Source organism: Macaca fascicularis, chromosome 13, assembly GCF_037993035.2.
Source record: "Macaca fascicularis isolate 582-1 chromosome 13, T2T-MFA8v1.1".
Taxonomy (NCBI): Eukaryota; Metazoa; Chordata; class Mammalia; order Primates; family Cercopithecidae; genus Macaca; species Macaca fascicularis.
In genome coordinates this window covers 65,769,601-65,895,021 of record NC_088387.1, presented here as the reverse complement: position 1 = coordinate 65,895,021, position 125,421 = coordinate 65,769,601, and the positions used below count along the sequence as shown (strand labels likewise).

The 125,421-nt window shown below is 37.9% G+C and overlaps 1 long non-coding RNA gene across 1 annotated transcript; it reads right to left on the bottom strand.

Moving 5' to 3' along the window:
• Positions 1 to 28,378: 28,378 nt before the first annotated feature.
• LOC123568379 (uncharacterized) lies at positions 28,379 to 113,404 on the bottom strand. The gene is made up of 3 exons (XR_006691699.2): positions 113,235 to 113,404; positions 79,587 to 79,689; positions 28,379 to 29,471 (listed from the first exon to the last, which is right to left on the bottom strand). It is a non-coding gene; the product is annotated as an uncharacterized lncRNA (long non-coding RNA).
• Between the last annotated feature and the right edge of the window lie 12,017 nt (positions 113,405 to 125,421).

The window sequence follows — 125,421 nt, the reverse complement described above, 5'->3', positions numbered from 1 at the left end:
GGCACCATTAAAGAGTTTAGAAAGGGGACTGATAACTCAGACTTAAATGTTATAAATATTACATTGCTGGTAGAGGGAGTGGTGGGTGAATTCTTGAGAAGAGGTGTGAGGTTAGAGGCAGTTGGAAACCTATCTGAAATTTTCAGATAATGGATGGAGAGAAGATATCAGAGCTGGGGTATGTTAAGGAAGCAGGCTGTTCAGGACATGATGCTAGTTAGAGGAAGAAAGTTCAGATGACTCCTGGGTTTCTTTCTCAGGAGAACAGGTGGATGACGGTGTTATTAGCCAGTAGACTAGAGGAAGAACCAGAGAAGAAAAAGAGTTGGGAATGAAAGAGAAGGAGAGAAAAGCCGTTGAAGTCTCCTGAGCACTGAGGACTGTTTATTCTCCTAATTGGAAATGGGTCTAAAATACTGGCTTTAAGACACATAGGCTGGGTGCGGTGGCTCACAAATGTAATCTGAGCACTTTGGGAGGCTGAGGTGGGAGGATTACTTGAACTCAGGAGTTTGAGATCAGCCTGGGTAACATAGTGAGATTCTGTCTCTATAAAAAAAAAAAAAAATAGCCCAGCATGATGGTGTGTATCTATAGTCCCAGCGACTAGGGAGGCTGAAGCAAGAGGATTGCTTGAGCCCTGGATGTCAAGGCTGCAGTGAGCCATGATTACAACACTGTACTCTAGCCTGGGTGAGAGAGTGACACCCTGTCTCAAAAAAAAAAAAAAAAAAAAAAAAAAAGACACATAATATGCATTTGAAAGATAGTTATCCAGCCCTGAGGAATTGTTTATAATAACAGAATAAAATGATAAAGGCACATGATTGGACTAAGAGTGAAGAGATTGTTTGATTTTTGCAGTAATAAGCTGCTGTCAGATATTCATTACATCTGAATCTAAACTCTGTGAATGCAAGGGCTGTTTCTGTCCTGTCTACTTCTGTGTCATTGCCATGAAATAGGTTCTCAACAAAAATGTATTTGATGAATTATTGAGTGACTAGTTAGGTTTGTCTAAGAAGCTGTGGTTTCATTGAAGAATCTCACAGAATGCACAACATGAAGATATTGTCAAGAAAACTGCTTCCTTTATCCCATTCCTTTGTTAATTAACTTTAACAAATGTTTATCATCTTCCTTTTGTGACTCCAGTTTGCTACCATTTTCTTTGAAATATTGAAAAACCTGAAGAGACTGCTTGCTTAATGGATCTTGGAAGTGTGATAGCATCAGTTTGTATATGTTTTGGTCTTTCCAATTAGATTTTTAAAATTTTTTTGAGATGGAGTTTCACTCTTGTTGCCCAGGCTGGAGTGCAGTGGCACAATCTTGGCTCACTGCAACCTCTGCCTCCCTGGTTCAAGTGATTCTCCTGCCTCAGCCTCCCAAGTAGCTGGGACTACCGGCGCCTGCCACCATGCCTGGCTTATATTTGAATTTTTAGTAGAGATGGGGTTTCACCATGTTGGCCAGGCTGGTCTTGAACTCCTGACCTCAGGTGATTCGCCCACCTTGGCCTCCCAAAGGGCTGGGATTGTAGGCATGGGCCACCATGCCCGGCCTAGTCTTTCCAGTTAGATTTCTTAAAGTGCATATTTCCAAATGTGTCTTATTCTTTTGAGTCCCTATTTCATTCGGACGATGGTGAGATTTTAAAACACACAGAATGTTTAAGACACACCCATATGCAAAAGTCCTTTGCAAACTAAAATGAACTCGTATTTCCAATATTATTTGTAAGCAGTAATGCATTAAGTCTGACTAGCCTCCAATTTGTGGAAATAAGGTTTACATGAGAAAGCTCTGAATTATAGATTTGAAACTGATTAATAGGCTGTTCCTAAATTATAAAATCATTATAAAGCCAATGACTGTATGACCTTCAAGTAGCTTATTAAGTCAGTAAATTCTGTGAAAAAGAAAACCTAATAGTCAAACTATTTATGGGCAGTCATGTAGATTAAACTATTGGTTTTACTGCTATGCAGAGATACTTTTTAATTTGATAATCAGAATTAATTAGGTGATTATGTGCTGGCTAACTGCTAATGAATTTTATTTGAAATTGTTAAATATATTTTGGTTGTTGTAATTGAATTTTATGAGTAGGAATTAAAACATAGGGCCGGGTGCGGTGGCTCAGGCCTGTAATCTCAGTACTTTGGGAGGCTGAGGCGGGCGGATCACGAGGTCAGGAGATTGACACCATCCTGGCTAACATGGTGAAACCCCATCTCTACTATAAAAAAATACAAAAAAGTTAGCCGGGCATGGTGGCGGGCACCTGTAGTCCCAGCTACTCGGGAGGCTGAGGCAGGAGAACGGCGTGAACCTGGGAGGCGGAGCTTGCAGTGAGCCGAGATCGCGCCACTGCACTCCAGCCTGGGCGACAGAGCGAGACTCTGTCTCAAAAAAAAAAAGGAAAAAACTTAGTCAAATTTCTGTGTAAAATCATCTGGATGATTTGTGTGTGTGGATTTGTGTTATTTACTTATACTTACGATTGTTTTTTAAAAATTTTTTGGGCCTTTAGTTTCCTACAGATATTTGGAAAACACAGGGTTTACCACCTTGTTCTTAATGATATTACAGTCTAGAGGAGTTATCAAACATCTGAGCAGGCAATTATAACTCAATTTGATGGGGCAAACAGAGAATGCAAGGAAGAGGCAATCAACTCAACGTTGGGAGTCCAGGGAATGCTTGCTTCCCATAAGGAGGAACGTCTAAGAGGAGTCCTGGGGACAAGTTATCCAGGCGTATTAGTCAGAGTTCTCTAGAGGGACAGGACTAATAGGATTGACGTATACATGAAAGGGAGTTTATTAAGAAGCATTGACTCACACGATCACAAGGTGAAGTTCCACAATAGGCCTTCTGCAAGCTGAGGAGCAAGCAAGCCAGTTTGAGTCTCAAAACCTCAAAAGTATGGAAGCTGACAGTGCAGCCTTCAGTCTGTGGCTGAAGGCCCAAGAGCCCCTGGCAAACCACTGGCATAGGTCGAAGAGTCCAAAACCTGAAGAACATGGAGTCCAATGTTTGAGGACAGGAAGCATCTAGCACGGTAGAAAGATGGAGACCGGAAGACTCAGCCAGTATAGTCCTTCCACGTTCCTCTGCCTGCTTTTATCTTAGCCATGATGGCAGCTGATCAGATGGTGCTGGCAGCTGATTGAGTGTGGCTCTGCCTCTCCTAGTCCACTGACTCAAATGTCAGTCTCCTCTGGCAACGCCCTCACCAACACACCCAGGGACAGTATTTTGCATCCTTCAATCCAATCAAGTTGACTCTCAATATTAACCATCAACCAGGCCAAGGGAGGAAAGGACTTCATGAAGATGCAGAGACCCTTCAGGAGATCCATAAGCAGTTCATCATGAAAGGAGGAGAGAGATTGAAGAAGGGAAAACGGGAATAAGGCCAGAGAAGTAAACTAGGGTTGGTCATGAAGGCCCTTGTTTGTTAAACTAGGCAAGCTGGCCTGCATGGTTCTGTATAGGTGCTGTATTGGGTTTTGTTTAAATGTAGGCGCAAAGTAAGGGGAATAGTGGAGGATGAAGTTGAAGATCCAGGAAAGGGTGATATTGTGGGTTTCAGGGAGATTTTTTTTTTCAGTTGAAAAGTGTAGACTAGATTTAGAAACAGTGGTCACTGTTGACCTTGAAGAGAACAGTTTGTGTGTATGGAGGACTGGGAGTGGAAACAAGACTGTATCAGGTTGAAGAGTGAATAAAAATTGATGGAGTAAAGACAGTGGTTGCTGTCAAGTCCAGAAATTGTTTGATTTATGAAATATTTAAGGTTGGTATGTCATGAAATATTCAGAATTAGGTATGGAACTACAGGTTGACTATAATGACAAATGATAGGTCTACCATCATACACAATAGTTTGTATTAGTTTCTTGTCATTTGTTAATTTTAATCATTTTTCTAACTGCATGAGAATGGAGGATGCTGACCTGAAATAAATAAGCTCAGAATCAGAGTTTATGGACCGCTTCTGAAGAAGATGTAAATGTCTCTCTTAATGTATGCCACTTTTATTTTCCAAGACCATTATTTAAAAAATTAGGTGATAAAAAATGTTTCTTCCAAAATCAAGTATCTTTTTATGATCAAGGCTAATGTCTTTTATTTAAGAATTATGATGCATATGAGATTAAATAAGTTTCCATGAAGTTCTGTCTCATAGTGACTAATTGAGAGAACTCAAAAGTAGATTATAGTCACAGGAATAAACAAAACAAGTCATAGAAATCTAATTGTTGAAAGTAGACAACTCATTTCATGCAAGAATTTTTGACATTATAAAAGATACTGGCTGTAGAATTTCTTTGGCTCTTTTATACATGTAAAATTATTTGATTAACAACAATTCCACTTTCACAATATTATGCAAAGCAGCCTACCTGTGCTGCAGGTTCTATGTTGCCTACCTTTCAATACAAATTATCTTTTTTTCAAGTTATAAGCATTAAAAAAATGCAACTAATAGATGACGCTTCTAATGTGAAAACTGCTTTTGGGGTAGATTTACCATGAAGTTAATGAAACTTCAGGGCCCCTTACTTGTATGTACCTAATTTTGTATTTCTAATTTCTAAGGCCTTGTACCTAATTTTGTATTTATAATCTCTTATTCTTTTTTGTAAAGAGGGCCTCCAAATTGCATATGCTTCAAACCCATAAATATCTAGGTCTGCCCTGATTTCTTTATAACAGACAATGCCTGCATAGAGAATCTTATGTAATTATTTAATGCTTCTACTTTGAACTTTATTAAGAAAACAGACGTAGACTGCTGAAGAGAGAAACATATTTAAGTTTTCAACAGGTGCTAATCAGTAGAGAATATTCTTGAAAACCAACAAAGGAAGAAATTCCTACAACTAATTTATTTTATTGTTGCATAGCTTTGTTATCTGGGAAGAGCCCACAATTTTTGAGGCTCACTGTTCACTAGGCATCAGTTAATCACAGCAATGCTATGAGGTGGGGCCTTCTACTATCTGCATTATACAGGCAAGGAAGCTGAGGCCTGTAGACTGAGACTCTGAGCCTGCCTATTAAGAATGTGTTTAACTTTGCTGTGTACAATATTATTCAAATGGTCACTATACACTGTTAAAATGGTCAGCGTTGTCTGTTTGATACCTGAAGAAACTTAACTTCACAGAGAATGGACCTAAAGTCAAGTGCCTCTGGTCAGAGGGAACTATTAGAGGCCATGGCTGACTCAGGGCGTATCCAGGACCACACAGGAAAAGGGACTCCAGGCATACTTCTCTTTAAGAGTGAGCCATCTGTGGCATTATTGGCATATATGAAAGACAACTTATTACATTGGCACATTTTAGATTACTTTTTTATACCAGAGGGGTTTTGTTGTTTTCTACCCAAGAGGGCATCAGACAACCCCAAAATCCACTAGTTGTCCATAATCAGAATCGCGTTAGTAGATTTGAATGATTACCAAGAAATGAACTTTTTAAGAAAGGAAGGGTACAGGGAAAATAAAATGAAAGAAATGGGGCCAAATTACCTACGGTAATGGGAAAAAAGAAACACAAAACGTTCAATAAAAATCCCCTTGAGTAGTTTTTTATATGACCCAGATACCTGTTGTCACACAAACAGCCTAAGACTGATTTTGTCACTGGAATACTCAGTGTGAGGAGGGCTTGTGATAGACATAACCAGAGTAGGAATCTCATTTATTCTAAAGCCATCCATGAGTACCTGAAGAACAGCTCATCCCATTTTTTGCCTAGCCATCAAAATATTTATATTGCCCAAATGGAGTCATGTTATTCTATAGAACCAAGGGTATATTTAATTGAATCCTTGTGTGGTGATTGAATTTTCAGGCTGGTCCCTGGTCTTCAGAATGCTTTCTAGAAGCCTGGAAGGGGTTTAGTTGTTTGTTACAGGCCTTTTCAAGACTGTTAAACTCCCCACTCCCAATTTCTCCCAGCAATACTTTATTTTTAAAGAGCACTCCATACTCCAAGCATAGTTCATTTTTACATTTCAAATTTGAGGTCTGATTTTTGGAAAAAAATAAAAAGTCAACATTTGGGGTCAGGCAAAATCTACTTAGTTTTAGTAACATCTTTCTTTTAAGTAGGTTTAGTTGATTTTGTCTTTTTTTCCTTTTCTTTTCTGATTATACAGTTTTCTTGAGAAGTTTGGTAGGATATTGGTTTGAAACCAGTGAATTTTTGAGGGCACTCTATAATGTTATTCTATGATACTTTTTTAGGTCTTTGTATTTCGTAAATAACCAGAAAAAAAGTCTTCTGTTAGAAATTTACCAAATCATTTTATAGCTGAAAGAATGGCTTCTGAATGTTATATTTACCCTAAATAGCTGACAGATTTATCCCTCCAAGAACCTCCCATCCCTGCCCCCTTACCCCCTACCTTCTAATTTTGCCTTAGTTAGTCATGGATAAATAACAGTTTGTGATGGCCCTTGGGAACTGTGAGATGCTCTCAGCTGGAATTTAAATTTCTATAAGCAATAATCTCAATTTGTCAGATTTTGGGATCCTAGCCATATGTACTTTGCATTACTCAATCACCATTCAAAGTCATATCTGTAGGAAAGAACAGGTGTCAACCACATAAATTCAGTCTCTGAATAAAAAACCAGCATGAGTCAAATGGACTCAACTAATTGGGTTTTTACTTTAAGGAATGTTTTTTAGCAAGTTGCAGTATGATTGTTCATTATCTGATTAAAAAAACTTTTAATTCAATTGGGAAAATGTTTGCTATGAAAATATAAAATATGTGAGTGGGAATACTTATTGGGAGTTAATGATTGGGGAGTTTATGCCATGCTTTAAATGCAATATAAATCTTGGACTTTTTATAATAGGGCATCAAATTTGAAATGACATCTAAAAAAAGAATTTGAACTGACCAGGCTTGTCTTCTAATTACAGCGTGGTTTAGAATGAAAATTGTTTCATTTTCATTGAATGGTTTTATGAAAAGTTACCAACACTTGTGTGAAAAGTTAAAACTGGATGATTGTATTGCTTGGAATTTATGCTACCCACACCAAACTTTTCATGTCCTTATTTCCTCTTTTCGCATATGTGTAGTTATTTAGAGAATGGGCAAAAGTCAGGATTGACCTTTTTTATTTCTACAGTGTTTGTGGGGTACTGGTAGAAGAACCACCTTGGTAGGTAGCTCTTTGGATTGAATATTTTTTCTCTGAGCAGGGGGCCATGCAACTGCTGGGAATGAAGTGCAGGCTATAATTCTAAGTCATTGTTGATCTAGGCTAAATTCCAAACAATAAACTGGTAGTGAAAGTCCATAGGTCTTATTACTAATCTCCCTAGCCTCTTAGGTTCCTTCTGTTTTTCTTCTCATTACACTATTAACAGTGTCTTATCAAGGGATACATCAGACTCCCATTATGGAAGCACAAGGCATAACCAATTTATAACTTAGAATTATTCCTCATTCTATATTTAGGGTGCTCATATTTAATACATGCTATCATTGAACTCTAGATAACTTTTTCTTAATTTGCTAAATTTCTGCAGAGTTTCTAATTGTTTCCCTGATAGTGAATTTTAATTTTTATGACTTCTTGGCTCCTTTATATTCAATCTGTGGCCATACGATGCTACGGCATTTAAAAATCATTTCATTGGTAACTTTCATTATGTTTTGTAGTTATTCTGAAATTCCACAATCCTTCTTGAGCCTGAAGGTCTTCCCTTTGAAAAGTGCCAGATTCACCATAAAGACAAGTGTAAAGTTTTAAAAAGTTGTATTTTCTGGTGCTTTTTACACACAATATTATTTTCCTAAGTACTACATTTAACATCATAAAAGTTATTCTTTATACGTGATTATGCCGAAGATGATGACAAGCCAAAAGATACAAGTTAAAATCATCTCAAATCTCACCATCCAAAGGTAACAAGTGTGAACATTCTGAAATACATCCTTTAATATCTTTCTATTTATCCATATAAATATATACATTTTTAAAGTGGACGCCAGGCATGGTGGCTCACGTTTGTAATTTTGGCACTTTGGGAGGCCAAGGCAGGAGGTTAGCTATCTCACCAAATTGTTCCCCAGAAATACTGCACCCATGGATAATCCCTCCTCCTGAGTATGAGCGATCATTCATTCCATACTCTTCTTTTTAAGATATTCTCACAGTTGAAAATGGCAAGAGTCATTTTCACTCATACTCATCACTCATACTCACTCATATACATGGTTGCTCTGATTTCTATTAGTCACAAGGTTGAATGCCTTTTCGTATATTTATTTGTATATCTGTAATTGTGAAGGATTATCTTTTTCAGTGTTTAGCCTATTTTTCTATTGAATCTATTTGTAGAATTTTAAAGAGTAACAACTCTTTGTTTATTAGACATTATACAAAAATTTTTCAGTTTTTCATTAGTCTTAATGTTTGTAATATTTTTATATACAGCTTAAACTTTTAACATTTACCTTAAAATTAAATATATAAATTATACAAAAGACTATATAAATAACATACATGTACTCTTTGAATAATAATAACACAAGTAACCCTATACTCACATTCCAGTTTAGGAATAGTACATTTTCAAAACTTTGAAGCCTGTATGAACTCCTATTATATCACATTTCCTCTTCTCTCCAGAGATAATGGATGTTTTGAATTTTGTTCTTATTTTCTTTGTAGTTTTAGAAACCACATATAGATAATTCCTAAACAATGTCTTATTTAATTTTATTCATTTTTGAACTATATGTAATTATAATCATATCTTACAAATTCTTTTGTGACTTCCTTTTTTTTTTGGAAATTCATTATCCTTTCAGTATCATCCGTGTTGATGCATCTTTTTAATGCATGCATGTTATTATGCTCTATGGTCATATCACTTTTCATTCTGTTGTTTCCAGTTTCTTTTATTACAAAAATGCGACAATAAACTTTCTTGTACATATGTGCAAAAGATGTATTCCTGGATTAGAATTGCTGGCTCATAAGAGATGCATATTTTCTTCTATAAAAATAGCCAAATTGTTTTCCAAAGGGCTTGTATCATTTTATACTCACACCAGCAGTGTTTAAGAGTTCTTGTTGTTTCACGTTATTATTAATGTTTGATATTTTCGGACTTTAAAATCAGTGGTGGCTGTAAAATGCTAACTCATGGTGGTTTTACTTTGCATTTTTCTGATTACTGATTAGGCAAGCATCTTTTTCATCTATTTATTGGTCCTCTGATAAATGTCTTTTCATGTCTTTGGACCACTTTGTTATTGGGTTGTTTGTTTTTCCTTTGCTTTTCTGATTCCAAAGTATTCTTCATAAATTCTGGACACTAATCCTAAGTCAGTTTTATGTGTGAAAATGCCATCTGACCAGGTGTAGTGGCTCATACCTGTAATCCCAGCATTTTGGGAGACCAAAGTAGGAGGATCACTTGAGCCCAGGAGATTGAGACCAGTCTGGGCAACATAAAAATATCTCTACAAAAAAATGTAAAAATTAACTGGATGTGGTCCCTGCTACTCGAGAGGCTGAAGTCAGAGAATCACTTGAGCCTGGGAGGTTGAAGCTGCAATGAGCTGTGATCACTCCCACTGCACTTCAGACTGGGCAACAGAGCAAGATTCTCTTTCTCTCTCTCTCTCTCTCTCTCTCTCTCTCTCTCTCTCTCTCTCTCTCACACACACACCACCCCCCAAAACACAGAAAATGCCATCTCTCAGTTTATGACTTATTTTTTCCATTTCCTTTGATATCTTTTGATGTCGTTCTTTAATTTATCAAGCTTTACTTCATGAGTTGTGCTTTTGATTTCTTGTTTAAAGCCTTTTTCCACCCTGAGGATATAAAGATATTCTTCTGTTTGTTCCTGAAAGATGTAAAATTTTGTCTTTCACATTTATTTATTTTGTATTATTCAATTGCAGTTACACATCTGCAATTTTTGTACATGGTTTCACACACTGTGGTAGTTGTATTATTGATCCCGATTTGTCACCCCTCCCTGTAACCATATCCTCTGGCATGTGGTTTCAAATTTCTCCTGTAAAGTTAGATGATACTTCCCTAGCTCTTGGCTTTAGTCACATGGCTTTTTTTGGCTAAGAGAATGAGAAGAAAGACATGAGTTCCAAGCCCAGGCCTTAAGAGGCCTTGTGTGTTTCTGCTTCTTCCATTGCTCAGAGAAGAATATGTCTAAGCTAGTCCACTAGGCCCAGGAGGTGGGGAGCTATACCGGCCACACAGCCTAAGCTAAGCCCAGTTGATTTCAACTGAACACCAGGTCACTTGTAGAGTTTTCTGTGATAATAAACCATTGCTGCTTTAAACCACTGAGTTTGAGGTGGTTTTGTTTTGTAACAATAGTTATCTGATACAGGTATTGATCCAATTTCATTTTTTCCTGTATAAAAACCAATTGTCTCTCTTATTATATAGCAATGACTCAAGTCTTTTGGTTTTCTTTGGTTAGTATTTGTCTGATATGTTCTTTTTTAAAAAAATGTTTTATTTCCATAGGTTTTTGGGGGAACAGGTGGTATTTGGTTACATGAGGAAGTTCTTCAGTGGTGATTTGTGAGATTTTGGTGCACCCATCACCTGAGCAGTATACAGTGAACTCAATTTGTAGTCTTTTTTTTTTTTTTTTTGAGATGGAGTCTTGCTCTGTTGCCCAGGCTGGAGTGCAGTGGCATGATCTGGGCTCACTGCAAGCTCCGCCTCCTGAGTTCACGCCATTCTCCTGCCTCATCCTCCCAAGTAGCTGAGACTACAGGCGCCTGCCACTGTGCCCAGCTAACTTTGTATTTTTTTATAGTAGAGATGGGGTTTCACCGTGTTAGCCAGGATGGTCTCGATCTCCTGACCTGGTGATCTGCCGGCCTTGGCCTCCCAAAGTGCTGGGATTACAGGCATCAGCCACCGCGCCTGGCCAATTTGTAGTCTTTTATCCCTCATGTCTGGTATGTTCTTTGAAGGAGAGTGTTCAGTCATTTTCATTTATAGTGATTATTGTTGCTTTTGAATTCATTGCTACCATCTTAATTTTCATTTTCTCTTTGCTTTTTTTTTTCATTCTTTCAGATTGGTTTGTTGTTATGCTGTTTTTTCCATTCTACTTTTTCCTCTTCTTGTTTTTAGTTGTACCTACTGTTTCTATTAATTTTGTGGTTATCTTAAAATTTTTATTATGCATATTTAGCTTAAAAATGTTCAAAGGACATCACTATCTTCAGGACCTTAGAACAGTTTAACTTTGATAACCATCTCCTTTACTGTTGTTTTATATTTGTTCTATCTTTCTAAAATCCCACAATTTAGACATTGTTGTCCTTGCAGTTAATGTTTATTAACTTCATCCACATGTTTAGTATATTCTCTCTTGGTATTTCCTTCTGAATTTCAGATCTTTCTTTGTTCTATAGTGTTTCCATTAGAAGTTCCTTTAGAAAGGATATGTGGGTGGTAAACTCTCCCTTTTTGCTTGTCTGAAAATGTCTTCATCATGCTTATCTTGAAAGATACTTTTGTTGGATATAAGATTCCAAATTGAGAGTTATTGTGATTTGGCATGTTGAAGGTGTTATTCCACAATCTTCTGGCTTTCATGGTTGATCTAAGATGTCAGCAATCATTTTATTAATAATTGTTCATTTGTAGATAATCTCTCTTTTCTCTCTGGCTTCTTTTAAGATCTCTTGAACTCAGGTATGTTGTAATTTCTCGTGATGTCTCTAGGTGTGGATTTATTTTCATTTTTCCTTCTTGGCATTGTTATAATTCTGAATCTGAAGATTTATGCCTTTCCACTCTCTTGCATCTCCTCATTTGCTTTGTTATCTTTGACTAGCCTATTAAATATGTCTCTCTCTTCTGACTCTCTTCTCCAAGTCTCTTGACCTCTCTTTTATATGTCAATCTTTGATTCTTGTTGCTGCGTATGGGTACTCAGATATATCTACTAACTCATGGGTTCTCTCTTCAGCTCTAACTTGAAGATTAGCTTGACAATTAAGTTTCTAATATTACAATAGTTTCCAGTTTAACGTTTTGTCTTTTTCACGACTGTCTAGTTTTTTATACTCCCTTGTTTCTTCATCATTTTCAGTATTGTTTTCTGTAAACACATTAAACTCATGTATTTTTAAATATAATATCTGATAATTCCAATACCAGAAATTTTTGTGAGTCTGATTGAATTGTGTAATTATTCTGCTGACTCTTGTTCATAGTGGCTTGTTTCCTTATTTGTTTTGTGATTTTTATTTGTGAGCTCATAATCACTAGAACTCTATCTGTGGGAAATCTGAGGCCTGGGTTAAAGTTACCTTCCATAGAAAGAATTTAAATTTGCTTCTGCAAGCCAAATGGAAATGAAATCAAGAGCTACTTTAGTCTGTAATCTTTTATTTTCCTCTGCATAGATAATTTGAGTCTTGTTACCAAACCAAAATGAAAGTTTGCCTGAGACTGTAAGTTCTTAGGAATTCTCTTCTTTTTTTTCCTTTATGCAGAAACCAGAATCCAGAGCCCTTGCTTTGTGAGTAAGTGGGATAGTTTTGTTTGTTTGTTTAGTTTACCTTTTCCATTGAGAATATCTCCTTTCATTATTTCAGCTTTGTGGAAATGTCTTGATCTTAATTTCTGTTTTAGGTTGGTCCTGTTTCCTATTCCTCATTAAAATTGAAATCTCCAAACTGTAAGAAATTACAAATTTCTGCAAATGCCTCCAGGCAACTGTGCTGTTGAGTGCTTGGTTACCTTTTTGGATTCTAGCTTTTAAATCATTTTTGGTTCTGCAAATTCCTTTATTTTCTTGCCATCTAAGCTATGCTTCTAAAATGTTTTAAAAAATGTTTTGTTCAGAATTTTTAGGTATCCTGTACAGAAAAATTCTTTGGGATACACCATATTGTTAGAATTATAAACCTAGAAATTTAAAATTTTGAGGTAGTCAAGTGTATCAGTATTTTCTTTTATGAATTTTGTTTTCATTGTTAAGCTTGCGAGGTCCTACTCCACTTCAAGAATATCCAAATGTTCACATGTATTTTCCTATTGTAGTTGCATGGTTTTACGTTTTAAGTGTTTAAATATTTAGTTCATTTGGAGTTAATCTCGATGAAACGTGAAAAGTAGGAATCTAATTTTATTTTTTTTTCTCAGATAGTTAACTTGTTGTCCCAACATCTAGGTAATTTGTTAAAAAATAGAAATATAAAATAATAATGGCTAAAGGTATAACTAGTAATGAAAAGGATTGTGTTTCAATTGAAGTTACAAGCATACTTGTTAGATGCATAACATAGAAAACCAATTGTGAAAATGAATGATTTTGTGTTTTTTAAAAGTATGTTGATTTCCTTTGTACTTTTTGAAAGAGGGTGGACTTTCAATTCCTTGGTTTATTCACCAGTGTCTCCAACAGAAATTTTTTTTTCTAAAATATGTCCAGTATACTATAAAATGGAACATTAAAATAGGAGACTCTGGAGAGCAAAAGATTTTTTGCTGACTCCATGTTTTTTGTTTTCCTAAAATCGGAACCTTGTATATATTGAATTTACCCATGTGACATAATTATTGGTGGTCTAGTAGAGAATTAGAAACAGATATGTATTAATTTGGATGGGGAAAATTGGACTTTCTTATTTTCCCAGGAATGAGGGCTATGAAGATGGAGACAGAGGTGCATGGATAACCCCTATGGAATATTATTATGCCCTTCCTCATAGATTAAATTTGTGCTTTTTTGTCAAGTTTCCCTTTTCCCATGCAATTATTTCCATGCAAAATAGAAATTCACTGTACTGAGAAGTAAAATTTAACTTCTAATTGAAACTTGTAGCTTACATTGCCACAGATCCATATAAGAATAATGTGGGCTTTGCATTATGGACATAATCTCTATCATTCAAAAATTATTTGTTGATCCTTTGAAACTCCATGCTGGGCCTTGCATTGAGTAGGAAGAGACTTCAGTCCTCATTTATGTATAATGTGGGAGAACAGGTTAGTTTTATTAATAGAACATATGAATGATTAATCACATTAACAAAGTCAAAAAATAGAAATACATTTGAAACTAAAACTGTATGGAAGAGACTCAACCCTCTTTGGAACTTCTGGATTTTACAGTATTTTCTACTTACAGTCAGAGAGCTTTGACTGTTACTGCTTAGCCTGGTAATTATAGGTGAACAAGGCAGTTAGAGGTTGGATGCAAACAGGATTGCTTTTACAGACGTATTAGAAGTTGCTTTATGGACTACATTTCTGAAAGCTTGTTTGCTTGTTATTCTTTCGTCATTAAAGAGAATTCTAAGAATTCTCAGAATTCTTAGAATTCTAGAATTCTAAGCAACAGTTGCAACATCTTTCATATGCCCAGTGTCCAACACAGTGTTGGGAACATAGTAGGCATTCAATAAACACCTGCAAATTAACGGAAAAGGGAGCATAGGAAAACACCACCCTGTTTATTTTAACTTTCTGCTTGATTGCATTCTAGATAAATGACAGTTTATTATAGAGAGAAAAACAGGATCTGATGGAATCTAGGAAAGATGTGGAAAGGGGAGTTTGTCCAGCAGGTCAGGACATTTGAACCCGTTGTCAAGAGTTCTAAATGTTTTTCCTGTTCAATGTTACAAGGCATTTACCCATCATTCATTTTAGGTGGTTTTTATGTGAGCTTAAACTTTGGGTAATTTCTTGATTAGTGCTTTTTAATTTAACATCAGGTTTTTTTTTAATGATTTGCATTTTGTTTTACAACAGCTGCCCAAAATATCCCTGAAAAATGAGGGCTGTGTTCACCTTTAATGCTTAAAAATCACTTGGAGGCAGTTCAGTTGAGCATGAGTATGTGTTTGCAAGAAAGTAAAACATAACCAGAGTGAGTAACCTCTGTTCTCTGAGGCTTATTGCATATCATTTATGCTTGAAAAAACAGTGAATTTATTTGTTTTAATCCCCCAAACTTTGACTCAAGAGTTAAAAGGAGCTAGCTGACCAATAAAGTAAAAATGGCAGCAAACTTACTTTTAACTGGGATGATATTTAATCTTACATCTCTTCATCACAGAACATGTTGAAAACAGAAATAATTTTCTAATGTTGGAAGCACATTTAGAATGTTTTTCCTGGTAATATAAAATGTAGGCTGGCCAAATTCAGTGAATAACCAAAGTTCTCAAACCCACCCTGGAGATAAAGGAGAGTTTTTTTTTTTTTAGCTTAAATTATCCAAATAGCTTATCTTTATAATCCCATGACATTCAGTAATTGCTCAATCTTCATCTGATCCCCACTGCACTGTGAACTGAGTTATATTAATGAAATGAAAGGATTTAAGGAAATAGTATGCTAGGAATCAGCAATGAAAGGCTCATTTTACTTTAAAAATGTTGTTTTTAAATTAGAGATGATACATGATAATTTATTTAAACCTGAAGAAATCCTGATTCATCTTCTCAATTATCTGTATTTTGTTGATTATTCCATGGAGATTTTACTCTCATGTTTTCTATTTTCTGTAAAGGAGTGGGTGGGTCTTAGCTTGATTTGATGTTTCTTCCCAGGCCACCAATAAAGGCAGGCTTGTTTCCCAAGTGATTTTTATTATCTTTCTAGAAAAATGCTGATGACAATAACTTTTTAAATTACTCTTTGTACTGAACCTCTGCATGCCTCCCTAATTGAATATGATAACAGCCAATTATTTAATATTTAAGGAGTAACTTTGAGTTAAACAAGGGCCTCTTCCTTAAAAATGGACCCTAGAAAGCATAACAGAGAATATAAGACATGTTTAGTAATTTTTTAGATTCAGAGTTTGATTAGAGAGAAAGTGACATTGATAAAATGGCCTTTCAGTAATTAAGAACTTTTGTTTGGTCCTTGGCATTGTGCCATACACACTGTGGGGTATAAAAGCTTAAGATGTGGCTACAGTCACCAACTTACAGTCTAGATAATGTGAACTTATAGTCTAGATAACAAGATCATATTTACACCTGAACTTCCAGCAGTTCAGCATACAACTATATGCCAAAATGAGTAGTATAAATAGCAAATACTATAAAAGTTCCTAATGGGGGTTATGTATCAGTAGAGGCCAGTTGACTTACACAGTGGAGTCACATCTTACTTAGGGGTTTGGTACTAAAGTCAATATACAATATGAAAATTATGCAAAGTCAATATCCTTGAAAGACTATTAAACTGCTCATAAATTTTAGTATATCCCATCACAAATATGTGCTACATTAGATACTAACACTCTCTCTCTGCAAGTGCTGTACAGTTAGTTTTTCCTTTGCTGTAGACACAGATCACTAAAGAAGGGGGCTTGACTTTATCAGCATCAGGAGGTGCTTAGACTACGAGGGGCACATGGGGAGTGAATGCTCCTTCAGTGGACCGGAGGGCAGAATTGCCTACACTTTACAGTTCTTTTACTCACATCTTTTCCAATAAGCGTGTAGAGGCAAGTTTACATAAAGTGTGTACATGATGTGTTCCATTTTATATAAACTACACACACTCTTGCCTTCTCTTTTTCTAGCTGTAGATGGTAAATGTTGATTTGTTTTTATTTGGCTGTATTTAAGATTTATGTAGCATACTTAAATCGGCATATTATTTTTCCATGCTTATTTTTAAAATAAGACCAAGGCTATCCTAATTAGGACTTTTGTATTCTCCTCTACAATTTTCCTATAATTTTCTTCCCTTCCTTTTAGTTTCGTGGGAGAAAATATATTCTACCTATTCTATAGCCCATACTACCACCTGTTCTGGGACTCACCCTTTCTCATTTTCTTTAGGACTCCACCCCCTCATTGCCAAACTGAAAAACCAATTAGCAAATATTCACAGAACATCTACTATGGTGCAAATTATTGGACTAAGTTTGGAAAAGAAACTTTGAAGTGTATCAAAAGGGAAGACTGGGACATTCAATCACACAAAGTACCATGTTGTAAGCATCAAGCTGGTGATACATAGAGTAAGTACTGTGGCCATTTCAGAGAAGGGAGACACTCATAGCCTGGAGTGAGTGACTGAGAAAGTCCAGGGAAGGGGCTTGGGATTGAGCCAGGCTTGGAACCTTGGGTAGGATTAAGACACAGAGAGCAGGGTGCATTCATAATTTCATTCATTCAGACTGAGATACATGAATGCTGCCTGGTACTGGTCCTCTGTGAGCTCCTGGTCTAGTGATGGAGACACACCGTGAAAAAGACAAATTTCAACAATCTGGCAAATGTGATTATACAGGGATTTGAACAAAGTCTTATAGGGGCATGGAGTGTGGAGGAACTCTGTGGGATTCTGATAAGAGGTAAGAAAGGATGGGTCATTTGGGCAGCACTTTAAAGGTAGGTAGGAGCTTCCCAGGGCACGAAGGGAGAAAAGGCTCTTTGGATAAATGAAAACACTGCTCCCAGGAATAAATCTGGAAAGAACAAGAAGCCCACCATGGCAGAGATGAAGTGCTGGATGAGAAGGGTGTGGCACAGGGGGAAGCAGACTGGGAAATATCTTCCATGACTGTAGAAGGATTTGCATTTCACCTTGTAGGAAAAAGAGAGTGAAAAGAGAATTGGAAGCCACAGCATGACATTATAAGATTTGTTTTCTGACAAGAAAATGCATTTAAGCCTAGGGGCAGGGAGACCAGATAAGAGGCTGAGGGCTACACAAGGGCAAGATTGTGTTGAATTCCTCTTGGTATGTCCAGCACCTAGCACATAGGTGTGCTGTATTTTACTGAATTGAGCCTTTGTGTTGCCTATATAGGCAACCTTTCCTTAGAAGGTTGGAAAGCAAACCAGGAAAGGTTGAGAGCAAACTAAAGCCTTAGCAACGGAAGTGGAAAGAAGAGGTCACATTTGAGTGAGGTTTGTGAGATAGAATCCACAGGGACTATTTTTCTGATCAGATGTGGTGGGAGGGGAATAGGAAGAAGAGAAAGTTGAAGATAATGCCAAGGCTTCTTAACTTGGGAGGACAGATAGATTTGTTATGAATTAAAATAGAAAACACAGGAGCCATGATGGGATTTGGACTCTCTTTTGGAAGTGGCTGTTTTGTTTAAAGTGCCTGTGGATTTCTGAATCAACTATGTCCAGTGGGCAGTGGGAAGCATGGCTCCAAAGAGTGGCATTGAACTTGAGGCCAGGGATTCAGATTTCATAGTAACAAGCAGGGAATAGATGGACTGGGAGCAGATGAGACCACAGGGGAATGGCCATTCTCTGGGGCTGGATGAGGACTGTAGTGAGTTGAAGACTTCCCCCCCTGCCGACCCTTGATTTTATGTCTACCCAGAACCTAAGATTCTTACCTTATCTGGGGTTGTTTGGAGGTTCTAGCAGGGGAATGCAGCTACTTGTATATCCTTGACCAAAGACCGGTCCTCCTCTATCCAGATGGTCGTCCTCTTCCCCCGAGTGCGCAGCTTCTGGAGGGATGCACATGGAGTTGTGGGAGGAAGGAGACACCTGCCTAACCAGCCAGATCAGCTGAATCAACCCTGGTGATCAATGGGGTGACAGATGTTGCGGCCAGATCGCCCTCATATCCTGTCACCTTATTTGGAATTGGGTCTCTGCAGTTGTAATTAGTTAAGTTAAAATTAGGTCATACTGGATTAGGGTGGGCCCTAATCCAATGCCTAATGTCCTTGTGAGAAGAGAAAACAGAGACACAGACACACAATGGAGAAAGCCATGTGAAGATAGAGGCAGAGATTGAAGTAATGCATGTATAAACTAAGGAACACAAAGGATTTCCAGGACCTCCAAAAAGGTAAGAGGAAGCAAGGAAGGACCCTTCTTATGGCCTTCCGAGACAGCATGGCTCTGCCACACCTTGATTTTAGACTTTTAGCCTCCAGAATTGTGAGAGAATATGTCTATTGTTTTAGGCCACCCAGGTTGTGGTATTTTGTTATGGCAGCCCTAGAAGATTAATATAAGGACCACGGATGAGCCCTGGAATCTGACAGTTAAGGATAGCAGGAAATGAGGACGTGAGAAAGGGGCAGAGGAGGAACAGTCCCAGAGTTAGAGAAGGCTATGTGTGTGCAGGTGGGGAGTAGCACAAGAATGGCTTGATTAGGAGAGATGACTTGTGGTGAGGCGTGGTTTAGAGATAAAGTCTCAAAGATGTTTAGAGCCAGCTGAGGTGTACTTCCGTGCCAGGCACAGCCATATATGGTACATGGGCAGCCTCTGATGGTTGGGGGCGTGCAGGGGACAGGATGGTTCTGGGCTGTTTCCACATTTCCAATCTTCTGTCTCTTCCCCACTCTTGCTTCCAAACTCAGGCCCATACCCCCTATTCTGCAAAGGATGAAGCAAATGATCCTGGGTCTAATCTGCTGCCTTCTCATCTCCCTCTGCACCCACTGCCTCCAGTTCCTCACCACTCACCCTCCAGGACTTGATTTCTAGCTTTAATTTCCCAAGTAGTCTTTAACTTGTTAACTCCTGTGCCTTTTTGTTTCTCCTTGTTTTCCTTGACCTCAGTGTATCTCTGCAGCACTAACATTTCTGATCTTCTCTGCTTTATTCGAAGTTTCTCTTTGTATGACTTCTCTGCTGCTATATTATTTCAATTCTTAAATTACATTTCAGTCCCTCTAGGGTTCATTCTTCCTGCTGCTGAATAATGCAGACGAGATGATTTTCTTGGGTTAACAATGACTTCTATGATTCCCTCCCGCTCTCCCTCAGACAATTTATATAACTATTCATTGAATGAATTAATTATGAATTAATTCAATAAACAGTAATGCCACAAAAATTTCTTCAAATTTGCCCTCTCTCAGACCTAGTATAATTTTGGTCAGGAATATTAAGCATCAATTCTAATCCATGTCTGTTTGGAATTCCTCTTGTTTTACTCAAAATGTTTCCTTAAGGAGCTTATTGAAGAAAATTTAGAAAATACGGAAGAAGTAAGAGGAGAAAAAAAGCATCCAATATTTCCTTTCATCTATTTTTTACATGAAGGGTTTTCTTTTGTTTATTTTTATAAGCAAACATTTTTATATATGTATGTGTATCTATAATATTGGCTTGTTTTCTGTCTTTTTTAAAATATTATAAGCATTTTTATGTTATTACCAATGTTCATAGGTGTTTCTCATGGCTACATAGTAATCTGTTGAGAGATTATATAATTTTTTTCCTAATCATTTTCCTACTGTTCAACATAAATGCTGTTTCTCTGTTTTTCTATTAAAAATAATGCTGCAGTAAATATCTTTGTGCATAAAATTTTTCCTATTGTAGTTGTATTTAAAATAATATCTCCTTCAAAGTGGAATTTTTGGATCTGGGGTATAATCATTTTACACCTTCATATATATTGTCAATTTGCTTATATGGTGTTCTATACCAAATTGCACATCAGCAGTTTATAAGTACTTGTTTTACCACTGCCCTTAAATGCTTACTTAAATTTTCTGTTCTTTAAATACTTGACTTTTTTCCTGCAAGAACATTGATGATGTAGGTCTTCTTAGTGAAGAGACCTAGAATTTGGATATTTTTGTCATGTATATCTATCTATATATTACAAAATAGAGATATATTACAAAATATATAAAATTATTGTGTGTATATATATATATAGAGAGAGAGAAAGAGGACTGTTAGTAGAAACTAAGTCGACCAGAATCTGGCTTTTACTAAAAAAAGCATGTTTACTTGAAAGCAGAATCTTAGAGAAAAAAGAAAAGATCTGAAAAGAAAATTTGATATGGTATTAGAGGCAGTTTCTGAATCTGTAGGATAACATTTCTCTGTAATTCCTCTCCAGAATAAGAAAATATTCTTAATGTCTTAATTTTAAGCAGAAAAACAATTCCAACAGAGAGGGAATAGTTTTCTTTATGCAGATACGATATTCATGTATCCTTATAGAAAATATCTTCCCAGGGGCATGTACAGATGAACGTTTTCTGATATACTTGTTTTCTGCTGGCCACGTGAAGTGACTGTTTAGCAAAGCTTACATGAGGGTTTTATGTATTGTCCTAATGTAGGCATGTGTAGCCTGTGGCGTGTAGGATTGGCTCAGAACATTAATTAAATTCTTCCTGCTATTTTATACAGAATGTACTGTCAGTTTATAGTGTTTGTAGAGTTCTTTCAAAGAGCCTGAGATCTACCATTTTATAGCAAAGAGTCCATGTCAAGTCTGATTTCTGAATCACTTTCTCATAATTCACTGCATTTCTGGTTAGTGATACTTGAAGAAAAGTTAGAGAAAAGCTAGGTGCTTGATAATACATAACTGGTATGTTCTGTATTCCCAGGTTTTTGAAAAAATCAAACCACTGGTGATATGCTAAAAGCTAAATTTTGTTAAATGTTAAACATTCATGAAAGAAATGATGAAAGAAAGGCTAGGTTTCCTGCCAGCCTTGCGGTCAGCAGCAGTACTCTGGCCTGATTACTTAAGCCGATGTTTTTCCTAAATCAGTCATGAATCAGTAATTATCAAGTTTTGCAATACTAGGCAATTCTCTTGAGAACAGCAAATGATTTGTAATGTTAAGTTGATAGCTTTTTTTTTTTAAAGAAATAATTTGGCTTCTCTTGATGGGTTTCCCTGGGCACTGGGCAGAACCTCTATTGATTTAATGGGCTTTGTCTGTGGAAGCTTTGTAGATTTATCTTTCTTGCACGATCAAATAGCACATATTTGTTTTCTTTCTCCACAAAAATAAGAATGCTGCTGGTGTGTAGTGTATTGGTTTCGCTTCTATTCATTTGGCTTAACTACTTAAACCACAATTTAGTCCCAAAATGGAAAAAAATGAGAAGTCATAGATACAAGATCAGAAATCAAGACTTTTTGCTTTATTTAGTTTCTTCCAGCATGTTTTGGAATGACCTGCTGATAACTGTTTTCTTCTCCTATAACATGTTCTCTTTTGTGTATGGGGATTATAGATCCTAGAGTTAGATCTATAAGGGACTTATAGGGACTTTGTGAAAAATTTTTAATTCAGTCCCCTGATTTTTGAAGCCCATGGGAGTTTAAAAACTGTATCAGTTATAGAGCCCGGCATTGGTTGAATATGGATCCAAACATGGGCTGTTTTTCCTACACAGTGGCATTGTTTCAGAGGCAGGATACCCAGGGCTCAGCCAATGACATCGTTTGCAATTTGCTTTGAGGTACTGCCTGATGCCAGGATTTTAAACAACCTGTTTCTTGGTTGTCCAGGACCCCCCAGGCTGCTACTCCTCTTCTGCATTCACCATCTCAGTCCTGTATACTTTACTCAGCTGACCTCTATAACTGTCTTGTCTACCCCCTGCTTGTTTACTTTTGGAGGTACTCTTCTTGGGCACATCTTTGACAACAGCTTTGCTTGGAGCTTCCCAGGAATCTGAATGTCCTAACATTCATGAGGGCCCCTCAGGAGTCAGCATCGGAAGAGCCTTTCAAAATACTCTAGAATCCTACACATCTCTTCTTCAAGGAGCTGTTTTTTTAGTTCTTTAGTTACGTCTTCATCTTGGAGTGCCCTTGTCTAATAACTTTGACCCTTTTTGAGCACTAATGAGTTTTGGCATTCTGAAGCTCTCCCAGATACTGACTAGCACCCTGGGAGTTTGGTCAAGTTCTTGGTAGAAGTTCGACCTTCCCATTCTCTGTTTCCTCACCACCATTCAGAATGGGCTCTGGTACCCTGAGTAAGCCTAACCCATGGCTAATCTTCAACATTGACAACCTTGTACTGTGGGTTTCCAGGTTTGTTTATTGTGTTATTAAAGGGGAGCTGCAGAAATTCACACAATTGCAGGACTGGAAGGGAGCCTACTGGTCATTGAATGCTTGCATCACCCCTACCAAATCACTGCCAAGTAATTATTTAGCCTGATGGGAAACTTATTACCTCCCAAGGTGGTTCATTTTAATTCAGACAGCTTCAACTGGTGGGAAATTCTTTTTCATACCTCTTCAGTTTGATGTGTTTCTTGTATTGAGTAAACCAGAATTCCTATTAATTAAACTCCCCACAGTCTTTCCAGGGTTGACTTACCCTGTTACTTTTGGGAGGAAAACTGATTTGCATTTATGGAACTTGGTGGATCCTGCCTTGTGAAATTCAGAATGCAGCCTTACATAATCAACAGATCTTTAGTGGGCATTTAATGTAAAACACTTGTTGAACTAAGCTGAATTATTCTCTCCATAAAGCAGTGATGGCTAGGAATATAGTACTTACAGAATGCATCATTATTTTGGCAGCTACTGCCTTGGACTCTCAGTTATTTTATATGCGCAGGTCTTGCCGGCATAGCCTGTTGTTGTTTTTATTTTATTTTATTTTATTTTATTTATTTATTTATTTATTTATTTATTTTTGTCTCTGTCACCCAGGCTGGAGTGCAATGGTGTGGTCTCAGCTCACCGCAACCTCTGCCTCCCGGGTTCAAGCGGTTCTCCCACCTCAGCCTCCTGAGTAGCTGGGACTACAGGCGTGTGCCACCACACCCGGCTAATTTTTGTATTTTTAGTAGAGATGGGGTTTCACTATGTTGGCCAGGCTGGTTTTGAACTCCTGACCTCATGATCCTCCTGCCTCGACCTCCCAAAGTGCTGGGATTACAAGTGTGGGTCACCACGCCTGTCCTAGCATAGCCTGTTGTTAAGCTCCTTGGAGTGTGGATCTGTCTTGTATGTGCAGTCCCCAACAGGCCTTACTCATGACCTTGCATTCACAAGATCAGCTAGTGAAAGAAAGTGGAAGTGCAAGAATTGTTCCTCCTGACACTTAACTGCTTTTCTTGTTTGCCCCAGGTGATGATTGGTGGTAGTGGCAGTGGGTACATGTGTGTTGGCATAAGCCCAGGGCCAACTCTCTTTTATTAAGGGTCTTAGAACTAATCTCCCAACAGAAACAAGTATTTCCAGGCTGGCCTACAAAAACCTATTCCATTTCTGTTTCTGACATAAGCCTGCAGCACTGGTGGAGCTACAGTTGGGGTTAAATTGACACTTGGGTGTTGGTCTGGCAACCTGACAACCACATACCAGGAACACCCTTCTCCACTCATCTGCCTGGTGCATACTTCCTCATTCTTTAGGCCTCAGTGGAATGTCTCTTTGTGGAACCTTCCTGATCCGCCCAGGCAGAGGGCTCACCTCTTTTTTCTTGTTCTCACTGTACTGTGGATAGTCCTCTATTTTTCCACATGCTGCCTTGCATACGTATCATTTCTATCACTGTCTCCTTTGTTCTTCTGTGAACTTCTGGAGGAATGAGATTGTGTCTCACTTTCTCTTCTACTGTGCCAAGAACAGTGCCAAGTAAGAAGATACTTGGTGAATGTCTTTGAAGGAATGACTCCTGAAGTGTATGAGTTGTTGGTGTAGAGATATGCGTTCCCAAGTGCTAGAGAGTCTATTTGCAAGCATATTTTTGGAGTATAACATTTTTTGAAGCTGAGCATTACTTGTACTGCTTTGTGTGCCGTCAGGGTTCTGCCAGGGTAGGCATGACTCGACAGCATCCTTCCAGTTAACCCAGTGACAGTCCTGTGCTATGGCTAAGCCACGAGCTGGAACAGGAACCAAGTGAGGCAGGCCCTGAGGATAGAGACCTGTTTTAGACCGTGAGAGAGGACAGTTGGCAAATAGAAGGTGGTGTCCACTGGGTATGGCAACCAAGCATGGATCAGAAAAGCAGTTGGCTTTACAGAGTCTAATGGAATAAGTGAGAAGTCCTAAAGGTGGTTGAACATACCAGTAGGAATCGAGGAAGATATCTTGTACTTCTGATGCTCTCAAATATAGGCTACTGATGGTCAGCCAGCATCAGGGAAGGCTGCCAGGAGTGAAGAGGTAAGGGATTAAAGGATGTACTGACAAGGACCTGGCAGAGCTCTAAACCAAGAGGGACACTGGCATAAAGCCTTTTTGTCATTCCTTTAGCAAATATTTATACCTACTGTGAAAATGCTTCCAAGAGGAGGCGAATTCTTGATGTGATTATCAGAAGGAGAAGAAAGAAGATGCCCAGTTACCAGCATTGGGACATATGATCAGGGCTGGACTAAGTAAGTATGGTGACATGATGTGAATTCCTCCTTATGGGGATAGAACTCCCTTAGTGTCTTTTGTTTCTATTTAGGATTGATCATAGAGGCAGGATGGGGCAGAGCTTCTGGGGTCAAATAAACCCAACAGTGGAAAGAAGAAGGCCTAGGGGTTACAGTACCAAGAAGGGCCTGACAAAACATCACTTGACTGATAGAACTGGATCCAACCTAGAATTATTCATTAAACCATTAAATTGTTGATTGGCCACACCATATGGTGGCATTACATAGCACAGTACAGGAAACACTGATTTTCATAACATCTTCTACTTGAAAAATAGTCCATACTTACTAAAATACTTTCACATTTCACTAGATTCCAAAATTCTTTGATATAAACAGGGTGTTATATCCATTATTTTTTAGAGGACATCGAAGCACTAACAATGTAAATAGATGGTTTAACTCCTGGCTAGCTAGTGGCAGAGGCAGAACTAGAACTATGGGCTCCTTATTGATAGGTCACTGCTCTTTCCTTTATCTCACTGCTTTGCTTGTGTGATACTGTGACAACTCTTGGAGGCCACTTTTGCTGATAATTCAGTCCAGGTCTGATTGACTTTTGGGAAACAGGACCTGCTGAGTCTGAGCATTCAAGAATATACGCTCAGCCATAATCATGAGCCCAAGTATTGTTTCAGATACTTGCTTTAGGAAATGTGCTTGAGTTCTGATAGTGGGCTATTATCTCTTTTTAGGAGGTCTCCTTAAGTGTACTCAAGTAAATTAGCAATGCCAGATATTTTAAAATATCAGTTTCTAGTAAAAATGCTTAATTTTTGTGACTTTATTATGTTGCTGCATTACTGAGTTCCCCTGATGTGTCAGGCACTATTGTAAGATTTGAAGACATGGCAATAAACAAAATAGAAAAAATTCTGTCTTCATCATAGGGCTTTTATTCTAGTTGGGGAGGGGGTGCTTGTGAAGGAGGCGAACAAAAACCAAGTAAAATATAAAGTATGTCAAATGTTGATAAGAGAAAAAATACAACAGGGAATTGGGACAGGATATGTGGGGGTAAGGGGGACAGGGATTGCAATTTTAAATAAGATGGTTAGGGGAAAGGCTCCACGGTAAATGTGAAGGAAATACATCACTATGTACATCTTCAAAATCTACAAACATCAATATTAAATTTCCAAAGTACTTATCTATAATTACTAGCAAAAAAACAAAAAAATTAATGAGTATACAAACACAGCCACACCTACACACAGATGCATACACATATGTACATATAAAATATAGCACTTACTTTTCAAATTAACTCCCCACTCTTTATGCACCTAAAAGATGAAATAAGTTTGAATTTATGTTTTTGTGCAACTATAAGAATATGGAATGTAGCTATTACTAATCTCTGCTTTTTTGTTTTCAGACCTCCCACCGTTTAGCTCAGTGATAAAATTCCACAATAAATTTTGACTTGAAAGATTTTAGGATATCATGAAAATGGGAATGACGAATGAAGGCTGAGATGAGGCAAATATTTGGCAAATCCTGTGAAGCACTTAGAGCAAGCTTTATTAAGTGTGGTGGAATCAGATAATCATTACTGTTTTTATTTTTATCTGGAGTCAAACTTAATTAAAATAAAACATTTTCTGTGGGTTTTCTAATTAGCCTAACAATTTACTGGTCTCCAAAGATCTTTGTAGATGGTGACTTTGGCACAGAGTTCTATTGCAGAGGACTCTCTAGATCTGGAAAGAAGTTGGAAAATAATTTCTTTAAAAACAAAACAAAAAACGTCCCAGGAAACACCATGAGAGAATGTTTTGTGACATATTGGGAATTCAGTTGAAAGGTATTATTAGGAAGTCGATGGCAAGCTGAGTCCCCAAATGCTCAGTTTGTCATTGTTTAGAACCGCAAAGACCTAGGAGGAAATGTTGTAGCTGCCCTCTTGTGGCCAAATTGAAAGTTTTGCCTCTTTGTCTTGATACTCGTAAGAAACCAATGATACATTTTTTCCCTGGAGTTATTCATTTAATAATCTAAGAGTAATGAAAAATTTAACATTTTCAAATGGGCTCAAAAAAAAAAAACCTTCCCCCAAAGCAAGATTCAGCAGATCAGTCAATACATACTTTTTAATGGAGCAAAACTCCCGGCTATTGGTAAATTATAATAAAAGCGTGGTCCCTTCCACCACACCCCAAGTAAAGTCATCTGAGACTTTTAAAGGAAATACCTAAAGACAAATACTTTCTGGTGGAGGTGGTGGGGGCTAACTGCAGAGGAACATGTAGGAAATAATAACGGGAAGTGCTTTGGTGCCTGTCAGCTGGGTGATCAAGGCTCAGTCACTTAACCCAAAAGCTTAGACTTTAGTTTTCTCACATGTAAAATGAGATTGCTCAAAGGCAACTTCTAATACCACTTTTAGCTCTAAAACCCTATACATATGTGACCGGATGGACAAAACAAACGGCTTTTTGGTCTCTGGAATTTCTTTCCTTTCTGCCTGTGTGGCTTTATGATTAGTGAACCAAAAAGTCGTGAGGGGAATTACGTGATGAAACCTTTGAAAATTGCAGGGCTACAGGGAGATTCGTAAAACTGCCCTCACTGGTCTTGTGAGAATTTTTCAGTTTATTTATACAAGTATTGACTTTATTAAGTATCAACTATGTGCTATGCATTATTCTTGGTGCCAGTAATACAAAATAAATGGAGAGGAGAATCCTTGTCTTTAAAGTGTTTGTAGTTTGAAGAAATCAAAATTCAATCATTTCTATGTAGCCTTACACAGTTTGCTTATATGTTCATACAGTTCTGGAAATATTAAGGGGAACTTACCTTAACTTTGTCTCCAAAGAGCTTTGAGGTGGGATCGCCTTGAAGCTTAGCAAAACTCCCAGTGAAGTTTGGCAAGAGCTGGGTCTGGACTCAAAATTCTGAGTTCAGGAGAAGTGTGCTCTTTGGTGAAGCTTCCAATGAAAGAGGTGTCCGACTATGCCCTGGTCGTTCTGAAAACTGCTCTTCCATGGGCCATTTTTTTAACATAAAAGGAAATTCTAGTAAGTCCTATATCTTTTTGGAAAATGCCTTTTCTGTGTTCTGCTTTTACATTCATAACATACTATGAAATGGCTAATTTCATAAGATTGTGTTTTAAATGATTTATGAATTTATTCAAAATTTTTACTTTATCAGGATAAGATTGTTTTCTTGGGTTTGTGTATTCCTCAAGTCTTTGTGCATGTTCTGATGTCTAAAGTAGAGAAATAATCTTAAATTTGGCAACACTAATTGTTTTGGATGTGAGAAAATTTAAGCTATACATTATTAAAATGAAAGTTGATTTATGTTATTAGTCATACATATATACACATGTGTGCTATGATTAGGTTACAGGAGCTTGATAAAAATGATTATTCTAGATTACAAGACGTTCTGGGAGGACCTCTTGATGACACAGATTTTTTTCCCTGTTGCCTTGGTATTTTCGGAATATCTTACACATCATCTACTATATGTGGCTTTGTTGTAAGTTAGAGTTTGGTTAGATAGAACATTTGAACTCTGTTCAACTTGGCAATGTGAAGAGCCTGGAGTCCAGTGATTCGTCTTTAGGGCGGTGTTTGGGGAATAACAAAATATTTCAGAATCATTAAGGGTATTCCAACAGGGAATTTGGGAGTGGTTGAGATGCTTTGTGTGCTTCTAAGAAGGCAGGATGGGAGAGATTAGAAGAGGAAAATGGTTTTAAAATTTCACTCACAGATTTGTAAATATAGTCAACATTGCTGCAGGTCCATAACACAATGAAATGATTACAAATTGGTAAAAAGATGATGGCTCTTTCTGGTCTCAGTTTAATGAAACTGAGATGTTAAAACAAAAAACAATTTACATGTTACAAAGGTAGGGCTATTAATGTGTGATATTAGAGCTCTTCCCTGGCCAAAACTATCTGAAGACTTTTAAATAAAGTCTTTTAAATAAGTTGGTGATATCATTTTGATACAAATGGCGACACCACAGATCACTTCTTTATACAGATTTTCATGTAGAGATGCTCTGAGGAAGGCACTGTGAAGTCCTCGAAAGAATAAAGACCTGGTTCAGAATATGCTGGGTCAGTAATTTGCTGCTGGTTGTGTGGTGTTAGGTAAGTTCTTTAGCCCCAGGATCCACACTTATAAATTGAAGTGATTCTTCTTCTCTCATTGGCTTGTTCAGAAAAGGCTCCATGTTTTCTTCTTGCCACATCTTCCAGGTTTCTAGGAGAGTTTTGCTACATACCTAACTGATCTCCAAGATCATGTCAATCATTAAGGCCTAAAGAGCTAAAAAAAAAAAAAAAAAAAAAAAAAGAGAGAGAGGAAAAAAAAACAGTTTAAATGTTATTGTTTGTGTTAAGTAGTACATGAAAATTTAAACTCCCTCTTTTAGCTATGCCAAACAAAGAGGAATGCGTTTAACATTGAAGGCAAAAGAGTCTTTGCTCCATGGACTGTAAGGAAACTTGCATTTTCAGGTTTTGTTTAGGTGTGGAGATGTGGAGAACAGCAGGAGTTTACAATTTCTGCACATAGGGCTCAAAGGCTTATCCAGGCATTTTCAGCGTGGTTGTGTTTGAACCTGGTTGTTGATTGCTTTTCACGCAGACCTCTTTCCTACATTCATTTTTTTCCTTCATTTAGTTCAGACATTTTAACCTTTGGGTGCACATTATTGAACACAATTCTTGTGTCTTTATGGCTAAGACCATGTTTAGCAGCATTGCCTAATTCTGGATGGCAAACTCAAATGTATGTGCAGATTAAAAGTGAAGCAGGCCCTATAATACAGCTGTGAGCACTGGAGACTGGTGAACTGGGGACCTCAGTCCAGACAGCAGCCACCAGTCAATGGCTTGTTGCCGCATCACTATGTGAGCTGCCTAGTGCCAGATCTTCCAACTTTTTTGAGAGCAGTCAGAAATACAGACTTGATTTTTAAAACTGTGCAAATCAAACAGAGCCCATTGTCTGAGGACTGCTTGTTTTGTGTACTTGCATTCCAGATACAGTTAGCACCTCTTTCACTATCTGTTTCCTAATAAGGTAATAGTTAAGAGCTAGATAAACTGGGATCAAATCATAGCCCCATCACATACATACTGACTGTGTGACTTTGGAAAGTTACCTGATATCTCATTTATGAAATAGAGATGATAATAGCTCTTACCTTATTGGGTTTTAGGGAAGACTTAAATGAGCTGAAATATATAAAGTGCTTAGAATAGTGCCTGGGATGTAGTAGGTGCTCCTGAAGTGTTTAATATTGTTAGAGTCTCTTTTATATCATCTCACTAAGAGGCCACAGTCCTCTTGTGAGGCCTGGGAAGAGAGAAGGAGGAAGAAGGGAAACTACCCTTTATTGAGTACCTCCTGTTTGCCAATAATTATGCCTTATGCTTTGTATAACATTTCCTCATTTAATTCTCATGTAGAGTCTTGAGGTAGATGTCATTTGCATTTTATAGTAGAGAGAATTGAGGCTTAATGAGATTCAATGACTTGTCCAAGGTAGAACAGGGATTTAGGCTTAAGTAGATCTGATTCCAAACCGATCATTTTACTAGAAAGCCTATCACCCTTGATCCAGGGAGATCTGCTGTGAATTTGATGCTTGCTAGGAAATTGCCTTCTAAATGAATCCACTTGGTGTTATGAGAAAAACTTAGGACTGTAATGTTTCCTCCCCACCCCCTGCAAACTGGGAAGGTATCAAGAGACCAAAATGACTTGGACAAGTCCAGCTTGGTGAGTAGATGAGTTTATTAAGACTTACATCCAAAGCACTCCTGGGCGGTAGCAGGACAGCTCTAGAGATTCATCCCGCTTCCTATCTCTCATTTAAGCTAATTATTTGGCTCTTTGCGTACTGTGCCTGTGTGATGGGACTGTTTTCCTTGGTACGTTTGGGTTCTCAGAGACACCTGCTCCTCGGCTGGGCGTGACGGCCTTGGCTCACTACCTGACCTTTAAGGTTCAGGCAGTGGACATACACCCTTAGTAACCTGGTAGAGGACCCATCACACTACACTTGGAGCCAGATTAACTAGGGAGAGCTTTGCTACTCATTAACCTACTGTCCCTGCTGGGCAAACGTCAGCTCCTTGAGAGGAGGGATAGGGTCTTTTTCTATCTGAAGCTCTCAGCATATTCAGTGAACTCAAATCCTGACAAAGATATGAAAGAGGGACTCAAAATAGACTCTCATAGTTTTGGAGAGTCTGGACATAGCATGCAATGATAGATCTGGCCAGGCCAAGTATTAGCCTTTAATTCCTGCACTAAAAGCCCCTCAAATGCTACAACACTTGTGCCTCCCCTTCTAACGGTGTTCTTTATGGTATCAATTAATACAATCAAAGTAGATGGGAGGTGTGAAGGTGTGTGTGAAGGGAAGGAGGAAGGGAGCCAGAAAAGAAAGTGGGAAGCGTGTCTGTAGAGATAAGGAGAGCAGGGCTGTGAAAGGCAAAAGTCATTGAACAAACTTCCTGTCAGCTCCACAAAGTAATTTCAGCCTGGATGAACTTCCCAAATCAGGACAGAATCAAGAAGCACACGCAACAGTTTCCTTGGAAAGCCCTTTTCACCTAATTGGGCTCTGCTGAAAACAGCTTTTGTTTTTGGTAGGTGGAATAAAAGAGTATGAGAAGGTTACTCAGAATATCTGTCTGCTGTTGTAAATCACACAAAGTTTTTCCCAGTTAGGGCTTAAGTCACATCCATCTACAACTCTGAAGCAGAAAAACATGTGACTCTTTCTGCTGGCTGATGAAATGTTTTCAAAGGATTTTAATTCTTCCATCTGAGAAGTTTGAACACACAACTTTCTAGTTTTTGCTTCATTGACTCAAATGTGGTAGGAGTCAGTGGAATGACCAAAGTCATGAACTAAATGATTAATAGGTCTGTTTTTAAGAATCGAGTGGAAAACAAACAGAGAAACGAGAACTACAGTTCCCACTCTGTCCCTTTATCACTTTGCTCTCTGTCTCCCAGGAGACTGAGGGACAGTCAAGGCCGCTGAGTCACCACCTTGCTGTTCCCTTTCAGTCTCTCCAGATGGAGTGCCAAGGCCGCCAAGGCTGCGCCGCCCCATCCCGGGGGTCAGGCAGGCTCACAGATGGGCCTTTGGAAGTAATCCAGATGCAGAGCAACGCTGAGCCCATCCATCCAGAGCCAAGTGTCAGTGTCTGAATCAATTTTCAGCCAGAGCTCTTTAATAAGCTTAATATCTAGAGTCCTGTACTTCCTGGCTGAAGGAGCTCTGGCAAGTTACTTACCCTCCCTGATTCTCAATTTCCTCATCTGTGAAATGGGAATAATCCTAAAAGCTACCTCGTGTGTGTGATAATTAAATGAGTTTTACCACATGTAAAAGGCTTTGTGCAGTGACTAACACATGTTCATTAATATTGTAAATAGTAATATAATGTTTTAGAGGTGTATTGATCACAAGAGCAGGTGACTATATTTGCACTGGAAATAACGCTTTTCAAAGTGCTTTTATTTTGTGAATGATTTTAAAAGGCATTTGATGTGAGATCAGGTACTTTCATTTACCACTCCAAAAATGAGAAATAGAAATCTCCATTTCTATTATAAGCAGATTTTTATTCCTTTGTGTAAATTATCAAGATTTTATAAAGGGATATAATATAATCTTGTTCCTTGCAGGGGGGAAATGGGGTAATTATACAGCGATAACATGTAGATAAAGCAATGATTAATTAGATGGATTAAACATGATTAAAAAAGTCAAAGAGGGATAAAATCATTTTTTTTTTCTTTTTAAAAGAAGTAACTTTGTTCCATACTTACTGTTTCCATATACTGGATTGTTTCTCATTTACACTAAATGGAACACAAAATTGTCAGGCCCAAATAAAAATTTCACAAAGCTTCGTTTCTAGTTCGTACCAAAGGTGTTTCCTGATTAGTATTAAGCAGCGTTATTAATTCTCAGGGATTATCTTTTGACATTTTCCTGTATCACATTTTTGTAGGTAGGAGAACTGATCGGAATTATAGCGGCAAAGCAGAATTCAGAACTGGGCTCTGCAATCACAGATCTTTCCTTTGTGAAGTTGGGATGGAAGAGTACAGTATAGCAGAAGGCCACAGGCTTTAGAACCAAACAGATCTGTATATGAATTCTGGATATACCACTTATTACTGAGTTTTCAATGCATTGGTTATTTTAATAAATTTATGGAACAAACAAGTGGTTCTCAAAATTTATCATGGATCAGATTTACCTAGAAGGTATGTTAACACACAGATTGTGGACACCACCATAGAGTTCCTGATTCGGTAGGTCTGCTGTTTGGTCCCAAAATGTGCATTTCTAATTAGTTCCCAGGTGATGATGGGGGCCTCACTTTGATAACCAGTAGGATAAATGTTATGCAGTATGTTCGGCTTAGGTGGTAGGTTGTGAATAGCTGGTTAACTATTTGGGGCCAGTTTCCGTATCTATAACTGGGAAGAATAATGGGAAAAACCTGGCTTCCCATAGCGAATAGAGATGTTGTATAGATACACCTGACACTTAGTGGGCAGTCAATAAGTAGTAGATATTTTTCTCTTAGAGTCTGATACCCTTGGGTTCAAGTTCAAACTCTGCTGCTTGCCAACTGAGTGAGCTGTTGTGAACTCCTTGTTCTCTTGAAACATCATTTATTTGTAAAGTGGATGCTATTGACTGAAGTGTTCCTCCCTGACTCTCCCTGACAATTCATGTGTGGAAGCCCTAAAGCCTACTGTATTGGTATTTTGCAATGAGGCCTTTAGGAGATAATTGGGGTTAAATGAAGTCATGAGGATGGGGACCTCATGATGGGATTAGTGCCCTTATAAGAAGAAACACCTTCGAGCTCTCTCACGCTTCCTTTCACCCTCTGTCTCTCCGTACCACCCCCACCCCTCCACCATGTGAGGACACAGTGAGGAGGTTGTTGTTTGCAAGCCAGGAAGAAAACCCTCACCAGGAACCAAATCAGCTGGCACCTTGATCTCATACTTTCTGGCTTCCAGAACTGTGAGAAATAAATTTCTGTTGCTTAAGACACTCAGTCTATGGTATTTTGTTATGGCAATTCTAGCTGACTAATACAGTGGAGATAATTCTACCCTGTAAATTATGGACGTAGTGAGATACTGTGCATACAGCACTCAGAACAGAACTGGCTTCTTGTAGTGATGGTAGCTAATGAATGTTAGTGTTGTTATTTAATAAGAACAATTGCCATTCTGTCCTTACTTCCAATTTCTTTGCAGGATTTCTCCTCATGTAAACTTTGCTAAGTACTTTCCAAATCTGATGGTCAACTATTGTGGGGCATGTGGATGAGATAAGAAGTGAGGGCTAATTTAAGTCATTGCCTTTTCACTTTGTTGCTACAAATTAATTTCTGTCTCAGCATCTCATCTTGGGACCTCCCCATATTTATATAAGAACAAAATGGTATCAAACATTTTTATGTGTTCAGCCTATTCAAGAGAGTAAGCCATCTTGTATGGCTCATTTTTGTGACATTCCATTTTTCAGAGCACATTGGTCAGTTGTCTCCTGGGTGGTATCTTGCACATGTGTTTCCCATTAAAGTAGCAACTAAAGAGTGGCAACTGTGAATCTTTTCTGGCTGGTGTTCATGTTCCCTTTTCTTCTGTAATTAGCTTGGGGTGGACGTTTTTGGAGGAAGGGAGGGGGAGGCTTATTTATGAATTGAAAATTGGACTTGATGCATATGACACTGGGTTATATTGCTTAAACTAGCTATGATGAGATTTTCTCCTGGTTCTCTCTCTCTCACTAAAATCTCTTCATGTATAAGTAGAGTCCTCAAGGCCTTATGCTTCTACAATGTTAAGCACTTAATTTTGTTTTAAAAATCACATTAAAATACGAAAGACTTAATTGAAGCTTTAAAAGTAAAAAGAAAGAAATGAAGTCAAATGCCTCTGATTATTTTAAGAACAATATTTTGTCATGGTGAATAACTATTGGAATCCCCTCAACACAAGTAAACAAGCTGTTGGGGGTCATTTTAATAATTTTTGTATTTTTTACTTATCAAAAAGACATTATGCATAGCCACTCTGTAAAAAGTTTGGCAATTTCTTATAGACATACGTGTAGGATGTGACCCAGCAATCCCACTTCTAGGTATTTACCCAGGAGAATAAAAAGTTATACTCACAACATAACTTGTACATAAATGTTTATAGCAGCTCATTTGTAATTGCTAAAAACTGAAAATAACTACGTGTCCTTCAATGGGTGAATGGATAAACAAACTGTGGTATATCCATATAACAGAGTATCACCTAGCAATAAAAAGGACAGATTATTGAGACGTGGAACAACTTAGATGGATCTCAAAGGTATTTGGCTGAGTGAAAAGTTACATGACAAAAGTTATGTGACATTCTTGACAAGACAAAACTACAGTGACAGAGAACAGACCAGTGGTTTGCTAGTGCTTAAAGTAGGAGAGGGACTGTAAAGTAGTAATGTCAGACAATTTTTGGGGTGCTAGAATTATTACCCTGACTGCAGTGTTGGTTCCATGAGTCTATACCTGTAGTAAGATTCATAAAACTATACACCAAAATAAGTCAATTTTACTGTGTTAATTTAACAAATAATTTATGGTTTTAGGGGGAATAGAGAAAGACATGATGTCTCTTTCAGGAATTTAATGACATCCCAGTATGGTAGGCAGTGAGGTTTTAAACGTGTGTTGAGTTGAATCTATTATGGAATTTCTGTGCAGGTTGGAAATGTCAGGAAGACATTTATTTTTGCTTGCTGTGCATAATGAAGGAATGAAGGAAGGATGGGTTCAATTTTACCTTTGGTTTCACATATAACAACCAGAAATCATAGGATAATATAATGAGTTAACAATACTCATAAATTTCTTTTTGAAATCTCTAAACCTCATCACTTATTAACTTTCTGATCTCCACTGCATTTCAGAAATGAATTGCATCTGGATTCTGAGTCTGAGATGCCCGAGATGGGAAGTGGTTGGGTCAAAAGTGGGAGTTCACCTTCCTTTATACAGCACATCAGCTCTTCATATCCTACCATCTGAAACTAATTTGTTGTACGTAATTTATTCCATAAAGTTGCTGGAATAAACAATGCATGCAAAGCTCCTTAGATATGTATTCAGCAGGGACCTACTTGGCTGTCTGTGATTTTCAGCTCTCTCAGTGCTTTCAGATGTACCATCCAGCACTTAGGATGTCATGTGGGTTCTCAGAGGGCCTATTATGTATAAACTAGGGTACTTGTGTGGGTGGTTTGCTATCTGTAATTGACACGACATGGGCCATGGTCCCCATTCCCGAGTTGTTCCTCTGTCTGGTTCAGTGAGGTAGTAATGGGGAACAGACATGCCCATCCTGTACCTCTGGTCCAGATAAATACAGCAGGATTGGGATTGTTTGGTCAAATGTGTGAGAAGTTACAGTGTGGTTTGTCATTTGTCTCCCAGGAAATGAAAGGCACCTCAGATGGTGCATTTTTCACTGTGGAAATTAGTTTCTGGGTGTAGCCCAGCTTCACTTCTGTGATGTGGATGCAAAAGCATTTTATAAAGTTCCTCATAAATGCTTCCACCTCTCATCCTTAATGCTGTGAGCTTTGCTGGGTGATGGCATGATATAGAGAATAAGACACAGTTGACTTCACAGCCCTCACAAATTTCTTTATAGTCCTTCCAACACAGCACTCTGAAACTACACATTTCAAGTTTCATTTTGCCTCTTTCAAAGAGGGTCTGTCCTAGAGCCACTATGGGCCACTTACAGTGTTCTTTCTCTCAAAAATCCAAATTTTCATTTTGTGCCCATAATTTCAAAGCAGCAGGCTTAAATGATTCCCTTCTGAATCCTATTCCATCATAGTCACTTTAAGATAGAAAGTACAGATAATTACAGAATATCTTAGAATAGTTGTCAGTTCTACACCTATTGTCTTGAGTTTCTCCTTGTAGCAAAAGAATTGTCCCCTCTGCAGGAATCATACTTGAAGGACTCATACTTGAACTTTGGTACGTGGTTTTCTCTTGCCTTATATTTCTGGAGGCCAGAAGTCCTTATGTTATAGAGAAATATTTTGTGAGCTTCTTCTATGTACCAGGAACTGTTCTAAGTACTGAAGAAATAAGACAAAGTCACAGGCTTTGTGGAGTGGGGGAAGAAAGGGGATGGACAAGGAAATAAAAAGATAATTTCAGAGCCTGTGAAATACTGGGAAGGAAATAAAATATGCAGTAATATAGTGATTGTAGGGGTGGAGAGAGTGCATTATTTTAGATGACAGGTGGCCATGGAAGGCTGCTTTGAAGAGGTCACGTTTGAGCTGAGTCCAGAAACAAGCCAATGCAAAGATTGAAGAAAGAACATTATAGAGGAGGAGGCTGTTTATGCATCAGGCAATACAGGCAGTTTTCATGTTTGAGGGGTGGAGGTCTCACTATTATACCTAATAATCATCATAACAATAAATACCTAATAATAATAAACAATTAACTGTTCCCTCTCCTTAAAACCCTGGGCTGGGTAGGTTTGAAGGTCCTGGTGTCTAATACAGGATTACTTCTACCAGGGAACATATGTCACAATTCTGTTAAATTGGGGACTACCGTAGTCCCTGCTTCTGTAGCTGGTCATAAGTCCTATCTTGATCATCATTACATTAATTCTATGTTCCACCTATTCCATGTTCCCTTGCCCTCTGCCAGAATCTTGGCTGGTCAGAATTTTTTACTTGGTGGGGTTAATCTAACCTTATGCCTATGGGATACAAGTTCCTAGTGATCTTATCTTTATTAGGTTACCGCAATTTCCCATTGATGAGTATTTTTGGGCATAGGACTACTGAGCTGTGTACCACGAAATCCCCTGGCTCCCAGACACGGTCTTCCTTGCCTCTACTGTGCTGCAGCAATCTGATTTACCCTTGGTAACTGAGGTGTACTTGCAACTGCCTTGCCCAGTACACCTTGCCTGCTAGTGGTATTAGGAGCCCCAAGGAGTCTCAGCTTCCAATTGAACAGAACAATGTTTGGATATTAACTGTTTTCTTTCCTTCCCTTTTTCTGCTACTTCATTTGAAAGGCATCAGTGGTGACTAACTTCATTTGCTGTGGAGAGATTTCTTTGATCAGAAGCAGTACTATGTGGGATACCATGATGGTGGATAAGGCATTCTGTAGGATGATCATTTTGATGGAAGCAATGCATACAGAGGAGGAAAATCCAGATCCAGAGTAAGGGATAACTGCAGTAAGGACCAAACACAGCTCATTCCATGAAGAAAGAGGTCCAGTGTAACCAACCTGCTACCGGGTAGCTGACTGATTACTCAGGGAATGGTGTCATATAGGGGAATTGGTGTTGGTCTCTGCTGGCAGATTGGGCACTCAGTGGTGACCATGGTTGGCTTGCCCTTGGGAAGTAGAAATGCCTGTTGCTGGGCCCATGCATACCCCCATATTGCCATCATGGTCACTGTTCATGAGCCCACTGGGTGATGACAGAGGTGCTTGGGGAAAGAGGCTGACTGGTATCTGTAGAACAGGTCATCTTATCCACTTGATTATCAAAATCCTCTTCTGCTGAGGTCACCCTTTGATGAGCATTCGTATAAAACACAAATATTTTTACATATTTTTGCCCACTGAGAGAGATCTATTCATATTCCTCTCTCCAAATTTGTTACCAATTTTCCAATCATGTTCCTTTTAAGCTCTTGAGCATCCCGATAAACTATTAGCTATAGCCATTCACATTGTACATAGTTGTACATCTGGCCATGTTTCTTAGTAAGCAAAGTGCACAACTAGGTATTCTTCTCACTGGGCAGATTTCCCTTCACCACTGTCCTTCAGGGATATCTCACAAAAAGCACTCAGTAAATGAGTGAGAATAACATGCCCAAATAAGAAATACATTGCCTTCAAAATCCAAAGAGGCCCAACAGGCATTATGCCTCTTTCTTGGTTGTAGGTGGGGTCAGATGCACCTTGGAAGGGATATCACAACATGCCCCACAACACTGGACCCCTAGAAATTTCACTGAGGTAGAAGGCCCCTGAATTTTTGTCAGTTTATTTTCTACCCTCTTATATGCAAATGTCTTACCAGTAAGTGGTAGAGTAGTTGCTACTTCTTGCTCACTAGGTCCAATCAGCATAATGGTATAATGTAATGAACTAGTGTGATATCTACCTGTGAGGTAGAACAGTGAAGGTATATTGCTATCCTTGCCAGCTGAAAGCAAACTGCTTCTGGGGGTCTTTACTAATAGGCGTTGAGAAAAATGTGTTTGACAGGTCAATAGCTGCATGACACATACCAGGGAATGTGTTACCTTGCTCAGGGAATGTGTTACCTTGCTCAAGCAATGAAACCATACCTAGTACAACAGCTACAGTTAGAGTCATCACTTGGTCAAGTTTGTGATTATCTGCTGTCATTCTCCAGGAGCCATCTGTCTTCTGTACAGGACAAATAGGAAAAATGAATGGGGATGTGGTAGGAGTCATCACCTCTGCATCTTTCAAGTCCTTAATGGTGGTGCTAATCTCTGAAATCCCTCTAGGGATGTGGTATTGCTTTTGGTTTACTACTTTCCTAGGTATGGGTAGTTCTAGTGGCTTCTGTTTGACCTTTTCCACCTTAATAGCCCTTACTCCAGAGTTCAGGGAACCAGTGTGGGGATTCTGCCAGTTACTGAGTATGTCTATTCCAAATATGCATTGCAAAATGGAGAAAAAAAACCACAGGATGGCTTTGGGGACCCACTGGACACACTGTGACATAGGCCTGAATTAAACTGATTTCTCCTAAGCCGCTACTCTGACTAGTGGGCTATAGTGACTTTTGGATCTCCTGGAATTAATGTTAGTTCGGAGCCTATGTCTGGTAATCTCCAAAAGGTCTGATTATTTCCTTTTCCCAAACTCACAGTTCCCTTAGTAAAAGGCCATGGATCCCTTTGGGGTAGGCTGAGAGAAATATTATTAATTTTTGGCAGCGTATCAAGGTCTTTCTTCAAGAGTACCTGGCTTCCCCTTCATTCAAGGGGTTCTGGGTCTGTAAACTAGCTTACGTCTGGGAATCGACTGAGTGGCTGTGACGCTCTTTATGGTTCAGGTTTGACTTTTATTCATTTGACGTAGAACTTTTCTGCTTATACAGATCAAGTAATAAATTAGTAGGCATCCTAACTATTCACTTCTATAAACACCATGATCAAATAGCCAATGCCATAGGTCTGTGTGAGCCAGGTTATTTTAACTGCTGCTTCGGTTCTGCTGTTCATTCTGGTAATCATGCTTACCATGCCTTTGGGGGTTGAATGCTGCCACTTGGCCCCTCCCATCCCAGAATCTAACTATTCGCATTGCATTTAGGTTTCCCAGTTCAGTAACTGCAGTTCCCATTGTGAAGTCTGGCCTATAGAAAAGAGCAATCACAGAGCTCTTCAAGGATGCTGGGGCTCCGTTCACAAATTTATTTCTTATAATTACGATGAAAGATATGTTTACTGGACCATTCTAGGATGGGTTAGTAGGTCTTAAATGAAAAATCCACTCTAACATTCCAATTGTCCTAAGCCTTTCAACCCCTTCCTCTACATTAAACTGAGGGATATGGGGCATTTCAAATTTGCTAATGGTGGGCTATCTTTTGATCCATGTTTCAGCCAACCAGTCAACCAACCAACCAGTCAAACAATTATAGCCCTTTCTAATTCCCCAAGCTGAAACCTTAAACACAGAATCTCTGATTAGTGAGCCCATATCAACAAATTTGACCTGATCTTATTTCATGTTCCTTCCACCATTATTCCACACCCTTAATATTCCATTCCACACATGTTCCATGGATTTCTGTATAGGTTAGAAAACCTAAGTACTGTAGTTCTTTTGAAGTACAGCACACCTTGTCATGGGCCACACTTTCTACCTCACCTGTAGATGCCTGCTGGGACTTGAGTCTAATTATAGGTCTAGAAGCAAAGAGGAGTGTGGGGGTGAGTGGCGAGGAGACTCAGCATTGTCTTGCATGGTAACTGCCTCAGGGGAGGTCATTATACTTTCCTCAGGCACTGCAGGGTTAATCTCCTCAGATAGGAGTGGAGAGGACAAAAACTCATCAAAACTTAGAGGCTTAATGTCCCCAGCTTTGTCACTGTCTTCTTACATATGACTATTCTAACATTCAGGATCCCCTTCCTTCTCCATCAATCCAATCCAAGAATTGCATATATTGGTCTGGAATGCAAGGAATAGTCAGGCTAGAGATATAAATTTGTGATTCATTAACATATAGATAGTATTTAAAGATATGAAACTAAATACCTAATCCCTACTTTCCTTCAGAAGAGACTAGGTGGAGAAAAGGCCTCAAGACCTAACTAGAAGGGTTTCTAAACTTTCATATTCAGATATAACTATTTCTCTGGAAAGGAGAGTTAAAATGATGATTTCTGATACAAACCACTCATTTCTCATTAATCCACTTGTTATCCAAATAATTTCTGGAGCCCACTATGTGCCAGGAAATGGTAGTAGGGATCACACAGTGAACACTATATAGTTCCAGCTCTCAGGTACCTCTACTCTGGTAGAAATGACAGACAATAAAAAACTCCAAACAAACAAATATATAACCAAATGTCAGGCAGTGATAGACACATTTAAGAAAAATAAAGCCAGATAAGGGGTAGCAAGTGATGGATTGGAGGGGCTGTTTTAAATAGGGCAGTGGGGAAGGTGTTTCTTAAAAAGTGTGGAGACAAAGTAAGAGCTAGCTATGTAAATGTCTGGAGAATGAAACAGAGTTGGTTGGGTATGGCAGGCAAGGAAGAATGGAAGGAACCAATAGAATGAAAAGCTAAGGGTCTGATCTGTAAGGGTGGGTAGGGAGAGAAAAAAAGAGTGAGGGAGAGAGGAAACTGGCGAGGTGGGAGGAAAGGAGGAGGAAAAGAGATATAGATAAGCCAAATGGGCTGGGGCTTTTAAGGGTTAGAAAATAGACATTGAGAGGCTCAGGAACAACTATGGGGGCATTAAGAACCAGAAGAGATTCCTAGAAGTAGTGCTGAAAGTTATAAATTGTTTTTATGCTCTTCTTCAGATATAAATAGAAGTGGAAACTATTTTTTGAATGACTTATGGCCATTGGCCTGTATTTCTTTTTAATGCAACACTCCACTGAAACTGGGCCATATGGTTTATATTTGAGTTATATTTAATAAACATTAAATTTATGTTTCACATTACCTGCAGGAAAGTGAATTCAGAGATCCTGCATAGTAGCCTTTTCTCCCTTCAGGGAACATATTCAGCTAAGTCCATAAAATAGATATACATAACATCTGTACAGTATATAGTGTGATAGTTGTCAGAATCAAAATGGTGTTGCTGTGCCAAAAAAAAAAAGCCCTCTGCCAAATTGAGCTGGGAAAGGACATGAAGAGAGGATTCTCATTCATAAATGCCAGAAAACAGAAACTATCACAAAAGAGTGCAAAAACTGCAACCTTGCACAAGCTTCTGCTAGGACCTCTGCTCAGCAGCTGCCTGTCCAACCTTGGGCTGGTGTCACTCTTTTTATTGATCCTTGTAGCCAAAGATAATTATCTCAAAACAATTAGGTAATCCTCCTCATTTTTTCTTTAAAAATCTTTGCTTTCGTTTACCTTTCTGAACATGCAATAGTTTACTATGGCACATGTATTCCCACTGGAATGCAATTACTTATTCCCAAATACGTATCCTATTTTTAAGAAAGCTTCTCTCTGATTGTCATTGAAGTTGATATAAACGGCATCCCGAAGTGGGACCTGAGAAAGGATCACTATCAGAAGGAACAGGTGATTTCTGGGACTGGTATGCAGTTCTCATTTGAGACTTTTGAGCTTTCTGCTTCCATGGCTCACTTCTGCCCTCGTAAGTCTTTTCTCAGGCTGAGCCTCCCTCTTTTGGTAGAAATTCTTGACTTTATTCAGGATTTGGTTTGATTACAAGGCCACCTTACATAAAAGACCTTACATCCCTTTTATGATGATAGGATGTGTGTGTGTGTGTGTGTGTGTGTGTGTGTATGTTTCTGACAAGTCATTTTTGGTATAAAAGACAGGTGTCCTTTTGGTTTGAGTAATCTTGTTTCTGTAGAGTTTGCGTTCTGTCTTTGAGGCACATGTTACCTGGTGAATTTACTTTTGGTTCTTTCCGTGTGCCTAATTGAATATTTTTTTTCATCTGCACACCTGGGTTAACAGTTTTGTGAATACTCTTATCTTAATTTCATTTTAGCTTGGTTATGTGCATCTGTAAATTATTTCACTCCTTTCCCTTGCTTGCTTCTAAAAATCTTCCAAGAGTAAAAATAAACATCCTAAATGGTGTGTGCTGGATGGCTAATTAAAAGCCACTAGTGCTGTTGCCACCATCTAAAACATCAGTAGAAACTCATGACATTCTGTAACAGGATTTATAGGATGTTCTTTGCTCATCAGAGATTAATAAGAAACAGAATGAGATCCTTAAACATTAAGGTATACGAGGTCTTCTGGGACCCCAGACAGCTATATTAAGGCCCATAATTGTGCACGTTTCTAAATGCCCTATACATGTGCACATTTCTAAACTGATGAGCAGATTACATCAGGGAAGATTCAGAGCCCAGATGGTCATTGTTCAAACTGTCTAAAAACCTCTAGAACGATATGGGTAACATGTAGAGCTTTCCAAGTTATCTATCTCTATTTTTTTTTCTGCCTATTTTGAATATGCTGATTTTTCTATAGGTGCTGAGATAAAACTTAGTGATTGTGGCATTCTAGACAACACTAAAAAAAAAAAAAAAAAAAAAAAGAAAGAAAGAAAAAAGAGAAAAAAAAACCCTAGAGGACTTTCAAATTAATGACTTTACAAATTACAACAGCTTCATGGTAACCAACAATCTAAACCTAAGAGTAATCCCTTTTAATGTACATTTAGGTGTGTCTAACAATTGCTCAGGGCAATGGAGCAGTTAATTGAAAGATTGATAGTCTGTAACTACATAAATGTACATAAAACTTAGGCTCTCAGATCAAACAGGTCAAAATCTCGAGCTCAGAGTAATAATATAAGGTGTCTCTGTCTGTCATAAATATTTCGTTGCCTGACATGCAGGGGCCAAAAAGAAAAAGCCGCCCCCCCCCCAAAAAAAGCTTGCTAAAATGCTTCCCTACCCACATTAACTAGTCAAGCAAACCAGAAGAGCAAATGAAAAGAGTGATTTGTTACTGAAAATTCAAGGCCACTTGGAAATCCATTTTTCTTGTACAATTCAGCCAGTTCTAGCTAAAATGTAAACATTGAAAATTTAACCCTAAACTTATTTGAAACTAAAAAAGGGATAAAAAGATTTTTTTTTTTTTTAAATCAAACTACTACAGAAACTGCTTTACCCAAAATTTTGGTCCATAAACTTCATTAGATTATGTATCAGGAGAAATAATAGTTTTAGCCACATAAATGGATTATATTTTGTCAGGAATGTAATATGGATCCAATTGTCTTTTATAAGCCAGTGAGTTTGTATCTTTCACTGTCTTGTGACTAAAATTCTAAAATGAAAGCTATAAGATCTTTGTGTACATATGTGTTTAGGTATGTTTACACATATGTGTATGTATCATGTTATATGTTGTGTCTATATTTTAAAATCTAGTATAGTCGGACAGAAATCCCTTAGGAAATTCTATTCAGATTGACTTAGATAAATGGAGCACTATATAAAATATATGGTAATTAACCCAAATGCCTTTTAGTTCATGTGACTTAAGCAAATCTTTAAATAGGCTAGTTTTAAAATCATTGGTAAAATAAAAATAAAAATGTCTTCAAAATTGTCTATACATTTTTCCCAGGATCTACTGGTCAGACAGTTTCATATTTGTCTCTGCTGGATGTTTTAAGGTGTCAAGGTTTGACACAAAGGTTATAAGACTAAACCCAGCCTAAAACAGAATGATCTTTGTTTGTGTAATTGCTTGATAAGACTATTTTAATATTGTTGGCTTAATAAAAACAGCTGTATTTATCAGCAAAATACCCCTATATTTAACTTTAAGATTCTTATTTAGGTGAGCACCTGATATTCACAGGTTAAAAAATGGTTAACGAGAAAATAACCTGAAATGATGACTAGAACTTTTTCTAATATCTGTTTTCATAAGTAATTTTCATAAATTTTTAAAAGATAAATAAATTAGGTAATGTGAAAGAGATAAATGTTTATAACTAAATTTTCATGTAATTTGAGATTTTAAAGTTATGTTTTGTGGAATTAATAGATATAAATTACATGTCTGGATGAAAATTTCCAAATAAATTAAACCAATAAAAATCTGCTTTCTCTTTATAGCTGGGAACGTTAGTTGTATTACAAAGGCTTTGACTGGAATATCATATTTGAAAACGCACATAGAATGCCTGGCTTCAAAGCTGATTTTCAACTTTAAAGTGAATAGATTAAAGATGTCACTTCCTGACAGGTCCAGGAACCTTAAGACTGTAGATAAAACTAAAGTCTGCTTTGGCTTGGCTTCCTAGCCTCAAGAGGTTTTTAAATTTGAGATTCCTAAGTGACCAATTTAGAAAGAAAAAGTTATGTTTCTAAAGAAGTTATAGTACACCTGTTATGTAGTGAATTATTTCAAGTCCTTGTTATCAGCCTATAAACTAGACTAGATCATGAATTCTCCAGATCCCTCCAATTCAACTTTTTTTTTCTTGAAATTATTAAAAATTGAACTTCTCTTCCTGAAGCTTCATAAGCTGAAACTAGATGAATTTTAAGAAACAAGTCTCATGCCTGATGTAAGGGTCCCAGAAAAAGTTCACCAAACTCTCCAATTCCTTAACCAGAGATATTTAAACTGAAAACCAGGACAAGAAGTTGAAGTTGTTACCCCGTAGAGAGCTTTTCCGAAGATGTCAGAACAAGATTCCATATTATGATGAGACTCTTACCCCTCTTAATGTCTACCTTTTTCTTTTGGCAGGATAATAGTCCTTTGATTTATTCCATTGGTTGTCTGTAAGCATAGGTTTCATGGCTTTAAACTACATGCAAACTGGGATTATCATATTACTGTTAATCTTACTTTGAATTTCCCTTTCTTGAATTTTGTATCTGTTACTCATTACATTTTTTCAGAAATACAACTTCTAACAGAATAATGCTGTCCTGGCACTTTGAAGTGATAGCCAAAGGTTACAAAACAGACAAAACTGAACTTAATAATGAACTGCTGGTAGACTTAGCCTGAGAGCCTCTCCCTTCAAACCTTCTTTGTTGCTCAAATGTGGCTTTAAAAGGGCTTTAACACCGATTCCCAGCTGCTATTCACACCCTCCTATATGAGACCAGACCAGCAACCTGGGCCAGATCCAGCCAGGCCAGGCACTGAGGGATATCAAAATTTAAATATAGGATAATTGATCAGTGATGTTTTTGGAGAAAGATATTGATCAAAAAGGGGGAAATGTAAAAGTTGTCAGAATAAAAATAGAGTAACTCGTGTTAAAAAAACTACCCTGACAAACAGAGCTGGGAAAAAAATATGAAGAGAAGGTTCTCATTCATAAATGCCTAATAACAAAAACTATCACGAAAGACTTTGCAAAAACCAGAACCTTGCACAAAAAAATAATTCTTTAAAGACATTTGCCAAATAAGTGCCTGCCCAACCTTGGACTAGTGCCACCATTGTTACTGATCCTTGTAGCCAAGGATAATTATCTTAAAACAATTATCTGATCCTCCTCAATTTTCCTTTACAAACCTTTGTCTTCCTTTACCTCCCTGAATATGTGCATAGTTTACAACGGCACATGTATTTCCATTGCAATGCTCTATTTCTGAATAAATATCATTTTCTTTCAGAGAGCCCTCCTGTTATGTAGGTAAACAATACTATATGGTAAGTATCCACAAAATTTACATAATTACTTGTATCCAATAATGTTCAATCCATATCAAAGCATATTTATTTCAAGACTGTTGCTCTTCTGAAAACTCTTGATTTTATGAAGAAGAATAATATAAATTAGGTTTTTAGTTGTTTACTTCCCTTTTTATAGTGTGTAAAGTTCCTTAGGAAGTGACTTTGGTTTTTTTTGGTTTGTTTGTTTTTTTTGAGACAGAGTCTCACTCTGTTGCCCAGGCTGCAGTGTAGTGGCATGATCTCAGCTCACTGCAAACTCTGCTTCCTGGGTTCAAGCAATCCTTGTGCCTCAGCCTCCCAAGTAGCTGAGATTACAGGCGTGCACCACCATGCCTAGCTAATTTTTATATTTTTAGTAGAGACAGGGTTTCACCATGTTGGCCAGGCTGGTCTCAAAATCCCGACCTCAGGTGATCTGCCCGCCTCGGCCTCCCAAAAGTGCTGGAATTACAGACGTGAGCCACCGTGCCTGTTTTGTTTTGCTCACTGCTTTATCGCAAGTGCTTAGAATAGTACCTAGCACAAAATAGGTGTTCGATAAATGAATTAGTGCGTGAAGTATAATGAACTTACTAGTCAAGCCACCTTGACCTTCCAACCAGAAAATTCTGGAAATATATGTGAATTTAGACTCGTTGAAAGTAGAATTTAACATGTTATTGTTATTATTTTTTAGAGACAGGGTCTCACTCTGTTGCCCAGGCTGGAGTGCAGTGTCATGATCATAGCTCAGTGACACCTCTAACTCCTGGGCTCAAGCAATCCTCCCACCTCAGCCTCCCAAATAGCTGGGACTATAGGCATGCACCACCATTCCTGGTTATTATTATGTTTTTACAGATGGGGTCTTGCCATGTTGCCCAGGCTGGTCTGGTCTCAAACTTCTGGGCTCAAGCAATCCTCCTGCCTTGGCCTTCTAAAGTCCTAGGATTACAGGAGTAAGCTGCCATGCCCAGTTACTATGGTATTTTTTTAATAATAATGACTTTGTAGCACTTTTTCTTACAGTAACATTTATTTTAGTGCTACAAGTGGGAAATAATCCTTATTCCAATAGCAATACCTATTTAATCTCCATAAACACTTAAGTTAAAAAAATAACAAAGATAAACCAATAAAAAGTTATTCATTTTTCTCCCAAAATAGAAAAATGACCAGCAACTTTTAGGTTGTTTTACTGGTAATGTATTTAGCAAAGAAGGTACAAATGTATCATAGGCATAAACATGCAATTAGATTTGTACTTCTGGTTTCAGTGATAAGTCCACAAGAATGGTGGTAAATGATAGGTGTTTCAGCATCTTGGGATCACCTCCCTTGTAGAAACATTTCTCTTCAGGGTTAAATTAAGACTGAGTATTTTATTGGATGACCATGAACACATCACAGCAAATCTAACTTGAGGTATTTACTGGTGCTTGTTTAGATGCTGAAGGCAATGCATTAGGAACTGATGGTGACTGATTCTTATCCAATCAGTTCCTGATGCAGTATCTGCGACATCAAAAACTATGTAATAATTATATTAAGTATCATTTGTTTCCAAATGCAGCAACTTTATTCTCTTTTGTTCCTTCATATGAAATTTGCAATTTAAAAAACTCTTTTTAAATGTCAGTTAATAAAGCAATCCAAAGTCATACTAACAAGTAATTTCCCCAATTTACCAAGACAGATATATTACAATATAATGTGTATGACTAACTTAGCATAAACACTTATTTCATGGCAAACTATTGTGGTAGTGTGAACAAGCATTTATAAAGGGTTTTTTAAAACTAGCTTTTTTTTTTTTTTTTTGAGACGGAGTCTTTCTGTGTTGTCCAGGCTGGAGTGCAATGGCACGATCTCAGCTCACTGCAACCTCTGCCTCCTGGGTTCAAGTAATTCTCCCACCTCAGCCTTCTGAGTAGCTGGGATTACAGGCACCTGCCACCATGCCCGGCTAATTTTTATATTTTTAGTAGAGATGGAGTTTCACCATGTTGGCCAGGCTGGTCTCGAACTCCTGACCTCAAGTGATCCACCCACTTTGGCTTCCCAAAGTATTGGGATTACAGGCATGAGCCACTGCACCCAACCTAAAAACAGCTTTTCTTAAGCCACTCAGTCTGTTTTTAAATGATAATTTAAAAAATATTAAAGCCCTCAAGTGGATTTGAATGAGAAAATTCTGATGAATTGTTTAATTTTAGATTCATTGATTAGGATGAACTGTATTTCATTTTCAAGATAACTTTATTATGTTTTCCCCCTGCCAGCTTTATTGAGGTACAATTGGTATACAGAATCTTCATGCATATAATCTGGTAAGTTTGGACATATATATACACTGATACTAACATTATTACAATCAAGGTAATAAACATATTCATCACTTCCAAAAGTTTTCTTGTTTACTATGTTACTTTAGCCACACTAGAATTCTAGCTCACTGAAATGATAAAGTTAGAATTAGAATTAGTACATATGGGAGGCACGTAACAACTTGAAGAATGTGGTGGCCAAATCTATAATTCTGAGAGCGTTACTGGTTTTCTACCTTATTAATAATTTTGCAGGCCATCTTTTGGAGAATCTCTCATTAGAAAATTCTAGTTGATCCTCTAGAATGCCTCCAAATATAGAATGAATGAAGGAGTCTAATATTACTTAGCAAATCCATCATTCTGTCCGGTGGGACTTCTAGTTTACATGGGCTGTTTTAGACATAAGGGGTAGGAAATAATTGGGTAGGGAATTCAGAAGTAGAATAGAGGTGGAGCTCAGAGGTGAAGATCATAGAAATGGAGACTGAAGAATCCACTTTTGGCTTTCTGTCTCATTTATTTGGATTCCAAATAGGCTTGAGAATTAAGGTTAATAATATTTTCATTTTACGGATAGTGAAAATTTGGAGTACATTAAAGTATCTTAGTGGCATATTTTCTGGCTTATTGTTTCTCTTTCTAGAGGTCTTATCTGTGATCAAATATAGTATCTCAATTTTTTACCAGACATTTCCCTAAGATCTGTGTGTCTTTTCTAAAGGGTATGCAAATGAAGCCAAAGGTCTTGTAAGCAGAGTGGTCTTGGAAACCCTAAAAACTCCTTCCTGAAGAAGGAGCCCCAGGAGGAGGCCCTGAGAAGCCAGTTCATCATGATGTTCTCCTCTAGCTAGTTTTGTCTGTCTGTAGGTATAGTTTCTGGGTTTTGTAGCAAAATTTGACAGATTAGGGACTTGGGTTAACAACTCTTGTGGTGGTTGGGAAACCAGTTGGTATTGTGTCATTTGCGTGCTGGGATGAACTGTGATAAGTGAAAGTAGGTGAAGAATAGGCTTTAGGAAGATTTGATTGTTGCAAATATGCTTTATGTGATCTTCCTCAGGTAGTGTCATTAATTAAAAATAACAGGGCGCAGCCTCGTCATAATTTTAGGCTTCTTTTGGCTGTTATCTGGAGTGTCCAGCGTAAGACTGCAAGTTTTAAAAGCCCCAAGGACTGGGATACAGTTGGCTGGGATGATTGGATATTAAAATGTCATCTTTCATTACAAACTACTGCAGGGAATCAGATGGGGAAGGAGAGATTCATCAGGGTGGGTGAAAAGGTCCTCTAGGCCAGTGGTTCTCAAAGGTGAGCAATAATCCAGAGGCTTGTTAAAATATAGATTGCTGAGACCCACACCTAGAGTCTCTGATTTAGTAAATCTGGGATGGGGCCCAAGAATTGGCATCTTTAACAAGTTCTCTAGTGATATGGTCCAGGGACCATAATTTTAGAACCAGTGCCCTACCCTAGTCAGAGACTATTTGGGTTATTGGAAACAGGTGATCCTAATTAAACAGGACCTTGGTAAGTGAATGTGATGATCTAGAAGGAAAAAGGCCAGAACTGAGCACCTATAGAAGTTCAAGTCCTAGTAATTATTGTAGTTCAAGAATATTGCTTGTTGAATGTCACTGTATTATTATAGGTCTTTAAGGAGTACATTTGTAACTTCCTGTTTTCATTTCCTGTCACCACAGAGAAATCACAGAACAGAAACTCTGCTTTTCTCTGGCCAACTAATCATTACTCGAGTTTGGAAATATAACTAACACGCCTGTAGACAATTCAAAATGATAGTAAACAATACAACTGAGATTGGCCACTATAAAACAGAATCCTAAAATTCAGGTCACAGTTTAGAGCATTGTATAAGCTGAAGAGTATTTCCCCAGTAATTGAGGTGTCTATAATAGAACTAAAAAGCAGAGGGTCACCCTTTCCAGGTATTTCTAGAGTTTTTCCAGAGAGATCCTCCTGGTATGTCCATGCCAGGTGACAAGCCCAAATTGAGTACCTTGCAGGGTTACTGATCCTGAGGGGCTTGTCTGATATAGAATTAAGTCTGTAACCAGAAAAGTTCTTTCTGTCCTGCTCTACTTTAATGATAGACAGCTCTGGCTTGAATAAGATGGTTATAGAGACTCATCTTTAGGAGTTTAATGGTGAATCTTGCAGTGATCATTAAAAACAAGCCATTTTTGTTTATTTTGTTTTGCTATTGTTTTGGTTGGGCTGAGGGCAGGCTGCCAAAGGAGGGCAAAGGTGGGACTTTCTGAGCATTCAAGAACTGTTCATCATTTGGTGGTATAGCATGGGGGAGGGCCACAGAAAACTCTAATTTGGATTTCCACAGAAGACAAACATTTTGAGCCTGGGGCCATCTTTACCAGGCAGAAATAGAATTCAGGTTTTCAACAAAAGCTCAAGATCACAGATTCAGCAGACATCTAAGGTCTAGTCCTGCAGACTGGCAGTAGGTTCTGCTTGTTTGCTCTGATTAAGAGGCTGGCTGCCTCTACCTTGGCTTTCATAGTCTTCATGGTATAGGTGGAAAAGGGATAATAAGTGCCATGCCGTAGGTGCTGGTGAATGAGATGATGAGCTGAGAATGCTGAGGACTTAGTTCCCAGGAGCCCTAACAAGGTCTTGGGTCATGAGCAAGACAGAGCCTCTTTACTAAAAGGCTGGGAATCCTGTTGCACTCTATTTTTACTGAAGACTGGCATAAACCCAGTCTAACAAATGATATTTTGAATGTCTCATTGATAGAGATGCCAAATCCTTCACTTATTTTTATGCTAATTACTACCAGGCTGTAATTCTAAAGTTATTAAGCTTTAAAAGAAAAGCCAGAGTCTATGTGTTGAAAGGATAAGTGATTTTCTTTTTTTCTTGAAACAGTGACTCAAGCTGTTGCCTAAAGGAGTTGTGGCTCCTGATTCCTGAGCTAGTTTCCTTTTTGTTCTTTCATACTAGCTTTCCTCTTGGTTGGAATCTGCCTATCCTGTGGCCTTACATTCCTAAAGTTAAATGACAAGGAAGTTATTTGCAGTTCACAATAACCATTTTTCTTTAAAGTTTATACATGGTTAGATTCTAAGAAAAGTCTATTAAACTATGTTACTGGTAAATAAGTCATGCCACTTCTCTAATTAAAACTCTTCAATTGCTTCTGAAGTCCCTCACATTAAAACTCCAAATTCTTACCATAGTCTACCCAGCTCTACCCTCCAATCCTCTCCTTCCAGATTTTCTCACTGCACTCCAACCACAGCTTCCCTGTTGAGCTCAAATACAGTGATTCTCACCTTTGGCTGCACATTATAATCCCCTGGGTACCTCTTAAACAGTGATGCCCAGACACCATCCCAGACATTCTGAGTTCATTTATCAGTGACACAGCCCTTGATATTGACATTTTCAAAAGCTCCCTGTGCCTCTATGTGCAGAGAGCACTGGGAACATCTGGAGACTGCAAGAGTGCACTGAGTGTACACACAAGGCAACAAGCACGGTTCCTGATGCATCATATGTACTCAGCTATTCAAAAAATGTTTCCTACTCTGTTTAATTACATGTATCTTCTTCCGTTTTTGAAAAATGGTCACCAAAAACTGGAATTGGGAATTTTTTCATGTTTGGAAAAATGGTTATTTCAACTAGCAGGAGGATACAGACAACATTTAGAAAGTTTCAGCAGCTTAAAAGAGCCCTTAATGAGTCCTGAAAATTAATACGAAGTGCTCTCCTTACCAGAGGTAAGTTATTTCCTGGCTTATGGTTCAGTATTTGTGCTGTTAGTATGTGAATAACTAGTTCTCAAACTTACCTCCTACTGCTCAACATCAATTTCTGGCAAGGAAATCTAATAGGTCATACTAATGTGCCTTGATACAGAAATGCAATTAAAAAAATTTTTTTTTTTTTTTTTTTTTTGGAAATGGGAGTCTCGCTCTGTCGCCCAGGCTGGAGTGCAGTGGTGCGATCTCGGCTCACTGCAAGCTCCTCTTCCCGGGTTCAGACCATTCTCCTGCCTCAGCCTCCCTAGTAGCTGGGACTACAGGCGCCTGCCACCACACCCAGCTAGTTTTTGTATTTTTAGTAGAGACGGGGTTTCACCGTGTTAGCCAGGATGGTGTCAATCTCCTGACCTCATGATCCGCCCGCCTTGGCCTCCCAAAGTGATGAGATTACAGGCGTGAGCCACTGTGCCAGGCCCAGAAATGTAATTTAATCAAACTGAGATATACATACTTCTCTTCCTGAGAATACCTGAGGGGATATGTGCCAGTCAAGACTTTGGAAATAGCATTTTAATAATTTTTGTTGTTAAAGTTAATCCCACTTTTAATTATAAATGTGGTTCACATGATTTGTTTTGTGTTACTGGGCGAATGAGGAGGATAACTGGCCTTGATTTTTCACCCTGAAGAATGACATTTGTTCTTATTCTTTTTGCAGAAAAGAATTATCTGTTTCCAGGGATCGCTGATAATTAGAGTTGGGTACAGCTCCAAAGTTTCGTGGCAACCTCAGCCTAAGCCATAGTTGATTCTAAATTTCAATATTATTTAGGGCAGATGAATGTGAAACACAGAAGGAATGAGGAAGGGTGATTAAATGTGATAATCTGGGGAGTTGAAGTTTGAGGAGGGCCTGGCAGGAGATCGTCCTCTTTTAGACTGTTTGGAATTTGATGGAGTAGCACCCACAAAGAGAGTGGGAGGAGCTTTCAGAGGGAAAACATTTTGGGTTCAGTTTCTAACACCCAAACTCCTTGGCTGCAATTTTTTAAAAAACCAAGTAGCACCGAAGGAGCGCAGTAAGTAGCAAGTGAATCCAATAAAGGCAAATTAATTCCCAAGGCTGGTTTCCTTTCTGGTACAACAACACTTTAGAAAAAGACTTTAGTAAGATTAAAAGTGGTTGAGCATGAAATAGTAACCATTGAAAACTTTTCCCCCGCCTTGGTCATGAAATAGAAATTTGGTATTTTAGTTTTGGTTGCCATGCAAGTCTTTTGCTTCGCGAGGGCAAGGAAATTGCTCTGTTTAGCGTAATCCCAGAGACCACTGTGAGGGATTGTATGAACATCTCACAGTTGCCAGCTGAGATTAAGCCAACTCACAGCCATCCGCGTTAGACCTGCAGGAGAAAGCGTATGAGCACAGGCACGTGGCTGCGTTAGGTGGAAGCACATCTTCATTCACCGAGTGCAGCAGCAGAAGCCCTGATGTACCCCTCTGCATTTTTCTTGATGAGACATTATCAAGCTACTCCTCTTGCTGAATTGAAACCTCATTTTCACAGATTTCTGGCATATGCTATACTGCATGTATTGTCATAAAAGTATAATATTTGCATTTAGAAAGGATTTACTCTATTTAATCCATATACAGTAAGAAACAGTCAAGTAGGAGTACAGGTGGATGTAAAACCAATCACTAAAAACGGTTTTTTCAACAAGCTTTATAGAGAACTTGGAAATATCAAAGCCAAACACTCTAAAATTTGTCCTCAGACAAGAAAATCAGCAATTACATTGAAAAAGTAATGACCGTATGTATACTCACCAAATGGGCAGATGTGTCAATAGCGGTGGCTGTTACCTTTCATAGATGGGGATGTTCATGTCCTCCCCTCTTGCCCATGTCACTTTGTCGTGGCTTAGTAAGACTGAGCCATGATCTAAGCCCCCCAGTCCACTGGGTGGGGCTAATCAATGGTAGGAATAATGATTAAGAACAGAGGGAAGAGGAAATGCCTTCAGAGTTTCCCCACCATCCGCCGTGGATGGCATCTCAACCTGGGTGAGTGTAAGAATCACACAGGGAACTTGTTGCAAATGTAGATCCCCAGGACCCACCTCTAGATTTTGATTCAGTAGGTCTGGTTTTGTTGGCTGGGATTTGCACTTCGGTAGAGATTTTCCACTGCCTTTCTCCGGCCCTATTTCATACTAAACCATTTCTTCCTTTACATTGTAGACTCCAGCTCTAACAAGTTCTGAAAATCCAGTGAGCTGTATTTGCCCATACTTGGAATCATTTCTTCTTTCTCTCTCCCTCCTCTCTCTCTCTTTCACACACACACACACACACACACACACACACACACACACCCCTTGTGTGACAGTCACACATTGAATCTTAGAAAACGATCACACTGCCTTCTCTCCCCGCTCTCCTTTTTGTGGCACCTGTAATACACAATGGTGTTTTCTCACATGCTTTCTCCTTCATTGACTGTAGACTTGTAAGTGTTGGCACTATGCTTATTCATCTTTATATCCTCAACTATACTATTCTCAGTTTAGCATATGATGTTTAATAAGTGCTCAATAAAATTTCGTCAAACTAAATCAAATGTTTGTTGAACCAAAGAATTATGGATTTCAGCTCATAACTTGTCCTTAAATAATTGAGACTTGACACAATTAAGAGAGTGATGGTTTACTGAGTTAGAAAAGTGGCTTTTCATTTTAAAAGTCAGGTAAATATAAAGTTACAAAATAATCGAGAAAGAACAATTGAATATAATCTTGTGCCTCATACGAACTCCTAAGTACAAGGCTACTTTTGTAAAATAAGAATGTCTGATCATTAGGATTTAACTTTTAAAATATTGTTCTAAGTTTATTTTCTGGAGTCAAATTGCTCAGGATTAAAAATAAGCAGATTTTATCCTAATCAAAAAACAAGGGCTTCTAAGAGCAACATGAATGATGTTCAGTTTTTTCTTTTCTCTTAATCTTAGATTTGATTTTCCTTTCTCTTTAGAAAGTTTAATACTGAAAAGTTACTATAGAGAGGTGACAGAAGTATGTAGTTCTTCTTCCCTCTGCTAGAAAACATTAAGAAAAGATCGTAAATAGAAACATCATATGTTGATGTGGAAGGTGAGACAGCTTTGTGTTAATCTTAAGTTGTCATGCCCACAACTGCACAGGGAGGTAGGCTCTCAACAGAAGCAAAGACACATACCTTTCTGCCTTGCCTACCTTACTGGGTTGCTGTGATGGCAGTTAAAAAAGAAAAAGGAAGAAACTGTTACAAAGTTGTTTTGGCAACAATGCTATATTAATGTGAATAGATAGTCCACAGGCCAGATAAACTAAAATATAGTAGCAAAATATCAAGGAGTAAGCTGTTTCTAACACTTATCTATACATTCTGTTCAAGTATTCTGGGGATATTATCATATCCATGGGAGGATGTCTCTATACGCATCTTGTGGGTGCGCTGCAATGTATGCATTTGTGATCTTAGTTCAATTGGAGGCTCTCTATAGATTTGTGTTTGAGAGTAACAAATTTCAGTTTGGTCATTGGGTCTGTTCAGATGGTGGCAATTTTCCTATTTCCCTGAAAACTAGTGTTATTTATTCAAAGCTGTAATTATTTGGATATCTTCTGAAAACCTGGAGGACTACCCTTCCCGCAGCTCTCTTGGCTGTGGAATGGTGTGTGGGGTGTCGGGAAGCACATGAGCTTTGGAGTAAGGTGGACCTTGGTGTGACTGCTGGTTCTACTACTTACTACCTGTGGGCTTTAGGCAAATTGTTTTATTTCTTGGAGCCTCAGTTTCTGTGTTGGTAATACTTGTGCATGAGATGAAGAACTAAATACGGTATTTGTGAAAATGTCTAACTAGTACAGAATCTGATACATAAATTCTCCATAAATGCTAACTTTATTTTGTTTTAATTTTATTCCTATGTCCTTTGGTTAACTCAATTACTTTTTCTGTTCGTTTTACAAATCTTCAACCTCCAGAGTTTACAAAAGTTACCCAAATCCCACTCATTTTTTATGCCTTTATCTTTTTTGTTATTTTCCTCCTTCCTAGAATTTTTTCATACCCATTTCTGTATCTTGCTTGAGTTACTGATTTATTGTCAATGTACTAGGGTGTATTAGTATATAGGTCAAGAGGTGTCTCAATCTGTAAGTTGAAGGGCTTCTGAGTTTACATGCTGTTATTGATTCCTCAGAACCTTATGGTATCTAGAGTTGATACAAGCTATACTTGCAATTCAGTTTTCTCTTCTTTCTTTTCTTTCTCTCCATCATCTGAGACATGTCCTCTGTCAAACTTCGGGCCTAAATTCTGAAACATCTCAGGTCTTTGGATACTCAAACTCAAGCTAGTGCTGAAGTAGTATTAATTTTGTTTTGTAATCTTTTGCATCCTACTTTTTGGAAATTAACTCAAAGCAAAGGTAGAACATCTATATAAATCAACTGAAAAAGTGCTGGTGGATGAGAGGACCCATAAGAACCCACTCAATGTTACTCTCTTCTGTATCCTAATTTCCTAGCAGTTATGATGACTACCTAAAGGTTCCCTAAATGAACTTCTGCTGTTTGATTTCTAGTTGAGAGTCACTATCCAAGCAATAACCTTTTCAAGTCTGCTTCCTTTTACCTTGTCTTTTTGTTATTTCTGGGACTGGGACTCCGTATCCTCCAAGGTTTGAAAAATAGCCAAACATTATTTATTTTTTTTGTAGGCCTGTAGGCATTTGGAAAATGTTTGGCTTCGAATTGATTTCAATGAAATAGTTGGCTGGAGTTACAAATGAGCATTTTGGCTGGAATTGTGTTAAATACCAGTTTGAATTTTGGTAAAGCTGCCCTGAATACATCTATCTTTGTCAATGGATTTGTTTGTTTATTAAGTGCATACTTTCTGGATTTTTGTGGGAAGAGAAGGTCAGACAGAGGAACATGAGGATTAGAAGTGATTACGAATGGGGAAAGGGATTCATGGAGAATGGTGTCTAGAGATAAGGCATTACGAGAAGGGAATTTGAGTCATAGTGTGCATAAGTGGGTGTCGAGTCCAAAGCCAAAACCGGAACTGCCATTGAGCTGAGCTTCCCACTGGCATGTTTTCCACATTCTGAATGGTGGAGACATTCTTGAATAGGTAGTCACAGTTAACAACAGAACATAAGTGTTACTGATACAAAGGATGGTTCCCATAAAAAGGCTTTATCCTTCTCTAGTTCAAGCTTCTGCAAAGCCTTAAAAAGAAGCCAGTTCCACTTCAAGAGATATGGTGCATTCTCCATCCCTGTGACCTAAGCGGATAAATAATCTCCTCAGAGACAAGCCATTATTAGTAGGTTGGATAATGACAATAACATGAGTAATTGGAGAGAAATAAAGTAGTTTCTGTTAGAATAGTCATCGGGGGTTGCCTATATGTAATTGGGTTGCAACCCTTAAGACTAAACTTTTCCACCTTCTCTTTCATGAAAAAAGAAAATTTTGGAGGTGCTCTTTCTGGAGACCAGAGACATAATAATAATTAACTTCAGTGACACTGATCTGCTCCATAGAATTGAAGTTGTAATGGCTGAATCAGCTTGGACCTACCTTCTTTGGTAGAGTACATCCACAGTAAAAGAAGGAGAAAAGCTTATCCGGGAAATATTTAGGAGATAGCGTTTAGAATCCAGATCTCTGAAGATTCTTGCAACAGAGAAGAAATGTCAGTCTAAGTCTGTCAGAGTTTTCTTTTTTTTTTCTTTTTTCTTTTTTTTTTGGAGATAGAATCTCGCTCTGTTGCCCAGTCTAGAGTGCACTGATGCAATCTTGGCTCACTGCAACCTCCACCTCCCGGGTTCAAGCAATTCTCCTGCCTCAGCCTCCTGAGTAGCTGGGACTACAGGTGCCCACCACCACACCTGGCTACCTTTTTTGTATTTTTAGTAGAGACAGGATTTCACCGTGTTGCCTAGGCCGGTTTCAAACTCCTGAGCTCAGGCAATCCGCCTGCCTCAACCTCCCAAAGTGCTAGGATTACAGGCATGAGCCACTGCACCTGGCCATTTGTCAGAGTTTTCTAAGAGGATACTTGGTTTGGGAAGATGGAAGTGATGCTAAAGGCAACAAACATGAAAGCATGGAAGATGATTAGATACTTGCAGCCTGTAAGCCTGTAAGTCTCCATGACAGAGTGTTGGGCAAGATTGCAAAAGGGTTGACTTACCCATTGTCAGCTTCTTGGAGGCAGGGGCCAAGTTTGAGATTTCTTCTGCAATTCTCACAGTGCCAGACTGGAACTCACTGGCTTCTTTGAGGAGTTCAGTGCCATGCCACAATCTGGCAAGATTCACATCCTACGAGAACGTGTTTATTCTAGAAGCAAATGCATCCCCATTGTCAATTTAACTGGCTAGTGACCTAGAAAAAAGGCACAACCCCTATAAAATCTCAGTTTTCTCACTTAAAAATAGGATCCCAGTATCTATCTCATAGGCTTGCTAGGAGTTTAAATAAAAATATTTACATAAAATGCCTAACAATGCCTGACATGGAACCATACAGTACTAGTAGCAGTGTCAAAAGCGGTTATTTAATTAGGGATGACCATGTTCTTAGCCTTGTACTAAGCATTTTATGTAGATTATCTCATTTGATCTTGACAATGACCCTATCAGGAAGGCTGTTACAGAAATCAAACTGAGAATGGGAGAATAACCAATAGCAATACCTTTCCATGGAGTTACAAAGCAACATGGAACTCACTTCTCAGAATCATGAGTTCCAGCAATATAGTGAGAAAAGGAGAGTGAAAGAGACAGATACCAGGAGGCAGCGTCATTCTCTTAATTTTAAGAGTTCATTTTGAAGAGAAGCCTAAGAAAGCCACCTAGGAAGTACCTGTAAAAGTAAAAGGACACCTGGATCTTTATAGGGCAACAGCAAGGGTGGCTAGACAGAGATAGTACTATGAGGAAAAAGATGAATGGAATATTTTCTCCACTGCTTTGGAGCCAGTAAGGGAGCTAGTAAGTAACTCAGGACCAGTGAGAGAAGACAGGGGCTCAGTTTAGGGAAGACAGGGGCCCATAGGGGAAAAAGGCTAAGGGGATTACCTGATGCCTAATGCCTGAGGTCCAAAAAACAATCTTTTAGGATGGAGATTGAAGAATGCACATCCCTTGGGCAGGGACAATACATACTCAAACTATTTTGATTGGCTTGCATATGTTTAGGGAGTGAATGCCAGGAGTCCTCATAAATACTTATTTTTCAGTTACTATATTGAGGTAAATACACTTAGAGAAAAATGCTCAAATCGTAAGTGTGCAATCTGATGAATTATCACAAAGTAAACACACCCATGTAACCACCACCCAGGTCAAGAAAGGAAACATTACCATCTTTATAAATATTTACTACTCAAGAGTTTTCACAAGCTTAGTTTCTTAAATAAATTTGTGTCTTTCTAACATAGACATTTAAAGTAAAATGTGGCCAGTTAGGATGTTTTATGCATAAAGTGAGAAAAGCAGCTCATTTGAAAAATGAGTTGGAGAAAACACTTGAAATCCGAACAATTCTATAAAAGCAATCTGTTGAAATCTGCATAAATTATAATTAAAACCTGAAATAAGGGGCAGTTTTATACACCTTCCTAATACAACAGGGTACTGAAAAATTGAGGTTCAAGGAGGAATCCCTGTTTTTTCATTTTGTGTTTTAAAAGGACTATGCTGCTTAAAGCCTTCAAGAAATGACAGCTTTTGGCACTGTCCCAAGCACACTGTGTGTTCAGCAAATATTTCCTGGTAATGACAATGGTGATGTTACCTTTTTTATATGATACGTGGTGATCTTTGTCTCCCTAAAGCAAAAATCTGTGCAAAGACATATGACTTTTGGTTCTCTGCAGTTGTTGCTTGGAACCTCAGGAGAGACAATAGTCTTTGTGTATTAGTGGTGTGTTTTATACACCGATTGAAATTATTTGCCCTTTACCTCTATCCTTCTCCACAACCAAACACAGGCTCTGGGTTTTGCAGAGATATAAATAAGGAAAGAAAATAAGTGGCAAAACTGGGTGTAAGTCGCTCACGTCTGTAATCCTAGCACTTCGGGAGGCCAAGATGGGAGGATAACTTGAGACCTGGAGTTGTAGACAAGCTTGGGCAACATATTAAGACCCCATCTCTCCAAAAAATTTAACAAGTTAGCTGGTTGTGGTGGCACATGCTTGTTGTCCCAGCTACTTAGGAGGCAGAAGGATTGCTTGAGCTCAGGAGTTTGAAGCTGTAGTGAGCTACGATCAATCACTGCACTCCAGCTTGGTCAATAGCAAGACCCTGTCTCAAAAGAAGGAAGAAGATGAACAGAAGTATCACAGAGGAAAACAAATTCTGAGTTAAAACCACGCCCTTTGCTTCAAGGAGTCAATATTACAACTTAGTATAGCAATTAACCACACCTTTTATTATATCAGATTCCATTATGTGCATACTTGTACTTTAGTGGATAGTTATTTGTGAGCTGAAGAAGGTTCTCCATGGCAGCCACCACGGTGGGTGATGATAAGAAGAAAATAAAAAGCCGTTTGTTAAATAGGAGGGTTATCTAACTTTTACAGACTATCATATCCTTAATGGATTCTTTAGTTGAAACTTTACAGGATACAGAGTTGACAGGATATGTAAATTTGATGATGAATAATGAGTATGGTAACATTTACCTGTTTGTGAATGCAAACTCAAGCTCTGTCTTAGGAACTCCCCAAATGATCCCTGCTGTGCTGAAAAGATATTAATTACTTGTTCTGTCTTGATTTTTAGGTTGGCAGTAACAATCAGGAAGAGATGAAGCATCTATTTCACAGGACTATGTGCACTTTATGTTGTTTTTGTGTTCTCAGCAACAGCATTTAGCATTTACCCATTGAGGTTAAAGTATAAATCGATGTCAAATTTATACAAATCTTTCTTCCTTGGTGTCTACTTTAGCCAGTGGGTTGTAATTTAGTAGCTTTGATTTTGAGTCAACCATTTGACTTATATGAAAAATTGAGTAACTCAGGCACTTTTATTAGAATGTAGATGTTCAAGTTAATTCTTTAGAGATAAGTGTCATGTGGTACAAAGTAAACTGGACTCTAGTTTCAGGTTTACCACTAACCAGCTATATGTCCTGGGGCCACTTAATTTTGGGGCCTTAAAATCAGCTAGTGGCTAAAATTGTGGGTGTTGGAGTCAAGTAGACCTCGTTCAAGGCCCTTATTAAGCCTCTAGGAGTTTCAGCTTTTTTTTTCACCTGCAAAATGAGAACAGTAATAGTCTGACTTCATATAACGTTGTTATGGGGACTAAATGGGACCGTGTATGTCAAATGCCCAGTATACAGTCAGTGCTCAATATATAAGAGAGCTGGAATAAGTGGCCACTATTTTCCTTTCCAAATCCAAAGATTTGATTTCTGTGAATGGTGGAGCTTCTGAAATGTCTGTCAAGATTATATCCAGATAGGAATTTCAGGTCCTTGAGAGATGGCACATTGTAGCCAAGCTTTAATTCATAGGCCATTGGGCACTGGTGTATTTTAGTTACACATTTATTGAAAACCCTGACATCCTTTGAAAGAAAACAGAGGGAACCGTTACCCCATCAGAGGAGGAAAGACCGTGTGGACTCATCTAGCACAGTCCTTCAAGAGAAGCTGTTTGCTTGCCTTAATTAAGGGTTGTGTATTTAGTATTACTAAGGCTAGGGCAAAGAGGCATGGCTGTGCCCAGGAAGGAAAATGATAAAAGATACATGGACAGTGTCCTTAGGAGGGGCTGATTAGGAGGCAAAATAGTCCTCCCACCAGCATCCTCTCTCTTGCAGTTTACACAGCAATGGGAGAAGACTGTGGTGGTGAGAAACAGCAGCAGGAGACTAGGCCATCCTCAAAACTTGCTCATTCACTCTGAGCATAATGACCATATCCTACATCTTTCCAGTTCTTTATTATTGACAAATATTTTACCAGCCATGAGAAGTAAGCAGGAAAGTGAATACCTTGCTTGTTGTAAAGATTAGGAAAATCAGAGAGGTCTCATTTAAGTAAGGGAATCAGATACTGAAAACCTACATTTCCTCAGTAGACACTGGGGACCCCAAAAGGAGTGGAGAGGCAAGAGTTGAAAAACTACCTATTGCGTACTATGTTCACTGTGTGGGTGACAGAGTCAATAGAAGTCCCAAACCTCAGCATTACACAATATATCCATGTAATAAACCTGGACGTGTACCCCTGAATTTAAAATAATTTTTTAAAAAAAGTAATAACAATTAAAAAGAAAACAGCTTCTTAAAAAAGTAAACATACATTTATCATATGACCCAACAATCACATCTCTTGACATTTGTCCCAGAAAAATGAAAATTTATATTCACACAAAAATCTTAGACTATATTGTTTGTATTAGTTTTGTTTGTAATGCCAAAAGACAGACACAAACTAAATGTCCTTCAATGGGTAAATCATTAAACAAACTATGCTGCATCCATATCATGAAATACTACTCAATAGTAAAAAGGAACAAACTATTGATACATGCAACAGCTTGGATGGATGTCAAAAGAATTAAGCTGAGTAAAAAAAAGTTAGTCTCAAAAGGTTACATACTATATGATTAAATTTATAAACATTCTACAAATGACAAAATTATGGAGATAGTAAACAGATTAGTGGTTGCCAGGAGTTAGGGATGGGGCATCAAGAGGGCAAAGAGATAGGTTTAACTAGAGAGGGGTAACACCAGGGATGTTTGTGGTGATGAAATAATTCTGTATCTTGATTATGGCAGGTGTTACACAAATCTACATGTGGCAAGTTGCATAGAACTATACACACATACACACATGAGTGCCTGTGCATTAGTGAAATCTGAATAAGATCTATGGGTTGTACAAATGTCAATTTCCTGGTTTAGATATTTTACTATAGTTATATCAAATGTTCCATTGGGGGAAATTGAGTGAAGGTACATAGAACCTCTGTATTATTATTTTTTAACTGCTTGTAAGTCTATACATTTTTCAAGATAAAAATTTGAAAAAACAAAAACAAACAAAATAAAACCTAAGTTTCCTGACTTGTAGTTCCATGCTTGTTCCTGTGTGCTATTTTATCTGAGATGTAGAATTATGCACATTTAGATAATTTATTTCCTTCCAATGCATGTCTTTTTGAACTTCAATTTCTTTGTTAGGACAAAAAAAGGACTATAAAATAGGACTGCCAATAATACCTTCTTCGCTGGGTTTGTGAGAAAACTAAATTAAACAATATGTATAGAGTGCTTCATGCAATAGTGACTATTAGTCGTTGCTATCAAAGAGTTAAAACATCCCTACTGCCTGGAAGGATGCTAAATTACTAGCAATGTTTTTATTGTTTCCTTTAATGAAACCTCATGTTTTGAAATATTTTGTGTATCAAATTGTATATATGGTTAATAATTTTTTTCTTTTGTTACTATCAAAGGCATTTTAGACTGTTAGTTGGAGCGTCTGATTAGCAATTGCATCAATATTGAGTTGATTTAAATACAATGAAAGTAAAGAAAGCTGATATTTGGAGAGCCTTCTTATCCTCATCTAAGGAAATGTACTTCTTTCAGGTCACCTGAAGTGCTGAAGTGTCTAAAACATCTTGCTGATGTCCAGCACTGACTTTACAGACTCTGGACATAGTTGAGCTCTCACTTTTCAATGAACAAGCCAAACCTTATTATTATAATCTGAGTGAGTTGACATTTTGTGTGTGATCTAATTCAATTTTTGAATGTTACAATTTTTTCCATCACATCATGGGAAATTGGTGTGGTCCAGAAATAATCCAAATGAATTCACTAAGAATGAAACTGAAGATGAATTTTTAACATGCTACCAGAAGTTATTGATTAACAGGCATACCAATGTTTCAGATACTATATTATGAATATATAAAAATCAAATTATGACTTTTATTCATTGTCATTAAAGATCAATTTCAATAATAATTTTTAATAGTTTACCCTTTAGTCATGAAATTTTTATACTATCAGAGGAGAAGGGAAAATAATTTTTTTTATTTTATTTTTGTTTTTATTTTTATTTTATTTTTTTGAGACTGAGTCTGGCTCTGTCGCCCAGGCTGGAGTGCAGTGGCCGGATCTCAGCTCACTGTGGATTGCTTATAGACAAACTGTTAAGGGGGAAAATTATAAAGGATGTTGAAAAATATAAATTTAAACAAACATCTCTTATTTTGACAGGATATGTTTCAGAGGGAACAAGTCTTGAGTCTTTCAAATATTATTGGGCCAGGCTAAAATAATTTCATTGTGAGAGCATTTTCCCTCTCTGTGTGCAGTCTAAGTGCATATTTTGTGCTCTTAGGAATAACTTTCCAAAGCTGTGTGAAGAATGTAGCAATAAAATCTAATAAGAATTATGGCTCATGACTTGAATGATGTCAGTACCCTTTTAATCCTCCCAAACATGAAAACGTTTTCTCCTCTTAAATAAGATTTCTTAACTCCTTATTTCTAAGGAAATAAGTAGATCTCATTAGTTCTATTGGCAAAGTAAGAGTTAAATGAAAATGTTTCTTTCCATTATTATTAATGCTGATACTTACTAAGACCACTACTTTAGAAAAGAAATGTATTCTAGACAATATTTTATGAATACATATTATTTTGTCTGATTATTTTAGTGTTTCAGTTATAATCTTTTGTTTTCTCTAAGCCAGTGGTTCTCAAACTTGAGCATGAGTCAGAATTACCTGGAAAGCTTGTTGAAACACAGATTGCAGGACCCATTCTGAGTTTCTGATTCAAGAGGCCTCTAGAGGGGTGCAAGAATTTGCATTTCTAACAGGTTCCTAGGTGATGCTGCTGATGCTAGTCTGGGAATCAAACTTTGACAACAACTGCTTTAAGCCATGTTAGGAACAACCTTCTTATTTTACAAATTTAATTTAGTGGGATTCAACCATCATGAGGCATGTAGTTCCCTTGGTTTAGAAGAAGTCAAAGTTCAGTAAGTGGGCTGTAGCTTGGCTTTTTGGCCATGCTAGATTTATTCCAGGTCAAAGAACTGCTTATAAAAAAAGCATAGTTGATGAAATGATTCGATGCTTGAAGATGTCAGACTGTAGAATCTCTACGGGTAAGTGTGTGATTTCTTCAGTGACATCACATTTGCCTGCAGAGATTTTCCAGTCTGCCACTTTGAAGTTGTATTTAAGATGGAAAAAAGTTGTCCTCATTCTACAGTGATCTTTCTTGTCTTGCTAAATTTCAAAACTATATTTATTCAAGGTTAAAATTGGATGGTAAGTAGGAGTTATAGTTGGGATTCAGATAGGTGCATAAATGAGAATGGATACTCCCTAATTTTGCTGCACATATCCATAGAGAATGAAGGAAAAGATGAAAAGTGAAGTTTCCCAAGCCACAACCAGTGGATGAGACTAGTATACCTTGGTCATGGAAGAAAGACTAGGCTTCTTATGCCATCATTCATTTTTTTCCCCTCAAATTATGCTGGTTGTTTCATATGTGCTTATTTTTACCAGTGTTTTAGTTACACCAAAAGCCTTATGGTCAATCCAGGTAAATATCCTTTCATTTCAAGCAATTTTATCTCATGTTAGACTTTGCAGTTGAGTTTCTCAGTCTTTTGTAATTTAGTTATGCCTAAGTAATAACAAGATTAGATGAGTAGAATGAGGAGATGTGCCTTTTACTTTTATTGTCTCCGTCTTTCTTCTGCCTAATAATGGTCTTATGATAATACCATCACCTGCTGCTAATCTTTAAAGTGCTGGAATAATGCATAATATGCAATATTTACTTTAGAACTCAAAAATCTAACTTGTGAATATTGTGATATTATTAACACTACAATGTCGGGTTTTGGGACAATGTCAACTGTAAATTTATTTCAACATTTTCCTGGAACAGGGACTTTATATATTTTGTTATCTTCTATATCCCAGCACATAGAATAATTCCTGGCCTATAGTTGGTACTCAATAAACATTTATTAATGATTGGCTATTACTTAGGATGTCTTTTTGCAAATGCTTGTTTACCATTAGAAAGGAGATATGTATATTCACATATTGTATTGATATTAGAGTGACATTTAATTTTAGACAAGATAAAATGAGAGAGTAAATATGTAAATCTTGGTAATAAAGAATCCTTCTACAGTAAAATGCATTATAATAAAATTTTTTTGTAATACTTGGTTTAGGAGTAGATTAATAACTTCCTTCAAGTATAACAATGTTATATTATGTTTTTCAGGCATGTAGTTGAATTTCGAATGATGAGTTTTTTAGTCCTGGGTTACATCCAAATTTATGTAATAATGAATCACAAAATTAGGGTTGATTATGTTTATACTACACAACACAGTGTCTTGATTATCTGTTAATCTGCTATATACACATCCTTGGACCTCAAGATGACTTTAAAAGCATCCTCGACTTTCCTAAATAAACCATAAATAGAAACTTAACATTAAGTCTCTCATAAGTGTGCAGAGGATGTAACAGGTGGCCCTGATCTGATGTAAGTGTAGCTAAAATAATGTGTTGAAATAATTGCAGCTTAGAAAGATAGAAAACATCTGGGCTTCAAGGGAGAACATTTCCATCCTTTTTGCTGCTTTTAAAAATAGAGAACTACATCATTCTGGGTTGCATAGAAAGAATGGTCTTGTGTTAGAAACTCTACGATCCTCAGTCTGTTCATCTAAAGCTCCAAAGGATGAGACTAATATACCTTGGTTATGGAAGAAACACTAGGCTTCTCATGCCATCATTCATTTTCTTTTCTCAAATTACTATTTTTGTTTATATGTGCTTGTAGGGCCTGATTAACAGTGTCACTTGTTCTCTTGAAGGAAAATTGAATTTGTGAACGATGGAATTATAGTTGCCATTTCTTTAATGTTGAAAAACATCTCACCAAAGAAGATATAGTAAGTAGCATATGAAAGGTTTTCAATATGGAATGTCATTAGGGAACTGAAAATTAAAATGAGGTACCACTAAACACCTAAGAGAGTGGCTAAAATCCAGAACACTGACAACACCAAATGCTGATGAGGATGTGGAGCAACAGGAACTCTCAGTAGTCATTGCTGAAGGGAATGTAAAATGGTATAGCCACTGTGGAAGACCGTTCCACAGTTGTTGATATCTTGTTTGTTTCTTTGCTCCACGGGAAGGCATGAATGGAACAGAGCTTTGAGACAGAATCCTCATTTTAGTTGCCTCTATGAGTAGGCTGTTTAGAGGCAGCCAGCCTATTAATATAGGGCTCTTGTTAGTTTAAGCACTTAGGTAGAAAAAGACCCCTCTTTAAATGCAAATTTTTAATATCTAAGCATTATCTGCCTTTAACATTAGTACAGATGAATTTATAAGATTATTTCTAGCAGACAGTAAAGATCTGAAAAAAAAATTGAACAGTACAGTTACATCTTAAAAGATCAGAGGCCAAGATCTACCCAGTGATCCTTAACCCTGGCTGTATATCAGAAACATTTTGGATTTATGGAGAAGACAGATTTCCAAGCCCCAACCAAGACCTCCTGAACCTGAACTTACAAGATGTGGACTTGAAAAGTCTCTTTTTAAAAAAAAAAATAGTAAACTTTATTTTTTAGGGCAGTTTTAGATTCATGCAAGATTGAGTCAAAAGTATAGAGAGTTCCCATATGTCCTATCCCCATCCATGTACAATCTCCCCTACTAATGACATCCCCTACCATAGTGATAACATTTTTTATGATGGATGAACCTACATTGACACATCATTATCACCCCCAAATTCACAGTTTACATTAGAGTTAATTCTTGGTGTTTTCTGTGTTTTGACAAATGTATAATGATATGTATCCACCACTGTAGTATCATGCAGAATAGCTTCAGTGCCCTAAAAATCCTCTGCCTATCCATCTCTTCCTCTCCTCTAACCCATGGTACCCACTGAGGTTTTTTATTGTTTCCTTAGTTTTTGCCTTCTCCTAAATGCCGTATTGTTGGAATCATATAGCATTTAGCCTTTTCAGATTGACTTCTTAACTTGGTAATATACATTTACATTTCCTCTATGTCTTTTCATGGCTTGCTGGCTCATTTCTTTTTAGTGCTGAATAATATTCATTTGTCTGCATGTATCACAGTTTATCCATTCACCTACTGAAAGACATTTTGGTTTCTTCCAAGTGTTGGCAATTATGAATAAAGCTGCTGTAAACATCCATGTGCAGGTTTTTGTGAGGACATAAGTTTTCAACTCCTTTGGGTAAATACCTAGGAGCATGATTGCTGGATTGTATGGTAAAAGTATGTTTAGTTTTTAAAGAAACTGACGAACGGTGTTCCACAGTGGCTGTACCATTTTACATTCCCTTCAGCAATGACTACTGAGAGTTCCTGTTGCTCCACATCCTCATCAGCATTTGGTGTTGTCAGTGTTCTGGATTTTAGCCACTCTCTTAGGTGTTTAGTGGTACCTCATTTTAATTTTCAGTTCCCTAATGACATACAATATTGAAAATCTTTCATATGCTACTTACTATATCTTCTTTGGTGAGATGTCTATTCGGGTATTTTGCCCATTTTTAAATTGGGTTCATTTTATTATTGTTGAGTTTTAAATGTTCTTTGTATATTTTAGATAATAATCCTTTATCAGATGTGTTTTTTTTGCAAATATTTTCTCCCGGTCTGTGGCTTATCTACTCACAATCTCTTAACATAGTCTTTTCCAGAGCAGAAGTTTTAAATTTTAATGAAGCCCACCTTATCAATTATTTCTTCCATAGGTCATGCCTTTGGTGTTATATCTAAAAAGTCAATGCCATACCAAAGGTCATCTAAGTTTTCTCTTGTGTTATCTTCTAGGAGTTTTATAGTTTTGCATTTTGTATTTAGGCCTATGAACCACTGAGTTACTTTTGTGAAGGGTATAAGATTTGTGTCTAGATTATTATTATTTTTTGCATGTCGATGTCCAGTTGCTCCAGCACTATTTCTTGAAAAGACTCTTTGCTCCATTGTATTGCCTTTGCTCCTTGTCAAAGATCAGCTAACCATGTTTGTGTGGGTCTATATCTAGGCCCTCTATTATGTTCCATTATTCTATTTATCTATTCTTTCATCAGTACTACACTGGCTTGATTACTGTAGTGATATAGTAAGTCTTGAAGTCAGGTTGTGTCAGTTCTCCAATTTTATTCTCCTTGAATAATGAGTTGGTATTCTGGATCTTTTGCCTCTGCACATAAGCATTAGAATTGGTTTGTCAATATTCACAAAATCATTTTCTGGGATTTTGATTGGGACTTCTTTGAATCTATAGTTCAAGTTGAGAAGAATTGACATCTTGACAAAATAGTTTTCTTACCCAGGAACATGGACTATCTCTTTATTTATTTAGTTCTTCCTTGATATCTTTCATCAGAGTTTTGTAGTTTTTCATATAGATCTTGTGCATCTTTCGTTAGATTTATAGTTGAGTATTTCATTTTTGGGGTGTTAATATAAATGGCAATGTGTTGTTAATTTCAGATTTCATTGTTCATTGCTGGTATACAGGAAAGTGATTGACTTTTGTATATTAACCTTATATCTTGCAACTTGTGGTATAATTGCTTATTTCCAGGAGTTTTTTTGTTGATTATTTTGGGCTTTCTATATATATGATCATGTCATTTGTGAACAAAGACAGTTTTATTTCTTCTTTCCCAATCTGTATATTTTCTATTTTCTTTTCTTGTTTTATTGCATTAGCTGTAACTGCCAGAATAGTATTAAAAATTAGTGGAGAGAATAGACATTCTTGTCTTATTCTTGATCTTAGTGGGAAAGCTTTGAGTTTCTCACCATTAAGTATGATGTTTGCTGTAGTTTTTTTGGTAGATATTCTTTGTAAGTTTAGGAAGTTCCTTTCTATTCCTAGTTTGCTGAGTTTTTTTTTTTTTTTTTTACCATAAATAGGCGTTGCATTTGTCAAATACTTTTTCCGCATCCATTGATATGATAATGTGATTTTTCTTCTTTAGTTTTTTGATACGCTAGATTACATTAATTTTCAAATGTTGAACCATCCTCGCATACCTGGGATAAATCACATTTAGTCATGGTGTATAATTGTTTTTATACATTGTTGAATTTGACTTGCTAATATTTTGTAGAGGATTTCTGCATCTCTGTTCATGAGAGGCATTGGTCTGAAGTCTTTTTTGTAAAGCCTTTGTCTGATTTTGGTATTAGGGTAATGCTGGCCTCATGGAATGAGTTAGGAAGTATTCCCTCTGTTTTTATTTTCTAAAAGAGATTGTAAAAAACTAATATAATTTCTTCTTTAAATGTTTGGTAGAATTTATGGGCAAGCTTATCTGGGGCTTGTGCTTTCTGTGTTGGAAGATTATTAATTCTTGATCTAATTTAACTAATAGATATAGGCCATTCACATTGTCCATTTCTGTTTGTGTGACTTTTGGCAAGTTGTGTCTAGGAATTGGTCCGTTTAATCCAGATTATGAAATCTGTGGTCATAGAGTTGTTCATAATATTCCTTTATTATCCTTTTAATGCCCATGGTATCTGTATGATGTCCTCTACTTCGTTTCTGATATTAGTACTTATCATTAAGATACTAGTCTTACCTTTTTTTTCTTATTTAGCCTGGCTAGAGATTTATTGCTTTTACTATCTTTTCAGAGAACCAGCATTTGGTTTTGTTGAATGTTTCTATTGATTTCCTGTTTTCAATTTCATTGGTTTCTGCTTTAATTTTTATTTTTTTCTGCTTTCCTTGGATTTAATTTGTTTTTTTTTTCTCCTAGTTCCCTAAAGTAGAAGCTTAGATTATTTATTTCAGATCTTTCTTCTTTCATAATGTATGCATTCAGTGCTATAAGCTTCCCTCTAAATGGTGCTTTCACTGCATTCCACAAATTTTGATAAACTGTATATTTTAAATTTCTCTTGAGATTTATTTTTTGACCCATATGTTATTTAAAAGTTCGTTAGTCTCTAAGTTTTTTGAGCTTTTCCAATTATCATTCTGTTATTGATATTTAGTTTAATTCCATTATGTTCTAACAGCATACCTTGTATGATTTCTATCCTTTTACGTATTTTAAGATGTATTTTATGGCCCAGAGAGTATTCTATCCTGGCAATTATTCCATGTGAGCTTGAGATGGATGTGTAATATGTTGTTGGATGAAATAATCTATGGATGTCAATTATATCCCATTGATAGATGGTGTTGTTGAGTTCAACTATGTCTTTACTGATTTTCTGCCTATTGGATCTGTCCATTTCTGACAGTGGTAAAGTCTCCAATTATAATAGTGGATATATCTGTTTCTCCTTGCATTTCTATCAGTTTTTGCTTCACATACTTTGGTGCTCTGTTGGGTGCATACATGTTAATAATTGTTATGTTGTTTTAGAGGATTGACCCCTCCATCATTATGGAATAGCTCTCTTTATCCCTCCTAACTTTCCTTGTTCTGAAGTTGGCTCTCTCTGAAATTAATATAGCTACTCTTCTTTTTTTAAAAGCAGATTTTCTGCTTTCTTTTGATGAACACTACATGGTATTTTTTTCTTCATACCCTTACTTCTAAACTTTTTTTTTTTTTTTTGAGGCAGAGTTTTGCTCTTGTTGCTCAGGCTGGAGTGCAGTGGTACGATCTCAGCTCACTGCAAGCTCCACCTCCCGCCTTCAAGCGATTCTCCTGCCTCAGCCTCCTGAGTAGCTGGGATTACAGGTGCCTGCCACCACGCCCAGCTAATTTTTTGTATTTTTAGTAGAGATGGGGTTTCAGTACGTTGGCCAGGCTGGTCTCAAACTCCTGACCTCAGGCGATCCACCCACCTCAGCCTCCCAAAGTGCTGGGATTACAGGTGTGAGCCACCACGCCTGGCTTACTTTTAATCTTTATGTGTCTTTATATTTAAAGTGGGCTTCTTGTATACAACATGTAGTTGGGTCTTGTTTTTTAATCAACTCTGACAATCTCTGTCAGTTAATAGGCATATATAGACCATTGAAGGTTAAAGTGATTATTATTATAGTTGGATTATTATGTAATATATTTTTTATTGTATTCTATTTGTTCTTCTTGCTCTTCATTCCTATTTTGTCTTCTACACTTGTTCTGCTTTTGTAGTTTCAATTGAGCATTTTATATGATTTCATTTTCTCTTCTTTCTTAGGACATGTCACATTAAAAAAAAAATTCAGTAGTTTTTCCCCAACGTTTGCAATAGACATTTACAATGAATTCAAGTCCAATTAACAATGTACTGCTTTATGAGCAGTGCAGGTACATTATAATAACAAAATATTCCTAACTCTTTTGTTCTGTCTTTTGTATCACTGCCATCATTCATTCACTTACATATAAGCATACATTAGCATATATATGTATGTTTATGTGTGTGCACATATATATATAAAACATATAAGTGTACATAATTGAATATATCATTGCTATTATTTTGAACAGTTTTGTGTTAAATCAATTAAGAATAAGAAAAATAAAAGTGTTATTTTACTTTCACTGATTCATTCTCCATTGCTCCTTTCTTTATGTAGATCTGAGTTTCTAACCTATATAATTTTCTTTTGTTCTGAAGAACTTCTCTGAAGAATTTCTTGCAAGGCAGGACTACTTGCCAACAAATACTCTCAATTTTTGCCTGAGAAAGTCTTTATTTCTTCTTTGCTTTTGAAGGATAATTTCACAGTGTAAAGAGTTCTAGGCTGGTAGTTTTTATCTCCATAGTTTAAATATTTTACACCACTCTCTTCTTGCTTGCATGTTCTGAGGAACAGTCAGGTGTAATTCTTATTTTTGCTTCTCTACAGGTAACGTGTGATGTACCCACTATGTCTGGGCCCTCCTAAGTTTTTAATTCTCAAACTTGTCCACACTGATCTTCTAGCAATTGCAGTTCTGGTTTTCTAACTCTGGCACTGGCTCCTGAGAAAGAGACTGCTCATAGACTTCTGCTCCAGTAAGTTGTGATTCTATTTGTCTGTCTCTCCAATTTGGGGGACAGTGATTTGTCCTGTGACCTCACTTCTCTGACAGATCTAAGAAGAGTTGTTGATTTTTCAGTTTGTTTGGCTTTTTACTTGTTGTTAGAATGGTGACTTCTTAAGAGCCTAACATGCTGGACCTGAAACTAAAACTCTTGATGACTTTACTTTTTAAGATGAGTCTGATGATTGGATAGGTTGAGAGTTGGTTTTTAAACTTTAAAAAGTCATGCCATCTTATCTAAAAAAAACTATGAATTTATAAATTTATAAAAGTAATACAATTGATAAAAGGGGGCTGTTCTGGTTAATTGTGTGTGTTAGTGAGGGAGGGAACCAGGGTTTGTCCTCTCAGCCCCTTTCCTTATGACAACCCAAATAGCCTCTTCAGAGCTCCCCGTTTGCAAATCACACTGGTCTTTCCAGCATGAGAACTACCAAATGATCTCTGACAGGTTTTGGAGGGTATGGTGTGAAATCTCTTGGTGCCTGGAGTGCCAGTCAAGTGAAGGAGGAACAGCACTCAAAGGAGTACAGACTTTAGATATCAGTCTTAAAATTGCCACTGGAAAGTGAAGGGGGCAGAAGGGTGATGCAGTTGGAATCAAAGTTACAAATCTGTTTGCTGGCAAAAAGACCATTTTGCAACTTGCCTTTTTAAAATGACCTTACCCGTGTAGGGTGTTATTTAGTTAACCCAGCCTAAGGGGATGTTTTAAAGATGGAGAATTGCCCTGGTGATGAACAAATATGAGAAATAAACTTCCAGTGGGGCTGGGTTGCCTGCTGACTGTGATTTCCTGATGATCTATAACAATGGTTATTCACTAACAGCTGGCGCATGTCTCCCTCGGACAAAGCCACTGGGAAGCACAGGCGCTCTGATTGGTGAACCAGAACCGTTTCCCTGGTAACAGTTAACTAGCACGTGTTTTATTGTTTCCAACTGCTTTTCCTGGGGTATTTGCAGGTGGTGGGAGATGCTTTCTTAAAGAGGGGTCATAACCTCATGAACTTTCAGATGTTGCAACAAATTGGGGAACAAAACATTTTTCCTTTTTCAAATATATTAAGTAAATCTTATTACATAGCATTTTCAAGACAGATGCAGCCCAACGGTTTTTCCTTTTTGCCATTATTTCCAGATGTTATCAATTTTAAAGTCAGCGTTCCATTTTAAGAACAGGATCTATAGGAAGGTGATATGCAATCAGTAGAGTATTATTTTGCCCTTTTTGGAGGTGTGTTCTGGTTCTACATTTTGCCATAAAATGTGAGATCAAACCATAAAATGTGAGTGTATTTTTAATTGGCCTTTTAATCATTTGTATATTTTGCCTCTTCATTAATTAATTCAATGTTTTTGCCTTTACCGGTCGTTTTCTTTGTCATTTTTAATGCACCAGAAAAATTATAGTGTTTTTATAAAATACAAGACTAAGTAAGACTTGATTATATTAGAATTTTCTTCTGTATTTATTTGACGTTTTTGAAAGGCTTGGTTAATTTCCAGATGGATAGCTCCCTCTTCTGTCTGGTTTGCAGAATTCACATCTTTTGAAAGCAGAGATGGAAGATCAAGTGTGTATCACAAAATTCTTTATCTTGGCTGCAGGCTGAATGTAGTTACTATATGAAGAATAACAAATTCATGTATTGGAATATGGAAAGTGTTTCCTTTGTAATAATTTGGTTTAAAATAAAATTGTCTATCTTGCCTTAAATGCTGGCTAAAAGAAAATGAAAACATTTCCTTAAGTTAATATTGAACTTTATCTGCAGACATCCCTGAAAAAATGCAGACCTGATCAATCACTTGACTGAACTCTACTTGAAACACTTGGACTTTGGTCAAATAAGCATTTGCCACTTGATTTATACAGCATTCCAACAAACGTCCAACTCAAGTCTTCTCTTGAGCCTGATCTGCAAGGTTGTTTCTGGTAAGTGTTCTTCATGGGATTGCAAACATGCACCTACTTATAAATTAGATCAGTGGCATTCAAATACTCTTCTCCAGGAACTCAGAATTTAAAAAAATTTAAAACATTTCTTTAAAAAATGTTTTTCCTTTGTTTCCTTGGATCCAATTCAATCACTACACCCAGAATTAGGGTTATGCTCTGAAAGTGAACACAATAAAATCATAACCTAAGCTCATAACCATAGAACCAAAAGAGCTAGTAAAATTATTTATGATAATAAGGATACTTATGTACAGTCTGTGTTTCTAGAGATACAATGACATGATGCATTTTTACTGGGAAGAGGAAAACATTAATTCAGACTCACCCTTCTTGTTTCTCTCAGTGGCAGGGTGAAAGGGGGCGGTGTCACAGAACGCTAATTATTTGAATATATATTAAATGAGCACTGTTTGCAACTCTCTGCTTTTGTTGAGGTAGGCATAGCTCAGGGCCCTCTGAAGGAGAAACATTTTACCTCACACACTCCTGTTGGTACCAAGTCATTGTATTCGTTCTTTTTAGATTCATTAGAGGAGTACACATGATATTTTTTATATCAAGGAATAATTTGAATATAGTGAAATGAGAATCAGAAAATTAGTCATTATCAAAATTTGTAGACTTAAGCATATGTTTGAAAATTTTAAATTACTTTCTTATCTTCAAGTAGGTAAAATAACCAAGTCATAAAGTATTAGATAACGATTCACGTGGAATGAGGGATGCTGGACATCACAGGCTGTAGAACCCTCAGTTCAGTCTCTCCTTTCACAGATGAAAAATTAAGCCCAGAAGGGCAGTTGTCTTGTTCGGGGTCCTGCAGCTAGCAGGTGACAGAGCTGTTTTCTCTGGCCCTTATTCAAAAGTGCCCTTTTGCTCAGGCCATGCTCTGTGCAGTGGTCAAGGAGTTCTTCCCTAAGGGTACTTGGCTGTGGCTCCATGAATACGGATTCTGTACTTTCTTCCCTCCTCCAAATGAATAAACTCTGGCCCCATTTCCCAGATTTGCATTCCAGTGACTTACTTCGTGAGTGACTTTGGACTAGTTAAGCAACCTCTCTGTGCTTGTTTTCACTTCTACAAAATGAGGGTAATAATAGTGCATCTCTCAGAAAGTTAAGATCAGTGTTGTGTGTGGCACAGTGCCTGGTACATAGAAAGCTCTCAATAAGTGTTATCTATTATTTTTATTATTGTAATTTTCTGCCTATTTTTCTCAAGTATTTTCTCCAGTGTGTCTTAATTTATTCTGCAGCATGTAATAATCACATTCTGAAACGACTGAAGGTTGTACACCCATGTGCATAGCAGCCTTATTGACAGTAGCCAAAAGGTAGAAGGAAGCCAAGTGTCAAACGGCAGATGAATGGATAAGCAGAATGTGGTGCATATACATAAAATGGAATATTACTCAGCCTTAAAAAGGAAGGAAATTCTGACACATGCTACAACATTGATGAACTTTGAAAACATTATGCTAAATGAAATAAGCCGCACAAAAAGACAGATACTATAATGATTCCATTTATATGTAAGGTACCTAGACTACTCAAATTCATAAAGACAGAAAGTAGAATGGTGTTTGCCATGGGCCTGGAAGAGACGGGAATGGGGGAGGTGTTATTTATGAGTATAGAGTTTTTGTTTTGTAAGATCAAAACAGTTCAGGAGATTAGCTGCACAATAATGTGAATGTACTTAACACTACTGAACTGTACTTTTAAAAATTACTAAGATGATAAATTTTATGTTATGTGTATTTTACTACAGTTAAAAACAACAACAACAAAATGACTGAAAGGCTTAGTGCACTTAGAACATACTAGTTACATTAGTTAGCCCTGGATATTTTGACTTCTTGGTCCCAGAGCTCTGGGCCAGTGCTGTAGGTTAGAACCAGAAAGGATTTGGTTGGAGACTAAGTATGGTATGTGGTCATAGTACTCAAACATTGTATCTGTTTTAGTTCTATTTCCTTCCTCTAAGATTGCTGATTTCCTGCCAGAGATGGACTTAATTTCCAGAGCCTTATAGTTTATGAACTTGGATGAAAATACAGAAGCACACTTTCCCCATAGACACATGAAGAAACCCCTCAGAGACTCTTCAAAAAATGCAAACACATAAAAAGCAAATTTGATTCAGCAAGTTTGCCATTAACAAAACCTCCTTTGGGGACGGGGTGGTATAGTGATAGTATAGGCTGTTAGAAAGAAGCTTAGAAACTGCCCTATTGAACAAAGCAAGCTAAAGGCAGACAGAGAAAATGAGAGAAGAAAACTGCATTTTAGTTTAGAATATTTTTTGAAATTTCTGTTTAATTATCATTATTATCTACAGAGATGATTAAAAGCATCAGACATTTCCAGGATAAAACCCAAGCACACATGGAAAAGGATTTATGCTAAATTGGCATTTGATAATTTCTTACAATAATCTGATGTAAGAGGTGTCTTCCTTTTATTTCAACTCAAGAATTCCTTTCATCTTTTACTCAATAGTCAATATCCTTTTTATTTCAATTCAATAACATTTACTGAATATCTAATATGTAGTACAGGCCCTGTGTCTCAGAAAAAACCACTGCGGTAGGGTTTTTAAAATAAGTTTTAAAAGAAGGTAAATATTTTAAAGCTTAAATTTTTTTTGAAGTTTAATGTTCAAAATACTGAACTATACTGAAAATCATAATAAATGGTCATTCTTCCAAATAAATCATTCTTCCCTTTATGATTGTGGGATTTCTATAAACTAAATATTTGCAGAAGAAATTTTTTCAACTATCTTGTAGGTAGAATGTCATCTTTTCAGATATGCTGGTTGGGAATAATCACTACAGTAGTGGAAATGTTTGCTCAAGCCAGCATCGAAAAGAGACAAGAGATTTCCCTTTATCAGCTTCTCAAAAATGACAACTAAAATTCTTAGTATTGGGACAGGACACAAGTCTAAGTCTGTCATTTTTTAAATGCCACATTTTTGAAATAACAATCAGGTGTTTCACTTTAAGTGTATTAAATTTAAGTATATTAATATTTAATATAAATATTGAAATATAATTATTAGTTTATTCAGAAGCAAAACCCCAATCCTAATTTCAGCATCATCTTAATAGAAAGCTTGGGTTTATGAATCCACAGGCTTTTGATTAAAATCCCAAGAGGTCAATAACAATCTTGTAATCACAAAATATGCATAAAGGAGAACATCAGACTTACCAAGAAATATAGCTGTAACAGTGCATGACAAAAGGCACATTTTGGAGACATGATTCAATTTCCTGTTTTTCAGCATCAGGTACTTTATCTGACCATCTGAAGCCTTTAGAAATAGGTGAAAAAAAGGGGTGAGTTTTTAATATTAAGAGCTATGAAAGGTGAGAAACAGGCCTTGACAAACACATCTAAACAGATCCATATATTTCATAATAGGAACAGTTCTCTTATCATTCTCAATATTTCTAGTTGAATAATTATCCACTACCCCAAGGATTCTTAATAAAAAACATTTTACCCTTTTGAGAGAGAGGCAGCAATGAGTTCATTTTGAAAGGTTCACATTTAGCTTTCAGCCAAAAGTGAACCTTTGGTGTCTTTTGAATCCTTTTTAAGTCTTGAAACCTCAGAGAGAAACCAAAGAGAAAGAGATCAGATCGCGGCCTACCTCTTTCAGCCCTTGAGAATTCCCTTTCCAAGTAGTTTCTTAAATAGTGAGGCTGCATCAGAACCCCCAGTTCTTCTCCTTAGAAGTTATTAAATCAGCAGAAAGACCGACAATAATGGCAAATGAAATCTAAGTTTTGTATAGGAAACAGGCAGGCAGTCTACACTTTGTTATTCACTTGATAGACAGAGCCATTTTGACAGCTCTAACCTTGGAAACCACAGGTCCTGCTGAGCTCAGCAGGAGTCAAACGCTGAGTACCATCTGTCAAAGCTTTATTTTTCCCCCTCCTCATCCACGCCTTTACTATAAGATGCTAACAAGAGCCCTGAATGAAAGTAGCTAACTACAGTTAAACTTGTGTGCATTGTAACGCTAATGTTGGGGTAAGAAACTCACTCCCGGAATCTACCAAATTTGAGTGAACAGAATTGAGTATTCTATGTCTTTTCTTAATGGTTATCAATGTTGGAAAAGTGTGGGTTGAGAAACTCCATAACCACACTCCAAACAACTAATGCTGCAAAATAAGGAAATTGCACATCATCTTGTATGTTTTTGCCAATTCTGTAGCTAAAATAAATGGTTTGGAAAGTTCTCAACTCTAAGGCCTTTTTTTTTTTTCTTAATGTGATTTAATTAAACGTGCAAGAACAACAAATTAATTTCTTTCTAAAAAATAGAGATTTTGATGCGTTGAACTTGTGTTTTATAAAATGAATCTCATTCAGATCAAACACTCCCTCGCTCTGGCATAATCAATTCTAAAACATTAACAGGCCTAATAATAATAAAATCAATTAAATCAAGTGTGGTATGGCTCATGCTTCACTTGTGTAGAAGACAGTATATCAATTGAAACATAAAGGAGCTCACAAAGCTTTCCTTTCCACTAAGCACTACCAAAATGCTACATATTTTTTAAAGTACAAATTTATTTTGCTTGCATTTAAAATTTTTATATATTTAATGAAAAAATTAGATATCAATTTAAAAATCCTTAATTTGGAATGCCATTTTTAGCACACAGTTCCTTAAAAAGTGTAGAGAACATTTCCATAAATGCAAATTTTAAAAAAGTAGCTTAGAGTTAAAACGCTGAAAAAAGCTGAGATCTTTTTAGCAGAATTATTCCTAATTTTAATTTTTAGTTATTCTACTTGAAATAGTAATGTTTCGTTTTTTTCTAATCTTTTTCCCAATTCTCCCAAATGCTGAAAATAGTTATAAAATATTACTTCATGAGAATAATACTATATATATGTACTAGATATACTATACTATAGCAAGTAATTATTTATTGTTTAGTAGTTAATAACATTGTCAAGAAGATACTGTGAAGAAGTATTATTAATCAATTATTGTATTCATACAAGTGTGTACTTTTTTTTTACATTTTACTGAATGTTCCATGTGTGCAGATTTTGTAGGGATTTGAGAGACCTTGTGTATAAACACCTGAAATGCTTTATGTGAAATAGTTTTTATAAATCGCACATCCAGAAGGTGATTTTGCTTTTTAAAATGACCAGGTGGTGATTTATTTGCAATGTGAAAACTAGCTAACTCATAAGTAATAGTTTCTAATATCACAAGGTTGAATTTTGTCCATCAGTTTTGCAAGAAAACTTCAGTTATATATATGCATGAATGAATCTGAAAGAAGTCTCAATAGGTACTATTTGAGGCTTTGCCCCTTCTCCTAGTTTTCCTCATCTGCCCTTCAGCCCAGGAGCGGCTGAGAAAGGAAGCTGCCTTTGCTGGCAGACAGGGTCCCTGATTGGTAAACACTTCTTCCACCACTGTGCTTATGCCTGAAATCCTTTCTTAAGGGGGCAGGACACAACTTTCACTGCATTGAGAGAAGATTCAAAGGCAAATGCCCCAGGGAGAGGGAACACGTGGATCTAAATTAATCTTGCTGACAGTTATTCTGAAAGCAAAGAGAAGCAAAGGAGAGCAGGAGGGGAGGCACCTCCAGATGGAGAAGGGGCAAAGACGGGGAGGCAAACTTGGTCTTCCTTAAGGTTTTACCTAAGAAGGGCTGCTTCGAGTGTCCATGCGTACCCTTGCTTTGCATAATGCCTGTGTAGACTTTCTTGATTGTCATTGTCATGCTTTTGATTTTCATAATCTCAGAATCTCAGAGTTGGGGGAATGTTAAGGGTCAGATAGTCCCAACCCCTCCTTACAGAGATGAAGAAACAGACCCAGATAAGGCTACCCCATGGTTTATCCAAACCCTGATTTTTTTTTTAAAGCCCCGTTTTTTTGTCTGTAAAATAGGGGTGATCATATTACAGACATCAGAGGATTTAATGAGCAATGTTGAAGGCTTTAGTACAAGTCCTGAGCACAGAGCAAGTGCTCAAGAATTGTTCATTTTTGTTATCATCCATGGAGTTCAGAGCCAGATTTAGTGACAGTTTATAGTAACTGTATTAGGTCTCGTGGTTACTAATTTGTTTTCATTTCCTGTTCATAAATTTTTTCTTGTTGGGAGCTAATAGAAACAATTAACAACTACTGAAAATTTATAAAACAATTACCTATATTCTACTTATCTTCATAAAATATGATGCATTTTGCAAATATTTTTCTTTTTTTCTAGCTATGTATGTTTGTTTACATAGTTGGAATCATAATGTATTACAATTTTATATCCTGCTTTTCCTGTTGACATCATACCAGAATTTTTCATGTGGCTACCAATTCTTGGTGAATATCATTTTAAATGAGTAAATGTCCCATAATTTAATTAGCCATATCTTGATGACAGAGTTTGTTGGTTGCTTTCAGTTTTTCTGTTATAAATAATATTCCAGTGACCATTTTAGTACATATAACATTTTCTTCTTTGGATGTGTTTTTTTAGGTTACATTTTCAGAAATTAGATTACAAATTAGATTAGAACTTGTATATTTTTGTTGCTACTTACTGCTAAATCATGGCCCCACTTTTCTGTTTTTATTTTATTAACCTTATTTTATAAATGTCCTTTTAAAAATTATTATTAATTTTGTAGTTATAGTATCTGGCTATATAGACCAGACTGGTCTGAAATTCTTGGCCTCAGGCAATTCTCCCACCTCAGCCTCCCAAAGTGTTGGGATTATAGGTGTGAGTTACAGTGTCTGGCCTAATGTCTTTGGACTTCTAATCTGTTTTTTTAAAGATACAATTGTTTTCAAAGTCATAGGGATGAGTAATGGCAGAACCAAGACTTGAAGCCCTCTTTTTACTACACCATAATAATAATGCAAACGGGAAAAACTTTCCAGCATTAAGATGTGGAGGAATCATCCATTCCTTAGGTACTAGCTGAGGTAGCAGAAAGTGCAGAAGTCTAGGAGTTGGGAATTCTGAGTTCGAGTCCTACTACCACTAATAATGAATTGTAACATAGATTCATTGATTCTTGACCATATTTCCTAGAGAGTCTGAGATTTAGAGAATGCACTGGAGTGCTCTTGAAGCTGCGTAAATCTCTGCATTGGAGAAAGGCAGTGTCTCACTCTGTGAATCCTGAGCACTGAGTTGCTCTAAGAAGCTGTAGCATAGAGCTTCTTAGACATGATCTTGTTACATTCTGGATCTCATTAAATTCTGTTTCAATAGGTTTGGGGTGGGCCTGAGATTTTGCATTATTAAAAAGCTGCCAAGTAATCCTGATAATGATGCTGGCCCAGGGACCACACTTTTAGAAGTAGCCACCCTGAGTCGTTGTTGAGTTTCATGGATGACTGTCCCCATGGTACAGAGCACCCTTAATCACAGAGCAATTTTAATCACTGGATAAAGGATGGGGATTAACAGTAGTCAGCCAGATGCTCCCGAAGTGGTGTCTAATATGCAGGAGTATGTGAATATTGTGACCTGTATGTGGAGGAAGTATTATGTGATCTGTTTCCTCTTTGATGCTAGAGATCCTCAGAACCTAGGAATGTCCCTTTTCCTGAGATGTGGGAGGAAGTGGAAAGAAGCCACCTGGAATAATAGAGTAATATGGAAAAGCACTGGCCTTTTATTATCATTTCCCTTATCCGAACACAAACTCATTCTTATTTTATATTATCAGAGATTCCAACCAAGGTCCCTTAAAAGCTGACCAAGAAAATTTGCCAGAAGCACTTTAGAAGCCATAATGCTTTGTGGCAAATCTTTCCAAACATCTGCTGTGTGAAAAGGAGCAAAAATCCTGCAATGGCTAAGGGCAAGAGGGCAACTTGGAAGTGGAATGTCTTGGCACAGCTCTGTGGAGGCCCTTTCTCTGAGCACAGGCGTCCCCAGGAGGCCCCAGCACCTGTTCTTACATATTCCTGCTGGCTTCTGTTGTCTGCAGTTGCTGTCAAAAGTGTCCCAGGAGAGGGTCGGGACAAGTCTTGTCAGGGAACAAGAAAAGCTGGGAGTGTGGCGGTTGGTCTCACAAATGTGAGGATGTACACCATCCCAGTAGGGACTCTCATTTCCCGTTTCACATCACCATGTACCTGATGTCAAAAGTAAATCTTTTGAGTTTAGGAACGGTGGCAGAGAACAGTCTTTTGAAACTCAGGTGATATCGATAGCCTAGTTTCATTATTCTAAAACTGAAATGCCACGAGTGGGATTTGGAACACAATCATTAGGTCTTCTGGAGTTATTGTCTAGAGAGGTGGATGGTGCATTTTAAGAAAGAAAGAATCCTAGGTTAGGAGTAGAAGAAAAGTAGTTCGTGTGTTAGGCCTCAGCTTTGAAAGCCTAGCTTTCAAGGAAATAGTCAAAGGGAGAATATGATAAATGTCCTTGTATTTTTGCTCTGAAGATATCCTTTGATGGAATTGCTGCATACAGTCACTTCAGCTTGATAGGACAAGTCGTTCTGCCCTTAATTGTCACCATAAGCTTGCATTTTAGGATGATTGAACAGTTTTTAATATAACAAAGACATGGCTTTTAACATTTTTTTTGTATTGTCGTCTTATAAGCAGAAGAGAAGAGAATTCTTTTGTCTCTTGTGTATTGGTCATCAAAGTCTCAGTTTAAAATTTAAAAGTCCGAAAATAGCTTCTGAAATACAGAGAACTACTTTTCAGGGAATGTTTAGCCTGCAGATCTTATGTGACTAAAACTTAATGCAATAAAGTTAATAAAACTTAATGCAATAAAAGGTGCATTATTAATATGCCAGAAAGATAGTGTTTACAATTAAAAATCTCTGTCTTTCTTTAGCATGAACATTCCTTCTTCCTAGTAGCTTTAGCACAAAATGAAATTACAGTCTGGGTTTCAGAATAAACTTATTTCTCAAAGACATAATCACTATTCTGGTCCTGAGGTTTTTTCATTCAAAATATTAATATTATTGACCAAATTGAGTTTTGATTGTGATAAAAAATGTCTGAGCCACTTTTTGAAGCTCTTAAAAATTTAAATTGCAGAAAAACAATAATCCAAGCTGTATGTCTTTGAAATGGTCTTCCTCTTTTGACCAAGTATAATAATTAGGTTTTGTCTTAAATGATACTTATTATTTTAATCCATTTAAGGTTCTATGTATAGTGTAACATAGAATAATCTCTTCGATAGATAATTTTTTTAGAAAACGATAAAATGATGTTTTTAACATTAACTTTAGGTCATTTGGCTACCAAATAAATCATTATTTTCCTTTGTAGTTTTTTAATTCTGTTGTATTCCTTGTTACAATTATGGTCTTTTAATGTAAATTGCAACTATATGATTTTACATTGGCTACCAATTGTTAAACTAGTGGAACAAGAGTTTAAAAAGTGTTTTTGAAAACACTATGATTCACAAGTAAAGAAATCTGATTTTCAAAATGTCTAGTTTTAGCTGTTGTAGAATCTTGGATAAGATCTATAGTGCAAAATTCAGAAAAAGGGTATCTAGTCACCTTCTCTCACCAAGACAGCTGAAAATGCTTAGGATTAAAGCTGTCAACCTAAAAGCAGATGTATTTTCATTCACTTACACATAGAGGAATGCCTTCTGCCAGAGGAAATTCTGCTGAGTGTTTTATAAGCCCTGTTAATGAAGGACATTGCTTGCTTTGGCTATTTAGTGGGTGACATCTCTGCAAGCTTGGTTCTTACTCTGATATTCTTACTTAGTAGTGAATGGAGGAACTCTCCAAGCTTAGGATGGTTAGAGGCATTGTCAGAGGAAAGGTAAAATTGCTATTCTCATAAAGGGGGCATAAATTGCAAGCCTTTCTTTCAACCCCTCAATGTCCTACTCACCCTTTTCAATCTCAGTAGTGGGACACTGACTCCAAAGAGGAACACTATCACTTCAGGGAAGGAACCGGGGCTGTGGGATTGTGAACTATCCCCTGATATCCAGTTTGTCCATATGTAGCAGCATCAGAGAGACTGCTAAATAGAAGCCCACCTCTAAGGGAGGGGTGCCTTTGGTGTTGAATGTCAGTAAAGAAATACCTCTATATGGATATCCAGACAACTTTCAAATGAGCTTTTAAATTCTATTTTGGAGGGGCTCTGAAAAGAAATAAATCTTTCTCTGGAGAAAAAAATTGCCCAAAGATAAACTCCAGTGCAAACTGGTCAAACCAAATTTAGTTTTTTTAGGTAAAAGTAAAAATAACTGGCTGGGCACGGTGGCTCACGCCTGTAATACCAGCACTTTGGGAGGCTAAGGCGGGGTAATCACGAGGTCAGGAGATCGAGATCATTCTGGCTAACACGGTGAAACCCCGTTTCTACTAAAAATACAAGAAATTAGCTGGGTGTGGTGGTGGGCGCCTGTAGTTCCAGCTACTCAGGAGGCTGAGGCAGGAGAGTGGCATGAACCCGGGAGGCAGAGCTTGCGGTGAGCCAAGATCGCACCACTGCACTCCAGCCTGGGCAACAGAGCAAGAATTCATCTCAAAAAAGAAAAAAAAAAAAAGAAAAAAAAAGGTAAAAATAACTATAACATTGCATTTCATAAACTTGTAGTTTTTAACATTCTGAAAGCATACATATTCATTTGTAAGCTCATGTAGTATTTGACTTACAGAAATCTTGAAACATGTTCTGTCAGAGTAAAATGCTGTTTCATTGTATTTATTCAGCTTATAGAACGGACTTCTCTTACACTATATCCTTCCTGCATGTTGTTTATTGTATATGCTTTATGGGGTTAAGCACTTCTGGTACATTTTTCACATCAGACAACCTACGGAAGCTAGTATAAGTATGGCACGATTAAGTTTATAGGTCATGAGATAAATTTACACGGAGAGGCAAGTTTCCAGCTTCAGGCAAATGACTTATCTGTAATTTGATGCAAGTGAAATGACTGACCTTTCAAATGTTTGTTGGGCTTCAAGTGTCCAGAACAATCAATATGTACATTATTGTTTATATTTTATGCTCCTGATCCCATTAATGTATGCCTATGGAATGCTGGGACGCCATTAGTTTCTGATACTTCTGAAGTATTGGGTGACATTTATCAAACAGAAAGGCAGCACATATTGACTCGTGACAGTTTTTGCATTTCTTGAGCTCAGTGTTTCATGAGCTGCTTATTCAGTTTTGGTGAGCAAGGCTTTTATTGCTCCAAAGCCTCCTCAATTAAATAATAATGAACCAATTTGTTTAAAACAAATCTTTAACTTGCAGACTGATTAATCTCTCCATTGTGAGCATGAGAAGTTGTGTTCTTAGGCAGGAGAGATCAGAGAAGTGTGGTGGAGTGGAATAATTGCTGGGTGTGGAAATTGGAAGAATGATTGGCGCTGTCTCTAACTGTGTGACCTTGGATAGGTCTCTAAGTATTCCTGAAACTCTGGTTCCCCAGCTGTAAAAGGTGGTCAGGTGGACCAGATAGTCACCAAGATCCCTTTCAGCTTGGACATTCAATGGATAATGGAATATCAATAGACAAACACACGAGCAATATGCAGCTCTACCAGTAAGTGCAAGACTGAGAAGTGGGGAAATCTTTTGACCACTTTACCCCCCACTTCAGAGAAAGATTTAAGGGAAATTTGTATTCTTTCCTATTTGCATAGAGTATGTTGGACTTATTCTGGGTCTCTGGGAGAAAGATATTTGGGAAGTATGCTCTCTCGCGCACACACACACACACACACACACACACCCCACACACACATAGGCCACTCTCTTTCTCTACTTTACTTTACTTTCCCATTCCACACACCTAATCCTCATCCCACACACCTAATCCTCATCCCATGCAAAGGTGCTTAAACTAAAAAGTGCCACTTGTTATTGGGGTGGAACAGGAACTCAGTTCTTCACTGAAGAGACAGGAAACAGTTACTCACTTCTATATTAATTAACTCTCCCTTTCTAGGGTTTTATTATTGGAGAGTCTAATGACTTAAAATTAACCATCCACGGTCCAATTAAAAATCATGAATTGATGAATTGCTTTCTAAATTCTCTGTGTTATTGACAAGTTGCTGCATCATTGAAGCTATAAGACATGTCATCCATTATTAACTTTGATGGCATTAAAACAGATAAATTAGATCTTTTAAGCAGAAATGAGTTCTCAAAAAGACTGCTCTTCTAAAGTGCACACGGTCTCAATTTTCTCTGAATTTCAGCCCACTTATTTGAGTTTATTCTTGTTTCACTTAGATTGTATTGATTGTTTAGTAAACATTAACTGATGATAGAGGCTTCTTAATATGAGCAGATAATAGATAATCAATGTGTAATGCAACTTAAGTGATAAAATACTTTTGCCAGGAAGATACAATCTGCCATAAGGGCTGGAAATGCCTGCATTAAAAAAAATTAAAACGTACAATGAACATTTAGAAAGGAAGCCTGTCTCTTCAATGTATGAAAAGTTAAATTTACTCTCAAGACAATGACAATAGAAAGCAAATATATGAAAAATGCTATTTCTAAGGCACATTTAAGATATAAACATATTTATTTAGAAATAAGTAAGTGTTCTTTGAACACTTATAGTTTGCATTAGGATAGGGGTAAAAGGCAATAATAAAAACATGATTAAAATACATTCAAAATTTGAACTTAATGATTGACTTGCTACAGAGGCAAATCATTCTTACCTTGGGTTTTGCAAAATTCCTTATTCTTACTATTATTTACTTCTTCAACTGAAAACAACCTTTTGTTTCACAATCAGAACCTTATTTTTCTAACATTGTAAGTATGAATTTACTGTTAACAGCTTCAGTATCTGCTGTGTAACACATGGTATGCTGGGAGTAAAAAGGACTTACACACGTTTTTAATACTTCCAATTGGACCCGCCCTTTATCCCACCATCCCTTTTGTGTGTCTCATTATTGATCACAGTTACGCTGTTCTTTGAACCCTGGGAATTACCAGGATAGTGTTTTATCTGACTATTTGTCTCTTTAGCAAAATTGTTGCCATCTTTGACCTTTCAAAAATGTTTGTGACAAGGTGTTCGCTGTTAATTGCACGCAGGAAGGAGTGAAAAGCCTCCCAGTTGAATCTCATGTTTACCAGAAGATGAGATTTATTTTTTTGGTAAAATCTGAGTCTTAAGAGGAGACAGGTTTGGGTTGTTGTTTTTACTTTAATGTAGCAATGTAACTTGAGATGGTTACTATTTTCTAATTAGCAGATTCATTAACAGGATGAGGAAAGGATATGGCTTTATATAAAGTGTATTGTAGCTCCGCTTGCCTAGATCCATTTTTCACTTCTAGTGGAAATTCAGTTCAATAGAGATATAAAATTGCAGGACTGGAAAGGGCCTTAAAGATCATATAATCATATCAACAGATGCAGAAGAAACTCTTGATTAATGCCAGACTCTGTTCTATGCACATATAGAAAGCACTTATTAATTCATTTAACCCTTAGAGCAACCTTATGAGGCATGTACAGTTTATTATTATTTCAATTTCCCTTTCTTTCATAGATGAGGAAATTGAGGCACAAGGAGGTGATGCAATTCCCTATAGCTAATAAGTGTCAGAGTAAGGAAATGAACCCAGGTGGTCTGTCCCCAGTAGACAGTCTCCTTTTTCCTTCATACCCTGCTTCCCGGTTACTGTGCCAATTTGATTTTCTTTGTAGCATTTTTTTGCTAGTTGAAATGATCCAACTCATTTTTTCCCCTCACTCCCTCTGCCACATTAGACTCTAAGGTCCAGGAGAGCAGGGGCTCTTGCTCACTGCCATTTCCACTCAGGTCTGGAGTAATTGTGCATTCAGTGGTATCTTAATAAAAAATCAGTGAATGAATGAATGATTTTGAGAAAATGCAGTAGGGACAGTGAGAATGGAAGAGGCTGTTGGGTTGGAGGATGGCTCCCTAGTGAATGTGATGGGAGAATCCTCTTACCAGCCTAACTGATAAGAGTGGGAGTAAGGGAATGGGGGCATCAAGAGTGGGCTCAGTTTTCAAGAAGGTTGACAGTAAGGAAAGCAGGGGCAGGAGAAATAGCAATTAATGTTTTTTTGCGTTCATCAGAAAACCTAACAGGAACCTTCCTCTTTTGCAATGGAAGAACGCCCCCTTGCCCCTCTTTAATGATTATTATTATGTGAAGACCCATCTCTGGCTCATTTTCTCATCGATTTGATCTGCTTAAACACCAAAGTAATGGTTTGACCACAGAATTATCATCTGCCATTATGCATTTCACCCGGGGTGCACTCCTGGGTAGTAATTTCCCAGGATCATCCTTGAGGGAGCAGGCCTTTCCTCATCAATATCTGTGGAGTCGAAACCCTATAAAGTAGCAGCAAATTGGCTTTGAATCCCGGGAAACACATCCTCTGTCCTTTTCTACACACTCTTTGAAGTTGCCTATAGCTTTATAAGTTCTTTTCCTGGACATTACACCAGAATAGAAAACATAAAAAGAAAGAGTGAGTGTGTCAACATGTGTGGTGCTGAACCACCCCATTGTGGTCTGTGTCCTGCGAGGCCAACCAGAAACATTTTCATGGCATAGTTCTGGTTCTTGATGTGTGCAATAAGCAGCCCCTTGTATCCCTATAGCATTTCCTACCATCCAAAGGAAGGTAATACCAGAAATTTCACATTTAAAAGTTAAACCCCTTTAAGATGGTTTTGGTTAGCTTTCCCTGTGGTTTCTCTAATTAGGTGCTTGTATGAAATCACAGTGGAGGGAACATCTTGTTTTTACAGAGACTCTATTTTGAAGCCAGATACTGCTACTATTTCAGGGAAGAAAATATTGCCTCCTTATAAAATATAGTAAAACATATTGTCTCTCTCTCAGCATTGGTTACAAATCAAGATTCTCTTCTGAATTCTTTTTTTATCTGTGTTCTTTTGTTCATAATTTAGAAATGTTAGTAATTCAAGTAGGACTCTACTTGAATTGATAATAGTAGTATTATCAATCGGACAATAAATATTAAGATTTAAAGTGCAAATTTTATACCATGACATTACTTGGCCCAGTGTTTCTCAAAGGAGGTGCTTCAAGCATTTGGGGGACAGGCAAATCTTCCCTATGAGGAGCTTTCCCAGATGTTGCAGGATGTTGAGCTTCCTTGGTTCTGGGTCACAACTTCCAGTAGTACCTGCCAGTTGTTGGATGACTCAAAACATCCTCATGTGTTTGCAATAGACCTGTAAGGGAAGGTAGTATTTCCCTTGGCCATGACCTGGCTCAGGGATCATAAACACAAATGCTTATGATGCCAGAGGCCAGCCAGATAACATAAATTTGTTAACTGCCTCAATGTAAGGGAATTCGGAATGGTATGCCCTGTACTTGCTGGAAAAATGTGCACGATTTGTTTGGAGGCATTCAAGAGCAAAGTTGTAATAAACACTGTGCTGGTCAGCAAAATTCTCCTTTCTGCCAAATTTGGCTCCCCAGCCATCAGGCTTCCACCCTAATCTAGCTCCTGTCTATCAGTCCAGCCCACCTATCCACTCTCCACTTTGTATGCAATGATTTAGCTACACTGACTCAGCACATCGGAGGCTTGACTTAAATACTAGTTGAATAAATGAATAAATGAAAATTATTCTAGGCCTTTAACCAATTTATGAGAAGTTTATAAGAGGAGCATTGATTATTAAAATTTCCCCCTAGGCCACAACTGCTGTGGGTTTTTGGGTGGCATTCCTGGGTTTCCTCTAAGTCCTCTCCTTGAATATGAATTGAGGCTTATCTTTAGTTTCCTGCGTCTGTTCCATTTGTCCAATAGTGCACTGGTTTTGATGCACAATAGGTATAATTTAAACCTTAGATTGTAAAAACTTACCTCACAAATTCTCCTTACTGTGCTTTGCCCAGTAGTGTGCTGCTTTCTCAGAAATGTCAGGGAGCAGTGACCTGAGATTCCTTTATACTAGTAATGTGCTCTGTTTCTTCTAGTTCATGGCAGGGGACAAGGAATTGCTCCCACCCCAGGCTGATCTGGCCTTATTGGTGCTAGAAAGTGATTTTAGTGGAACTAAGAACTCCTCCCATTTCAAAGTAAAGACTTCTCCGAGTATCCCCTAAATTCTTCCTCCCTTTCTTCCTTCTCTCTCTCAAGTAATTTTAACCTGTTCCCCTGGGTTGGAACTCTCCATGAAAAATGAATTTTGCTGATTTTTCACCCTCTTCTTGTGATATTATTTGGCCATATAACTCTCACACTGAGCAGGAAATGTGGCATTCAAAGGTAACAGAGTAAACTTCTCCTCTGTACCCAGGGGCTTAAGCAACTCGGTTTCTAGAATTTTATGTAGAAAATCTTTTTACTAATGGGTCAAAGATTCCCAGATGCTCACAACATTCCATTTTTTCCCTTGATATTATTATTTCCTGAGACTGCTTTAAACATAAATAAATGTTGTTAATTCACACAGCCTTTCACGCCCTTTTTTCTTCTTTCCCTTGCACAGTCTGCATGTATTGGTTTGGTTGGTTTTGAAGGAGAACACACACTTGACCAGCCATTTGGTTTCCCACAGCCAATATGCACATGTCCAGGGTGTTCCCCTGTGGTTTTCAAGGCCTGGTTTTCTTCTGATAAGGTCAGAAGCACACACAGCTTATCCACATCTGCTGTGTTCCTTGAGGTCAATCAAAATATTTTTCCTTCTGGGACTAATGGGAATCTCCCAGAGAGAAACAATTATTGCACATGAAAAATCTATTGATTTGCATTGCATGGTTCACGTATTATTTAGGGTTCAGGGACACTTTTTTGAAACTGGGAGAGCAATTCAGGGGATTCAGAATGGGAAGATACTAGTGAATACATTCATGCCATACATTTCTGGGTATTTGCTGCTACTGCCATTAGAAGTGCAGAATGCTGAATTCAGTTGCCACATATTGTCAAGAATATAAGTCATCCAGCATTACTGACTTCATTGGTCGAATTATAAATACATGGTAATAGTGTTGGGCACAATCACAAATTAAAAAACGATCAGCAGAATTGTGAGCGTTCCCCTTTGTGTGATTTCCCACTTTTCTTTTTTCTTTGCTTTAAATGGCCCATTTTCTATGGCTCCTGCTGCTGATTTGGATGGAAACAAGGAGCAGATGACTCCATGTTGCAGAAGGCAAGAGCACTAGGTTTCCAGTCATAGGGGTTTACTTTTCATGTGGTCCATGTTGAAATTTTCAAAAGAAATGTGGGACCATGACAACATACTATGTGTTGTCATCTGGATCCAGGAATCAAGCAAATAGTTAAAAGCCTTCAATAAACTGTCTACCCTTTGGCTCTTTGTTTCAATATATTTTTGTCACAAAATATTTTTTCCAAAGTTGCAAACCAATTAACTGGACTCATAGTCCCTTACCCTCCTTTAGGAATTAGACAACCCGCCTCTAAATCTCAGTTGCAACCCTTATCAGCTGTCTATCTTTTTGTTCTGGGTTTATACCTATGGAATATGAAAGACACTAAGCATCTCATGATCATCTTGTGAAAAATAAATAAAATAACTCACAAAATATCTAGCGTAATTGACACTACACGTTAAACAACATTAGTCAAATTTGTATCTTTACATTCTGAAGAGTCTAAAAAGTAATGAAGTAACCTAAACGCTGAATAAGATGCTGAATTATAATTTTCTTACAAAAGTATTTGGATGCCAGTTTTTTTTTTTTTAATTTATTTTTTATTTTTATTTTTATTTTTTTTTGGGATGGAGTCTTGCTTTGCTGCCGAGGCTGGAGTGCAGTGGCACCATCTCGGCTCACTGCAAACTCTGCCTCCCGGGTTCACACCATTCTCCTGCCTCAGCCTCCCGAGTAGCTGGGACTACAGGCGCGCGCCGCCACGCCCGGCTAATTTTTTTTTTTTTTGTACTTTTTAGTAGAGATGGGGTTTCACCATGTTAGCAAGAATGGTCTCGATCTCCTGACCTCATAATCCACCCGCCTCAGCCTCCCAAAGTGCTGGAATTACAGGCGTGAGCCACCGCGCCTGGCCAGCTTTTTTAGAAATAAAGATATTTTCTGCAGGCTTAAGAGATGGCAACTTGAAAGTTGTTATTACATTTGGTATAGGACTAAGGCAATTCTCTAAAGATTTTGTGCTGGGGTCTTTATTTCAGGCCCTTATACTTTCACATCCACCGAAGCAGTCAATAGAAGATGCATTAACTGGTAGCCTGAGTCTTGTCATCCGTGAAACTGGTTTAGTAATTGTGACGATATCATAGGATTTGGTGATGATTGGATGAGACAAAGTATATAAGGAGCTTTGCATAGTGCCTGGCACAAACTAAGTATTCAGTAAATAGTCAATGAATAGTATTATCATTATTTATATAGATCCTATCACAGAAGTTGCTACATTTCCATAGGGAGATTGAAAAGGATGGAACATATTATATCCAAGCTCATTCTAGCTATACCATTTACACTTCTGTAGTTCTGATAAATCTAAGATAGTAGAACAGTATTGAAGACTCCATTTTTGACTTGGATAATTCTGAATGGCATTTCTCATATAGGAAAATTCACTTTTTAAAATCTCAAAATGGTAAAAAGCCCCAGGACAGGCACTAAGTAGCATCTAGCTATTTCTCCCTTCAAATGAGTATAATTTTCTGACAACATCCTTTTCAGCTGCAGAGACCTTCAAATCTGTTTTAGAGTTATTCTGTTTTTTTTCCCTGGAAAAATAATAAACACAAATGGTAATAAATGAATCTGTATGACTTTTTCCTCCTGATTAGAGGGCATGATGGCTTCAGTTATTTGCAAGGCAAAAGTGCTGATGCAGGAAGGCCTAATTGATTAGAACAATATATGGTCCGGCTTAATGCTTTAGGTCAAATCCTTGGAAAATTATACATTCTTTACGCAAAATTAATTGTGTTGCAAGCATCTTTCCCATCAGATGTCATTTTTTTTTCTTTTGCCCATTTGGCTCCAACTTTGACTTGTGGGGATGAGTCATAAGTAGCATTGCCACATAGATTCAGATGCTGTTTGTGGGCAGGAATTAAGTTACGACTATTATTCTCCTTGTTATTTTTACATTTTGTCAATGTCTCCTTTTGCTATTAGAACAGCTCAGCATTTCTCTTTCTTTTTGGGAGTCTGCAGGTTGTGGTTTGGTCCTATTGTGGGATAGGTTTTTTCCTCTCTGGCTGACAGACTTTCTCATCATGGGCTTGGGCTCCCTGATGGATGGGTATTAGGCTTATGCTCAACCTACTCTTATAGTATCATGGCCCTCAGAGAAGCTAGAGATACCTTCACTCGAAGTGGCATGCTTCACATTATATGCTCTCCCCTGTAGTTTCTTGTCCTTGTACCTTACTGCACTGGGTTGGGTTGTTTAGATGTGGCTGAGGGAACAGCAGGCCCTTTGCTCCTCCCTTTCTCCTCTGAAGCGCTCAGAGTCTAGGCCAGTTCATTGTTGATACACTGGCAGGTGGGGGCTTTCTGGCCTAGAATTGACTGGTCATGACAAGTAGGTGGATGTGAGGATTGAGGGAGATGGGGGACTTTGAACATAACTCTCAGGTTTACAGATTGGGCCAGTGGGTGGCTAGGGCTGGAGATCACTAAGACAAAGAATGGGAAGTAGGTTTGGTTGGAAAAATGGTAAGTCCAGTTTTGGAGGTGAGTTGGCTCTGCCTTCAGATCATCCTTCAGGTGGAGATGCACGTGTGGGCTGTTGTGAATGAGCATCTGCAGCTCAGCATCTGTCAGGAATAGGAGCATGGAGGCTCAAAGGGAGGCTCTGCTCCTTAAAGCCACTTTTAAACTTGCAGTGCTGAATACATCTGGCTCCCCAAAACTGCTGATGTTGTTGAATATACCAGATGTCTCAGAATTTTGAAGAGCAGGAATCAGGGTAATGCATTCCCAAACTCAGCAGCACAACTTTGTATTATAACCATATGTAGAAGAAAGGTGCCTGCAGGATGGAAGTCTCCCAGATGCAAAGCAGATTAGGTGAGCCTGAGTCATTTCAGGTATGGGGCTGGCATGAGGCACTCAGAGTGGTTTGTGCCTTCAACACCTTTCACTCAACTCAAGCTTAAATACAACACAATAAATTAATATTAATTAAACGATAGAGTTAGTTATCCTAATTGTCATCAACATACATTTATCAGAATTCCCCTATTTTGGGGTTTACTCAGGTTTGTCACTATTCTTGGTTACCATTGAAGTCTTTAGTTGTGAGGGTTTAAGAGCGATTTTCTCTGAAAATTTCATTCCCTTACACCAAACATTGCATGGCTAAGTGAATATTTTGCTGTTGGTTAGTGTGATAGCAAAAAATTTTAAAAGGAACTTTTAAAAATCAGTTTTACATATGTGTCTTTATCGTTAGCCTTCATCTTTAGGGCATGGACCTTGGGATTTTATTTTCTCTGTAAAACTTTCTACCATTGCTCTGATTAAAAGAGGGAAAAGCTAAAACCCATATATTTAGAGGTGTGTACAGACTGGGTTAGGGGCTCTTGATCATAAGCCTGAGAATCGGGAACCCTTCAGTGAACTCTCTGGGACATTCAAGAATAAGAGAAAAATGCTGAAAGAATCTAGCAATGCTGGCATTGTATAGAAAACCTTTTTTGAAAACAAACGTGCTGGGAGGGGCTTTGAGAAATCCTCTTGGGGCTTCTTTTCTTTGGCAGCTGAAGCAGTATTGTCCTCATTGTACAGCCAAGGAACTGAATCCTGGAGAGCTTCAGAGAGAGCTTTGGTGACTTGGCTAACATGCAGCACAGAAAATGCAGTGGAGGCTAATGGAACACGAATGTTGGCCCACCGTTCTCACCACCACCTTACTCTGCCATCCATAATAGAAGGCCATTGTCAGCAAAAGGAGAACATGAGCTTCCTTAGCTCTCTCTAGAGTTGAAACTCCTGGAGGTTGAGCACCCATGACATTTCAGAAGGCCTTTACTTTTCAGCCTTGTGGCCCCATATCAAACTCAGCAGAGACACAACAGTGGACACTGGTTAAGAACTCAGCACTGGAGTGAGATAGTCCAGGGTTAAATGCCTTCTTTGCCACCTACCAGTTTTATGGCCTTGGGAAAGATACTTAATGTCTCTAACACTCAGTTTATTTATCTGAAAAGTGGGGACAATATAACTATTTGATTTTGTTGTCAAGATTAAATGTGTGATCATCCCTGTAAACCACACAACACATAATGTCTAGAAGCATCGGCCACTGTGGTTGCTGTCAGCTCACTACCCAAGGGTGGTAAACATGAGTGCTTACTCACACTTGTTTGACTTGTGTCTCACAATATTGAACATGCTCATGCACATCTCAGGCCTTTTCCCTCTGTGTTTTCCTTTCCACATCCCCAGCTATTGCTAACAATTTACACAATGTGAAGAAAGCAAAGCCCCTTTCCTTTGTCTCTTCACCTTCTATTTCTTTCACCTTCTCTGCCCGTCTTTGGAGACACTGAGTGAGGAGATCCTCACATTCGCGCTTGTGTGTCTGGCACTGTCCACTCTGCCTATTCAGGCTCCCACTCCCTGGACCCTTTACTTTCTTTTCAGCCAATCAGAATTTACTCTTTGCTGCCTTTTACCCAGAGGGTATAGATTCCTGGTCTGCAGGTTGGATCCAACCTCAGAAGTATTTTCTTTGACTGGCACAATGTTTAATTTTTTTAAAAAAATTATTAGTTACTTGGGAAATTTCATGTAAAAGCCAAGAAATGGTGTGTGTCTTTGGGTCCTACCTTTCCTAATGGCAGTCACTAGCTGAATAGCAGCTGTCCTCTCCACACGGGCATGTGCTGCTCCCGTTCACCACAATCCTCACCCATCACGCCTTATACCAGGCTGCCATATGATTTGCATTCCTGTCTGGACCCTATAATCATTTACTTTTGTGACCTAACAAATTTAAATCCCAAAAGGTAGTAATTGGTGGAGTGGCTTAATGTAGCCTGTGACTTTCTTATATTCCCCATATATTAAGCATTAGTGTACATTAACTACCTTTTTCATGCTGGGTTAAGGCGATGAACAGACATTTCAAGCCGACGCACAGTAGTACTATTTGCTAGTGTAGACTTGGGAGTATTACTATCTTTTCATATGTCAGTATTTGGGTAATGTTTGCATCTGTATCTGACTTTTGCTTTTTCTACTTCAAATGTTATAAAAATGAATGGAGGTGAGAAAGGAGCTAATATCAATGTTATAAAGTCTCATGTCACTCAGTGCAATATTTGTTAGTCTCATTCAGTCGTTCACTGAGATTTAAGCTGGAAACTTAAAGAGTATATGTCAAATGCAGGAAACAAATCATCAAAGGCCAGGTCCATGGGAGGAGGTATATTTTCTAACATTTTAGCTTTCTTAGAATGGAACTGCCCTTAGAATGTATCAGCCTATTGTTCCATTTTTCAATCTTCAAATCTGATAGAAGTTTCCAGGAATATTATATGCATACAAAATGCTCTGTCTGTATTTTTGTTGGCTTGTTTATTTTTCAGAGTACTCCTAGAGACACAAAGCTTACCCAAAGAGAAAAGATTTCACTGGTAGATTTCGTTAGGTCTGATACAGGCCATTGGGGGAGATTGTTGGGGAATATATACTAAGCACCTAGCAGGTGTCAGGTTCTCTTGAGCTGTCACAGCAGTCCTGTGAAGTAGGTTTTGACCCTGTTCAGTGAGGCAGCATGGTGTCTCAGTCTGCCTAGGTCTGTTTTTTTGACTTCTCTGCTGACTTGCTCTTGGGCATGTAACTTAACTTTTGTTGTTGTTTTTTTTTTTTGAGCCAGGGTCTCGCTCTGTCACCCAGGCTGGAGTGCATTGACACAATCTTGGCTCACTGCAACCTCCACCTACCGGATTCAGGTGAATCCCATGCCTCAGCCTCCCAAGTAGCTGAGATTACAAGCGTGCACCACCACGCCTTGCTGATTTTTGTATTTTTAGTAGAGACGGGCTTTTCCCATGTTGACCAGGCTGATCTCGAACTCCTGGCCTCATGTGATCCGCCCACCTTGGCCTTCCAAAGTGCTGGGATTACAGGCGTGAGCCATCGCACCTGGCCGTAACTAAACTTTTATAAGCGTTAGTTTTATCATCTGTAAGGTAGTTTATGGTAATACATAAAATAATAAGTGTTAGCAATTCCTGGCACAAAATTAGTGGTCAGTATGTGTTGGCTGTTGTTATTTACAGTAAGGTCCTGAAATCCTTCCATTTCAGACAGCTGACTGCTCTTCCTCCAGGCTTAGCCTACCAAAGGCAGAGGTGGTTACTCTCTGTTGTGGGTAGGGGGTGGGGGGCCCTCCTCACTTCACAGATCAAGTGTAGAAATTACTTGAAACTGGAGATTAGCTTTTTGCCACTCTGGTTCTGTCCTTGGTCCCTCCTTTTCTCACCTGACCTTTTGCACAGCTTGACTTCCTGTCTACTGCTTCTTCCTTGCTTAAATGAAGTTAATATCCCCCTCTGATACCCTTCTCCACAGTAGCCTACATGTTATTTCCCCATAAAGCTCAAATGATTTCATTGAACTTTATGATGCCTGTGAAAGATGTGGATGATTATCCTCAGTCTGGCCAGCAGTTTTAATTAGAGTGACTGTGAAGTGTGCTGTTAATTAAACAAGGAGTTATTTTTAGATATACGTGTTCATTAGTCCTCTGGAACACCTCTTCCTTCAGATTTTTAAAAATACAGGTTAATTTATGGTCTGGATAGGAGTCATTAACTCTTTAACTTCATCTTGTCTAGCAAAATCCCTCCTGGGGTTTCTCTGTTGCTAGAGAACCAGAGTGAAGGCAAGGTGGACGTGGCAGCTGGAGAGCAAAGCTGCCTTTCTTCCCATTGTGTGTTCTCTTCAGTGACACCTCCCAAAGACAGAGTTTGAAGCTGCAGAGATTTGCTCCAAAATACTCTAATATTAACTACTTTTGAGCTTCAAGATGGAATTCAGGCCTAAGAACTATTGAGCCCTTTTAAACACACAGAGCTATGCTGTCATCATGAAATGATTCACCCTTCAGTTTGCATTCTGGCAAACTTACCCCCAGGACTGTCTCTAATGTCTTACAGATTGGATCAAATTAAACTTAAAACATTTTTATAAAATTTGAGGCAAGAATATACCAATTAAACATATGTATGTTATTGTATGTATATGAGCCACATATGTATTTAAAAAAATAGATGACTTCAAAAGATACATACTGTATGATTCCGATTTATGTACTTCTTGATTCCATTTATAGAACATTCTCAAAATGACAAAATTATAGAAATGGAGACAAGATAAGAGGTTGTCAGGTGTTAGGGACATGGTGTGACTATAAAGGGGTAAACGGGTAATTATTTGTAGTGATGGATTAGTTCTATATCTTGATTGTGGTAGCTACATGATAGCTACATGATAGTTACATGAATCTTTACATGTGACCAAATTTCATAGAACAAAACGCAAACACACACAAAGAAAGACAGAAAAGAAAAGCAATCACAGCAAGATATTTATGTATTATGACATGTATTAGGTCAACTATGCATAACTACAACAAACAAAATAGAAAGTAAATAATTGCATGTGGCTTTCCCTATGATCAAGACATAAAAATCTCAAGTTAACAAAGGGTTATTTTTGCATTAGAATGTAACGGGGCTTTAACACATGAGTTTATAAATGCTCATTCTTATTGTGAACATTAGCCTCTGTGGGGTCAGTCATCAATAACGCAGAATTTATGGGAAATATCTCTTTTTTCTCTTTCCCTTTATCACCATCATCTCACTTCGATGTGACTATTGACTGTGATTGATTTTTAGGAGTGTGACTGTAATTGAGAAGACCACCTTCTCTCTGTTGTTGACTCTTGATTTTCTTGGAAACATTAACTCCTTACACATGCCCAGTCTTGATAGATTGTGATGGGTTTAAGCTTATCTTGTGGGATTTCCCCCCTTCTTTGTTTAATGGTTCCCAATCAGTGATCCCTCACACCAAATTCTTCATGCCTTCATGGGGGAGGGGTACTATTTCTTATGGTGGAAAGTGATCTAACCGGTAAATAATATGACAACATGTTAAATCATCTTGGGGTAATTCTTTTTTTTTTTTTTTTTTTTGAGATGGAGTTTCGCTCTTGTTGCCCAGGCTGGAATGCAATGGCGTGATCTCAGCTCACCGCACCCTCTGTCTCCCTGGTTCAAGCGATTCTCCTGCCTCAGCCTCCTGAGTAGCTGGGATTACAGGCATGTGCCACCACGCCCAGGTAATTTTGTATTTTTAGTAAAGACAGAGTTTCTCCATGTTGGGCAGGCTGGTCTAAAATTACTAGAAAAATAGAAGTAATTTATTATAGCAATTTATTTAAGTTATTCTTATATTTAAAATACCAGCAGTTAAATATGCCTAGGAAAATCTAAATAATGACCCATTGGTATTGGAAGGAAATTGGGGCAGTGTTTAACCTAAAGGGATGACTAACATCAGTAGAATTTCAGTCACTGTGATACCTGGGAAGGGAAGAGAATTTTTTTGGGAGGTGCACGCAGTTGGCTTTTTTCATGCTGTTTGAGTTAAAATAATCAAATAATTGTCTAAATTGAGCATGAAGGTTTTCTTACTTCTATATGTTCAATAATGTATTGAAATTTAAAAATTTACGTAAAACAGAATTTAAGGAGTCTATTTGCAAATCTTAGTATCCCTAATAGATTTTAACTTCTCTGAGAGCAGGGGCTATGCCTTTTACAGCTTTATTTCTCAGTACTATATAGTAGAAATTTTATATACTTACTTATAGTTAATATCATTAACATATTTGATAGTAGATATTTAATAAAGATTAGTAGATTGGATATGTTGATGTATTTTTAAAATTTAGTTTGTTTTGAAGCAGAGTCTGACTCTGTTGCCCAGGCTGGAGGGCATGGCGTGATCATGGCTTACTGCAATCTCTGCCTCCTGTATTCAAGCGATTCTCGTGCCTCAGCCTCCTGAGTAGTTGGGATTACAGGCATGTGCCGCTTTGGCATGGCTAATTTTTGTGTTTTTAGTAGAGATGGGGTTTTGCCATGATGGCCAGGCTGGTCTCGAACTCCTGGCCTCAAGCAATCCACCCGTCTCAGCCTCCCAAAGTGCTGGGATTATAGGTGTGAGCCACAGCACCTGGCCAGATATATTTTAAAAATTTAGATACAAACATACTATTATATGGGTGAGAGCAATCACTAATTGCCATATTCATGTTCTCTGTTTTCTGGTTCTCCTTATTCTCCTTAACTAATATCATATTCAGGCACTACATAGCACTAATTACATTTTTTGTCTTAATATTCTTTAAGAGGTCATTTGAGATATTAGTGTTAAATTTATATACATGTAAGAAAATTCTATTTTACGTCCATTTCTTAGTGTTTTTTTTTTTTTTTTTTGAGGTGGAGTCTCGCTCTTGTCGCCCAGGCTGGAGTGCAGTGATGCGATCTCAGCTCACTGCAAGCTCTGCCTCCTGGGTTCACACCATTCTCCTGCCTCAGTCTCCCGAGTAGCTGGGACTACAGGTGCCTGCCACCATGCCCGGCTAATTTTTTTGTATTTTTAGTAGAGACGGGATTTCACCATGTTAGCCAGGATGGTCTCGATCTCCTGACCTCGTGATCTGCCCGCCTTGGCCTTCCAAAGTGCTGAGATTACTGGCGTGAGCCACCACGCCTGGCCTAAGTTCATTTCTTGAATATGTGCTTCCTTGCTTAAGAAAACTGTGCTTTGGAGAAATGCCAGCCTCTTCTGTAATGAACATCCATAGTCATTGTTTGAAGAGAAAATTTAATATGACTTTTTCATAAAAGTAGCAGATGGCCAATATACAATCCATATCATTATCAATAATCTTTTACTACATTTCTGAGTTTATTTTTCCAAATTTCATTCCTAGGAGTTGAAAAGCAATTATATGTTATTTTGCTCTAAAATAATGTTAAACTCTCAATTCTATCTAAGGAAACTCTGAAAACTGTAGAAGGAAAGGGTTTTAATTTTTGTTTTTTCTTTTTATTTATTTATTTTTTAAATCCATGTTACCAAAGTCAGAAAACTTTTTCTGTAAAGAGCCACACAGTAATTATTTTTCAGTTTGGCAGTTCAAAAAGCCAGTTTTTGTTGCAACTACTCAGCACTGCCCTTGTAGGGAAAACAGCCAGAGACAAGATGGAGACAAATGGGCATGATTGGATTTAGCCTGCAGTTCTTAGATTCTCTCTCCTGTTATAGACACTATTAAGCTAGTGTTATGGAGGAGATTTACCTGGAGGCACTATTGAAGTTTCAAAATGTTGGCAGTAATGAATGTGTGGGAGGAGATGGATGATCAATCTGTGGAATCTGCAGTGACTGAAACTCAGCATTGGCACTAGCTTTAAGCACAAAAACCAGGTCCTCTGGTGCCCAAGTGAAAGGAGAATACTTTGTTCTTCACTCTGCTTTAATGGTATCAGTTGGTAGATGTCCATTGGCCCTGTCACAAGGTGATGTGTGTACAGCAGATGGTACCAGCACAAAAGCAAGTAGAAGTTTGTTTTTGATTGGTTACTCTTTGCTTCCTCTTTGATACCAAACCGATAGCACGGGCACTCAGTTTCTATACTAGGTAAAGGAAAAAAATGGCAATCCATTATTCTTCCATTTAGACCAATCCAAATTGATTGTCCTCCTCATTTCCAATTTATCCTGCCCCATGACTCTCTTAAACCATAACTTCAGGAGCAAAAGTATTTATATATTTTTGCTGAGTTCAAGGATTTAATGTGCTGAGCAACATATCATTCAAGGAGCTGACCTACCAGTTTCTGATTGATAATGGAAATGTTAATGTATTGTTAGTCCTCTTATTTTTAGCCTAAAGTGAGCTAATAACTAGAATCATTATGTTGTGCCTATAAAGTGTTCAGGCAAAAGGGAAGGTGCAGAAGTTGAGATCTATTTGTCAAGTTAATTATAATATTGGAAAAGCGAATTAGATTGAAGGAAAAATCCAATTTCATACCCTTTTGCTGGTAAAAGGGGCAATGGAATATCTAATTTCTGAACTCTTGTAATGCTGTTCTTTGGATAAGCTTATTGCTGAAAATTTTACCTATTAAATCTATGTCTTATAATAATTATTAGCTCAACACTTACTACTGTAAAACCCAATATTTCACTGCATGAAACACACCGTTTCTCTGAGACTATTGTCAGTCTCTCTGCCCTGATTCTCTCATGTTGCCATGGCATTCCATAGAGCAGCCACCTGCTCACCCTGGACCTTCTAGCTCTGTGCTCTACAAGGTACAGGCTCCTACCAAATCTGAAGGGGAGTGAGAGAAAAGATGAACAGAAACCCTGGGTGGTGGTCAGGAAGTGTCCTGTCAACCCTCTGGGTGGGCCTGCAACATGCATTCTTCGTGGAGGGATATCGCCCTTCCCACCTCTGAGTGGGGAAGGGGTACAAATATCAGTTTTTGAGGAGCAAAAAACTCTGAGGCATGACAATGGCTTGTGGCCTTTCAAAGGGTCACAGTACATAAACAGATATTTAAACAATATATCTGTGGCATTACAACGTCAAGGGGGAGCAATTAGAAAAAAAGCTAAAAAGACTCCAAGGTGGGGTGATATATGTTTTAAAAAGTTCAGATATACTGCTGTGTGATGGAGAAGGAGGCCCCTTTGCCTTTTTTCTTCACCATTCCAAAGCCCCTGATTTGGCCAAGTGAACAATGGACACCCTTGCGCTGGCAGAGCATGTCTTAAGTCCCAAAGGTGCCCGTGTTTGCCTTGTTGCGGGCAATAGGGGAAGCTTGGGCAACCCAGGCTGTCTTCTCCACTGAACCTCATCTCTAAAGCACTGGTTCATAGATGGCGTCTTCTAGCTCCAGTTCTCCAGATCCATATGCCTATTTGAAAAACACTCAGACACCAGTTGCAGTGTTTCGAGCTACTTCACAGAGGGGTGTTCATGAAGAGTTATTGGCAAGGAGAAACGCCAAAAGACTTGAACATCCTGGGAGCATTTTCATGCTAACCGGTTTTGCTGTCTTTAGAGAGAAAAGGATTGGCATTTTTCTTTTCCACCAGAATAATTTAACCTTAAACTCTTGGTAAATGTCAAAATTCCAAATAACACTCCTCTAATATGTTAAAGTGGAAGGGGAAAAAGAATGAAACACATCAGTTGGCCTTTCCTTGGTCTCTCGATCCCACACTCTCCCTTGGTGAGGACCAGCAGAAGGGAAAACGGAGCGCTCTGGAAGAGCGAGGATTTTCCTAAGGCCGTCTCCTGTGCTTCCTCATCCCCAGCTCTCCATTTCTGGAGTAAAACAGCAGCTGTGCAGTGAGGACCCTGAGCAGCTGAAGATCCAATTAACAGAGTCTCGGACTGACGTGTTCACACTTGGAAACCTCTTTGGAGACAGGCTACATGGCAGTTACAGAAAAGATGTTCTTGCCTCTGGGATGAGCTCTGTCAGTCAGAAATTTATTTAAAACAGTTACCCCCCCACCTCCTGCAACAATTGGTGAAATTTGGGAAAGATACTAGAGTCTAATGATCTTGTTTCTTTGCTATATATTCTCACAAAGTGAATCTGACAGAGTAAAAGATTCATTGAAGATTAATGGAAGGTCAAGGAGATATTTGTCAGTGCCAGGCACTGCTCTCAGCACTGCCGAGGAGTAAAAAGCAGTCTGGGTGTGAAGAAGCTGATGGGAGATAAGAAAGTATAAGCTCAACAGCAGGAAAAAGCAGAACTTGAGCATGCCGTGAGAAAGGTACAAGAAAGGTACTGTGAGTGATCAAAGAAACGTAGATAACATCTGATTGGAAGGAGTAGGAGAGGCTTCCTGGAAGAGGTGACATATGAGATAAGCCTGTAAATAAGCATACGATTTGAAGGCAGGATGGTGAGAAGCCTATTCCAGAGGGAGGAAAGTATGTGAGCAGAAGCTTGGGTGGGAAAGCACCAGGTGTGTCCAGGGAACAAGCAGCTGGTTCTTAGAACTGGAAGTTCCAGGTGATGTTTGAGAGAGCAGTTTTTTTTTTTTTTTTTTTTTTTTTTTTTCCAGTGTAGGGCAGAAGTCACCTGTAAGAGTGAAGGAAGGAGGAGGAAAGAGCTGGCAGAGGCTGCAAGGTCAGATGGCTCTTCAGCAGGCCTGAAATGGAGTCGAAGGATAGGGCAGCTCATTCTGCAGCAACCCCCATATATTTTCATCTGAATTTTCAAGGGTTATGTGAGCTGACTCCCTTAATATCAGGCCAGACATCTTGGTGTCTGTGTGAGAGGTTAGACTAGGGGGAAACAGAGGAGAACCTTAGAGGGGAAGGCTCCTTTCTCTGTCACACCTCAAAATTTAGTAAGTCTCTGCAGAATCCAAGAGGAAGTCCTAGGGAAAATGTGTGACTCAGGTTGGATGGACCCCAGAGCACTAGCCTGCAGATCTCTGGTCTTACTAGAGAAGTAAGACTCATCTCTAGTTTTAATGGGTGACATAGTCAAGTCCTGACCAATCTGGGCCTCATTTTTCTGGCCTTGTGCATGGTACTATTACCTTCCCTACATACACAAGATCCAATTACAACCTAAGATGCTCACATCTGTGAAAGCACTTGGAACATTTTTTTTTTGTTTTTTTTGGTACTGGTATAAGATGGTAGTGTGAGTCATAAATTACAGGTTTTTAATAAGCTCTTTGCTCCACTGGTCTAAAATGTAGAATCTGAGACTCTAGGGGTTATTTTAAACTCACAGACCCATAGACTGTAAACATCGAAAGGGACTTGGGGACCATCTAAACTCCCCTTGGTGAAAGGCAGCACACCATCATGGTTAAGAATGTAGATGCTGGAATAGATTCGATGCAAATTTCATCTCCACTACTTACTAGTTACATGATTTTGAACAAGACTATTTTAACCTCTCTGTGCCTCAGTCTCCTCATCTATAAAGTGGGGGTGAAAAATGCTCTCTAGGTCATAGAATTGTTGTGAGCTTGAGTTTGTATGTGTCATGCCCTGAGAACAGCACCCGCGTGTAATAAGTACCATATGCACTGTGATAGCTAGTTCGACTGACTGGTTTTTCACATGAGGAAACAGAAATCTAGCCAGGTGAACTGACTTGCTCAAGGCACTTATTTGCCCTGTGACAGGGCCAGGACATTAGAATGTGTTTCCTGACTCCCGGCTCAGTATCTTTCTACTTCCTCTCAGTGTCCTCTGTTGATTGAGTCGGCAAAGTTTGCTTTTGGTAAAAATGGTTAAATGAAGAAAAGCATGCCAAAATCTTTCAGGTATTTTCAATGGGGAAAAAAATCATGGAACTTCAGCGAGAAGGAAGGGTCTCTCAGAAAGACTTCTGTGAAATCTGTCCTTTGACTTGCACGTGGGCCACTGAGGAGAGAACGTCTGGTCTTTCACTGACCGCATCTCTCAAATAGCCTTCATAGCATCCTAACTTGGAACAAATGTAGACTTTCCAGATCACAGCTGGATAAAAAGCAATATTTCAAATAATAATATTATTTGTAGTAGTCATTGGCTAAATTTATATATTTTTATTTTTATGCCTCATAACAATCCTGGAGGTTGGATGAATTATCTTTATTTAAAAATGAAGGCTGGGTGAGGTGGTTCACACCTATAATCCTAGCACTTTGGGAGGCCGAGGCAGGAGAATCGCTTGAGGCCAGGAGTTTGAGACGAGCTTGGGCAAAGTAGTGAGGCCCTGTCTCAACAAAAAAGTTTTACAGATTAGCCAGGCATGGTGGCATGTGCCTGCAGTCCCAGCTACTGACTCAACATCTCTAGTGGTGAGGTCAATAAATCTGTATTTCTTCTGCATGCAAAAATTTGAGCAGCACTGTGCTACCAGCCTTCTTCCCAAGTCTCATTCTGTGTTAGCCCTGCAAGTGCCCAAGCTTTAGGACAGAGATGCCAGGAACTGAGCGCTCATCGCTTATTTGGCACTGGGGCCCGATGCTGTGGGCCACACACTTCCCTATCACTTTCTGTAACCACGCAACAACTGCTGAAGAAGGTTCTCAGGCTCTTTAGGAAAGAGCCTTACATTCTGCATGCGAAGACAGTGATCAGAAGGGATGACAAGTCACGTCTATTTCTGGAATATGAGGAAGAATCAATTGTAATTGTGAAAATACCTCTATGTTAAACCTTCCGGTAACACTTTTACTACAAAATAGGAAAGAGAGAAGCTTCCTATGGACACAGAAATCAATGTCTCTGGATTTCAAGGGAAAATAAAGGAGCTTTAAAAAAGCAGAAGCAGCCGAGGGCAAATGGTCAAATCTCTCACCTAAAGAGGAAGAATGTTTGTGTCCACTTTGAAATGAGTGAACATATACAACCTGTTGTGTTGCCAGATGCTTTGACCTAACACATCCCAGGTACTATATTTTTAATTTGTTGGTGACTCAAAGGCACTCATAGGGTGATCTGGCAGAATCCATGAAGATGATTTTTGCTATTGCTTTTAATGGCAAAAACAGCAATTACTTTTGTACCAACATAATGTTAACAGTTACTTATAGATATCTCTCATCAAAATGCCTGAAATGCCATTGTTAGAGATGCGTTGCTTATGGCTAAATATTTCATCCAGGCATCTTTCCTAACAGATCTGGGGAGATATGGCCTGTTGACATTAAAATCCCATTGTGAGATGGGACTCTGGAGAACTGGAGCATGTGGGGATATTGGGGTGGAGGAAAAGGAGGAAACTTTGCAGAAAGGAAAATAATAACTTTCTTAAGGTTTACCTTGTGTGAATCCATCACTCTTTCTAACACTTTGTGAAGCTCCAGCTAACCAGCCTAGAGCCAACTTTAAAAGCTGACAGCCCTGCCTTCATCAAATACCCCTGGTCAGAGAACCCTGAGCAGAGACACAGTTGGTCCCTTTGACATTGGTCTGTGATTGAAGAAAGGGCAATTTATTTTGCCAGTGGGCCACTGCTGCCAGCCAGCTGTGGGCAGTGCTAGATCTTCCTCCCTTCACCTGTTAATATGCAGCCAGGTCACATGCCAGACCCTGACATATGCCTCCTTCACTTTCTGATCTCCTTTTCCAAATATCTCCATCACCTCCCATTCACATCTGTAATTGTACTCTTTGGGTCTTGAAGACTTCAGAAATCCCTTCTAACATGAAATATAGCTGGGTGTGATCATACTTTGTTTTCTGTTATCTCCTTAAACATGACTTAATTCAGCAGATACTAATTGATGGTCATTGAGAGCAAAAAGGAGACAATTTGGGAAGATTATGATACGATGATGCCAAAATATTTTGCACAGAGGAGGACTTTGTAGAGATGTAGAAAGGACAATAAAAAATAAAGTGGAAAAAATATAATTTACCAAGATAAATAACAAGTTGTTCTTGTATGTAAAATATGTGAAAGAGTTGTAAGAGGCCCCAGAATTTGTAAATGGGAGTCATTTAAGGCATTGGGTTTTTTCTTTAAAGTTGCTATTTAATAGGATTCAGATATTTAGATACATTTTCTATAGCTTCAGTGTATACGTATATATGTTATATGTAACAGGTATATGACATATAATATGTCTATTTATTACATGTATTTGTTTAATTTAGATATAGCAGAGGACAAAAATGGAGGAATTTCTGAAGGAACTAGATTGTAAACCAATTTGAAGAAGCAGGTATTGAAGGAGAAAATTGCCATTTAGAGGAGATGGCATAAGCTCATGGAGGGGGAAACCACACATAAGGGGGCTACAGGCTGCTTGAACGAGGCAGAGTGGCCAAAGGGGCGAGGCTGGCGGTGTGAAGTTCAAGCCAGGTGGAGGGGCAGCTGATGAAGCAATCTGTAGGGGCAGCCTTGGTGTGGATCTGGAGGGTTCCCAGTAAGCTCCTGGGCAGAAGGATGACTCCATATGAAGACTGTGAAGGTGGCACTGGACAGACAGCTGGGTCCGGGCTATTGAGGGAGACAGGGGACTAGGGGGAAATAAAGTGTCTGGTTGATCTCCAGCCATACACAGGTGAGTCTGACGAAGTGGGCAGAAATAATGTCTCCACCTCTTTCAGGGTGGGTGTGAAGGATCTGCTCTCATTTCCCTCATCTAGGCAATTTCTTGCATAAAGATGAAGAGACTCGGAGGGATGGTTCCCTCTAGGTAAGGCTGCAGAGTGGTCAGGTGGTCCTTTTCAGATGGTCCTTGCCCCTCCCCGCAGAAGGGGCTCAGGCTCCCTTCTGTGCATCATTTTTTGAGATGAACTATTAGGAAACCCATCGTGTTCAGGAAGCTGAGTCTTTTGCCTAGTGGTAGAACAATGACACATGCATTCTGGCTGATGTCTGGCTCCATTTTTGGAACTCATAACAATTATTCCCTTAAAATTCCAGATTGAAATGGAGAACTGAAATCTGAAAGTGGCTCTTCAAATGAGTGGGGCAATGTGTTTTAAGCATTTAATCTCAAAAGAATCCACTCACCTCCTCCGATTATTTTAGAGGCTGACTTTCTCTGAGAATAGAGAAGCAAAGAGAGGAAACTCATTTTGATCTCATGTACTCTTAGTCAGTTTAGGGGGCTGAGGCCACAACTGGTGTTTGAAGGGAAAAATATAGAGCCCCAAGTGGAGCCAGGAAAGCTTCCATTTTCTTCTCGGCCTTAACACACCCTCAGCAAATGATTGAAGCCTGGGAAATTATGAATATCAGATTAATTGAACAGGAAAACCAGTGAACAGCTGCAATTTTCTGCCATGGAATTTTTTGTTTTTAATTTAAGTGATAGGAAACCATTTTATGCATTGGGTTTTCCAAATTGATTTCAAGAGTGTACTATGCTAATATGTGGTAATTTTACACAATAAAAAATTGGGGAATTTTAGGTATGAGAGTTGCATCATGATTGTTATACTTATTTGTTCTCTGATGAAAGAAAAGAAGATTGAACATTAAAAGCTGAAGGTCATCCATACAGTTGTCCCAATAGCAATCTGTGTACCTTTAACCCTGAGGAGGAAAAGTAATTACCCTTTGGCTTCTGGTGACCTCAACTAACCTTTGTTGAAGGGCCAGAGAAAATAAAAGCTGACCATCAGCCTGCCCTGGCTGCCCTGGGCTTAACCTGCTGTGTGAATGAAGAACAACCCAACAATAGGATGAGAGGATGTTGCCATGGAAATAGGCCTGGACGAAGGAGCAAAAATCAGAAATTTATCACAATTAATTGTTCTATTAAGAACCTCCCATCTTTTGGATTATTCTCTGGGGGTAGGGATGGAAGATGTGTTCTCATTTAGATGTTATGAGAGAAAATTCTGCTTGCATAAATGAGGCAGCCCATATAGTAAAACCATTCTAAGTAGTGGTGAGAATTGGACAGATTTGTGAGAGAAGGAAGGATCTATATCTCCTCATAATCTATAAAGATGCAAATGCAAACAGCCAGGACAAGGGCCAAAGAACCTCATTCTATCAGGGGAATCAGCTGAAGTATGGGTCTGGACATACGTCTTTTTAATATTTTCAGTAGACTGTTGCCTGCGCTTTCATGCCTTGGCAAGGTCTGCAAAGTACAGGTAATGATATTTTAACAGTACAGAAATGTGTTGTCATATTTTATTCTGCTGATTTAGCCTTCCTGTTAAATAGAATCCAAGTTCTATGTATTTTTAACATGAGCTTGTTTAGATTAGAAAATAGAAACTTGCTATCCAATTATGTTCAGATTAAACTAGACTAATCCATGATGCTCTGGGTGCTATAGACTAATTGCAGAAAAAAGAAATAGAGTGAGAAATAGTTCTTTTATGGAGAGCCTACAAGTTATCTCTTAGGTAGAAGCAGATGTATTTAAAAGTAATAATATTTTTATTTTTAACGTGAGAATGTTTTCATTTATATTCATCATACAAAGATGAAATTAGACTTTAAAAATGTGGATTTTTGATCAGTTCTTTCATTTATTTGTATTAAATGGATTAATTAATTATTGAGCAAAGGACTGTATGTCAACTTAACTTCTTTTTCGCATGACAGATAGCAATATGAAACACTATTTGCTGTATTTCCTAAACAGTGAGTTACTCGTGTTAATCAGTTTTTAAAATAATTTGTGGTGCTAAAACAAAGCAGGTGGTTAAGCTCAGACATTGATTTTCTCTTTAATGGGTATTTCATCAGTGAAATTTTAACCACCGATGAAGGAGAATATAAACCATAGTAGGTGTTCACTGAAGACTCTTGCTTACAGTGAGAAGATATGTTTTTCTGTCACAGTGTAAGATGAGTTTCATCCATGAATTTATGAACCTATGAATTTTAACTCCAGATGTTGATAAGAAATTAATCTCATACTGGGGAGCATTGTCAGCTTTCATTAGAACTTGGGAAGTTTACATTTGGTAGAAATAAACTTTTTAAACGACAGGACATGTGTTGGAAGTCTATTAACTAACAATGAAATCCAGCTCTTGGACTTCTTATTTACCCATCTGCTCCCTGCAGTTAGTTTAGTACTCGTTTGGTGCGATTCTGGTATTGTTAGGGCCAGGATTCTGTTTGCTAACCCCCCGGGTACCTGTGGTTGGAAGGCCCATCTCAAATAATATAATAGACTTGGCCAAACTCATTGAACACTCTCCGTGGCCTTTGGCAGGCTTTTAAGCTTTTTCTCTGCTATAGATAACAGTTTTTCTGAAGTGGCAGCAACATAGCTCTAAAAATACATCTACAATAAGGTCCTAGTTGTACTTACCTTATAGTTCAGCAGCACCTCGCTGGTGGCGATCATGCTTCGTAATTTCCATTTGCTTTAGTTTGCTGGTAAGCACATACCTGCTTTTGGGTGCTAAGAGTGTTCTTTCTGGCTAAGATGTTTGCAGCGTTGGGCTTCGTCTTTACAGTTCTCAGTTTATTTGGACCCTCTTCAGGTTTTCTCTGTTTATTAACCCTCACCTGGACGGCGTGGCTGAGGCAGCGGAACCAAAAGTAAAGATGGTAATGGGTTTCTGTTGTTTCACCTGTCTGGGCCAATAGAAGAATGAAAAGGAGAATGAGGAGCAAGATCAAAACGTAAAAAGCAGGGCTAATCTTTCCTTACGTAGAGAGAGGCAGCAGATATCTACCTGGTCTTCCCCATTTAAAACGATTATGCATAATTTCTGCTGGTTTGGATAATCAGTTCTGTATTATGATTACGGAAAGATATTTCATTATGTACAGTTTGCTTATGGACTACATTTTTATTGTTCTCAATTTTGTTCAGAGGAAAAAAATTATATATGTTTAGTGAAGTTTACTTAGAAATCTTCCCAAAATAATTCTGTAAGGAATAGGGTAGATCAAATCTCTCAATGACTAGATATTTAAGTGCAGACATGAGAGTATTTGCTGATTTATAACTAATAAAGCTTCAACTTAACTGCTCTTCAATGACACCTATAAAAATGGTATTAAAGTGTGATGAGCAATTTAAAAGACAAGGACTACTGAGAAGAGTTTTTTATGTTTTGTAGCTATCTGCACTTTATTTTTAATCTTTTATTCTATGTGTACAAACTTAACTGTGAAATAAATCCACAAACTCTGCAGTGTAAATGAGGAGCTAAATACGGTATGTAAGAATCACAAAAATAATTATGTCATAAATGAAAGCAAAAATTAGATGATAAATATATGTGTGGAAAAATGCCAAAAATTGCCATCCAGGACACTTTGAATGTACGTATGGAAAAACCAACATGGAATTTTGTGAAAAGAGTTCAAGATAATTTTTATAGGGTTAACATTACATATTTTAAACAGTATGATATTTAGTCAATAGAGTTGAAGATAATTTATATAAGGTAAACATACAAATTTTTAAAATTACATGGCATTTTTTCAGGAGAGTTTATGATAATATTGGGTTGAATAGACACTTTCAACTGAAGGGGGAAAAGCTATTTTAACAGTTTTTGGGTGTTAACACTACCAGCTCCCAATTAAGCAAACATTAACAACGTGACATTATTCTGACATACTCAGTATTTAAAATATCTTTCCATGGATTACGTGTGGTGTAATGAATCATATACAGAATATAGGATATTTTAGTGGAATATCAAACTGTGGTGTTAATACTGTGTCTGGGTTAAAGAACGTGAAAACATCATAAAAAATTATATGGCATCAGTGTTCCTCATAAAAGGACATAATTCAGTCTTGTTCAACAGACTGATGGAAATGAAATGCTGTCAACCTTTCTACATTTTCAAGCACAACATATAAAGAAGGTAACTCATGAAAACAAATTTAGATCCATTTAAATACACCGCAGAAAACAAAGATATTCCAAAGAAATAGTCAAATATGCCTCTCATCAAGTCCTGCAAGGTTCATCCTGGATTGAAGCAGGGAATTTTATAAACGATTATGTTATTTAATAAACATGTATATATATCTCCATATATTATGTCATCCTGAAGCAAATGATTAACCCAGTTTAAAGTCACAACTACTAGAATTCAATATACAATAGTACCAGGTATCCAGCTGTGAAGTAGCTGGGCTTGGGGCTTTCTATTTCCACCTCCCCACCACAAGCACATAACTACAGTTCATATCTAAGCTTTGAGTAAGAATATCAGCTACCTTAAAAGTTGCCTTCAGGATGAAATACCTTTAAATGCTGCAGCGCCCTGGATTTCCAGTTAACCAAACTATATTTCCAGCAGAAACTCCTGGGGTATAGAGTAGTTCTCGTCTGTAGGCTCTTCCCGCTGGTCTTCTTAGGAAGCGTTGCTGGAGCACTTTATTTATTTATTTTTAATCCTGTTGATAATTTGACTCTCTGTCAACTAATGCTTGCCGACTCATCACTAGTCTTTCTTAGGGTGGAGATGACTGGAAGGTTGAAGGACTGCAGGCCATACATCATTCTCCCCTTCTCAGTGCACCTTAATATGAACATGGCATCATGACTCCGAGGAAAGGAGGGGAAAGCTGAGCCATCAGATATTCCACAAATTGCAGGCTTTCCCTATGTCCTGTAGTGCCGGAAAGGGGGATTATTACTGCAGAAAAAAAAAAAAAATCTGGCCACACTGTAGAAATAATCACTGCAATTGAGCTCCCTGCTATCTCCCCTTGTTTCTTCTCTCTCTCTCTTTCTCTCTCTGTGTCTCTTCCTCTCTCTTTTTCTTGCTCTCTGTACGAGGCCCCAGCTGATTCAGGCTGCATCCAACCATACATAAATCATTCCCCTTATTCTATTGGTTACATGGTACATGGCAAGTATTGATTTTTTCCGTTGCCTCATTGCTGGAGAACACTTGGTTTTTGTGAGACAGAAAAAGAAAAAACCAAACCAAACCAAAGCAAACAAAAAAACCCTCACCAGAGTTTTGTCTAGATAAGAAATAATCAGGTAGATGTGTACCATGCTGATGATAAGTGCATTCTAAAAACAGCATACTTTTGGGAGGCCTTTTACTGTCTGTTTGCACGTTCCCAATATCTCCTGTCTCAAAATTAAAAAAAAAAAAAAGAATTGTTTCTAGTGGTGGAGAGCTCTGGGCTAAGGACTTAGGAAGGATACACACAGAGAGAGATCTTCTCTAATTGTTCGGGGTAAGGAGGCAACTAACTGATCACTGCTAACTCCAGGAAAAAAAGAAAGTTTAGTTAAAACACGACTCACTCACAAAACAGGAATAAAGGGCAAACATAATGCCTCCTGGCCAAATGACAACATACAAGACAGGAAGAAAGAGATGTTTGCCTACGTTTATTTTGTGTGGTGATAAAATGTGCAATTACGCCTTGTTTGTGTGAAGTATAAATATAAAATACTGTCAATATATTGTATCTTGTAATACTCAGAGGCGGGAAACAGCAAAAAAGCAAGTGTGTCTTAGTTTAGGGTTCTGACATTTAATTCTTCAGAACCTAAGTTAAAACACACGGGAGTTTTAATATTTGTTGCCAAGAGCCATTTGTTTTAAAGTGATAGCGGCTCTTGGACTCTATCCGAAGGGGTTTTATTCCTGAAATATCAAAATGACTTCTTTATGAGGTAATGCTGTCCAAAGGAGCATCCCAATATATGAGGAAATTGTTATAACGAGGAAATCATTAGAAGAAGGTGATAGTGCTAAGGTAAGATGTGAAAAGATGGTAAAAACCCACTTTCATTTTATGAGCCTATGTTACAACTGATTATTAATCTAACAAAGGGCGAAGTTTAAGAACAAAACAATTCAGTGAGTTACACAGGTGGCAGGGTATTTCTGTTTTTTTCATTTTTTTGAGATGAGTCTCACTCTGTTGCCAGGCTGGAGTGCAGTGGCGTGATCTCGGCTCACTGCAGCCTCCGCCAGGTTCACGTCATTCTCTCGCCTCAACCTCCCGAGTAGCTGAGACAACAGGTGCCCGCTGCCATGCCCGGCTAATTTTGTTTTTGTATTTTTAGTAGAGACGGGGTTTTACTGTGTTAGCCAGGATGGTCTTGATCTCCTGACCTTGGCCTCCCGAAGTGCTGGAATTACAGGTGTGATCCACCGCACCCGGCCAATTTTTGTATTTTTGGTAGAGGCAGGGTTTTACCGTGTTGGCCAGGATGGTCTTGATCTCTTGACCTCATGATCCTCTGGTGGCAGGGTATTTTCTTTTGTGTTCTACTTAGAGCTGTCAGCTAATACATTTACCATGTAAAAATTGCAAGTGAGAAGTGTAATGGCTTCTTTAACCTACTTTATGGAGTTAAAAAATTTCTTTTAAACCCAAGCCTTTACTCCTTACATAAACAGAGTCCATTAAACTGTCACCAGCCTCAGAAGTCAGACTATGATTTCTCCTTTTTTATTTATTTATTTTTTTTCCACAAAAGTTGTGCTGGAGGATTCTTTTTGTCTTTTTGGTCTGTCAGTTTACTGTGTGACCCTTGGTCCTTAATCCATGTTTATGATAAGGTCTGCCCAACAGAGGATTCTGTAGAGTTGAGCTGTGAGGGCTACCCAGGTAGAGCTGTGGCCAGCCCTTTGGGTGTTTAGCCTCTCAATGCACAGAATACTACTCATCTCTCTTGTCTTTATCAATCCCTTTTATGGAAGCACTCAGAGCTTCGCTTTTTATATTTAAGTACTGGTTTATCTACATTGCCATTTCAAGGGAAACCATGAATTAAGATGTGGGAGAAGGCCTTAGGAAACCTGCATGGAATTTTGTAGGTATTAATGTTTTGTTGTTTTGTGTGTTTGTTATAGTTTAGGGTTCCAGCCCACTACTTATTTTCTCAATCATCTCATATCCATGTATTGGAGAGAGTAAGATTGCCTGTCAACTTACCTAGGTGGCAAAAGAGTTCCTAAAGGGCTTTGAACACTTTGAATTTAAAAGGAAACAGACAAGAAAATGACAAAAACTACAGGCAATGCTTTGAACCTGACCTTTTTTCTTTTCTCTGCCTCATCCTTTCCTAACTCAACAACTTGAACATGTTTTTTGACCATTGGTTGTTGCCAGTGGTTTGCTGGGCTGAGGGGAAGCTGCAGAGCGAAATGCCCATGCCCCCTCCAAATGCAGTGGGCTCACTGGGCGAACACACAGGCATACAAACTTCTGCACAAGCAGAGGTGTGTATCCCACATGTGGTACGGGTTTCTGCTGTGTAACTCTTGTACTCTCTATAGGTCTGTTTCTCTAGGAAAATCGTATAAGAACCTTAAGTAATGAATACCAAAAGTGCTCTTTATTTCAATGTTTTATTTTCATTCACTCTAACAAGATTTTAACTGACAAGCAGAGCCTTGCCCACAGTGGACACTCAACAGGCATTTGTTTGTTTAGTTTGGTACAGTGAGGGCTCCAAAGGAGAGGTAACTATAACCAAGGCTAGCAATTATTATGCACTTAGGGGGTTCCATGTATTACTTCATGTAATTCCCATAGCAACCCTGTTTTTAACCAACCTTATTTTTATGCCCATTTTAAGAATGAGGGCATTGAGGCTGAGAGAGGCTAGGTAATTTGCTGAAGGCCACCTTGCGAATCAAAGGTGGAGTTGTGTTTCAGACCCTGTTGCTGTTAACTATCACCCAGTGAGGTGGGGCCGTGGCTGCCTGGCAGAGCCCCTTTTTGCCAGCTGGGAGTCTTGAGCAAGAGATTCAGCAAGAGCATGGCTTCTGTGCTGGACTTGAAGCACATTGTATCCCATGATTTTCATATTCTGTGGGTATATGTTGGTTCACCATAAAAAAAAGAAATCTTTAGCATTTCCTAGTGGCGATTGCCATTGAAAGGAATTTCTCTGTGAACGTTTTTGAACATGAATATCATTTTTGGGAGGAAAATGTCTACCTGCTAACTGGTGTTGTATAGCTAATGTGAGGCTCACACATGGAAGAAGTGACAGTGGCAGGGCCCCAGCACATGAGAGTCCCAGATAGAACCCACACCCTGCTCTGAGGAACCGTGATTTTCTTCAGAAAGTGGTAAGAATGCTCAGTTGAATTAATAGGTTTTTCTGAGAACCCAAACACCACTCTTTCTTTTATCTCTTCTACTGAAACACTGCCAGGGGAAACAACAAAGTGAATGGGGCTTACCTTAGATGGTCTCCTGTAACAACAGGTCGTAATGGCTTCAAAATTTTAAGGTAGGAAGAAATGTAGTTGAGAAGCTGGTTGTTTATCTTGTCTGCAGCAAACTCCTTAGAGGAGGAAGATGGCTCAAACCTATTCTGAGAGGACTAAACTGAGGTTTTCTGCCAGAGTCCCCTCTTACCCAGTGCTCTTGGTCTCTGTAACAGAGTGGTTTACTTAAAAAGCATTTACGCTTAAGTATTGAGGGCAAGTATGTATTCCAAAATGTAAACATAATAATAATAATAATAATAATAATAATAATAATGAAGTTGGTAACTGATGTGGGCACACGTCACCAGGCATCCGTTTACCTTTCTTCTCATCACATTCTTGCCATTGTTTTTGCTCTTCTTCGTGCCCATCTGACGGATATATTGGCCAATTCCCAAGCTAAGATCTGGAAGGGACTTTATGACAGTGGCTACCTCAGAGCACATCCCAAGAAATACTGCTGCCCAGCCATTTGCTTACTGCTGGACTGCATAAGCAGTTGATAAGTCCCAGTAAACAGGGCTGTCCCAACTCATCGGCACTCATTTCATGGCCTGGGTAGAAAAACAAAAGAGGTGTGAATGGGCTGTGGGAGAAGACAGTGTAACCAATACCCTGTGTTCTAAAACTGGACCAAAAAGAACCAGGGAAAGGTGTTTTACCTGAATTCATTGCTTAGCAACAAATACATTACCTCCAGAGAATGCTGTCCTATAGGTTACCGAGTAACTGGCTGTGACAATTACCAAACAGCTGGCCTACTAATCTACATGCCCTTTAACCCCAGCCAGCTGAAAAGGGACCATGGACAGTTCACAAACAATAGACACACATCTAATGTTTTATTTAAGAGCTGACAGAAGTCACAGCTGTATGGGTCCTGCAGCCACTTGGCTTGAACTGTTGTAACTTGGATGTCCTGCCCTCCAGGGTCTGTGGCACATGAAAAAACAGTTTCTACCAGAAGGCAACCTGGTGGAGCTTTAGGGAGGAAATACTTCTTGTAACCAACACCAAAGTGCAAAGTTTTGTTGAGGAGGAAGAACTGGATGCAAAGAGTCATTTAAAGGCAAAATAAAATTTGCTTCTTCTCAATTTCTAATTGATAAATACTGAGTTGGCCTGGCAATAGAATATCATATACAACAGATTAGAGACTTACAATATTGTTAGATATAGACAGTGCTTAGCACAATTTTGACTTTAGGAGGGTTAGATTCAGATATCCTTATTCTAAAAGACCACATTATAAGCCAGGATTTCGTACTAAGTAATTTCTTTTCTGGGACTCTGAGAAAACACCATCAAACCAAGATATATTTGTCTGTATGTATTAATCACGTGCATATCTTGAGGATTTTTAATTCCTAACATTGGAAAGTACTTTCCTCTGTATCTGTGAACCCTCGAAAGGTCTACTTGCAGGCTGATGTGAAGGTCAATCTATTGCATGATGTACTGTCCAGAATAATTTAGAGGAGGTCTCACTACAATCCCCTGCCCCACCTGCCTCCGTAAGACGGGTTGGGGGCATCTGAGAGACTCTATTTCTAGTAAATGGAACGAAATTGGTCTTTAACAATGAACATCCCAGAGCCTCCAGCCTCCACAACTAAGTCATGAGTTGTCATTCTAGGAAGCTTTGCTTCCATTTCAGTTGTGCTGCTATTGAGTGAGACATCTTAGGAACTCTTTGGAACTTGTTTACCATCACATAAGGAAGCCCATTATCTTACTTTTTAGTGATGTTTCATTTTGGAGCAACCAAGAAAAAAGGCCAATAAAAAAGGAAAAAAATCTAACCCAGCTTCTCAGAATGGCACAGTAGTAGTGCAGTTTGATGATTGTTTAAAATAATGTGTTTTAATGGATTAATGGCCTTTTGGCTTTAGAAGATAATCTGAAATGATGTGTTGAATGCTAAAATGTAGTCAGACAGCCCTTGTAGATCCTAGTGTTTCTAGGATTTCACATAATATTTTTAGCCCTGCACATTGTAGAGGTGCTAGCTTTTCTATGCATCCATAAATATACTGGTTATTTTTGGTGATGAAATTTAAAAAAATCATCATTGAGAAGTAATTCAAATATCACACATTTTGTACAAGTACATGACTCTCTGGGTATTCTCTAGCTATTTCATCAATTAAGTTAGTATGTCCAATATGAATAATAGCTGCCGTTTATTAAGTGCCTACTGTGCACTAGTTGCTTTACAGGCATACCTCAGAAATATTGTGGGTTTGGATCCAGATCACCATAAAAAAGTGAGCCACATGAATTTCTTGGTTTCCAATTGCATATAAAAGTAATGTTTATACTAAACTGTAGTCTGTTAAGTGCATAATAGCATTATATCTTAAAAAATAATGACCATACCTTCAGTTAAAAATATTGCTGAAAAATGCTAATGATCATCTGAGCCTTCGGTGAGTCATAATCTTTTTGCTGGTGGAGGGCCTGGCCTTAATGTTGATGGCTGCTGACTGATCAGTGTGATAGTTGCTGAAGATAAGGCCACAATAAGTTTGAAACATCAGTTGACTCTTCCTTTCATGAAAGATTTCTCTGTAGCGTGGAATGCTATTTGATAGCATTTTACCCACAGTAGAATTCTTTCAAAGTTGGAGTCAATCATCTCTGACCCTGCTGCTGCTTTATTAACTAATTTTATGTAAAAAAATAAGTTATATAATAGTCTAAATCCTTCGTCATTTCAACAATTTTTATAGCATCTTCACCAGGAGAAGATTCTATCAGAAGAAACCACTTTCTTTGTTCATCCATAAGGAGCAACTCCTCATCTGTGAAAATGTTATGAGCTTGCAGCAATTCAGTCACATCTTCAGGCTCCACTTCTAACTCTAATTTTATTATTATTTCCACCACATCTGCAGTTTTTCCTGTAGTAAAATCTGGAACCTCTCCAACTCATCCATAAGGATTGGAATCAACTGCTTCCAAACTCCTGTTAATGTTGATATGACTCCCTTTCATGAATCATGAATGTTCTTAATAGCATCTAAAATGGGGAATCCTTTCCATAAAGTTTTCAATGTACCTTGCCCAGATCTATCAGAGGAATTGCTATCTGTGGCAGTTGTAGCCTTACAAAATGAATTTCTTAAATAATAAAACTTGAAAGTAAGAATGACTTCTAGATCCATGGGCTACAGAACGGATGTTGCATGAGCAGGCATGAAAACAACATTCATTTCTTCGTATACCTCCATCACAGCTCTTGGATGACCAGGTGCATTGTCAATGAGGAGTAATGTTTTGAAAGGAATCTTTTTTTTTCCCTAGCAGTAGGTCTCAACAGTGGGCTTAAAATATTCAGTGAACCATGCCATAAACACGTGATGTCATCCAGGCTTTTTTATTCCATTTATAGAGCACAGGCAGAGTAGATTTAACATAATTTCTAAGGGCTGTAGGGTTTTCTGAATGGCACATGATAATTGGCTTAAACTTAAAGTCACCAGCTGTATTACCCTCTGAAAAGAGAGTCAGCCTGTTCTTTGAAGGTTTGAAGCCAGGCATTGATTTCTCATCTCTAGCTATGAACATCCTACATGTCACCTTCTTCCTAGAGAAGGCTGTTTTACCTGTGTTGATAATCTGTTGTTTAGTGTAGCCATCATCATCAATTATCTTAGTTAGATTTTCTTTAAAATTTGCTGCAGCTTCTATATCAGCACTTGCTGCTTTGCCTCGTATTTTATATTATGGAGATGCTTCTTTCCTTAACTCTCATGAACTAACCTCTGCCACCTTCATACTTTTCTTCTGCACCTTCCTTACTTCTCTCAACCTTTACAGAATTGAGGAGAGTTAGTACCTTGCTCTGGATTAAGCTTTGGCTTAAAGGAATATTGTACCTGGTTTGGTCTTCTATCCAGATCACTCAAGCTTTCTCCCTATCAGCAATAAGGCTGTTCTGCTCTCCTATTATTAGTGTGTTCACTGAAGAAGCACTTTTCATTTCCTTCAAGAACTTTTTCTTTCCATTCCAAACTGTTTGTGCAAGATGCCTAGCTTTGCTCTATCTTGGCTTTCAGCATGCTTTACTCACCAAACTTAATAATTTCTAGCTTTTGATTTAAAGTGAAGAGCATGTGACTTTTCCTTTTGCTTGAACAATTAGAGGTCGTTGAGGGTTATTCATTGGCCTAATGTCAATATGGTTGTGTCTCAGGGAATAGGGAGCCCAAAGAAAGAAAGAGAGAGAGGGGAATGGCCAGTTGGTGAAGCCATCAGAACGCACGCAACATTTATTTATTAAGTTTTCCATCTTAATATGATGCACTTAATATGAGCACTGTTTGCGGCACCCCCAAAATTATAATAGTAAAATCAAAGATTGCTGATCACACATCACCAAAGCAGACTTATTACAACACTAATAGTAGTAACACATTTGAAATATCACAGGCATTACCAACATGTGACACAGAGACATGAAATGAGCAAATGCTATTGGAAAAATGGTGCCAATACACTTTCTCAATGCAAGGTTGCCCCAAACCTCTTTGTAAATAACCTCTTTGTAAAAAACACAGTATCTGCAAAGTGCAATAAAACAAAGAGCAATAAAATGAGTTTTGCCTGTGTATATTTCACCTATAATTCTTAAACCAGTTCTGCAAAATTTTGTCACCTGCATTAAAAAATTTGTTTTGATTTTTAGATCCCATAAAAGAATATGTGACACATAATAATTGTACATATTTATAGAGTACATGTGATATTTTGATACCTATATACAATGTATAATGAGCAAATCAAGGTAATTGGTATATCCATCACCTCAAACATTTATTATTTCCTTGTGTTGGGAATATTCAATATTCTCTCATCTAGCTAATTTGAAGTATACAGTAAATTATTGTTAACTACAGTCACCCTGCTGTTTTACAGAACATTAGAACCTATTCCTCCTACCTAATTGTAATTTTGTACCTGTTAACCAATCTTTTCTTATCCCTCTCTCCTCTTTCCATTCTCTGTCTCTCGTAACCACTGTTCTATTTTCTGCCTCCATAAAATCCACTTTTTTAGCTCCCACATATGAATGAGAATATGTGATATTTGTCTTTCTGTGCCTGGCTTATTTCACTAACACAGTGTCCTCCAGGCTCATCTGTGTTGTCACAAATGACAGAATTCCATTCTTTCCCATGGCTGAATAATATTCCATTGTGTATATATACCACACTTTCTGTGTCCATTTATCCATTGATGGATACAGGTTTATTTCATATTTTGGCTGCTGTAAATAGTGCTGCAGTAAGCAGGGGAGTGCAGGTAGCTCTGACATACTGATTTCCTTTCCTCTGGATATACACCCAGTAATGGGATGACTGGATCATATGATATTTCTATTTTTAGTTTTTTGGCTAACAGCCATACTGTTTTCTGTAATGGCTGTATTAAATCACATTCACATAAACAGTCCGTAATAATTCCCCTTTGTCCACATTCTTGCCAACATTTGAATTTTTTGTCTTTTTGATAATAGCCATTTTAACTGGTAAGATGATATCTCATTGTGTTTCTGATTTGTGTTTCCCTGATGATTAGTAATGTTGAGCATTTTTTTTCATAGACCTGATGGCTTCTTTTAAGAAAATGTGTATTTAGAGTGTTTGCTCATTTTTTAATTGGATTTTTTGTCTTTGCTGCTGCTGTCTGAATCTTCATATACACTAGATATTAATCCCTTGTTGGATCGATAGTTTGTAAATATTTTCTCCCCATCTTTAGGTTGTCTCTTCACTCTGTTGATTGTTTCCTTTGCTGTGAGGATCTTTTTAGTTTGATATAATCCTATTTGTCTATTTTTCTTTTTGTTGCATGTGCTTTGAGATGAATCCAAGAAGTCTTTACCTGGACTAATGCCCTGAAGTATTTCCCCTATGTTTTTGTCTAGTAGTTTTATAGTTTTGGGTCATATGTTTAAATCTTTAATGCATTTTGAGTTGATTTTTGTACATGGTGGGAGGTAAGGGTCTAGTTTCATTCTTTTGCATGTAGATATCCAGTTTTCTCAAAACCGTTTATTGAAGAGATTGTTCTTTCCGCAATTTTGTTCTTGATGCCTTCGTTGCAAATCAGTTGACTGTAAATACATGGATTTATTTCTGGGTTCTCTATTCTGTTCCATTGGTCTATGTATCTATTTTATTTTATTTTTTGAGACGGAGTCTCGCTGTGTCTCCCAGGCTGGAGTGCAGTGGCGTGATCTCAGCTCACTGCAAGCTCCGCCTCCCGGGTTCACGCCATTCTCCCGCCTCAGCCTCCCAAGTAGCTGAGACTACAGGCGCC